This window comes from Rhipicephalus sanguineus, chromosome 10, assembly GCF_013339695.2.
Source record: "Rhipicephalus sanguineus isolate Rsan-2018 chromosome 10, BIME_Rsan_1.4, whole genome shotgun sequence".
Taxonomy (NCBI): Eukaryota; Metazoa; Arthropoda; class Arachnida; order Ixodida; family Ixodidae; genus Rhipicephalus; species Rhipicephalus sanguineus.
The window spans coordinates 48,567,397-48,711,550 of record NC_051185.1 but is presented as its reverse complement, the minus strand read 5'-3'; the positions used below and the strand labels follow the sequence as shown (position 1 = coordinate 48,711,550).

General features: G+C 45.9%; 4 protein-coding genes across 4 annotated transcripts in view; 1 reads left to right on the top strand and 3 right to left on the bottom strand.

Moving 5' to 3' along the window:
• The window catches only part of LOC125760240 (lysosomal alpha-mannosidase-like), a 13,743-nt gene extending 6,844 nt beyond the window's left edge, over nucleotides 1-6,899 (bottom strand). Inside the window, exons 1-5 of the mRNA XM_049420066.1 lie at nucleotides 6,840-6,899; nucleotides 5,859-5,990; nucleotides 4,181-4,315; nucleotides 3,345-3,536; nucleotides 1,478-1,690 (exon numbers count right to left, since the gene is read on the bottom strand). Of these exons, the coding sequence (XP_049276023.1) occupies nucleotides 1,478-1,690; nucleotides 3,345-3,536; nucleotides 4,181-4,315; nucleotides 5,859-5,990; nucleotides 6,840-6,899 (732 nt within the window). The remainder of the gene's footprint in view (nucleotides 1-1,477; nucleotides 1,691-3,344; nucleotides 3,537-4,180; nucleotides 4,316-5,858; nucleotides 5,991-6,839) is intronic.
• Nucleotides 6,900-22,590: 15,691 nt separating this feature from the next.
• Nucleotides 22,591-30,714, bottom strand: LOC119406375 (lysosomal alpha-mannosidase-like). Its single transcript, XM_037673116.1, has 5 exons — nucleotides 30,661-30,714; nucleotides 29,293-29,395; nucleotides 25,395-25,544; nucleotides 23,902-24,098; nucleotides 22,591-22,818 (listed from the first exon to the last, which is right to left on the bottom strand). Exons 1-5 carry the CDS (start codon nucleotides 30,712-30,714, stop codon nucleotides 22,591-22,593), a joined length of 732 nt encoding a protein of 243 aa, XP_037529044.1.
• A 2,348-nt stretch (nucleotides 30,715-33,062) lies between these two features.
• Nucleotides 33,063-84,303, bottom strand: LOC119406374 (lysosomal alpha-mannosidase-like). Its single transcript, XM_037673115.2, has 16 exons — nucleotides 84,162-84,303; nucleotides 81,325-81,521; nucleotides 78,095-78,226; nucleotides 75,226-75,270; nucleotides 72,412-72,504; nucleotides 64,712-64,843; nucleotides 61,457-61,582; nucleotides 57,903-58,100; nucleotides 55,519-55,731; nucleotides 53,852-53,970; nucleotides 50,221-50,340; nucleotides 44,894-44,966; nucleotides 39,333-39,419; nucleotides 37,146-37,364; nucleotides 34,373-34,504; nucleotides 33,063-33,309 (listed from the first exon to the last, which is right to left on the bottom strand). Exons 1-16 carry the CDS (start codon nucleotides 84,301-84,303, stop codon nucleotides 33,067-33,069), a joined length of 2,271 nt encoding a protein of 756 aa, XP_037529043.2. The 3' UTR covers nucleotides 33,063-33,066.
• Nucleotides 84,304-107,518: 23,215 nt separating this feature from the next.
• On the top strand, nucleotides 107,519-113,297 carry LOC119371831 (uncharacterized). Its single transcript, XM_037642286.2, has 2 exons — nucleotides 107,519-107,775; nucleotides 113,056-113,297. The coding sequence occupies exons 1-2, from the start codon at nucleotides 107,525-107,527 to the stop codon at nucleotides 113,270-113,272; spliced, it is 468 nt and encodes a 155-aa protein (XP_037498214.1). The 5' UTR covers nucleotides 107,519-107,524; the 3' UTR covers nucleotides 113,273-113,297.
• Nucleotides 113,298-144,154: the final 30,857 nt, after the last annotated feature.

Sequence of the window (144,154 nt, the reverse complement as noted above, 5' to 3'; positions counted from 1 at the left end):
TCTAGGGCTCTAGGAAAATGAATAAGTATCAGAATGGTGTAAGAGAACGCTACGTAAACAGAGCTCTATTGGTTTTTATTGCGATAGCAATTATATGGACAGTCTCGGCTGAATTTTGCCGTCGCCGTCGCCGCCGTCATGCACCGTATATGTATAAGTATGTATATATATATATATATATATATATATATATATATATATATATATATATATATAAAAGCCCCAAAGAAAAATAATTCAGAAAAATGCTTCCAAGCGCGGAATCGAACCACGGACCTCTTGCTCCGCAGCGAGTGGCGCTATCCACTACGCCACGAAACGCAGATCCTCCACGTAGCTAACGGCGAGCGTTATATACACACCCTTTAAAGGCTGGACGGACTCAGAGACGGCAGGCGATAATAAGCGTTTCTTCATTACCAGCGAGATGGCGCTAGGAGCCCGACGGGCGCATTTAAAAGTCGTCGGCGAGCTCGCTCGCTTCTTATATTTGCGCATGGGAGAACCTTGCCCTTCCGCTGTCTGCTCGCACGGTTTTCTCGTGGTGAGGGTAAGAGGAACGTTTCAAGCTTTCACCGTGATGTCCGCGCTCATGTTACGGCGCGTACGAATGTCACTCGAGCTCAAGGACGCCGCTAAACGAACAAACAGAAGATGAGCGCGAACTATCAAGTGTCACAGCTCGACACTTGAAGCACGCTAGTTTCCTTCGCTGCTTCGGCCGCCTTTGCAACAGGAGCGCTGTTCAAACTGAGAATATCCATTGACGAGCCTCACTTAGTATAGCATTAATTTCTTGCTATCGCATTCATTGCTTCGCCCTTGCGGCGAAACTGTGACTTTTTTATATAGGTTCGCTCAAGAGAAAAGTATATCACAGCTGTATCTTACCGTGCTTACCTATATACGGGGTAGAAACATGGAGGCTTGTGAGAAGTGTTCAACTTAAATTGAGGACGACGCAACGAGCGATGGAAGGGAAAAGATAAGTGATAGAGATTAGAAGAGAGCGGAGTGGATGAAGGAACAAATGAGCTGCATAAGAATGGAAGCTTGAGCGAGTTGGTATGCGTTCATCTTTGTGGAACAGCGCTCACGAGACGACGACGAAGTCCTGTCCTGTGCCTTCTTTCTTCGTCGTCGTCTTGTGAGCGCTGTTCCACAAAGATGAACAAATGAGCGTTAAGGACATCTTAGTCAAAATGAACAAGAAATAAGCATGGGTAAGGCATGTATCGAGGAGGCAGGATAACCGCCATTCACTAAGAGCAGCAGACTGCGTTCCAAGAGGAGGCAAGCGCGTGAGAGGGAGGCAGAAAGTTACGGGGGCAGATGAGATTATGAAGTCTATGACTATAACGTGGTCGCTGGAAGGACGATACAGGGCTACTTGAAGGAGCATGGGAAAGCCCTTTGCCCTGCAGTGGGCATTGTCAGGCTGCTGCTGATGATTACGATGAAGAACAGGCAAACTCACCTTGACCACACGGTGGGTGACGTGGTCTCCCATCTCCCGCGCTTCACTGTAGGCGCTGAAGACGTAGTGGCCAGGAGGGCGCGCCTCGTCGGGACTGGCACCGCCGAACGCGTACGCTCCGAAGGACTGGCGGAGCTTGACTGACGTGTTGGGCTTCCGCAGCACGACTGCTGACACCAGCCCCGTGCCGGGCTCCATTTCGACGCGGTACCTCTGCAACAAGGAGAGGTCGAGTGATTGAAATTGAAGTTGACTTCTATTCCAGTGTGCATTATTGCACATGCGGCGGGGCAAAAGGCAGTACCATCCGAAATATCACACGCGATGAATAGGTGGTCAACCTGCAAGGTCCAGACGACTTGCCGTTTTTCCTGACCAGATTCTTCTGCTACGTGCTTTCCATTGCGATAGCAATTATATGGACAGCACTCTAGAAGGGCTTTCGCCGTCGGCGGCGCCGTCATGTTCCGTATAAAGTCTAAATCAATCACATCTCCACGCGCATCGTGTGTTCTACCCGCGGGTAAAAGCACACGAGCGGAAGCGATGAACGCGGCTGAAGCAGAGAAGAAACGATCCCGCTCATCTCCGTCTTACGGATCGCGCATGCTATAACATCACCCCGCGTGCGAGGCCGGCCGTCGATTGCTGCTCAAGGTCTCACTCTCAATATAAGGGCGCCGTCGCGACCACTGGCGCTCGCGCTATCTCGGCAGGCATCAGGAAACGGCTCGTATAACCTTCTACGTGCTGTTCTCTCAACGCGAAGGTACTGCACAATAACCGCTTCTCTCCCTGGAGCGGCCGTATTCTTTTACACCAGCGTTTTGTAGAGGTACGCGAGGTCGGATCTAAAAGACTTAGCTGTTAGGCTTACTTCGTATAACATTACAATTTGTTGTTATTGCATTCATTGCTTCGTCCCTGCGGTGAAACTGTGATTTTTTTTTTCAAAGTTCGTCACGTGAAGTTCCAGTCTGATATATTCTCTGTGTCGATGTTGCCTTGATCAGGAACTTGGATTTCGATGAATAAAATCTCAAACCAAGTGTTTTCTTGGTATTTGTAAAAAATGGGTATGCCGGAAGTTAATTACTAAAAACTTATTAGCGAGTTCTTCTTAACTATTCATTTCAGTGACTTTAGTTGCGGCCAATTATTTCCTTCTCGACGCAGCGTTCGGGTGCGAAGACGACAGATGCCTGATTGTCATAAACTTTTTATGAAAAATATCAATTGCCTGCAGTATGTATCTGTATAGATACTCCCGTATAGATAGTTGGATCACGTAGGAGTTCCTAAACATTACTTTATTACATCACTCACGTCGGTGCTGGCCACACGAGCGGCGTTGGCTGCCATGGCCATACGAGCTGGGCGTCATGGCCATTCAAGCGGCGGTGATTAACACTCCCAGGTTTGCGTGCTCACAAATACCCGATAAGTGAACGAGGGGACGACCGCCGCTGTCGCTCATTTGCTAAGAGCATTGGGCGCGTAATCCGACGGTAGCAGTTTCGGTCCCTGCCGGCGGCAAGGTGTCTTTTCGTCCACTTTACTTTCGTCACATCTACATTACATTTACTAAAATACACTTAAAACAGTACAATTAGCGTCCCTATGCCTTCCTTGGCTTCATTACCTGGTGGTTTTCATGAAGCTTTTGTTGTACAGTTATATGTGTTAGCGCCCGCGTGTTGATGTGAACGGTGCGTAATTATGACTATTGTGGGATCACCAAGTAGTTTATCGGCAGCTCCTACTCATCGCTTGTTTTTCTATTTATAGGAATACACAGATAGAGGATGGTTGAACGTTAATTGTGGCTTTGTGCACAGAACACGAAGGAATACAACCCTCGACTTACCTCGTTCTCGATGAAGTTGTCCTGCTCGTGGATTTCGAGAAAGTTTCGAAGTTTCGTTGGCGCGACCTTAGGGCTCCTCACGTGGTATATGCTGGCTCCTAGGGGTGGTACGTTAACTTGAAACACCAGAGAAGACTTCGCCGTGCCTTTGCTTTCCGGGATTCTGTGGCGGTGTGGAGCTAACGGCACGATCTGTGACAAAATTCAGTGATTACATATAGGACCTATGAGACAAACAAACAAAACAGGACAAAGAGATAGATAGATAGATAGATAGATAGATAGATAGATAGATAGATAGATAGATAGATAGATAGATAGATAGATAGATAGATAGATAGATAGATAGATAGATAGATAGATAGATAGATAGATAGATAGATAGATAGATAGATAGATAGATAGATAGATAGATAGATAGATAGATAGATAGATAGACGAATGAAGAACGAAATGAAAGAAGAAGAGGCTTCAGTCGGGGGTGGCCCTTACACCGGCTGCTGTCATCTGAACGTGGAACTGGCCACATTTACCACTCAGTGCTACGTGTTCATACTGTTCTGTTCCAGTGATGGAAGCACATGCATACCATCCTATATGAACATGTGAAAGGTTACAATCGGAACGCTCCCGTCACCTCTTGCAAGGCGGCCTTCGCTTCAGTGACGTGACCAGCTATGACCTCTGGATACAAGATAACAGATTCCGCAAGACGCTGTTTCACTTCCTGCACAACACTGATCTTACGGCACACATCTAATACACATACACACGAAATGTATTATGTGTTGGCCAAGTCTGCATCGCAAAAAAACAAAACAAAACAACAACGTTACCTGTGATTCGATCCTGGCGCCTCCTGGCCCGCTGACGCTCAGGACGGCGGAATTGTCGGTGGATAGTGGCAGGCGTAAGTACGGCGTGACTGCAACACTGGCCGGGTTGTAGATGACCACGGCGAACTGAGGAGTCTAAGGGTAGCAGCTTTATCAGAGATCATTTTCTCGCGACAAAGCGTTTATAAATATATATGCGGTGTTTTGAAAATGTTGTTCTTTTGAGATTAGTTAATACTATGCGTAATTTTGGATCTGAAGCATACGATTTGGAACGTGTGGCATGTATGTGAAGGGCGTGGGCGTGTGCTTTCATAAAGAATGTTCAACATGCACAGCGTGAGCGTTTTTGACCAGAGCGTAAGGTACTTGTGACAGTAACGATAATATCGAAGTGCTGTATGAAAGCGGCTTTTTAACCAAGACGTACAATGGAGTTAAATCTCTGCAAACCAATGGTCTCGTCCCTTCCCAAAGCAAGCAATACCGAGCTATCGCTCGACAAAGTTGGTTTAGCCGTTTTTAATCACCGCAATTTCTGCGTTTTCACGGCTTTATTCGATAACTATAGGTGCAGCCTCAGTTATGGCTGTAATATTCTGTATGAGCAAAGCTAGCGAAATGAATTTTAAACAGCGAAGCTGTTAAAGCCTAAGACGTCCGTTAACAAAACCCGCTGCTGAGCAATTGCCATAGCAACCGTCACAGATGCGCGCCACTTGTGCTAAAGATAGCGAAGCCGCCGCCTCGCCTAGGAGCAGCCACAGCCGTTTCCCGCCGGCCGATAACTCTGTGGCAGGAAACTTGGTATGGGTCGATCCGGGTGAAAAAGAAACACAAGAAGAACTAGTTGAAGCTTTTAATGGCGACGACGATCTACCTGAGGAGGTTTCCGTGACGCGTGTGCGGAGCGACGATAAAGAGACAGGCGTAGACGATGGGGCGACGTATAGATGCCTTGAAGACGGCGTTGGTTACAGGGATTGGTAAATAAAGAATAAATCACTGGAAACTGTGTCGCTGTCATTCAAACTAAAATAATGAAAACGTTTTCGCTGCCGCGCAAAGCTAGAGCAACAGCGAAAATGGTCGATCCGAGGAACGTAAAAAAACAAAGAAATACCCAAGTTTGGGCCGAGCAAAACCTAGCAGCAGCCAAGTTTAAACCTAGCAAAACAAGACCTTTCTAGTCACCAACCTCTCTTTTAACACATTTCATAAAAAGCAAGTAAAACCTGACAGCTGCCAGCAAGGGCCTCGGATCGGCCATCGTCGCTGTTGCTTTAGCTTTGCACGGCAGTGCAAACTTCATTTTTTTGTATAAGCCCACGTTCCTACAAATAGGGGCCCAATTGCGCAAGTGATCACACAGACTGCTTGAATTGAGGCTGACCAGTAATGCACTCAAATTGTTTGTGGTTGTATTTGTGGTGCGTCATATACAATTTAACTAGAGAATCGTGAACTGTAGTAACGTGCCGCGCAGATTGCAAACGAATATAGGACGGAAAGCTAGTTTTGCAACTAGAGCAACGCGTGAACAGTTTTGTACGGACGAATAATTACGCAAGAAAGTTTTACTGCTGCACAACTGCACTGGGTTCTGATGCAAGGTTGGCTTCAACATACCGGGGGCACTTTTTACTGATTAAGATCTGGGAAATGCCGCACCGCTTACCTTATTGTCAGCAGTGGTGGTATCACAGTCGGTCTGGTTCAGAAGGTGGCAGTATGTCAACTGCTTGGCTACTTCGTGGGTCCTTAGTATACCCGGATCCAGCAGGGACACCAGGGTGGTGCTTACCAATCGCTATTCAGAATGCAGGTGTAAAAATTTGAACCTTCAGTCGGGAATGATTTTGAACAAATTCTGTCGCTCGCTACAAAATTTGCTATAAAATTTGTGCATCTCCGAGAATTCCCGCTAGTGTTGGAGTTCGTGGAGATGCATTGTAGGGACGCGCTAACGGCGGAAGACTCTGCGACGCATAAATAAACTGAGACTAAACATGTGCTGAAGGTATGGAGAATGTTATAGGGGCCCCGACCATGAAAATTCGAGTGCTCACTGGAAATTCCAGCGAAAAATAAAATAAATTTTACAGGAAGCTTATTGTTATGTACAGTATGCGCGTGCATGCCGAAAAAAAGACTGCGACATAAAGAAGTTTATGTTTTAGTCAACATATGTGCGATGCTAGAGGTGCTAATTAAATAGGATTGGTTAACGAATCGTCCACCTGTATAGAAATTATAATTAGTGTACATAGACGTACCAGACATCTATGAAACAGTCGCATTAACGTATGCAAGTATCAATAAACTAAATATTCGGCCAGTGTAATTTAACATAAAGGCTTACCCGGAAGTCACATCCATGTGACTTCTAGATAATACTTGAATGACTCTACAAGCCTCATGGATGAGACTTATCGATTCATGCAGTTCTAGATCTACATCGGTGTAAATCATTTCGTTTTGTTTATGTATGAAAAATATGGGAAGGTAAGCTGCACTAGAGCAGGCTATCTCATCATCATGACATTGTCACTATCCAGTGGTTCGCATACATTTTGAAACACAAAACAACCGCGTAGACAAATGCGACGCTAACAAACTCCACGCAGCTGTCACAGATTATGCAATCAAATTGTTTTACCTCACACGACTGGATGCCTTCAGACAGCATACTGACGTAGTCTCTTGCCACATCATCCATAGAAGTTCCCCTGTAGAATCGAAGCAACGCAGAAAGAAAATGTGGGCGGCACCGGCACAACAGTGTTGGCGCCGAGATCACGGTGCTCAAATGAACGACCAATCCCAGCCAAGTACTCACGTGATCGCGTCGTGATGCAGCAGTGTGGAGACGGCCTCGCCTGCAAAGACAGCGAAATAGGGATCTATGTGGTTTCTGCGGCTTGTTTTTTGTTCTATTGCGATAGCAATTATATGGACATTCTCGACGTTTTTTTTTGCCGTTGGCGTCACCGTGCCATTCTGTATATGTGTTGGATTAGGTAGGCAAGACAGTGGGGCTCAATCAGAATCACTCAAGAAATATAATTCGCGCTTAAGGCTCATTCAGACTCAGACTCACCACAAATCTCTTCAACTTACTCACTCGGACTCAAAATCACCAAAATTTTCCTCAACCGGACTCGCTCGGACTCAGACTCGCGGCTCGATCTGAGTCTGAGTTAGTCTGAGTGAGTCGACTCATGAATCCGTTAGCGCATAATTGGCTTTTTCGACCACTGTGTCAATGTTCTTTAACACCAATATATAGCATAATCGGTGCTCTATTTGGCGCCTTTTGATTTCGTACCTTCAAATATGAGTTATCAGTGGTTGCAATCAATTAAGAACATTTTTGGTAAACGATATGACTCACATGATATATCTTTATAAAGAACTACCAATGAAAGAGTGTGCGGGGGATGTCACGGCACCTCTCCTTCCCCTCCGTAACTCACGCCTCTGACCAGTACATATTGAGCTTGCGTAAGAACGCTAGTGCGTTGATGTATGTATGAGTTGGCATGAGTATAAACGTGAACCGACATAGGGCTGATAGTACAGATGAACTTGAGTGGGTAGAACCGTAGGTCGGCAAAAAGAATGTGGACCTCATTCAGACTCACCCAAGAAATATATTTTGCACTATATGGACTCACTCCGACTCAGACTCACCAAAAGTTTCCTCAACTGGACTGAACCGGACTCAGACGCACTAAACTTTTTGTCAACCGGACAACTCACTTGGACTCAACCTCACTAAAACATTACTCACCCGGACTCACTCAGACTCATGCTCACGGCTCGATCGGAGTCTGGTGAGTCTGAGTGAGTCGACTCATGAGTGAGTGTGCCGACCTATGTGCAGTATGTGACCACAATTCACTTGTGAATTTAGAAAAAATATACCGGCCAATGTTACCAAAGTTAGTGGTTTACCATATTTATTAATAGTATTACCAAACTTAAAGCGCATCGCTTCACGCAAATCGCTATCGCTTCACAGCGTTGCCGGAGGACGCCTTCGTACACCTTCAGATGCTTTACAGATTGAAAAATACTGCTTTTAAAATAACCACACGCTTTCGGGATCAACCGCTGCAGCTAGAAACACTACGAAGGTGAGCGTTCTTTTGCGCCGTAAAAGAACGGAGTCAAGAAAAATCGATTGTCAGTCCCTTTAACGGCAGAATGACAACTATGTTTTTTACTAGGCTTAGTTCTGTCGTATCGAGCTGTCTTTCGTCAGTGGCCCCCATTACGACGGTTTTACTGATATTTGCGCAAATGTGCAATTTATGATATCATTGAACATCATTAAAAGAATAACTGTCCGTGTTCTTGCGAAATGTGTCCTTCACGGGGTCAGGATCATAGAGACGCGTTACTGCTGATCAGGGTTGGTTCATGAATGGCCACGTACGCTGGCAACCACAGCGAAATGCAAGGTGTTATGAATGTTAAGCTTACCCAGATGTCTGACTTGTGCCGTCGTGTCACCGCTTCCGAGGACGGACAGTTGCTTGCTGGCCTATTCACCACAAGAGAACAATATTTGTAGCAACGATAACGGTGATGAGCACACTCTATTTCGCTCACCAATAAAGAAATTAGCTGCAAGATTGGCGAGATAAATTTATTTTCATTCTCAAGAAAGGATACAGTTCGAGGAACGTAACGCTATAGTAAAGCAGGGCGAACTCCTTTTTTTCACTAGCAATACCCACAGTTGAAACAACAAAAACATTGCAAAGGGAGAAATTGTCAAGCACGCACATAAAAAAAAAAGAACTGAAGTGACGCCATTTATCTAAAGACCTTATCTGCATACATTGATAGTGTATAGGAGGTACAGAAACAAAGCTGTAAAGAGGCGATGCGATTGTTCCTCTTTCAAGTATAATAGAAAAATAAAAATTTCAGACGCGCTTGTTGCGCGTCTGTTTTCAATTTCCTCGTGTATTGTCATTCGCCTGACGCTATACAGCCACCGACAGCCATCAATCACTAACACTAGCTGAAATTTATCAATAGTTGGCACCGCAATTATGAATAATCATTTATACAGCCCTATCAGACGTACGGCAGTGCTAATTTCTACCGGTAGTAAACGAGAAAATGCTGTAGTGGAGTTTTGTTCGTAATAATCACTGTATATCCACTCGCACATATTAGGTGGAAGAGGCCGGGGACCGTATTCTGAGACGGTCACTTGCTGCGACAGTATCGCTTTGCGTGATGTAGAACATCGCCTTTCCGATACCTAAAGCGAATGTTTGCCAGCATTTCTTCAGCCACCTAATCCGCGCTCAATGAAGGCGATATTCTGGCGATATCTCAATAGGTGTTGTCGTATGTTGGGCGTGGTGGCGTGCTGACTTCGAAAATATATTTGGCGCCACCGAACAAAAGTACAAGGGATGCGGTGATTAGGGTTGTCGTTGGGTGGACTTGAAAAGGAGCCAGAACTCAAGCCAAAAGTAGCCTAAGTAGGCATGTAAGTTAATATTATTATCGCCATATTTGTAGACAAATAGAACAGAAGTGATAATATTACTTGAAAGAAAGTGAACTTGGGCATGCTGGTATTTCATATTACTAGCACCTATAGCGCACACAAACGACAAGACACAGAAGTACGACACCTGTAGCGCTGTGTCCACGTCGTACCTGTGTATATTGTCCCTTGTGTGTGCTATATGTGATAAGATATTATGAGTAGAGTTCTTAATATTGATCAATAAATGACACCATTTTGATTTAAGCAGGACCATAGAAATAAGAACAAAAATTTTCCCCTATGTCTTCAACCCACAGGTAAGTTGCAAATAAATGAACAAATTACACATTGAAAGGGTTTGCAGCGCAAGCACGGTAGTGCTGAAGGAAAGCCGTTCTTCTTCAATGAACATATTATAATAAATCCATTGCGCGCGCAGATAACTTATGTAGAAAAGATATTGCCAGATACAAAGTACTATTAGAACATTACGGCTTGCAAGTCAGTAGGAACATTAAACGTTGAAACAGCTTTTGCTTGAAGCTGCAGATCGAATTGGATTAGTGGAATTCACTTATCCAAATCGAGCTTCAGATGGTGAGAAGATGAACACGCCACCTTCGTTTTGCTGAGGGTCTCTGTTATTGATAAGTTTACACGAGTACACGCGCTGTGCATCAGAATTACTTGTAGAAAATTGCGCGTATTATCACCATACAGGGTGTTTTAGTTAAAAATCACCAAGTATTAAAAATGTTAAACAAAGGTGCTACGCGTTTCAAATTAGCGCAGTATTGTTCTGAGCCATATAAAGCACGTCAGAATATTTTTCCAATCCGGGGAAGGGGGGGGGGGGGACCGTAGGAGAGGAGAAACATCTGGCGTCTTTCGTTAAGCAGCTGGCGTCTTTTCGTTTTGCTTTAGAAACATCTGGTGTCTTTTCGTTTTGCGTTTAGAAACCATCTGGCGTCTTTCGTTGGTTTATTTCATTACTCAACGACGTTTTGAACAAAATTTTTATTGTTTAATCACGCACAGGAGAAATCTCACCAGGCACTACCTTGGAGGTAAACAATGGCTGCTAATGGGAATGAGAGACAGAAGAAGTCGGATTTTAGCTAACACTTACACTTCTACTAACGTTTCCTACTGGAACATGCCAATGGCTGCTAATGGGTAACGAGAGACAGAAGAATTCGGCTTTTAGTTAACGCGCACGCTGCGAATTTTTTATTGTCCAACAACGCACAGGAGAAGTCTCCCACCGGCACCACCTTGGAGGTCCAGATCTGGTGCTAGCGTTAAGACTGGTTACGCACTACGACGGGGACGAACGGGTGCCGCTTTAAGGAGCTTCGCCCCTAAAATATTGGCCGCGTATCTGCGTGCTTCGCTGCAAATGTCGCCGAAAGACGATAGTCTTGTGCCGGCCGTACTAAATCAGTCCTCCTCGTCTATGTTAAACCGCCGCATCTGGCTCATAGCGTCTCATTTTCAGCGGAGCCTAAGAAATATTAGGGCCTTTAGAATTACTTATCTATGCATTTTCTAGTAAAGGAACACACCACCTAATACTCATGTATTGATGTTGTGCCTCAGATATGCGTAATATTAGCTTTTTCATCGACAGTGATCACAAGTATAAACGGCCTACCAGTTCAAGATGGCTGGGCGTTCAGAAAGTGGTTAAACTTTGGCCGGCTGTCTGAATCGGGTGACAGAGGGACAAACGGAAAGACAGGCAGACAGACAGGCCAAAATTTCTGCGTTTAAGTTCCCCAGGTAAGACTATCGTCTTTAAAATGCCTACGTTGCATCAAATGCTACCTACAGTCTCATGTGGCATTTGCTCGTGGCTGGCGCTTTTTTGTTGGAGAATTTTGTTGTTGTTGTTGAAACGGTATGCTCATTTTGTCGCTTAACGTCCATCGCAGTCACCGATAACCTGTTCCATCGATCTGCGTGCGCAAAGCAGCCTTTGATAATTCGTTTAACTTACATTTGAGGGCACTAAAAGCGCCGCGCATTTGGCGGCAGTCACGTGGCATTTTTTTTCATTCGCGCGCTTTAAAGAAAGGCCGGGAAAAAATTAAGCAGGGGAGTTATCTTAACATAGATTGAAAAATTCGATGTTCCTGAACAAGCACTACAGCCTTTGTGTTGAAAACTTTTCTCTAGAGTTACTATTTTAAAGGTTAATTAAGCAATCTTTGTTAATTGCAGAGCTTTGCCTATTGCAAAAAATATTCTGACGTGCTCTATATGGGTCAGAACAATACTGCGCTAATTGGAGACGCGTAGCGCCTATGCTAATTTTTTTATTAGTTGGTGCTTTTTAGCTGAAACACCTTGTAGGTGGCGGGCGGCATGAGCAGCGTGCTGGCTACGCGTTGGCCTACATGCACGCATCTTCGCCACTCCGTATTTGCAGGCGCGCCAAGCCTTGCGTAAGGGCGCCTCGATGCGCACCAGCCTGCTGGTGGGTCGAGGACGAGCGCGCGCACCGGCTGAAACGCTAGAAAAGCTTAGAAGCAGTGTATTTTGTCTGCGAATAATGAGAAAAATGGCTACTCATTTAGCCAAATCAGAGGTTTAAAAGTAGCCAGAAAGAACCCATTGTGTCCACAGGAAACTTTCGTCGCCAAACGGGGTCCAAAAGTAGCCAATTTGGCGCAAATTGACCACCAACGGCAACCCTGGAGGTGATAACGCAATACACGACCTATGGGTGATCGTCTCAAAATACGACCTATACATTACGGACTTGCTACATATTTAATTAGTGCAGAAATCACCACGGGGCCAGCAAAAAAAAAAAAAAAAGAAACAGACATGAACCACCGTTGTTTCTTTGGCTTGTCTGACGACCTTTTTTTACGCTACCTAATACGTCTCCAGTTAGCTATTTGTATCAACTAACTATTACGACGATGCGCTGATAGGTATTTGTGTATTTATTTACGTTCTTCGCCACATTATAGCTCTGCTCTTAGTCAGCGCTACGTGTGGTTGTTCGTGTCACTTTTCTGTCCTTTTTCGTGGTATCTCCCTACAAGACAACTTGACTCGAAGGTCGTCCTTCATTCGAACGCGTTATGCAAAGCGCTGAGGAGTTTGCAATTACAGCGTGTCATGGAATTGAAAATGACGCCCTGCATCTTAAAAAGTGCTGCTTATTATCGCTGATACGCATTGTCGAATTCACCGTCATCGACTTTCTCGTTTCAAGTTGACTGGTGTGCATTCAGAAACGCATTGCCAGTAACAAAGTTTTTTTCGGTTATTCGCCGTACGCGCCAGAGTGGCACCAGGATCTTCGAGTCTATGTTTCGTTATTCGCGCGATGTAGTCAGTAACGATATGTAAAATCGATATAGCGATATTCGCTATAACAGACCCGCTTACCTGTAGGAAGCCGTTGGCGTATCGCACCAACACCTTCTGACTGGGTCTCGTGGTGTAGAAGCCTGTCCATGTGCGACCCGGTCGGTCCGTGTAAGGTAGGAGGTCCTCCGAGAAGTGAGGCCAAGTCCTGGACTTGGCGCGAAGTGCCTTTGCAAGGAGACGCAACACGTAGAAAAAAAAAAGAACGTTGTCTTTATGTTCAGCAGGTTGGGGAAGGCAGGAAGAAAAATTTGGAAGACGCTTGAGCTTGACCTTCAAGAGCTGAACGCGATAGCGTAATCAGGCCCCGTGCTCAACAGCCTTCTCAACTGACAGCCTGGATTCGGTTCTCGGTGCATGCCTCAACTGTGCCGCAAGGAGAGGAACGTCTGTGCGCGTTACAATGGCTGTTTCAAACTATCGTAGAATGCCTACTGCAAGTATAGTTGCGCAGTGCCCACTATGCGTCCGTAAGGCAACATGCGAAACTGCGCAACTGCTCATTTTATTGATGTTTTTGCTAATGATGGTCATTAAGTAAGTCTGAGCGCTTTGTAATGGGTAGGCCTTTGAAATATCCACTCGTTCCGCAATCCACATCTTTTTACGCCAGGCGTGATTCTACGCTTCCGCCACACAATATTACATGCGTTAAGGTGACTCGTCCCACCACATGGCATTCATACACTATTTGTTTCCGAAGCAGTTTCAGGCAATGGCGTGACTCCGTGGTGGGACACGTGCTTGCCACGCAGAAGGCCTGAGCTCGATTGCTACTTGAACCTCAGATTTTTTTTAAATTTTATTTTATTGACATATTTCTCGATTTTCGGTCCCGGTTAAAGCTGATTTTGTCGCTCGCAACCGACCACGGCGACTGCGATGCGGACGTCGACTCCGGAATTTCTGCGAAACGAGCTGTTTAACGCTATCGCGTTAAAAAGCGGTAACTGCGACTTGAGAAACATCCTGCGACCCGGATGGAGGCAACAAAGACTGGTTTACGTTTAAACGAAAGACGGGGAATTTTTTTCCGAGGAGCTCGTTTCTTTCTCAGACACAACAAAATGAATCCAACAGGCAATTTGGTCAAACAAAGAGAGCATCGGGCCCATTGAGGTGTTTTATTATGAGGAAAAAGAAATAAACATCCTGCGCTAAATGGTGCTCCACTACTGTGGAACCTGAGGAAGTGCGTATCGTGGGAACCCAGCGATTCCCGTTCGTAGAGTTCGAACTGGTCCGTTTAAAAAACGCCGATGGCGTCCGTGTTGGAGGCAAGCATCCCCTGCACGAGTAGAATCTTGTTAGGCAGATTCACAAACTCTGTGTGCGACATGCGCGCTCCTTTTTCTGCACTTTATCGACTTCTTGCTTGTAACGGCAGTTGAGCTACGCGTGGTCTGCAGCGAGTTCCGTCAGGTTGCTTCCCCCTCCAGATGTAGCGACGATGACGCCGGAGGGAGGAGCGATCGCGCGCTTGGCGAGGAGGTGGCGCCCTCTCTTGCGCAGCGCGGGTGTCATCCACACGTTTCTGAAGCGTTTTTAACAATTTTAAGCTGTTTATTGCAATTACTTTTTCGTTATTTCTGTTATATTATTTTTATATGACCTTGTTCGTTTTTTTAAACCCGATTTTGAGCATTTCTAGTCCTGTTTTAGTCCCTTATTTAGCACTTGATTGTGATCGTGATCACGGCACATGAGATCTACGGACGACAAGTAGGGCCTCTGAAGTGCTATACGCGCTTAAGGAAAAGATTGGAGCCCTACCCTTACAGGAAAAGGATAACAAGTGAAGCTTGGCCTGTTCGTGCCGGGCCTACTACTTTCCTTTTATTGCATAGCGCAATGCTCTGTCCTAAGATTATCCCCCCCCCCCCCCACTGCCGAGATTGGCAGCTTCACCCACGTGCTTAGCAGCGCAACAGCTTATTCGTTCATATCCAGGCAGCAATGAAATTGACACCGTGAAATGACCTGTAATTTCGTTAAAAGATCAAATTGCCATATCAGAAACGGCTGATCGCCGGTAAGCCCGCGGTCGAGAGAACATTAATTATTGAAACGCGGAGCATGCAAATGCGGATATGACCGGTACACCTTCGAGGGCCGCATTTCTTCGCGCCCACGGGCACCGGGTTTTTTAACTTGTTTTGCGTACGACACCGGGATCTGTGAGTTATAAAAGCGTCGCTTAATACCAGTTGCACTATTTTCTGCCGACCACAAGGAAGAACACATCAGCACCACAAGGGGGGGGGGGGAGAGTACAGGAATAACAGTATAAGAGAGGGAAAAGTTACAGGATGTTCAGCCAACGTGTTGAATAGGCGTCCGCACATTGGTTAAAAAACCACCATGGGATGTATACCCAGTTGTGCGCGTGTGTAGACCTTTGCACAACGGAAGGCCATGGAGGAGAGTCAATGAAAGTTTCAATGGTTTTAAAGGAGCAACGGTCAGACCTCAATGTAGCAGGCAGGTGTCGAGTGGACCACGTTAACGGGCGGTTGGCTGCCCATCAACAGCGAGATCCGGTTCGCATCGCCTATGAAGGCGTCCTGCTTGTGGAAGCGGCAGTCGCCGCGTGCGAAGGCCAGGTCCCCTCCGGACATCATGGCCACCGTGTCATTGCTGTAGGTATTCGCCTGCGCGTGCAAGCATGTCGAAACACGATTGACGGCGAAAAAGTTACAGTAAGCGACACCCCCCCCCTAACTTATTGAGAAGGACCACCTTGTCGCGCGCGGACTCACCATTTGCGGCTGAAAACACCCATCTCACGATTCCTGGCGGGGGAGGGGGTGTAGCTGATGTAACTAAAGATGATAAGGGTACGCTGCTCAGCTTTCACGACATATTAACACAGTACAAAACACAAAGCGAAATACACCCGCAACCCCACAATAAGCTACGCAGATCACAAGAAGTAGGTTGGAGGCGCCTACACAACAGAACCTTTCAAAACCCAGTGCACCTCAACCGCATCTACATCAGGCGATTCCGCGAATCTGGCTGTAGCCTATGTAAACATGAATACGCAGCATAGAATACATATTATGTAAATGCCCATACACTACAATTGGGGATGTTATTTGTAATAATTGGGATATAAATGTGAAGAAAGTAAAGTGGACGAAAAGATAACTTGCTGCCGGCAGGGACCGAACCTGAGACCTTCGATTAACGCGTCCCATGCTCTAAAACTGAGCTACGGCGTTGGTCATCCCCCCGTTCACTTTATAGGTTATATGTGTGCATTTAAACCTAGGAGTGTTACTCAGCGCCGATCGCAGCCATGGCAGCGAGTGTGGAACACTCTTTTAGATGCGAAGCATTTCTTGCTCGGGGGTATGTCCCACGGCGTTGGCCTGGTATTCCGCACTCACACTACGCATGCGCAACTCTCCTCCTTCCCTCTCTCCAACAGCTGCGCGTTAGTCTCTCCACTTCTCTACCAGCACCTGCTTACGCTTTTCCTGCGTTCTCGCTTCTGCTCTCGCGGCGCATGCGCTACTCTCCTCCTTTTGTCTCCTCTCCTTCAAGTGGTAGAGCGCTGCGCACGTTCAGTCCAGCACTTGCTTCGGTTGACTCCTCTGAAATGTGGGCTCGACATGCCGAAATTCTCTCCTGCGCAGCGCCGCGATAAGCGCCCGCGCATGCGCGTCCCCTCCCCCTCTCTCTCCTTTCCTACGCTGCACCCCTCTCGCGCGCCTCTCGACCGCGTTCCCCGCTCGCCCTGCGAGAAGTAACGGCCAGGCTAGAGGGAAGACGGATTAAAGTTTCTCCAGTCCAGGGCAGTCCGAACAAGACGACGCAGCAATGTGCAAGCTGTGCTGCTGCAATAGAGAGGCTTAGAACTGCGGACCCAAAACACTGGGTTCCCAAGTTTCGTTGGGTAGGCTGCGCTTAAGTTCGGAGGAGCAGTAGCGTTTTAGCGATAAGACAAACGCAAGCGGCCTTGGGTCAAACGTGCAGCACGCCACACTCTGGGAAATGAAAGATATGCAAGGAGCGGGCCAATCTGCGCCGGGGCGTGTGCTGCGTCTGTGTCGCCTCGCTGCCTACGCAAGACGCCTTGGGAACCTACGCTACCTGTCGAATTTTTGGGTTGGGTCAACTCGAACACAAGAATCCAAGTGTGGCTTGGGTTCGCCGCATGCGCACTGGTAGCTCGCAAATTTCTTGGGTCCACAGGTCTAAGACTCTGTTAGAGACTTTTAGTGCCGGTGCCTCAAACGGGCTTGCGTATGTAAGCCCTGCATTTATTCGTATTCTCCGTAGGTGCCACTGGGAGTACAAAGGAACGGAAGAGCTTGCGCAAGCAAGCGGCTTGGGGTCCCCGACACAAATTCTCTGATTATCGATAACGCTATCGATAGTAAGTACTATCGATAGTATAAAATTAACAGCGCGAACTCACTGCAGCATAAACTTAGTTCCCCGCGCGCGTAGTACACAGTGGAGCCGGAGGAGCAGGCTGAAGGGCAAGAAAGTTGACATGCTTGTGTTCTTCACCAGAGTGCTTCGCTGACATCTGATCATAAAGTCAAACTGTTCAGCTGTAGCGGAAAGGAAACCGTTACATGTGGTGGAACTGCGCGGCCTCCATATTGCATTTTATGACTCCAAAAAAAATATCAAAAACTCAGTTTGTTATTCGTAAGGTGTAACTGAATCTTTTTGAATGTGAATTTATTAATGGACATATTCCGCCATTTTCACTGCGGATATAATTTTTTTCTCTCGCCGAAAATTGCTCATAAATTAAGCGAAGCTGATAGTAGGCTATCGCAAATATTTTGGCAATATGACCAGCCAGCAACGTCAGCATTATTCGCACCCCTATGGATAGTTTGTCACGTGGCTGTGAGGGTGAAGAATGCTGCAGAAAGACTGGGAAATACGAAGCTCTATTTGGGCGAACTTGTGTCCAGAAAATCAAAACTCAACATACAAGCGATACACGCTGCACACTGATGGCGGCGAGAGCAGTCGCCGGCCGTCGAATAATTTGGTGATCGGTGGAACGCTTCGTCTTTTATGCATCAGTGATCTAACCTTCCAGCGTTAACGCTGGTGCTCGCGTAAGCTCTCGAATAAACGTGACTGTTCGCGTCCAGCGCGTAATCTTAGCAAAATGATCTCAAACAATCGCGAAGCTTCTCAAACATTGCGGCGCGGTCTGCGTCAAACGCTGCTAACCGTCTTTGTTGGTGAAACCCGAATACATCCAAACAAAGAATAAACAAGCGTGCCAGTAATATTGCTAGCAATATTACTGATGGTACTACCGACTGGACTATCCATAGTTTGTCGATAGTAGTAGTATTGATAGTTTGTTTACACTATCGATAGTTTCAAAAAACTATCGATACTATCGATAGTCAATTTACCGATAGTTCTGCATCACTAGACGGAGGGCAAGGGTGGGTAGCACAAGTGTTGTCGATCAAGTCGCAATGGCTCGAGTGCACGTGAATTACTTGCGATGTGCGCGCCTACCTGGTGCTTCGCGTAATTGATGAGGAGGGTCGCCATTGAATTGGGCCGGACCCCGAAGATATCCTGCAGCGGGAGAAAGAGAGAATATTGAAGGAAATGCATATTCCTGAATGTACATCCAGAGTAAAAAATTTTAGGAATGCTTGTCGGTGTTCCTTTTTTTTCTGGGGACAGGCGGGGATTAGGAACTGGGAATAGGTTGCAACAGAAATATTGAACAACGTCGAGAGGTGGGTCAGTTGGCACGTGACTGAAGACAAAGACCACCAAACAAAACAAGGCACATAGTAAAAGAAGGCGACAAGACATAGCTAAGTTTGCCTCTGCCCATCATTTTCTGAATTTATTGTTTTCGTTGTTGGTTTTCGTCTTAAATCAGATATATTGAGCACTCGTAGTCATTCGCTGCATAGCTTGAACGCGAACAGCTTGCAGCAAACCGTCAAGGGTACTTCAAAAAAAAAAAAAGAAACTAACAGGGTTCCTTGTTCATTCCCCTAAGGCAACTCGAAAGCGAAAACCAACCTCTCCTTCTTTTTCTTCTCAGTCAATGCATTGATCCTCCCTCGTCCACCTCCAAAAGCTTTCTGCGCCTAACATGGTTTTGCACTGCCTCCCTTTGACCAAGCGACCATGTCATGTGCTGGCGTCATGACGACGTCACAAATTTTATCGACATATGACGACATTATGTTATGATAATTCTTTGCATTACTCGTGTTGATGCCGATGCCGTCGACGCTCAATTTTCGCGTTTGATGAGGCATGTAAGGCTTTCGCCTTAAAGTCGCCTTCATGTGTAGCAGCGCGCTCAGTTTAGAACTGTATCGAACAACAGTTAGCGATAGATCCCGAATTGCTCCTTAATGCAAAATATTTTCTTCGAGAAGCAATCACCAGCGGTTATATAATAATAGCTATGTTCCATGTGGCTTAATTAAATAGATAAGCACTCTCTTACGCGGTTTTGTTACACTGTAATCCGTAAATTTTGTTTCTAGAGACGCTCTTTGCCGGGTCTACATTGCAGGTCTTGTATAGGTTTGTAAACCTGAGAAGATCAGCGCCCTTGTTGCCACTCTTAAAACGTTTGTCGTTTTGGGATGGGACGGCTCACTGCTCGCGAACAGTCGTCAACCATTTTTCCAAACGCAAGAGAAACCCAAATGGCTCATCATGATCGGGGCAGCTGCACAGAGCTCTCGCACAGTAGAGCGCACCGCACTCTCATCCGTGCACCATTTCTTCCAAACACAAGTGTCGGTAAACTTGATGGTGGTCGTCGTCAAGGGTAGCATTCTGCTCTTTCACACAAGAGTACGCAGTACTCTGAACCGCTTACCTTGTCATCTGAACACAACGTACCAGAAGGGAACAGCTTACGGCTGTCCCATACTAGGGTACATTATTCTCCACATCAGGGGTTTGCATTTGTTAGGCCATTATCAGATGCATAGAGGGGGCATGCTTACTTCTGAATCGTCGCAGTATTCGGGATCGAAGGAGATTTGGTTCGGGTTCACGTACGTGTTCTCCGGCACCCACGTGAAGATGTGGCCGCCGTCTCCACCTGCACACCAGATTTGATTGATTTACTGATTGACGCATTCGCCATTACTTACGCAACGTTTTGCATACCCTGACTCTACACACGTCACTACAGGTTAATATGGGCCTGATGATATATCTCTTTGTTCACAGCCACACTTTCCCACATTCTCTGGAACCGAAAGGAAGTCCCTCCCCCATCTAATCTCCTGGTCACTCGCTCACATGTGGCGTGGGAAAAAGTAGTCTTCTAACAACTCGGGAGTCTAGCTTCGGGCCACAAACAGAACAGGGGAGGTGACTGACAGGCATGGTCTGGAAGACTATCTCCCCTAATAGATGTCTCCATAGGGTCAATAAACGTTTCTTCTTTCTCTCGCTCAGTTCGAATTGTCTAAGGAACAATATACAAAATCAAACTTATACGGTCACAAACTCTATCGAACCACGGGCGCGGCCCATGTCATAGCTTCTGTTTCAGTTAAGGCCCTGATATACTCCAACGTAAACCGCGCGCGTGTGCATGAGCGGCACTGCAAGGTCACGTCCGCAAAACACCGCCGTCTAGAATCCAGCGGCTCCCAATAACCGACGTCACCCGGCTCCGATTAGTTCCGTCGGCACTTCGCGCGGGCCAGGCCGCACTTCCCTGCAAAAGAACCTGTCTCACGTGTTCCAGATAAGTGGCGCGGCACGCTCTCCGCATTACTACGCATGCGTTTTTCCCGCTGCGGTCGCCTCGCAGCGTTGGAATCTGACTGTAGTGGAGTCCGAGTTGCGCACGGTGCGGCATCGCCGGCTTGACGTGACGAAATGCAACCGCCGCACGCGCGCACGTCGAGAACGTGGGAGCATAACCCAGCCTTTAGGCTTGGTAGAAAAGCCACGGTTGACGCGCAACAATGACTTTTGCAGCTATAAATGTGGTTGTTTGTTTCTTGGTTGACATTCTTACGTTTAGGGCAGTCTGCATTTCTTTGCCTTACAACACAAGCGTTGAATGTAGACCTCCGATCAGAGAATACGTAGTCGGAAGCTGAAAGCTGTGCACGATGCTTAGAGAGTTATAACTTACCATATTACGATCCGCGATGCGCTTCTTCGGTACGTTACTGCCATGCGACGTCTGCGCGTGCGCAGTGCATCGTTTAGCATAATCTAGTGTACTCGTCATTTTAAACATCACGACTCTGCGATTTCCTGTCGCCGCTTGATCGACATACGAAATGGGCGCGTCCCAAGATTTTTCGACCAGTTTGACTAATCAGGAAGAGCTAGGGACGAGAATAATTATACGGCGAATTTCAATGAAAATAAGGAACGTTGGGGCCACATAGAACAATTGATCTCCAAACGCGTGCATTTGATGCCCTAAGTGAATTCTCAGAGGAGCCAGACTTTGTGGGTAATTATTAGTACGGTTGGGATTGCATTATACGGAGTGTTGCAATATCTGGTAGCGTAGTACATACTGTGTCACAAAGTATTCGCGTTCAAGTGCGCTACAAGTGACTACTGTGTAGACATAGAAAATAAGCTATCTTGAACTTTGTGTGAACTATGTGCGCACGTTTCAGCCACTTTTGATTGATATCGTTTATTTGCGTGTTTTGTTTGAACCGGTAAATATTTGGTTCGCGCTGTCTATCCTGTTTGTTCGTCTGGCTGTTTATTTGAAACCGGCCTGTCTTTGCTATGCGCTGTTGTTCTGAAAGAGAAGTAGCGGGTATCGCAGTTGATGTCAACCTCTCCTACAGTCTAAAACAAAAGATACCTCTGACTCTTTTTTGTCAGACCTGACTTCCCAAGTATATGACTATCTCTTAGGAGACACGTGAACTCTCTTTGGAGAGCATTATACACTCATCGCAGAGTCCTGCAACCTGCAAGAGAGTTTGGGCCTTTCAAGTCGACTTGTCAAGGATCGCCGTCTATCCCGTACGCACCCGAACAAAGACCTTCCAGAAATCGAAAGACTGGAACGGCCTACCCGCCCACATGATCATGTCGACTAATTTTGCTCAATTTAAAACTGCCGTAAAGAGACATTTATCATCATTTTAAGTGTGAACTGCAGCTGTTTTTCTTTTCTTTCTTTTAACCCACCCCTCATGTATACGGGTCATATTAGAGAGGGTAATGTACGTGGCAGGTCAGGCCTCACCGAAAAGAGTAACTCGTGCATTTTGTTTTCGTAGAGTGTACACAAATATTTAAAATGATAAAATAGTGAATAGTGTTACGTCACACCGTCCCAAGATCTTCCTGGAAAATTCACAGCTGTCGGATGGGTGGGGTTTGACTGGTTTATGTAGAGATAGGTTAGGTATCACTAAGCTAAGCTAAGCTTGGCAACGCTGGGTTGTGTCAGGCTGGGCCGGGCTGGGCTTGGTTGTGTTTGGTTACATTCCGTTATGTTATGTTAGGTTCGGTTAAGTTAGATAAAGCTGTGTTAGGTTGAAATGGGCGGAGCTGGGCTTGGCTTGTCTGGGTTGCGTTGGATTGCGTTGCGTAGAAGACTGAGAGGCGGATGCGTCGTGTATATGTTCTTGTGCGAGCTTATAGACTTTCCTTGTCGCGGGGGATCAGCCTGCCAGACGAACTCCAGGGAGCGAGAGAGAGTCCAGTTCTCCTTGAGTTCAAGCGATATCCGGCCGATCATGAGGCTGCCGAAACCCATCTGTAACGACATGCACGACGAAAGCACGTCATTTCGCGAATCGCTGTCGTAGTCCATCGCAACACTTTTCATGACGTTCATTTTTATTCAGTACAAATATATTTTATGCTTATAAAGCATCTTAGCTAGAGTCCTTGACTAAAGTTCGTTAGGAACAGCCTGACGATGCCTGACGATATTAAGCGCCGTAATGCGGTGGAAGGCAGGCTGCGACAAGTGCACTTTGAAGGGAAATAGCAGCAAAAGTGCTTTTTTAGAAGGCAGAAAATGTCAAGTCAGTGTTACTGATCAACAATATCAGTGCTGCGAAAACTACGCACATGCCATATTGTTCTACAATCCCGAAGTTACAAAGATTAAGTAATCATTCACACCTGCGACTACCCGTGACAATTTGCGACTGGAGACCAAAACCGGATTCGAGGCGACCGATGTTGACACCTGTGTGCGACTTATAGGCGTCGCCGCACCCAATTCACTTCTGCTCGCTTATCGCTCGCATTGTCATTTCCCCCTAAAATAAGCTGACGTCTTGTCCCTGCGCACTTGATTGGTTTAGAGGCTTGGGACGGCTGTCGCGGTAATGAAAAATTGAGCAGGCGGGCGTATTCGCTTTGCGACCAAAGCGGCCATTTGCGACCGGTCGCTTTGTGACTAACTTGGTCGCGCGACCAGTGTTAGTCGCAGATGTGAACAAGTCTTTAGGGAGGCTCGGCTTTGCATTTTTTAAATAAATAAACAAGCAAATGTATGCACAGACGGGTTCACTGTTAAAGGGAACACTTGCGTTTCGGGTATGTCCGGATTTCGCTCTCCTACAAAAGCATAATGGCTTAGATTTGCATAACACTACTGATGGTTGACAGTTCAGAACCCTTATGATAGACTAGTAACATGCAAGAACAACCTTTCCGCATCAACTAGCCCTTAAGGGACCAACAAAACGAAAGTTGCTCATTCGAGTGTTACCTTTAACAGTGGACCGTACTCTACATTGGTAGGAACACCTCAGCCATGTAATCACTCTTATCGTCCCGCTACACCCTATCATACGCAGTTGCGGATAGCGCACACTGCACTCACCCTGGCGAAGAGGGAGGCCTGCGAGACTGAGTGTCCGAACGGGTCAGCCTGCCAGGCGACGCTGGGCACACCGCACTGCGGTCCGAAGGTGTCATTCAGGAATCGCAGGCCCAGCGTCATCTGGTCTATGATGGCCGTGTAATGGGTGACCGCCTCGTCGTTCTGCACCCAGCCGCCACCCACGAACTGGAGCTGGCCTGGTAAGTGGTAAGCATGTATTTATTTAGTTTGTATTATGCATTATGTACGTATTATGTATTAAGTGTTCAAATTTATCACGCATCTATGTACGTATTATGTATGACGTGTTCAAATTTCTGTGGAATGTACAGCATTCCTTTCTGGTGTTTGATACGTTTTTTATTTTTGTTTTTGTGCGGATTGATATTGTTTTAGAGCCCCCCTTACACAATGCCTAACAGGCCTGTAAGGAATTTCAAATAAATAAATAAATAAATAAATAAATAAATAAATAAATAAATAAATAAATAAATAAATAAATAAATAATAGGAACGAAAAAAATTGATGAGAGCAAGTTGCAGTGATAAGATTCATAAGAAATTTACGCTGCTGTTAGGAGGTTTGAAGTGAATAGACAAAAATCCAGCTAAGAGATAGAGATAAAATCTAGTCAGAGTAAACAGGAGCATTGCGTTAAACTGAATGCTTACCATACTTGTCATTCCACTTTTTGGATTGGTTATTTCGTGGTGTTGACGTTGCAGATGCCCACTTACGTGTGTTTTCAGCTTACATCAATTGTTGTTTACTATCGTGTGTTTATACTAAGTACATGTTACTATTGGTCTGCCTTTATTTTTTGTATTCTTGCATTTTGCTTACCTATTCCGTAACGGTTTTTTTTTGCGTTTTGAATAATGCTTTAATGGGGAATTTGCGCTTAGTTTAAATGTCTTTAATATCAAGAGGTCCCCAGAACAGTATTATAGCAATGAGAGCTTCGAATAAAACACACATCCCTAATCATGTGCCCAGGTGCACAAGAAGTCAATAAACCTTGAACTTAAATACGTACGTATAGAATGGAATGGCGGAGAGGAAAGCACTAAAAGGAAGCGGAATTTAAAAAAAAAACAGAGACAGCTTTGCACTAGCGGTGCCAAGCCTGAAGGATCAGCGGAGCTGGTCGGCCTTCTTTTTTTATCTTTCTTCCTGGCTTTCTTTCTCTCTCTCTCTCCTATTTTGTCTCTGTTTTTTTTTTGTATTTTCTTTATTTCTATCTATGTCTTTTTCTTTCTCCTCCTTTTCATCTTTCTTTTCTTCCTTTCTTTCTATCTCTCTCTTTTTCTCACTTCTTTTTTCTTTCCATCTCTTAAATACAAGTACCGTAAAAGAACCCACAGACAAAGAAGAAAGAACAAGGCCACCACGGGTGCTAATTTAGTAGATCCATATATACGTCGTATAGAATGAAATATGCGGTGAAAAGAACAGAGTTTTTCTGAAGTAAGATTTGGAGACAGTGACTTACCTGAGTTGACCATGTGTCGCACCATTTGCTTGACTTCGTCCGACTGCTCATTCCACCAGCGGGAGAAGTAAGCGCTCTCCGCTGCCACGAAGCGCCGCTGGACGTTCTGCGCCAGTCCTCTGATCGTGGAATTGTAGATGCTCCTCACCACTGCGACACAGGCCCAGTCACTCGAGGATGTTGCGGAAATGCCTCTGCTTTTGATGTAATTGAGATGAGAGCTGCTGGGATATGTTGTACGTTATATATCATACTGCGCATTGTCTACCGTACTTTTCGAAACGAGCAAGGGAACGAATACACGCAGATTCCGGAAGGGACAAGACGGCCATCTAAGGTACGGAATCAAAAAGGTGAAGGACTGTATTAAAGGTGTATGAAGTTGCACTCAACGTGAAAGCGGTTGCAAGAAGTGCGGAGCACTGTTTCGCCTGCCCTTTGGCGACGTTGGCTTCACGGGCGAGAGCGCGCTGGCGTTCCAAACATGCAGCCGGCCCGGCGTCCATGACGGGAAAGGAAGCGTTCATTTGTGATGCAGTGGCGCCCTCTCCCCTCCTCCACATCCTCACTTCTCTTTCGCACCACTATACTATACTATACTATACTATACTATACTATACTATACTATACTATACTATACTATACTATACTATACTATACTATACTATACTATACTATATTATACTATACTATACTATACTATACTATACTATACTATACTATACTATGCACGTTTATCCTATGATTTACCCACCCATCCTCCTATCTCTCCTCCTCATACTCACAGTTTTTTTCCTCCCCCTCACTTCATTTTCTCACTTCCTTGTTATACTGTACTATGCATGGCTATGCTATAGACTATTTTACGTAGGACATGTAAGCGCCGCGACCTTGGGCTGTTAAACGAACGTTTCCTATTCTTGTATTTCGCCACTTCGTCACTGCGTCAGTCGCGGAGGGAAAAAAAGGACAAGATTAAGAAGATGCCAGATCACGAAGATGGACAGCTTGTTTCTGAAAGTGTTGAATGATGCAGCACAGGGCTTGCCAATCATCATCACCAACGAGAGAGAGAGAGAGAGAAGAAATATAGGAAAGGTAGGTGGTAATGATGTGCAGAACATTAATCACCAACGAATTATCTGCGCATCATTACCACCCAAGGAATATCAATGCCCTCAAGTAAAGTAAGGGTCGAAGTGAAACGTGAACCACACCATACGGACACCACCAGGGGAAGCAATACTGAGAAGAAATGCTTCGCGCTGCTATTTTTTATTCATTGAGAGGAAACAGATTCCTAGATATAAATATGCAGTTCTTTTAACTAATGGAGATCTCCGTGCATCGCAAGTCGATGGTAGGCACATGGCGCTGATTTCATCTGCGTCACTAAGTTACCAGAGCTTGACGACAAAATAAACCATGACGCATGTCTTTACTGAATTTGCACTTCGAGACGAAGACTACCGATTTCAAGACAACGAGGACTAGCACGACAGGATTCAATTGAGCATTTGAGCTGCTTAAGCCAACCACGAAGTGGTTATTTCAACTCTATTCAAACAGGTAACGAACTGTAGTGATTTGTTTCTGTGACGTAACGTCCCCGGCGATACTATAAAGTGTTGCAAAATACTGAAATAATGCAAGATAAATAAGTTGCCTGACCCTTTTCGTAGTTGCGTGCAATACAGATCTAGCAAGAGATATCCATCAGATGAAATGGTCCTGCTTACTTTTTAAACTGAGAATCCATGTCTGCAGCACTATAAAAAAAACATGGTTGATCCCTCCGTCACAGGAACCGGTATAACACGAATGTAAAGCGTGTACTTACAGAAGTTGCTGAATATTTACTGTACATTGATATTAGACCTTGCACAGTGTCTATGGGTGTTTGGCGGCTATAGCACCGTCTAACGTGGGTGCACTCACGTTGACGCTTGGCGGTACATTTTCATCCCGACGACTAACGTCCATGATCAATGATTAAACAAACCGTTGTGGTAGCTGTAGTAGTTTACGGTGAGAACGTAATCAGAGAAAGCGGTGTGACTGCCAGAAGAGCGTCGCTGATTGCACGCAGAACTTGGACTAAGGTGACCATTCCACGGCATGTTAAAGCGTTATTCAAAACCACGGCCGGACTAGAGGGAAACGCAACGCGCGTTGTGTCTCCCCTGTCACCCGGCCGCGATTTTTTGGGGCCGAGCGTAAGCGGACAGCCACACGAGGCAGGCGCGCATCGCAGAGCTAAATTTGGTATGGATGGATGCTATCAGCGAGGCCTAGAGCACTGCACGGGCCCGGGCCGACCCAAAAGCCCGGGCCCGGCCCGGCCCGCGGGCCGGGCCATCCGAAGCGTTTTCCGGCGGGCCCAGGCCGTACTCGGGCCCGCTCATTAAAAGGCCAAAGTCGGGCCTTCGAGCACACGCGAACGTTATACATTGCATGGTCTAAGGCATTTTGTGGCAAGCTGAAGTGACACGTGCAAAGAGCTGGCTCTTAGTAAAGCTTAGCAAAGAAAATAGAAAAACAGTTGAAGTTCTATTTTTCTAATAGAAAAACAGTTGAAGTTCTTTTTCTAATTCTAATCATATGTGTCAATCCTTCTGGTCGAATTGCTGATGTTAAGGCATGTGGAAGCTTTAAATCACCTTCAAAGCGTTATATTAATTTTTGCTTGGGCAGTGAGGGAATCAAAGGGACCTACCTCCAGCAGAAACCTGGAGACTTACAAAGAGGGTTAAACTTAAATTGAGGACGACGCAGCGAGCGATGGAAAGGAAAATGATAGGTGTAACCTTAAGAGGCAGGAAGAGAGCAGAGTGGGTCAGGGACAAACGGGGGTTAAGGATATCATAGTTGAAATCAAGAAGAAGAACTGGATATGGGCCGGGCACGTAGCACGTCGGCAGGATAACCGGTGGTTATTAAGGGTAACTGACTGGATTGCAAGAGATGGCAAACGCGTGAGGGGGAGACAGAAAATTAGGTGGGTGGATCAGATTAAGAAGTTTGTAGGTATAACGTGGCAGCAGAAAGCACAGGACCGGGTTGGTTTGCGGAACATGGGAGAGGCCTTTGCCCTGCAGTGCGCGTAGACAGGCTGATGATGATGATGACAATGATGATGAACTTATCCCTTTAACAAAGTCCAAGGCATCATTAATAACCATCATCAAATAATATCCTCTAGCGGGCCCGGTCATGAACACGCGCGCCCTGGGTAGGTTTAGTAATGAACGCCCGGGCCCGGGCCCGGGCCTGGAACCACGGGCCCGGCCGGGCTCGGTCTGGGTTCGGTCATGTACGCCCGGGCCCGGGCCGGGCCCGGGCTGGGCTCGGGCTTCATGAAGCAGGCCCGGGCCGGGCCCGGGCCGAGAAATCAGGCCCGTGCAGTGCTCTAGCGAGGCCAACGCTTGCGCTGAGGTGGCGACCTCGCGGTGTGTTAAGACGTTGACAAAATTGCACTTATCCTATTGGGAACGCGCCGAATGGGACGGGCGCGTAGGAACGACGCGTTGCAGATTCTAATCACGGAGGCCACGATCATGATGCATTACTTCACTATACCGATCCCAGAGGGTGACACCACACCGTCGACCAAGAGAATTGTGAGAGGAAAGTGTGAGATATAAAAGGCGCGTTTGTAACGCATCCCGCGTGTCTGACCGTGGCACAGTGGATAGCGTGCCCGGCATCTGTTGTCGCTGACCAAGTGGTCGTGGGTTCGTCCTCTGTTGATGCAACTTTCTTCTTCAAGTTTTTCTTTGCTATCTCGTCGTGTGCTTTTTTTTGCGACGCCATTTCCGTGTCAGAAATACGTCACTGAAGTCCTGGTGGGTCCTGCATAAAATACTTTCGTGTTAAAAATATTTAACTGCAGGCTTACCAGTCCTGTATATTTCGTCCACCGTCTGTAACCAGCCGACATCCATATGACTGTGGCTGAGTACATGCATATTGATGTATCCCGGCTTGTCCTGAGGGCAGCCCTGTGAGAAACAAAAAAAAACTTAAGTTATAATAAAGTTATATTAATCTACGTCGTTGAACCAACGTCGATAAATTAAGAAAGGCCACTAGCGTTGTATTAGCGTAACCGTACAGGGGATGGTGAGCGATTTTTTAAGAAGTGTGATGCTTTAATTGAATTCTGAAAAACGAAGAAATTGTTAGTTCTGTATAAACAATGCACATTTTTGTGTATGTGGCATATCTTTTTTATTTAAATAATACCTACAGCGCCATTTGTGAACACTGCTGAAAAATGAAACAAAAAAGCAAAAAAAAAACAAAAAAAAAACAGAAAAACAGGCAAATGTTTATATGACGCAGGGTAGGTGCGCATACATTAATGAATTCACAATAAGTGTGCCTGTTTTTCTGCCATGACCATAAAACTACCTGGAATCAGCCCGAAGTTAGTCAAGTTCTTCCCCAGATAATCCGACAGCCCAAACTAACCTCGCAAAGCGCTGAAACTTGCTGGACTGTCAAAGCGAAGACTTGCTTGTTTGCAACCAAATACAAGTTAATATTTGGTGAAGCGAGTCAGTCGTGTTTGTCAATCTTGCGATCATCCGGCGACGGCGGACCAGAGACTGTGGCGTAGCGCTACTAAGGGGAGAGTCTACTTGCACCTCAACAGCTCCGGATTTGGTGACATGTGCAGAAACGCCACGTATGACGTCAGTGGTAAAGCGGCACGTCGCTGTGGACCCTGGCTCTGGCAGTAGTGGTGCTGGTCGAATAGTGACAAGCGCAAAGCGGCTCGGCGTAGGTTAGCGGAGTTCCAGTGACACGTGTCAACCATTGACCCTGGCAAAATAGCGGTACTTGTGCAACGTCAGGCAGGGTCTTCATACATAGGACTGCGCCGCACTAAAAAAAAAGAAAGACGAAGGACGAAAGAAGAGCACATATCATGCGCTGCACAGTCCTAAGTATGAATCCATACCAACTAGCTCAAACTTCCCTTCTAAGGTTCAAATTGTACGGCGGTGGTATGACATGCCAGACGTTTCTGTTCAGCTTGTGTGACCCCGTGCTGTTGAAATGCGAATATCCTCTCCCGCTGCTAAACGCCAGGTCAAGGGTTCGACTACTGACCGCAGGGGGTCGCATTTCAATAGAGGCGACTTGCTATAAGGGAACCTTAATGAACCCAAACATAGTACAGAGACTTTCACTATGCGTACAGCATCTCGCTTAGCCCAGCGCGCAGCCTAAGCCCAAAAGTGCTTCATGCAGTTCTTACCCTCAGTTCGCACTGGTTGGCTCCCAGGGCAGGACCTGGACCTTTCCAATACATCAGTAGCAGGACTAAAATCCACGATAGCGACAACGGCCGCCGAAGGCTCGCTGGAACCGCAGCATTCATCACTTCGTTCGGAATGAAGAAAACCGATAGGACTCGGCGGGCGCACTTCTATACGTCCATACGATACTGCGATCAGTGTTCTGTATCGCGCTGCCTGTACTCGTGATGCATTGCAGAGTCTGCACGAAAGGGGGGAAAAATAGAAGTTGGAAATAGGAGGCTTAGGAGACGGAAGGCTCCTGCTTTCGGTGACTCTTGCCTGTGTAGAAGTTCTTTTATCTTCGTGACTTGGCATCACAGGGCTTAAGGGACGCAGATTTAGAGAAAAAGCAAGAGAGATGTTACTGAATTGAAAATTTGGCCTTCCGGTGATGCATTACAAGCAGTACATGCAGCGCAGAAGAAGTCAAAAGTAGATGGTACAGGGTGTACCAACTCACAAAATTCATTTTGAAGCTCACAATTGTTTTTTGTAAAATGCATACTGGACTAACTGTGCATGCTGGGCTACAAAGCAACTTAGGCAACTTTGGAGATCATTTCCTACCATTACCATACTAATGGTCACGTAAATCAGCTTTGTCTTCCACGTATTCCACTGTAAGCTGAAGTACAAACCCTTTAGCAGACAGTGAACTCGGCGCTTTGGTAACACACCTGTTTACCAATGAGTATAATACGCAATGAAGGCAATAAGCGTATACGCTTATTGCCTTCATTGCGTATTATACTCAGTGGTTTTCGCTCCTCGTAATTACATACGTGGACAATTTATTTTCGGGGTGTTCCTCGCCATTGCACGTCGTTTCAGCGCTGTGATACGAATGAGAGGCCAACTTAGTCAAAAGCATGGTCCACTGTCTTGGTTGTTTTGCTACATGGATGAGTTCGGCGAAAGAATTCAAAAGAACAGGTTTTGTTGCAGAACTCGCTCAACGCGCGTTATTATACATATCTTTGCACGTCAGTTAGCCTCTGTTGTGGCTCCATGGTTACGGTATTCGGCTGCTTCGATCCCGACCGCGGCGGTCGCCTTTCGATCTAAGCGAAATTCTAGAGGTAACGTTGCACTTAGGTTAAGGTGCACAACAAAGAACCCCAGATTGTCGAAATATGCGAAGCCCACCACCACGGCGTGCCTCATAATCATATCGTGGTTTTGGCACGTAAAACATCAGATAATATAATTATGTTCACTTTGCTTCTGCTTGCACTAACTGTTTTTTATGGGTATTTCTTCCCTTGTCTGAAGATGTAGATGGCGATGCTTAAATCCAGTCGGTGACCGTTGAAGAGTACGCCTGCCTGAACGCCTTCAATCCGTATTGTGTAACAGGATACGATGAGTATTGCTGACGAAGTTAAACTGTAGTATTTATTCATACACTGTCAGCGTTGGTCAGCACTCTAATGTTGGCCAGTGTTTGTTAAGTGATGTTCAGTGCTGGCTGTTGTTGGCTAAACTTGTCTAAATGGCGGTTAGCGTTGGCTTAGTGAGAGGTCTCAAACACGCGGTCCGCGGACTTCTCGCAAGAGACCCAAGCCCGCACATGACTGCCTTCGTCCCATGTATTTTTAATTTTCTTAATAAGTGTGTTCATGAGCTACACAGACGTGGCTCGTCTCAAGCATTGAGCCCACTCGCACCTATGCGGTCACCATGTGCTAAAACATAACAGTGGAACAAAAACTATATTTCAGAATCGGCGTCCAGGTCTCAGTCCTTCTGAAAATTAGTATCGACATGTTTCTAGAAACCTGACTTTATTTGACTTCAGATGTAACCCATATATGAGATATCGGAAATGCTTCTTTTTTAAATGGCAACGTTAGCAGACAGCTTCAACAGTAACCGCTTTTGGGCACCTTGGAGACAAGTGGACTGTAAATGGTCGCTCACGTATACATTTACCAGTCAATGAACGTTCATATGTGGGCGTCGCTTCTTATTTTTCTTTCCGCGCTAGTCATTCGCCATATGTATGCATGTTGCCATTGAGGTGTGCCCATGGCGAGCGCCTGTGCATTTCCACGTTTTTTGTGTCTCCTATAATCTATAAATAAAAGGATTGATTTAAGTCGAAGCTCTTGTTTATAACGCTGTCTCTCATAACTCAGGCAACGTTCTTTAGCGCGAAAAATACGATACAAGCAAGTAGAGAGGACGAGGCCTCGGTAAGCCTCTTGTCTTCTTCCTTCTGTCGTGTTTCTATAATAAATACGCTCCAAATAGACCGTTATTTCATTGTACTGATAAGTTAGGTGCTGCTATCAAACGTGACCATCACGTTATCTCTATGTAAGACAGAAAGTGACGCCCGTAATTTTCATTTCTGAAGTCTTTTATTCGGGTACTAGCAGGGCCAGGAAAGAAGCAATTTCTCGCGGGGAGAGCTTCACGACGGTGTCGCCTGTCTGCGTCGAAATGTGTGTCTGAGGCGTTGAGATTTTGAGGTCTGGAACACGTCCGTGAGCGTAATGCGCGCCTGGCGTGGGCCATTGGTGACAGGTGGGGCCTGGCAGATACTGGTTGGCGCCAAGGGTGACGGCCTTGACATCTTCCAGTCGGTAGCCTGCGAGCAAACGCTGTAGCCCAAGGGGACGTTAGCGAAAGTATGTATGTATGTATGTATGTGTGTGTGTGTGTGTGTGTGTATGTATGTATGTATGTATGTATGTATGTATGTATGTATGTATGTATGTATGTATGTATGTATGTATGTATGTATGTATGTATGTATGTATGTATGTATGTATGTATGTATGTATCTATCTATCTATCTATCTATCTATCTATCTATCTATCTATCTATCTATCTATCTATCTATCTATCTATCTATCTATCTATCTATCTATCTATCTATCTATCTATCTATCTATCTATCTATCTATCATGGCTGCCTGACGCACGCGTTCGGCAGCCAGTCAGTCATAACATTCAGTAGGTCAGCACTACAATGTGGTGCGCAAGCGGGTGTGTCATGTGGTATTTTTTTCGTAGTTCACTAACATTTGCAGAAAGTGGAAACGCACGAATACTTAATAGATCAAAAGTTGGAAACTGTCCGATCAGATGTTTTGCCAACCGATCTCCAACTTTCTGAGTAAATATTCTTGCCCTGCTTCGTTGTTTTAGGCGTTATCTGATTATTCTTCCTTCATGAAGTAATTTATCAGAACAGAAAAATAGTGTCACTTACTTTATGTAATAGTGAGCAACATGCATTCGGTCGCGTCGTCATGAATTGCATCGGCATATTTTTAAACTCTGGCTAAAGTTAGCTGGGGCACTTCATATCCGTGGTGCTATTTTTTATATTCGTTTTCACATACACCGACAGTTCTAATAAGCTGCGCTGTGACTTCAATTCCAGTGTTGCAGGTAAAACACATTCTAACTGCGCATGTGCTATGGCAGACCATATCTAAGTTATGTAATCGTATCCTTTGTTCTTTTTTTTCATTGCTTAGGCACCACGACTACTTTTGGATCGTTGGGGTAGGCTGAACTTCGTGGGGCTTTTCTCTCGGTATGTATCATGAAGAACAATTTAGTCCATATGCCTGGTGAACGGAAGTCCATATATCGGAAATAATTCTTAACTACCGATTACAAGCGAGCAAAAGGCGTTGTTGAAGTGTACGCACTGTAATGTTGACCTCTACAGTGTTCTCGGTCACCGCCAGATGCTCGAGGCGAAGCAACACTTGGAGCCCTCCTAGCCTCTCCAGGGTCAGCACGTGTACAGTGCTGGGGAGTGGTGTCCGGAGTGCGGAAAACTGGAACCAAACACAAAGTACCTAACTGCATTTATCCTCTTGATTCGCATTGACGATACAGCGTATATTTCCACGAGAATGAACCGTTATGCAAACTCATTTGCGCGCTGCACCTCTATTTACGGGTTTCTCTCTCCAAGTTCATTTTGACGCCTAGGTTATGAACTATGCTTACGGCGAATCTATCCTTGGCTCTACATGCGTTGATAATAATGTTGGATCACAATTTTTCTTTTTTTATTGCGCAATTATATGAACACTCTCGGCTGATTTTGCCGTCGCCGTCATGCCCCGGATAAGTATATGTATGTATGTAAAAATAGAACTTAACAAAGAAAAAATAAGTTAGAGGAAAACATTTTCGAAGTGCGCCACCGGGATTCGAACCCGCGACCCCTCGCTCCTCAGCGCAGCTTTAAACTACTCGGTCACGCGCCACCTGTTGTGTAGAATAATAACGGTGAGCTATTTATATGCACCATTTAACGCTGGCGGTATGCAGATCTCGGAGGTGCTTCCGAGTGTGCAGCATCACCCACGAGATTGCCCGCAAGCTGCGTTTGAAAGCAATGCTATGTTTTGCTTCTGTTTGAAAACTGACCTTGAGACGCGCACTAAAAAGAGGCCGATTTCTGTACCCACATGCGATGTGGAACGCCGGGTAAACAATGCGTCGAACGCCCCCCGCGCGGCAGGAGACGCGCAGGAGCGACTCCACGCGCCGCAGTTTTTAATAAAACAAATATATCTAGGAGCGTTGGGTTGTAGCGCGGCGCTCAAACAGGAATAAGTAACTGGGACAGTTGTTAGTTCGCGCTTGCCCTGTGTATACCTGTGCGTCCTTTTCGAGCGTCCTTTGTTGTGTTTGAGCAGCGCAGCGTGCAAGTGTCGAGCTGTTACCGTTGTTAGTTCGTGGTCATCTTTTGTGTGTTCTTTTCGTAAGTCGTTTGCGGTTGATGGGCGTGCTGCAAGTATCGAGCTGCTTGGTGTTCTTCTTGTGACTTTGTAATTTGTTGCTATCGCTTCATTGCTCGGCTTTGCGGAGAAACTGTGACTTTTATGCTTGTAGCGTTTGTAGTTTAATACTGAAAAGAATAGAGACCCACGCCCCCAAGGGTGAGCAGCAGTTTAGAAAAGGTTGAAGCCTGGCAGGGCGGTTCGCTTGAGGTAGACCTTTAGCCGTCGTCTATAGTAGGTGGAACCGAATGGAATCGTGAGGCTGTCCCCAGTTCTCACAAATCAATCAATGAATCAGCTATAGATAATTAGCTATACAGCTATTTTTCCGCTGCCCCGCCCCGTTGGTTTAGTGGTTATGGTGCTCGACTGCTGACCCGAAGGTCACGGGATCGAATCCCGGCCCTGTCGGCTGCATTTTCGATGGAGTCGATAATGTTTGAGGCCCGTGTACTTAGATTTAGGTGCACGTTAAAGATTCCCAGGTGGTCGAAATTTCCGGAGCCCTCCATTACGGCGTCTCTTATAATCATATCCTGGTTTTGGGACGGTAAACCCCAGATATTATTTTTCGCTATACAGAAACCGTAACATTAAAGCCTGAAAAAGCGCGTGCGCTCCCAAATGTTTTGTCCCCTCGTGTGGTGATGAGAGGATTTGCGCCATTACGTAGATTGGTATGAGTTGAAGGGGGTTACGTCCTTCGAAAACTCGGTCCCAAGGCACGAGCTAAAGATTAACTATATTCGCTGCGCAGTATTTGTATAATAGCCTGCCTAATAAATTACCCTTTAATTAAGCCCATTTACCCTTCCCTTCACCCCAATCGCAAGAAAGTCATCGGGTTATCATTTAGATACAGAATTCCCTTTTTTTTCATTTTTCACAATCTGCAGCGCAAGCACGTAAATGCTAAAAGAAATGTAGCACAGTGAAGAAAGAAAGCAAAGATGGACGCACGCAGCGCTTGTATGTGCTCATATTTGCCTTCTTTCCATCACTGCGCTACCTTTTTAAAGAGCTTGTTTCGCGGAAATTGCGGTGTCAATGTCGGTGTTGGGTTCGGCGGCGGCGTCTCTGGTTGTGAGCGAAAAATCAGCGTCGCCCGTGAGCGAAAACTCGAGGTAGATGCAAATGAAGAAACAAAAAATATTTGATTAGCCTGGAACCAAGAATTCGAAACTGCGACCCCTCACTCCGTGGCGCGGTGCGTTTAGCCGCTCGGACAACACGCATACATCTCTAGCCTACTAACGGTGAGCTATTTACATACACCGTCTAACACTAGTGATACGCACATCTCGGAGGTTTCTCAGCGTCTTCACTATCACCCGCGAGATGGCACAAATAGCCCACGGCCGCGCTTTTAAACGGCATCGCCCCACCGTGCGGCCATGTTTTGTCGCGCCGCGTGCATAGATATTGGGCCCGGAGGGTGTTCCCACTTCGGCTTTCTATGCGGCACGGTTTAGGTGTCCACCGAAAAGCGAAGGAAAGATACCAACAAGGAAGGCGATACGAACACGGTCCGAAAACGCTATCGCGTTCTGCTTTTGAAAGCAGAGCTCAAGCGTCTTCCAAGTTCTCTTTCAGCGCTTACGTGCTTGCGCTGCAGATTCTGTAAAATATACGTAAACGAACTCGTTCATACCGCAGTTCTACAGCATTCTTTCTCTACACCTACCGTTTCCTTCTTTGGGACCCACTCGCCAGGAGATACCAGGATGACGGGCCTGTACACGAGTTGCAGCGCCTGCAGCCGCATCAAGTCTCGACCTTCGGACGGCGTGCCGAGGAACAGCCTGTGCGTTCCTCTGGCCACCACGCCCTCGCCATCGACGCCGTCTTCTTCAATGGTCTCTGGCAGTCCCAAATAATCGTTCGTGGAGTGGCGCCTATGTAACTGTGATGGAATTCGCGTTACACAAGGACGGACTTGCTGTTCGGCAAATCAATCAATCAATCAATCAATCAATCAATCAATCAATCAATCAATCAATCAATCAATCAATCAATCAATCAATCAATCAATCAATCAATCAATCTGTAAGATCGGCGCGCTTTTTAACTGCGGAACAGTTTAACGGACCACCCAGTCGTCTTGTCTCGCGTTGGTGTGAAGCAGGTTTGATACGCATAAACCGGGCAGGCTGCACATTTGGAACGCCAGCGCGTGTTTGCCCGTTAAAGTCGGCGTCGCGGAAGGGCGAATTCGTCTGTCCGAACCAGCGAAACGCCAGCGCTGGGAGTTAAACACATATGTACGGATGAGAGCAGCGGAAGCGAGTCTCAAGCGCCGGGAGTAGTACGCACCACGCTCGGAGCAGCAAGCAGTCCAAAAAGAGTATGAAGGAGACCATAAAGCAGAAAATAGATAATCTCAAACTAAATCAGATAATCACAAGAAAAGAACAGAAAACGACATAAAATACCACATAGGCCTGCGAAAAGAACAGAAAGGAGAGCAAAAGCAAATAAATACATGAAAAGAACGCAAGAGAACGGAAAAGAACAGATAAACAAAATGTAAACACAAGGGAAACAAACACTGGCGAACCAATGCTCCGCAGTTCGCACAGCTTTCGCTAGGGGTGGAACTGGGTTTGTTTTGGTTTGCCCCGCTGAGTTTACATTGAGCGAACTTTGGGGGCTACGTTTGTTTCGTTCTACATGGAAGGAGCGTCGCTCGCGCGTCTATCCAGGATTCTGACCACAGCGTGAACTTGACACTATTCGGAGTGAGAGCGGAGCCATGGCCGGGCTAGACTCGCTGTAACGAGTGTGTGCGTGACCACGCGTGGCTAGAAATTATTTATCTATTTCAGCGAAGTCGTCTCGGAGTGCCGGTTTCTTCAAGCAGAACTTTTTGTTGGGCTAAGTGGTGTTTGTTAACGGAAGGAATAAGGCGCCAACGAGACACTTCTTGGGTCACTTCTTGTGTTTCTCCCGTTGGCCCTTTATTCCTTCCGCTGCCTATTTCCTCCTTGCATTTTTAAAGCGAAGCTCTATTACTAGGATCCCGTATTTCACAGAGTCCGCATGGAAAAGCTCCTAGTGCCCTCTAGGGAGCATTTGACGAACTAATATGCATAGAAGCATATTGAGGGAGTGGGGTGGGGATAAACTTTACCGAAACTAAATGGGAATGGCAGTGAGAAAGCCAGGCTAGATCTGTGTGGGGAGGGGGGCTAGATTGGGTCTCACGGGACCGCAACTGTAGCAGAGAAGTCGGCCAGTCTGTCCTCTATACGCAGTTTTATGCTCCTTAATGACATTGCCCAAGCATTTGAAACAATGTGGACCCTCTGGTGCCCGCTATGGATTTGAGAGAAAAACTAATCCCTTAGAGTAGAATAAATTATGCTACTGGGGCGCGGCTTTGATGCCGGACCCCCAAGCTCCGGTGGCCAATGGTGTGTTAACCACTGGCGGAGGCTAAGGCATTTATTCTTGTTGGACATTTTATCAGCCCCACCATAATTACTATCTTAACCACTTGGCTTACACATCCACGCTTGCGAAATGTGAATATATGTGAACAGAGTGAATGCCTCGTATTTTCCGCCACCATTGTTAGAACTCACGAGGAGCAACAAGCCTACGAGGAAACATGAAGGGAACAGAAACGGGAATGTCAACGGCGCCAACGGCTGCCTTGCCCCCCCTCCCCTAAAAAAAAACAAATAATAAAGGTACACATTGCTTTATGTGTGACTCTGATCGTTAAGACGGCGAAGGCACTCTAAATTAGGTAATGATTACAGTGACGGTATTGGAAAGCGTCGCGCTGATGCGCGAGACCTGCATAGAGGATTTTTTTGTATTGATTATTATTGTTTCTGGAGGAGGGGTGTGGCTTTCTGATTGTTACCATGAGTTCGAGGTGGCCGTTGCGCATGCTGGTTCCCCCCTGGCTCCTGTCCGGCAGGATCATCATCTGCAGGTTCTTCGCTCGGTCCTAAGGATAACAGGCCCCGAACACATGAAAGAAGGTAACCAACAAGAACGACTGAACGGCTAGAACAGACCATCACGTCGCGCGGTCAGCTTTCAGAAGCTAACCGTTTGTAATGCCGTGTGTTCGCGTTTTCGCAGAAAGCAAATAATGAGGCTGCACATGGGTTCTTAGGCGGATTAGTTGGTTCATGAACATTGTGGTAGAACAGCGCAGGAAACGGCACGACGAGCACACCGGCAACAGTGCTATCAACTCAGTTGTAGTCGGCGCTGTGTCCTCGGTGTTCTTGGTCCCGTTTTTTGAGCTGTTCTGCCACAAAATACGGCTGTATTGTCTGGCTGTACCTAAACGTGGCTTTTCTTTGTACCTCCGGCGTCAGACAGCCGTGCACGTGCTTCACTAGTAGTTCTTTTGTTTATATGTGCTTCTAGGTCGTGCCAACCACCAAGGTAACCTTTATCCATTCCTTACGCGATAATGTAACTAGAATAGGGTATTCACTGCTTTGCGCACGCAGTTACGCGGGTTGTCGCCAATGCAAATACGTCATACACTAACTACTCTTAGGGCTGGCGCTGCTGCCAATAGCGTGCGTATTCAAGCCGCCCGCAAAGCGCCTTTTCGTGTTACCTGGTGAAGATCCGACGCAGTTCAGTTCCGGGTGAGTGTTCAGAAAAAATGGAGAACGATACAGAGTTCTGTGTATACTCGCGGACAACTTTTCTTGGCAATGAAGCGAAAGCTGCAGAGCCACATCGCACGTATCCTGCCGCTAAAGAATGTAGTCCCACAATTGCGTCGGTATTTTCCGCGTGATATATAAAAAAAATACCCCTTCATTTTTTTACATGTAGCTCTTTGAGACTGAACGCAGCGCACACAAGTGAGATATTTCCAGTTATTTTACTTAATACGTTGTCACTTGGCGTTCTTGCAAGCGAGAGGAATTCGCGCGTTTTACCCGTGCTTGGGACGCTAAGCGGCGTCTGCGTCCAAATGCAACGCTGAGAGCACGCAGCCATCACTTTCCACAGCGGTACACAAGACGCGCGCGACACCGGACTTTCGCGCAGGAGTACACGTGCAGAAGCGCCGCCCCGTAGCTTTCCCTTATTAGACACTTTTAGTTGGGCGTACGCAGAAGTTGCGTACGCTGCGCACAATACGTTGCGTACGCTGCAAGCGAAGCGTGCTACAACAGTTTTAGTTTAACGTACCCTGATGCGTTTCACTCATATAGATTAGTCGTACGCGAGATGTGAGTGTTTTCGCATGCTTATCAGCGCCACCGACGTCAGAAGAATGCTAGGTCCCAGGAGTAACGTGGCCTCTGTGATCTGCACGCAGGACCTCCCGATGGCCTGGGTAATGGCCACTGGCATACATGTGAGGCGGCGGCGTTCGCTGTGTGCATTTTTGGCGTCGTCCCTGGCTGCATTGGTTGCGCGCGTTGACCTTTGCCGTAAACGTTGAACATTACTATGTGCACACAGCTTTGAAGCTGGGTACACTATGGAAGAATGGCGTTTGATGGACTACGGCCGCACTGGATCGAACACAGCGTTCTATCTAGCGCGGCTGTGTATGAGGCTTAGCGTATACCTTACAGCAACTGGTCGTATTGCAGGCATTCTTGACTTTCCGATCTACTAGCAGTACTTTCAAGGAATCAAAGCTCGCACAACGCTCAATGTGCGTTATGTTGCGGCATGAATAAAAGTAAGAGCCAAGCTCACGTTCTTTTTTTTTTTACGGCGTCATTCGCCTAGATGCCTGATAGAAATAGATAGCGCGTTCGCGCACACAACCTGTCGAAGACGGTTGCTTGAGGATTTCTGGGAGACGCCAGGCTATGTCTTCCCACTGGTCAGGACGCCGGAACGTGCCGCTTGATTGTACCTTGTCTGGCATGGAAACATGGCCTTTCAATGTGGAGTACACACGACTTGCATCGGGTTCACTATTGCTGTCTGCGTCGAACGCCACTGCAGCCGCCATGGGCTCTCGTTTCTGGTTTGTTCGAGATCTCGCGAGAACGCAACGTAGTAAGCGTTGCGTTACGTACGCAGCGTCTTGCTACGGGCGTACGCGCGCATCCCTGGAATAGATACGTTACGTACTGCGCATGCGCACTTCTCTCCCGTGGCCGTGCTGCGTACGTAGGCTCGTTACGTACGCCCAACTAAAAGTGTCTATTGCAAAGAAAAGCCCGCGAGTATAGTACTTTGCGTGTTCAGAACAAATTAGTAACGATTTAACGTGATGGAACGGCAGTAAGCTGCTGCGGTACAATACCCTAAAAGGCGTGTTGAAAGTGACAAACCCAACAGCCCCCCCCCCCCCCCCCCCCCCCCCCCCGAAGGCTTCAGTAGTTTATTCCAAACCTCTCTATTGACTACGGGCTTCTAAACCATAGCAAGAGTAATCAATAGATGTTGGCACAACATCTGACGCTGGGCTCTGCGGACTCAGCCTTACCGCCACTCGATGCCGGTAGGTTTTAAACAATATGTTTGCCTGTGCACTGTGAACCTGCTCCGCGCACATATTCTTCTTATATGTTTCTCCACCCATGATCGTTTAACGCGACGTCGGCATTTATCATCAATCTTCGAATGTGCGAGTGCAGCGGCCTCGCGTCGCTTGCATGCTCGCCTTTTCTGAACAGCGTGTGCGTTCTTAGCACAGTTCTGTCACGGCATGCAGCAGTGACAGCACAAATTTTTGCTTGTGACTTTTATGCTTTATTTACACTTTTCTGTCTGATGATCTCAAAATTCAATCGTAAATGCCCCAACGTATCGTGTAGTTAATGCTAGCGTCATTGATTAAGACAAGTCTCGATGTGCTTCAAGGTTCCTCAAAAGCCCACCTAATATCATAGAAAACTAGCACCACGTGCGCCCAAGTGTTGGTGATGATGAGAGCGCGCCTTTTGAATCGGGGCTCCGCGTGGGTTTGCAATGTAATCATGGGTGTGCAGCAGTGTCCGTTAGGGTGTAACGCAGCAGGCACGTTGTATTGGCCAAGTTTCTGCGATACACCCGCCTACAAGGCACCTATTATACTCCAAGTTTGCCTCCTCAGAATAAAAAAGTACGGACTCGGTTTAAGAAGTGTAGCCAACGTGAAAAATAAGCAGTACGCCGGCTAAGAACAGCGAACGAGTTATTCAACGTCAGTTATCCTCTTAAACTTCCATCCGCACTGCTCGTAATTCTGTTCGTGGCTGCCTATCCTTGCGTTCCACCGGGCTCGTCTTCGTTCACCACCCAAACCAGAGCCGCTCGATAAGATTTTTAATGCCTAAGCTGTTCAGCAAATCGCTCCTTGTCCGGCGATCCAAAAAACTATCATCATCATAAAGGAGTACGCGCCACAGAAATGGGATAAATCTCACTATTTACTTCTGGTCTAAAAAGTGAAGTCAACAACTGTCGTCATAAACGGCTATTTGCTACAGAAATTGGGTAAATCCTACTACTCACCACTGGTCCAATAAAAATGAAGAAGGCAACAGTTATACCAACAACAAATGGCTGCGCGAAGTGACAGCGGCGAGACGATGGCCCCGAGTACGTACAACGAGAGAATGCTAGGCAACGGGAAAGGCAAAGGCGGCTGCGAGAAGACCCCGAAGCGATTGAAGGCCTACGCCAACGACGACGCGCCCGTAGATCTATGAGGTGCGAACGCTTGGCTTCCGCGCAAGTTTCTGTCTCTGGAGTTTGGACATCCGTGTCGTGTCTTTGACAAAGTGTTTTAACTGGAACCTCTCTGCGCTGAGTATGAACGTGGAAACAATCTAGCTTCAGCTAGCTAAAGCCTAGGAAGCCCTAGAAGCAATCAGAAAAAAACCTGCATCACCTAGCTAAGGCCTAGAAACAACCTGAAGCAACCAGATTTGTCTTCAGAATCGTCCAGTTTCGCAGTTTCAAGCCTTGCGCGGCTTAGTGGAAGCTTCGACATGTCTTTTTTTTTTATCGAGTGGCCGTGCCGAACAAAACACATAGAAACAAGCACACGCTGTCAACGCTCCCCGCATCTCGTCTCCAGCCAGACGTCCGGGTTGCGGCGCCTCGCCCATGTCACCATCAACCTCCGAAGAGCCGTACAGTTTGTGGATGAACGGCCGCGTGCCTCTCCAGTCTGGCCTTGGTGAGGCAAACGCTCAATGCGTCGCGGAGATGCGTGGACAGGATACGTAAATTGCATGTGCAGTCCCACCTGGAAGCTTTTATCGACGGCTTTATGAGCAGTTCGCGACAACAATATTCCTTGTTGCTATACTTGAAACACCACCGGCGCAAGCAGCTCACAACATTTTCACGACATGTTGGCATATAAAACAGTTGAGAATCGTTGCTCCTAATTAATACACGATGACGAGTGCACGACAAATCATTCGAAACGGCGTGGCAAAGACGCAGGATTGGAGATGAACAAACCCGGACAATCGAAGTGAATCCGTTGCCAGGCGTCACCGCCAATCGGCACCACGATGACAACACCGAGGTCCTGGACGCAATCATTACTAGAGCATAGTCACTCAGCGCTTGGGGGCCCGCTGAACGCGTCACACTACTGTCGATGTCGCAGGGAGCTGAACGCCCCGTTGAGCTTTCGTACCCTGTTTGCGCTTGGAATAACGTAACTTCCACGTAATGGGCACCATTCATACTCCTTCAAGAAAAAAAACTTTTGCGTACCAAGCTATCAAGTGAACGTGACATCTCGAACGTGAAATTTTATGTCACTGTTTCTCTAACACTTTATGGATACGACTTCGGCTAAGGCCGGCTTTTTCTGGCTTTAATTTTATCGCGATCCGCTACTCCGAGTCATTAGGACGGAAGCCTTAAATCCTCATCAAACGCAAAATTTAGGCGTCGTCTTCGGCGGCGTCAGCAGGAGTGCTGAAAAAAATCATCATATTCACCACGAGGCAAAATTTGTGATGTCATGACCTCATCATGACGTCACATAACTATCATCCGGTTACACCGCCGATAAGTCAGAGGTAGCCGATCCCTTAGGCAATGCAAAATTCGTGCAAAATCACATGAGGTGCGGAAAGCTTGCAATGCCTCCGATCCTGGAGGCAATGCAAAACCACATAAGGCGCAGAAAGGTTTCGGGGAGGGGAACAAAACAATTGACTTAGAAGCAAAAGAAGAAGATGGTTTTTGCCTTCGAGACTTCCTAGAAAATACATATGGTACCGTGTGATGACGTCACAAATTTTCCCTTCATTCATTTTTCGACGTGCGAATGACAGCGCGCAGATGGAAAGTGTACGCGCACTGGCGTATTGCTCGTAGAGCTTGAAACACAAAATACCATGAGCATTTTGTTTGACAGCTTGCAAGCATATGGCAAGCGATCAGCATCTAACCTTACTTGTGACGATTTTAAATCGGTGCGTCCTTCGAGGATAAGCTTGAATCGCGAGCATTGTCGACAGTGCGACTTACCTCAATGTATATCCAAGAGACGACTGGGTGATAGTTGCCCGGGATAGGCAAATTGCCGTCTTGAAATATCAATCTGAAAACAAGAAGGCAGTGCATATTGATTTTGCCTTGCATAAACCGGCGCTTGCAACTGAAAACGAAATACAACTGTGTCGCCACAGCCGTTAAAATACTGTGACATTGAAGGGAAAAACATGGATTTATTCTGACTTCATCTTTGTAACTTCAAACGTTGTTCTTGATTTGCGCAATTCAGGTTTTATAAGACTACAGTGACGGAAATTATGAAGCATTCATTTTCTTTGAAACGCAGACGGTGTAATAAAGTACTGCGCATATGCTTATTCATTCAGATTTGTTGACTCTCTGAAACAACATATATTTTTTTTTAATTATCATCAATTTGTAAAGCCACGAAGCGCGCCTTCGTAGTCACAAGAACTAAGTTAAAGAAAATTTACCTACCAGACATCGCTGCCGTTTCAACCGAACTAACATGCCTAAGCAGATACGTTGTCTATTACGGTCATTGTAACGTATGCGTTGTGCGGGCCTTCCGTTGAAAGGTTCACTTGGGTATACAGCCGCATCCATGTCTGTGTAGACGGGCACGAGCAGCCAGCTTTGGTCTGCGGGGCGCCACCTGGCGGCAGTTGCGGGCTTTCACTTGGTATGCCAAGGGTAGAGTGTACTAGAACAGGGGAGTGCTCGGAACGGCCGCAGCACCAATGTACAGAAAGTGAAGCCCAAACAGGGTCAATCCACCTGCAGCGCTGCGATCGGTAGTCTGCAATGCGTCGTCGTTTAAGAGTTGCGGGCGGCTCCGGCAAAGTGGTGCAGGGGTAGAATGCCCGCTTCCCACTCAAAATGCCCGGGTTCGAATGACAGCTGTAGGTAGTGGGTTTTTATTCTTAGTGTCCCCTTTTATAGCTGTGTTGTTTTTTACTTTCTTTCTTAAAACTAGCTTCTGTTGCTACGTATTGATACAAAAAGTAACGTAAAATGTGAAATCTTGTTTTGACTCTCGTCTTCGCGAAAATCTCGGAGGCCATACTTTACGTTTTTGTTCAATCACGGGCGGTGGCGCTGCAAATAACTGCGCTCGCTCTCAAATTTCTTCTATTTTACTTCACATTTTGCGTTACTTTTTGAACCAACACGCATCAACTTAAGCTAGTTTTAAGAAACAAAGGAAAACCAATACAGCTACAAAAGGTGACACTAAGAATAAAAACCCACCATCTGCAGCTGCGATTCGAACCCGGGCCTTTTGAGCGGGAAGCGGGCATTCTACCCCTGCACCATTTTGGTGGAGCCGCGCCCATCTCTTAAACGATGACACATTGCAGACTACCGATCGCAGCGCTGCAAGCGGATTGACCCTGTTTGGGCTTCACTTTTCGAAGCTCGTTCCGGGCACTTCCCTGTTCTAGTACACTCTACCAAGGGGCATGTGCGGCCTAATTATACCCATGCAGATCTGCGCTCATTTCTTTGAGCCAGAAATTACGTCGGTAAGCGCCTTTGATTTGCCTGCTGTGCGCATTGCTCGAGGTTATCACTTTTCATGTCACCGCGTATCTCGCAACAGCCACAAAGCGCACATCGTTTGTTCCGAAAGAGTTGCGCGCGTGTCATCAGCCCAAACCCGTCACTCTTTGGCATCGAGATGCCGCAAGCGTCCTGAGGCCGAGTTTAAGTTCGGTTAAACAAGGGCACTATTCGACGTTGCCATTAGTGCTTAACAGGTCTGCATGTCTATCAGGCCACGCATGATCCTAAGGAAAATACGTCAGACTCCGCAAGCACCGCAAGGTGTCGCCCCCGAGAGAAAGGCTGGCTGTTCGCGCGTTCTACACTGACGTGGAAGGGGCTGTACTTGCCTATTTCTTAAATTTTATTTCTAAAAAAGAATGAAGTCATCAAGAAAGGCTCATGCTATGACGATAGCAGTATGCTGCTAAGTATACAGGATAAGGTATACTCTGTGCTCGTTAAACTTAGAAAAGCGACAGACATTGACAACCGTGCCCAACACACGGACATGGCTCAAATTGCGTTAAATGCGTATGTATTACACTTCGTGAAAGCTTGGCAGGTTGGTGTCGCCCTGACAGCGCCTTACGTGCCCTTCTTCTTATCGTCCTCATCTCGGCAGTTGCGCTGTGGTTCACCATGTACTTAATATTGGTGAGCGTTAAAGAACCCTAGGTGGTCTTAGGTAATCCCTAGTCCCTCGCTATAGCATGCTTCATTATCATGTCGTGGTTTTGGCACGTAAAACGCGAGCGATTATTAAGGGTACAGGCAACTTTGGCATTGACGTGACCATTAGTTCGGTCCCTTAGTAAAATCTTCAACGTCATTGACTCAACGTCACTAAAAGAAAACTTTGACGTTCACAAAATTGCGTTCACTTGCAACTAACAACTGGCACAACCATTGTCACATGAACTCAACGTCATCGTGCGCTGGACATTGGAGCAATCCTGGCACTCCTGCCAGCGATCGTACCGCAGTCGCACAGCCTCCGTGATCCCCGCGCTCACCTAGGAGCGTATCGAACCATGGAGGCCGTAAAAGCCGTACCAACGTTCATAGAAACTGAGTCGCATATTGTGTTCCGTGCTCAACACCAGGAGTGCTGCTCTGATTTACGGAAAAAAAAATAAGACCGCTACCGCCTATGCCGCCTCATCAATTTTTGTTAGCCAATATTTCACTAAGCGTGAATATGAAATAAAAAGAAAAAAAAATGCCTGTATAACTTCTCGAATATTCCGGTATACTTACCGATGATCGCTTGCTGAATCGAGCCGAGTTTATAGTCAAGCCAGCTTTAACTCTGTTCTTACCAAGGTTCTTACTGTCTGCGACTTCACGCCCATTTTTTGTTCTCGCCGTCGCTTGCGACATAAGTGCGGCAAGGGCCGTTCCCTCATGCTTCCGGTGCATTGTGAAGACGCGCGCAAAACAAAAAATGGATGCGCTGCAGATTAGACGGAATACCTGGACTATCCCGAGGTAAGATAAGACTTTCACCGTTCTAAGGCTGAGTGTCTCCTTGTGCAAGGTGCTGTTTACTGTTTATTGCACTTCAGTAGCAACGCCCGCGCTGCATGCAGACTAATGTGTACAAAGTAATTTGCGCAATCTAATAAGTAGGAGCGCGGTCATTTACTGACAAGAATCTTAGCTGCTTTCACAGCGTAAAAAAGTGAAAGTCTCGCTAAGACAATGCTTGCAAAGCATGATCGCAAGCGATCGCACACGAACGCAGCCGTTTTTATCAAAAAGAACGGTACAGAATAAAGAACTGTTGTCCTAAATGACACGCGCAGACGTTTGCCGAACTCAGAAAAGTGATTAATTCGCGGCTGCTGAAGTATGCTGATAACAATTTCTGCACTTGCTACTTGTCATTACTCATATACGAGACAATAGGAGATTTTCCTAATTCAGTCTGGCCACACTGATTTTTTTGCCGTCCGCCATTAGTAGGGCGTCATTTCAGGCAGTTGCATGGGCAGTGTCGGAGAGCCCACACTACAGCGTCTCCCTTACTGTTTTGGTGGTGATGTCGTGGTCCCAAAGTCTCGCAGTTATTCCGGAGACTCTTACGGAAGAAAAAGTGGAAGCCTACAGCGCCTCAAAAAGGTTAGCGAAGCACAACGATGAACGAAGTCACAAGTTTGCTGTGGGAAGCTACGTCCAAACCGCCTCGATCGAAACGTCTTCGTACACAGGGCTATCCCGAAAGCACTCAACGGAAAACTTTCGGCTCACGCGCTTCTCCAGCTGGCTACGCTCTTGTGCTGCAATGTCGAGCGCTCGCTCTGCTTTGTACAACGAACTTTTAGTGAGCTCCACTTCTTCGGCTTTTTTCTTTACTCCCGACTCTAATGCACGGACACGCGCCGTCATTACGTCGAGTTGTTCGGTGAGGTCGGAAATCTTTAGCAAGCACGCACAACCACACACCACGCCATCGATGCTGCTCGTTACCGATGTAGGAGAGCAGATGTCTACGTCGCTCACATCCGCGGTAGTCGATCGCCCGCCTTCGGAAGGCGCTGTAGCGCTGACGAGGTTAAGTGGTTCTCGATTTCTTGGCTTTTTTCTTGGTGAAGGCCTCGGAGCACTAAACGCGAAGATGCTGGGCACGGCATCTTGCTTCAAGAAACGACGGTTTCCAGCGACGTTTGGCAAGTAGTTTGCTTCAGTAAAATGCCTTGAACAAACTTTTGTGAACTTCGTCACGGTGAAGAAAGGGCCTTCGTCACGCTTAATAGCTATAATCCACCTTTTCCTCCAGTCCGTATCCTTCGGAAAAGAAAAAAAACGAGACCTGCAAGAAAAGGTAGGCATCAGCCGCGCACCGATTGTAAACAAAGCCGCGGGCAAGCGCGCTTCTGCTTACCTTCGACCCATCCTCGTCTCGAAATCCTCTTTGCGTGCATTGCGGTACACAGCAATGGGCTGGCATGCGCTGATCCTGTTCTATCGGAAACGGCAACTATTTGCGCAAACAGGATCGCACGCGAGCGTTCAATCTGAAGCGCGCGCACGTGTACTCTGACGGCGCGCGACCTACTAATGGCGGCTGAGAAATGCTTCTCGTTGCTGCCGACAGGTGGCGCTGAATTAGGAAAATCTCCTATTGTGTAGTTTCTGCAGTGCAATATGTTCTGCAAATGATACATCAAACGCAAAGCACTTTTTTGTGTTTTTGTTATATTTGGTGCCTTAAAAGTAAGTGTATAAGCTAACACAGACCTCATATGCGCGCACAGCCACTCATTGTCTTTGTAACTTCACTGCGCACTTCAGCGAATGACTAAACGCACAACCTGTGCAACCACTCTGGCGTTTGCAGGCGACTTTGGGAGAATTGCGCATTTTTGAAAGAGTTAATGGTGGGTGTGCAGCTAGATGATCATTGCCCAAGGTGACGGTAGACGCCGTAACTGAGAGTCACATGCGTGCTGAGCAAATATGTGCACAGAACAGGAAGTCTAATTTTTGAGGCATTCAGTATCCATCTGCAAAGCGATAAATGTGTGAACATCTTTAACGTAACAAACGGTATCGCTATCAAGCCATCTGTGATGCGCATATGCAATCGCACATGATGTGGCTTTATTTTCCGGGTTTATCATGTTTTTATTTAAATTGAACGTTGCTGATATATGTCTTCTTAACTTTTATTCTCGAGTTGAAAGTTGGCCTTTGCCCCTGCAAGCTGTGTCGTATTTCTAGCGCTACCAAACGTATATCTTAACCGAAACTAACTAGCGCACATTTTTACCACTACTACAAGTACTCACTTCCTGTGAATGTTCTTCCAACCGTTACTGTCCGTGTAGAAGCCGTCGCTCTCCAGGTTGCTCTCGAACTTGCTGATGACGTCACATCCCGAGAGGTTACCACCTCCCATGTCCTGCATTCTGACAAGCAAAAGTGTAATTGTACACTCCATGCAGCAGGAATGTGGTCAGGGCTGGTAGAACCATCCAGCAGACCAGCAGACCGAAATCGTAAGCAATCGTTTTCTAGAAAAAATTTCACGCGATACCCTCCCTCTGATGTCGGCCTCTACTTGGAGTCCGGGAGTGGTAGGGCGTATGCGCAGCGCGACGCTACGCGAAGAGCGTAGACATAAGAAATGAAGCTGTTGGTCATACAAGAAATAAGAGGAGGAGGAGGAGAAGAAAAACGGAAAGACAGGGAGGTTAGCCAGTTCTCAGACCGGTTGGCTACCCTGTGCTGGGGAAAGGGGAAGGGGGAGTGAAAGATGATAGAAAAGGGATGTTACAAAAAGAAAAAAAAAACAAGAAATAGGGTTTCCTACATTATTTACTAGAGGGAACTATGGCGCTGCGGTTGTTCAGCCACCATGGAAACAATGGGTAATACGTACATGAATTGGCGTATGCTTCATGCTTATGGCTTGCAGCGCACTTGTGACTTTGTTTATTGTAGTGTTTTGTCTGTTATTTCGGATAAAAGAATGGCTCGTTGCGGACCTCCTGAGCTGATTGGAAATGGTCAGCCTAAAAAGGGTCAACAGGGCTTGTTGCTGAGCTAGTTGGTTCATAACTTGAGGTAAAACTGTAATGACGCAAAGAAGACGGGGACGAAGCGAAGACACGAACAGACAGTCACGGGCGCCAACTTCCAACTGTTTATTATCAGAAACGGCGCCGATTTATATACGCTGCCGAACAAGGTAATCCCATAACAGAAATTGAGACATCGCAGAACTAACAATTCATCATGTGCCATAAATACAGAGACAAGGCATGCGCCGGAACTGCACTAACGCGATCGAACTATGTAAACATGCCAGCACCTGTGAACACGTGCCAACCCTAGTGAGAGGTAAAAAGAATATCGCACATTCTAAACTCACATGTCTAAATGCTATCTTTCAAAAAGATAGCTTCTTTCTCGCTTAGATCGAGAGATGGGGCACTAACGCACTGGCTACCTGCCTTCTTTATTAGAAACGCTTCAATTGTCTCCCTTTCAGTGCGGCTGTTTGCTCTCCTAAGAAACGTGGTCTGGCTGAAGTGTGGCGCACAACCACAGCGCTTGCAGTGGTCTGCCAAGTGCCCGCCCATGTTGCTGCTAACCGCCAAGCGGTGCTCCCTTGCACGATCGTTGAAACACCGGCCTGTTTGGCCGATGTACACCCTACCGCAGCTTAGGGGGATATTATATACCACATTGCTGACACACTCGGTGTATCGCGTGGCGTGCTTCTTGGAGCAAGCAGCTGGCTGCTTATCCGCCATCAAAGGGCAAATCCTGGCCAGTTTGCATGGAGCGGAAAATACAATGCGCACACTATATCTGGCTGCGATCTTCTTTATATTGTGCGAGAGCCGGTGAACGTAAGGAATTACGTGCGTACTCATTTTTTCTTTTGGCTCCTGCACTTTTCTTCCACGTTTCAACTTTTGCAAGAGGCTTTCGCACACACCCGTGATAACGGAGGGAGGAAATCGAGCGTCTTTCAGCCTGTTAATCTGATTACTAAATCCCGTAACAAGACGGTGCTCACATGACTTCATCAAAGCTGAATTGAGGCATGTGATAGCTATGCCTCTCTTGATTAGCTTAGAATGTGCGCTGTCATACGGCAAAAGGCTCTTCTTAGTCCTAGGGTTATACATCCAGCACAGGTGGTCCTTCGTGAAACTAAGTTTAACATCCAGAAATTGAATGGAATTGTCTTGAGGCAATTCCGAAGTGAATTCTAGTCCGCCAGATTCCTTTAAAAAGATGTTAGTGTTTTTAAGTTTACCCGACACTAGCCTTGACGTAGCTGTTGCTGAATTAACTGTTGCTGAATTAAACAGCCGCACTGAAAGGGAGACAATTGAAGCGTTTCTAATAAAGAAGGCAGGTAGCCAGTGCGTTAGTGCCCCATCTCTCGATCTAAGCGAGAAAGAAGCTATCTTTTTGAAAGATAGCATTTAGACATGTGAGTTTAGAATGTGCGATATTCTTTTTACCTCTCACTAGGGTTGGCACGTGTTCACAGGTGCTGGCATGTTTTCATAGTTCGATCGCGTTAGTGCAGTTCCGGCGCATGCCTTGTCTCTGTATTTATGGCACATGATGAATTGTTAGTTCTGCGATGTCTCAATTTCTGTTATGGGATTACCTTGTTCGGCAGCGTATATAAATCGGCGCCGTTTCTGATAATAAACAGTTGGAAGTTGGCGCCCGTGACTGTCTGTTCGTGTCTTCGCTTCGTCCCCGTCTTCTTTGCGTCATTACAGTTTTACCTCAAACTAAAAAGGGTTCAAGGTCGTGAAGTGGGACCGCTAAACTTTTTGCTAAACTTCGCCTTGCGAAGTTCAGCTAAGCGGCTGCAGGCCACACGGAGCCACACGGAGCCGAAAGAACGAAGCTTAGGCGAATCCATGAGCGGCACATCATTCCCATGATGCCTGAAGCGTCATGTGTTGCACCTTACATAGACACTAGCGCAAGATTTAGCCCTAGTGCACATAACGATAATCCATGGTACGAGACATATATGAGTGCCGTGGTGGCCAATTATCGGATCATCGGGGTACTCTAACCGTCAGCCCAGGTGTCAGAGGCTCAATTGCTGGATAGGGTACTACGGTTGTATGTGTCCTTTGTGGCCATGCGCATGTACAACGCATGCGTGACGTCCCATTTGCGTAATCGCGGTTATACCCCTTTGCTTTTCACAACTGTGGAGAAAGTACGATAAAGCATCGCCCCTAGATGTCGCCAGCATGCTGAATCGGAGTGTAAGCTATTGAGCGAACGAACAGCAGTAGCCGCAGCGCTGTTACAAAAACGTGGAAGGGTTAGAAAAGAAGGCTTCACGTTAACATGGCGGACTGATAGAGGCAATTCAATATTTGTTAGACACAGCACGATTTTAATGAACGTCGGGTATTGTCTTTTGTTGTTTTTTTTCCTAAAAAATATTTGCTAAATATTTGCGACGATTAAGAAATATATTGGGAGCGGAGGGGGGTGTAATCAACAATCCGATTTCGCTATGTGTGGCAAAACTAAATAAAACGTCGAAATAATTAATAAGTCATCGAAATTAATCATGTGTATTAATAATGGGAATTGGTAATTTATATATCTATCTAGTGTAACATTCAATTTGAAGATTTATTGTGGTCTGTTAGAGCTTAGAATGACTCGTGCGGAATAAGCCATCAAGGTTGCTTGGAGCCCAGTGTGAAAAGAGCGCCAAATATATAATTGGGAATGTGAATGGGCATTCGTGTGTACATTTCGTATTATTTTATGGTTATTGACCACTTACTTCCCAATGCAAAATATTATGTAAGAGAAGAAAAGTAGCCGGAGCCACACCTAGGCACCAACCTCTTCTTAAACACATTTCATAAAAAAATATTTCTTTCGGAAGTTGATGCACTTGCTCCGTCTTACAGCTGCGTCAGGGGTCCAACAGTCCAGGTGAACTCGATGAAGGGGCTGTCTCTATGCAGGGTTATCACTTGTGAGACGTAATTGGTGAATGTCTGGTGAATTTCTTGCACCAGGGGTCCCTTGACAAAAACGAAAAAAAAAAATTAGATGTCTCAAGAGAAAATCTCACGTAAAATGTTTCACTTCGCACGAGCCTATGTCGTATTAGATGTGAAGCATCTTACAGCAGAGTTCAATCCGGTGGTGGTGGTGGTGTGCGGCGTGACCACCCTTACTGCGCATGCGCAAGCCCTCACCAAAAACGTCCTCTCCCCTCCCCCTCTCCCATTCGCCCTCTCCACTTCCCCTCCCTTTTCCCTTTCTCCTCTCCACTTCCCCTCTCTCCCCTCCCCCTTCTCCACTCCCCCTCTGAAACGCGGGCTCTACACGCCGAAACGCTGCTTCGCATCGCCTCATGGTCCCCTTTAGCGGGAGATGGTGTGATTTTTTTTCTGCTACGTTTCTCTAATTATACGCCACCGGCTACCTGTTCTGTTATGTTAGACATGCCGTCAAACCCGCATATATAGAAGCCACATATAACGAATTGTTGTGTTGTGTAAAGTCCCTTGAATATATTTTGTATATCAAAAATATTTTGTATATCGAATTACTTATATATATATATATATATATAGAACTTTGATGTGATCCTGATACATAGATCTAGATACATGATCTAAATAGTAGATGCTCGATGTATCTGGGTTCGAGTGTTTTTAGTTATAGATCGAGAGCATAAGGTAGACAGCGTGCCTTATCTACTTCATTTTCTATCTTAATTTTTCTATGTTATCAAGCAACCCATGAATAATTATGCGATGGTGCTAAACTAAGCACGTGATCTAGAACGACAACGTCGACGATGACCACAACGTAGAGTCCCACATGAGACGCAGCTTGAAAAAACAAACAAACAAAGAAAATACGTTCACATGCTAAGATATGATTAACGAAAAGCTTACAATACTTTCCGTATGATTTTTTTATCAAAACGAAAGTACTGGAACAGGACATAAGTAATGACTGGAGATAACAAAAGAATTCGATGTTTAGTACTGAGTACTGTAGTATAACAAGTGCTGACAAAAAGCTCATTTTGACTACTTGGTTGGCGTTTCCTTTCTTTCCAATAACTCTTTCATATCTAGACAGTGGATGGATGGATGAATACTATGAGCGCCCCCTTTGTAACAGCGTGAGGGCCGGTGAGCCACCAAGCTCAATTTATAATTCGGCTCTGGTTGGCCAGACCTATTTGAATCAAATATATTTTCGAAAGACTAACAATAGCTTGTTATAGCTTCACTTTCTGCACTCCAGTGTAATTATATTACGCACCTTCGTTTTCGTTCTGCTTCCCTACTTTTCAGCCACCGATTCGCTGTAATGGACACCTTCACATCTTCCTTGCTGTCCCCAAAATCAAACAACTCAGGTATGTTGATGCCCAAGCGAGCGCCCAGGGTGGATATTTCACATTCCAATCAAACATGTTGCTCAGTTTTCCTGACGTTTCCACAGCACATAAGCGTGTCTTCTTCTTTTGCTACACTTCACTTCTAGCTGCGATATTAAAAATATTAGCAAGAATAATCAATAATAACGATCACCAGCTGGCGACTTACGTTGACAAAGCTAACATTAGGAGGAGTTCTGATCTCGTGAGCGTCGCTGTACCCGGTGAACACGTAATGGCCAGGGCGCTGCTGGTACGGAAGAGCTCGTTCCTCGATGAGGTAGGCGGCGAGCGCCTGCCGAAGTTGCACCGCCAAGCCTTTTCCTTTCAATATGACGGCGGAAATGAGGCCCGTCCTGGGATCCAACTCGACGCGGTAGCGCTGTACGAGTCGACGTGAGTGAGTAAGAAGGGAGACCACAATAACTGTTGAGATTTTACGTCCCAAAACCACGATATGATTATGAGGTACGCAGTAGTGGAGGGCTTCAGAAATTTCGACCACCCAGGGTTCTTTAACGTGCACTTAAATCTAAGTACACAGGCCTGCATCATTACGCCTATATGGGAATGAGGGCGCCGCGGCCGGGATTCGATCCCGCTACCTTCGGGTGTGCAGTCGAGGACCATATGAACTAGAGCACCGTGGCGGGTCAAAAGGCTGACCACAATCAGCGCGCACTTTACTAAGAGAGACAGAAGGAACCCGATGCACAGCGCCTGCGCCTCATGTTCCTTTTGCCTGTCTTTGTAAAGTGTACGCAGTATTTACATTTTTATGAAGCACCAACTATCTCGAGATGCGTCATTCAAGAGGAGGGTGAATTGACCCAGTTGGTATTGGTTCACGTCAAAACTTGAGGCCAAAAATGAGTCAAAACACGAAGGTGAGAGAACATAACGGGACCGCTTGCTATCCATTAACTTATTTCTGTGTTGCGTCTGAATACTGTTAAGCCACCGTGGTGTTGCAGTGGTTACGGTGCTCGGCAGCCGCTCCGAAAGACGCGAGTGCGATGCCGGCGATGGCGGTTGCATTTAGATGGAGACGGTATGCCGGAAGCACGTGATATGCTTATTAGAATCCAGGGCGAAGTGACTGGACTTCAATTCAGGAGTTTGCAAGGATAAACCCCAATGTACTTAAGGACGTATCTATTAATGCAAAAGGGACGCTGTAACCTCCTCCTGGTCACTGTAGCATCAGTTATTGTGGTTATACTTTGTAGGGACAGCTAACCGCTCTAGCATATTAGAGTGCATATACACTCCGAATCATTCACATATTGTTCTAAACATATAAATGAAGCGGCTTCGAAATCTATTCCAAAGTCGAGTCATATTCTCCCCAAACGTCTGACGCAATGGTGAAATAAATGTTGGCACTGGTTAAAGAAAGTTCAAATTAAAATGTGGCGTTACCAGTGCGCGATAGTGCACGATATCAGTGCACGAAAAGAACCCCAGGCGGTGGAGATTATCCACAGCCTTACACCACGGTGTGTCTATTAGCATGGGCCGCTTTGGGATTTTGCGACATTATACTCCACAAGCTAACCAATCTTAATATTGCAGTGTAGTTATGTTCACACGGTTGCAAGGCAGGCGCAGATTCTGTCACTGACAAGTGTGATTCCATCTGTACATCTTACGCTTTGCTGTTTTTGTTGAGGCCCGCCGTAGTACCTTAGCAGTTAAGGCATCGCCGTGCTTAGCTTGAGGAAACAGGCATGATTCTCGGTCTTGTCAGCCGCATTTCGATGAGGTCGAAACGCACGAACACCTGTTTACTTGCATTTAGGTGCACGCTAGAGAACCCCAAGTGGTCTAAATTAATACGGAGCGCACCACGACGGCATACATCGTTTCCATATCGTAGTTTTGGCACTGGGAACCCCTTTCTAATGTAGCTGCGCTGAGCGAAGGGCGCGAAAACCTAACGTACTGGCTTAAATCGCGGGAAGGGGGGGGGGGTAGGTCCTGACCCCCTTTATGTTCAAGCTGGGAAGAACACCCATTGCAAAAGTCCCCCCTTGTGATTTATCTTTCAAACATCATGTCTGCATTGCTTTACAGTTAATGGATAGCGCATTCAAATTTTTAAACACCCGTTTATCTCGTAGCAAGAGCCTGTTTTCAATATACCTAATCTGTGTGAGGCTGTCGAAGGCGCAACTGCCGTTCGACCGCTTCCGAGAAGTTTCAATGTAAGAAGCAGTTACGCGAGCTGGAAACCAATGCTCGTTTTTAAATTTTTATTTCCGGGTGTGATTTTGATTGTTGTATAAATAAAAATAAAAGCTATATTTATGAAAAGAAAATGGAAGCCGTGGCAATATTTGTGTCCCTTCTTGCGATTTTTCTGGAGTTACGCCACTGGACTACCATCAAAAAGAACAGGGCTAGTAGTGGGCAAGTTGTCGTCAGTCTTTCGTGCCCTTCGCTCAGCGCAACTACACTAGAATGTCGTATCAACTAGCCAAAATTGAAGCTTTGCTGAATTTGAAACCCAATAAAATATTTTTTGTTGGACAGTGTGCGGGCATAGTGTACCTCGTTTTCAATGAAGCTGCTTCGGAAGTCGGGCAGGACGAAGTACGGCTCCGGAGTCGGCGCCTGGTCCGGCGTATCGTAGTTCACGTTGTAGAGGGTCGCGCCCAGGGGTTCAATATTGGCCCGGAACACCAGCGACGTCCTGGCGTGGCTCAGGCTCTCCGGGATGCCGTGACCGTGTGAGGCCAGAGGCAAAACCTGCGAGTGCACTCGGTGCTGCTCGTCTCTTCCATATAATTTCATTTCTTTTTATTATACCCCTCGGGGCCAGAGGCATTACAGAGGGGGAATGGTAAAAGCACACACAAGAAAGAGAAAAAAGGAACAAAAGGAGTTAAGTACAATAGAAACATTCAGAACGTTAGAAAGAGGCTGAGTGTACAATATTAGTTGTTGCATTATGGAATTGTTCATAATCTTGAATGTTCGCAACGTCCACGCGAAGGCCATTCCAGAAGCGTGAGGTTCGTGGTAAAAATGACTGATATAAGTGCAGTATCAACGGAACAATATTGGCACAAGTGACAGGTTGCCGGAGCGGCAAGATTGCGACACGCGGCGCTGCGATTTTCTCGAGTGCGTCGATATCGAGACTGCCAAGCACACTACATTTGCCAAAGCCGGGGTGGCCGGCGTAAAGCACTCGAACAAGCAGCTTTTTCTGGGCAACTGCAATAAAGATACGGTTGCTCGCAACTTCAGCGAAAAAAGAAAAAAAAAGGATATTGCGCGCATAGCCACATCTGGCGGTAAGCAATGGACAAGCGTTTCTTTCAGATATGGGCTTTCGTATGGGCTGCTTTCCGACGGTCCGCCGGCCACCCCTGCTTTCGAAAGTGGAATGTGCTTGGCAATCCCGCTATCAGCGTGCTCTTGAATAACAACGGCGTGCTCTTGTCGCAGTTTTGCGGCTCCGGCCACCGTTCACTTGTGCTAATCTTTTTAGGGGCGAAGCTCCTTAAGGCGGCACCCGTTTGTCCCTCGTAGTCGTCGTCATCGTAGTAGTCCGTAACAAGTCTTACGCTTTGACCTCCAAGGTGGTGCCGGTGGGAGATTTCTCCTGTGCGTTGTTGAACAATAAAAAATTCGCAGCGTGCGCGTTAACTAAAAGCCGAATTCTTCTGTCTCTCATTCCCCATTAGCAGCCATTGGCATGTTCCAGTAGGAAACGTTAGTAGAAGTAGAAGTGTAAGTGTTAGCTAAAAGCCGACTTCTTCTGTCTCTCATTCCCATTAGCAGCCATTGTTTACCTCCAAGGTAGTGCCTGGTGAGATTTCTCCTGTGCGTGATTAAACAATAAAAATTTTGTTCAAAACGCCGTTGATTGATGAAATAAACCAACGAAAGACGCCAGATGTTTTCTAAAAGCAGAACGAAAGAACGCCAGATGTTTTTCTTAAAGTGTAGTAGTAGTAGTTGTATGTAGCCACCTCGCCCGATCGTCAACGGGCGAGGTGGACCGGCAACGGCGCGAGGACCCTGCCGTACGAGAGTTAAATCACACTAAAAGACATACTTTGCGGGCGATACACTCTAGTGAGCTTTCAACTTTTCGTCTTAATGTACATGATAAAGAAATTATTTCTACGAAAAACGCAAGGCACACCTTGAGCAATATATTTGGTTTTGGGACGCTAAATGGAACCATGAGGCGATGCGAAGCCGGAGCACTTGCACGATCGCGTTCCGTTGGCTTTCGTTGGGCATGCTACCGACCTCGCGTCGTGGAACGCGCGTCCTGTCTTCCCTCTAGCCTTGCCTTTAATTCGCACAGGGCGAGCGGGGAATGCGGTCGCTCTTGGCGCTCTTTCGCTCGGGAGCGGACTTCTTCCTTGCATTTCACCGATCACAAGTGATAACGAAGGGACCACGTAAACCAACAGTACAATAAAAGTTTGATGTTTAATATATGCACGATGTTTCACACTCTTTAATTATGTACTGGGCGCATTTCACGGAAGAGTTTCACGGTTTACAGATGATTCCCTCCGTAGCTTCGCCCCACTCATCATCATTCACCCCGTGGATATGCTGTGATTTTTTTTTTCTTCGAGACTGTATATTGTATTACGTGAAGTGGATCTAACTTTATGCCGATGGTCAGTGCGATGGGATGCATCCAACTGTTGAGGGATGAGGCGATCGCGTTGTGCGGGAACATGGTTCATTTCGTGGAACAAGGACACGACGCTTTGACAAAGGCAATGAAAATGATGGGACGAATGACAGTGGCAATGACAGTGATGGAACGGAAAGTGCTGATTTCGCGGCAGTTATAGCTGTGCGGCTGTACAGTTAGTCTCTTCCGTCTCTTTAGGACGTGTACAAGCTAAACGCGCGGATGTGCATAGCGCAAGTGTTTTGATATTGCTCAGTTTACATACACGATCACTTGCCAATAAAAGAAAAAAAATATGGAGGCGAAACCTAAATTTCGACTTACGTATCTGGCACTTTCACGTCGGCTTTCCCGTTCTCTGGTGTATTCCTTGGGTTAACCTATAGTTTCGTCGCACTGCCGTAGCGGATCTCGGAAGCCACGTAGAAATAAGTGCGTAGCTGAGATCTGCTGCACAGCTGCCGCAACGATCGCAGCTGCTCGCAAGAAACCCGTCTGGTCTTTCCGTGAACACATTCAATTATTTTAATTACTTATCCTGACAGTTAATTCTCTTAAATTAAGTAAACATAAATTCTGATATCACAAGCATCCAATATAACTCTTAAATTGAAGCAGAGCCATCGATATTGTACCAGCTGTATTTTTGAAAACACGTTTTCTAAATATTCGGGAAACCAGAAATGCTTGACCGGGAGTGCTTGGTAGAGGAACGAGAGTATCAATCGTTGCTAGTGCCACTAATAATAAGTACATGTACTGAATACGCTACAAGTTTATGTTTTTACAGTTTGTACGCCGTCCACATGCATAGTTTCCATCGGCTAATTTGCCCTAATTTATACTTGCCCTGTTGCAGGTATTTCTGCAGGCTTTAAAAGGTACAACATGAGGCACATTTGCAATGTCTGACTGCACATTGGCGGTTCTAAGACATCGTCTGTAGGAGAATTTTACTGAAATATTTCTTTTTTCAAATGGCTTCATTATGAAAAAAAATATAAGAGTGTACTGAGCTATTGCAATGCCTCCAAGAAGTGAGCATAATTGCCAAATCCAGCTCGCCGGGGGAGCCAGGAAGTTGGATAGGTAGATGAGATTAAGAAGTTTGCGTGCATAACGCGGCCGCAGCAGGTACATGATATTATTTACAGAACGTTGGGAGAGGCTTTAGCCCTGTTGTTGGCGTAGTCAGACTTATGCTGATTGCGATGTTGAACCGGTGATGGCAACATTAACAATATGGTTCTTAGCGAATAATTTCTCTAAAGTGAATGATGTAGTGTTTCACGTTGCTTTCCACTTTAAGATCGGTTGAATTATTTGCATGAGGACGCATAGAAACATTATTTTTTTTCAAACGCGCATCTGGTTGACCTTCCTGCGTTTTCATTCTCTTGCTCCTCCATCTCTTCCTCCAAATGTGTGGGCATACCTGATTCTGGAGCCTCGCACCATCCGGCCCAATGACGGAGATGCCGGACCGGTCACTGGACCCCAGTGGCAACCTCACGTACGGCGACACTCGAACGCTGGCAGGGTTGTATACGATCACGGAGAACTGCGGCAGGAATATACAACCGCCGTTGGGGAATCCCGCTCTTGACACGCTAACGAAGCCTATTTGATAACATGGAAGCGCAGATGTATTCCTTAAGTATTTTTAAATGCCGACCATTTCTTAGTCGCACCTGCAGCGTTGGCGCGCCGTCCACACCCCCACTGCGCATGCTCGGCTCGTCTCCTTCCGGCAGCAAGCCTCTCCACTCCCTCCCTCCGTCCCTCCCTCCTCTCCCTCGAACGCGGGCGGTGTGTATATAAGCGGCGGAGCGCGCGTTCGGAATTTAGTCAAGGGCGTCGTTACTTGGCTTTCGCTTGACGTGACGCTTTGCTTGACTCGAGTAGATGCGATGGAAGCAACAGTACCTTCAATCAGCATCCCACCACTCGTTGAAGGCAACGTTACCCCACCCTCACTATCGTCGGCGTCAACAACAGCAAGCAACGCAGAAGACAAGGCTGCGAAGAGATGAGCATACGACGCTGAACGCAAGCGTTTGAAGCGAGCTGCGGACCCAGAACCTCGCGCAGGCTGGAGCCGTTTCAGTCGTACTTGGTGTGCGCATCGTGTAACAATTAAGCATTCCCAAACTATACCCAATTACCCAACATTCACGCGATACCCCCACCACTCTGCGACGCATTTACTCGAGTTCTCCCCGTGGGAAGATGCGGGCGATTTTTTCATTTGATTTTGCATATGATAAATGGCACTTGCCCAATTTACTTGACCCGCACGCAATCCCCCAGTTTTCTTTCCTGAGCGATTATGTTTTAGGGGCGAAGCTCCTTTGGGTGTGGGTCTGTCCCTCCTCTGCAGTATGTAGTAGTAGTAGGTAGCCACCTCTAGTTCTTGGAGTGTTCACTAGATGGCGCTGTCGTAGCCACCTCTTGTTCTCAGAAAGATCCCTAGATGGCGCGGAGGCGCTCGCTGCGTTGCAGTTGCGTGCTCTAGTCCTCCCCCCCCCACCTCTCTGTCGCCTCGCGAGGCCGACGCAGGTAGCGTCTGCTAGCGAGTTTCTTGATTGAAAAAACCGACTGCTCGCGCTGCACAACCGTTCACTGACCACCCCGTATATATAGGCACTGGATTTTGACCTCCAAGGTAGCGCCTCTGTGATATTCCTCCTGTGTGTGATTAAACAATAAAAATTCACAGCGTACATACAAAATTAAAGTGAGCTGCAAGTCGCTATGACTCTCATGGACCCTTTAGTACAAACGCACCCGATCTCACGTCGTTGATGATGTACTGGGCAGAATTCACGGAAGATTCAAATATGGCGCGTGTCATTGCTGGAAGGCAATCATTCGATTTAGTGCGGCGACGTACGCTAGGGGGACCGTTGTAATCAAGGGACCACGTAAACCAACAGTACAATAAAAGTTTGATATTTAATATATACACGGTGTTTCTCACGTGTTTACTTGATCATATACTGGGCGAATTACTTGCAGTATTCACGGTTTACCGATGATTCCTTACGGAGCTTCACCCCACTCATCATCATTCACCCCGTAGGTATGCTGTGGATTTTTTAACGAACCCTGCAACACTTTTCTGCATGGCCAGAAAACGCTGCCGATCGGTTGTCGAGGCTCCTGAGAACACGCGAGCCAAACATTATAGCGAAGCACGCGGTCTGGAATTAGAAATATTTCTACAATTCAACCAACAATCGCTCCCTCTTCTATCCATAAATGATGCCGTATACTCAAATAACCACACCGTAAACCCAAATTCGCGGCTATTGGCTGATTTGAGCATCGTGGGCTGCATAGTTACTGCGCCCGCCACGGGAAGTCGCCACGTGGCCACGTGCGCACTCGCGATTTCACTGAAGGTTAGCCGCGCTTTCAAGGGAAAAAAAAAGAAAAGGTGCCCAAGGTCATGACGAGCGCGCGACGTAACTTATCTTCCCCGCGCCATCCCTCACTGCTTAGCTTCCAGCGCGTTCGTGAGGACGAGAGAAGAGAGAAAGCATTTACTGCGTGCAGCAAACCTGTGTAACTACGCTCGATCGTACTTGACGGATTCTGAAAATTTTAGAGGCGGTCGATTCGTGAAGAAATAAGCTCCTTGAATGAAGTGACTCGATGGTTACTTGGAAAAGTGTTGCAGGGCTCCTTTACGCGAAGCTTTTGTAACTCAGAATTCAGTGGCGGTGTCAAACGCGAAGACGGGCTGGCGAGCGTACAGAAATGCGGCCCTCGAAGGTGCGCTGGTAACATGCGTATTTGTATGCGTCGTTTTCCAATAACTGATGCTGTCTTGTTCGTGGGCTTGTCGGCGATCAGCCGTTTCTGATACGGCAAGCTGATCATTTGCCGAGGTGACTAGTCATTTCACGCTGCCACATTATACTGCTGCCTGAAAAGGCACGCATCACCGTCATTGTTGCCTGTAGCAAGTGAAGTGTTGCACTGCTAAGCGCATGGATGAAGGTCCAGTTTATCCCGACATGGAGGACTGAAACAGTTAGGAGGGAGAATTGCGCAATCCGCTTAAAAGAAAGAAAGAAAAAGAGAGAACAAAAGAGAGAGAGAGAAATAGAGAACCAGAGAAAGAAAGAAAAAATTTAAGAAAGAAAGAAAGAAATTAAGAAAGCAAGCAAGCAAGAAAGAAAGAAAGAAAGAAAGAAAGAAGGAAGGAAGGAAGGAAGGAAGGAAGGAAGGAAGGAAGGAAGGAAGGAAGGAAGGAAGGAAGGAAGGAAGGAAGGAAGGAAGGAAGGAAGGAAGGAAGGAAGGAAGGAAGGAAGGAAAGAAAGTCAGGTAGACACACGCCAAGTTCGCATCCCCCATTTTCCCGATAGGGCAAGGATCCTGAATTTTTTTTCCTGCTATTGCTGGTGAACACGCCCTTTGAATATATATATAACAGGTCGGCTACTACTAAATGTGTCCCATTCGCGACTCTGTGCGGCCGCTTGCTTTGAGACTTCAGTGCGCTGAAGACATTCACGACTACCTTGGTCGCGTGACTTCATAGAGTCAGTAGTGTGAATGAGCTCTAAGAGCAAGACATCACATAAGCTTTCAGAACAGTTGCAGTCTAAGAATGCTACCTAAATGTGACGCGCGCGTCGTTTCAGAGTTGACTTTCCCGCAAACTGCATTTAGCAAAGCGTACCTCTCTCTGAGTTTCAGTGTAGCTGCACTCGCTCTGGTTGAGTAGGTGGCAGAAATGTAGCTGTCGCGCGCTGTCTTCCGCATCAGACGCAGCCAAGTTCAGTAGCGACGCCACGCTAGCGCTGATCACCTCCTGCACGAAAAACATGTCATTGAGAGAAAAGAAAGTATAGGAGAAGGTATGGATGTTGAACAACAACAAGGGCAACAACAAAGCAGCAGCAGCAACAACGATGACTTATGAAGTACGACTTATGAATCAATATATAGCATGAAAAGCGAACGACTGGCTTGCCTCGCATCGCTCCATGCCGTGGTGCATCCTGGTAACGTAGTCAGAGGCCGCCAAATCGGAAGACGTTCCCCTACGAGGTAAAATACAGCGGCCATTTTGCGATACATTCATTAGCAATGCTTAACTTCACACCGTCATCTCCTTAATACCACTTGCTTTTAGTTGAGTTGATGCAGCTTTACGATCAACAGTACACTTTGCGCCGAAAGCTCGAACAAACAACACATGCACAGCACTAGTTCTTGCATTCAAGTGCTAAATTATTGAATGTAGTATATATGTAAACACCCTTCAACACGCATGCTCAACGTGCATGTACTCTCAGCTTACTAAAGAATGTTGACAAGCACTTTCCACGTAACTTATTTCCTAGTTATACAACCTTAGTTACATATATGTCAAATATGATTACGTTTTCAAACAACTGAGGGTAAGAGCCTCTTCAGTGTGTATGTTCTTGCGTGGTTGTGGTATTGGCGCTAAGTCTACTATTGATACTAAGCTCACCTGTTTGGCTTCCCTTAAGTCAGTTCAACCTTCCCTTTCCCTCTTGATGTCACCCTTCTGACATACAGCAGGTGACTTCCGGGTCATGCTTAACTACCGCTGTGAGACTACCGGCTCGCCACTTGTGTTCCACATTCTCATTGCCAGTCTTAATCAATTTAGCTTTGAAATTGCCACTTGAGGTCTTCATTTCCGCTTCCCACTTCCTTGCATAAGTTCACATTCGGTTTCAATTTCTGTTCTTGGTCACCTCTAGTTGAACGCATAGGGCTAGAAGTAACTCCCTTACGGCTTGTACTTGAGCTATCTTTAGAGCGAAAGCTTTACTAGGCCATGTATCCCATGGTCATCCATCGCGTCACAATGACCTTGAGCCGCCAGAGCGCGAGCCGCCGCATCGCAAGTGTAGCAGGCGTGATGTCAGGTCACGTGATCAGCTGCGCAGAGACGTCGAAGCTCAGCCGCGGTGGTACCAAGTCATCAGGGGAAGGTTTAATGAAAGACTTTGCATATTCTTTGCAAAACCAAGCCAAACATACCTTTTGATCGCGATGATAAGGTTCACAAGAATCGAATGTCTGATCTTGGCTTCCGAATATATTCTTCGAACTGATGCAAGAAAATTATGCTTAACTCATCCTTAACTAGCCTGGCCAGCACATGATTATCTTAGTCCAAAATTTCATAACTATCTTCATGACCTACAGAGACGTGACTGGCCTCGAGCATTTTATTTTGTGAAGCACCCTACGCTGTCATCATGTGTTAAAACATAACTGTGGAACAAAAACCCGATATTTAAGAATCTGCGTCCGGATGTTAGTCGTTTTCGAGATCAATATCGTTATGTTTATCGAATCCTGACGTCAGATACCCTTCAGAAATGACCCATATATGAAATATGGGAAAGACTGTCTTTTAAATGGCAATGGCAGCGTTAGCTGAGACCCCCTGGGGCAGACTGTCAATGTCGAGATCTGCTGAGTTGCTCAGCTGGCGGAGTGTGCGCAATCCGACGAATCCGTAGTTCACGCACTTTCATTGCTATGACAACCGTGGGGAAGCCAACAATTGCGAGTTCATTCATCACTCACGTGACTCCGTCGTGATGCTGGACCGTGGCAACGGCTTCGCCTGCACACACACATGGTAAACGCATTGACGAGTTTATAGTGTTAATATCTGGGGGTTTACTTCCCAAAACCACGAAATGATTGAGCGACGCCGTAGTGGAGGGGTCCGGAAATTTCGACCATTTGGTGTACTTTAACGTGCACTGACATCGCACAGTACACGGGCCACTAGCATTTCGCCTACATCGAAATGCGACCGCCGCGGCTGGGATCGAACCCGCGACGATAACCATTGCTCCACCACGGTGGTTGACGAGTTTATAATGTTTGTTGTCACAGAAAGAAAAAAAAATGCACGCACCATGTGCTTTGAGTCCTGTTCAACCGCAGCACTGGTGAGGTAAAGCTAGAAGGTATTGTATAACGATTGTAATCAAGAAAAAGTAGAAAAATAACATAAAATAAAGAACCAAATAAGCGGGCTCTATTTTTTTGCCGTGATATTAGCACAGGCAACGGACTAAATACTCAATGATTGCTACTCGTGAGACAGTTAGTAATGTGGCTAAATAATTAAGAACTACCGCTACTGCTATGGCGGGAGTAACATTAGTGAAGGCAATGCTATGCTGTTCTTCCAAATAACAGATTTATTGTTTATACCGTTTCATTTCAAATATACGATAATGTGGCATGACGTCGGTCCAACAGTTGTTTGCTGTGCGTTAGAAATAGCTAAATATTGTCGCAACGTGGAAAGAGCAGAACAGAGGACCACGGTGCGACAAGAAAAAACAAGGTCTGTATTGACAGACCAAAGAGCAGACGCTTCAACGTAGTCTTCCAGGGAGAAAAAACGGCGGTTGCTGCTCGTGCTCCTCACTTCGTTGTCCTCTGTGCCCTGCCAGCTTTTAGCCGTGACAATATCCACTACCAGATAAACTTTATTTCAAATTTCTGATTAAGCAAATTTCTGATTAAGCAGATTTCGCGCGACATACGGTCACTTTTTTGGTTTTCAGTTTTGCGCCGCAACCATAGCGCTTGTACGAAACTAGGACGGCTAAGACTCCAGTGCATCTTATCGTTTTTAGGATGCTGCAGCTAAACGAACGTTCTAGAAATAATCTTCAGCCCCGAGCCCCCCAAAAGAACGTTGTTTATGTTCGAAAATGTTATACTGAACCCGAGCTGGCGCCATCATAAACATCACCGCTAGGTATTGCTCTAAATTCAGAGTGGCGTCGCCACCAGCTTTGTACCTTCGTTTTTCTAGGCTTACCAAGCCTACTTTCACTATCAAGGAGGATCTTTTTTAGCATTACGGCAGGTTGTTTGCAAATGCAGCTGAAATAATTTGTTTAGCTGGTGCCCCTTTAATAAGACGTCTGTTTGTTTAAACACGAACAAAACGGTCGAGATCCTGACATTAGGATAAGGAGAGGGGTTGCTTGAGCACGCTTGACTTCGTAGCCTTCAAATAGCAGCCTGAAAATATTAAACTCTTTTACTTGCTGACCCGAAGGTCGCCGGATCGAATCCCGGCCGCGGCGGCAGCATTTCGATGGCGGCAAAATGCTAGAGGCCCGTCTGCTTAATTTAGGCGCACGTTAAGGAAGCCAAGATGGTCAAAATTTTCCGAGCACTCCTCTATGGCGTTTCTCATAATCATAGGTCGGTAAACTAATTGATGAGTCGACGCACTCACACTCACTCAGACTCACCCAGACTCCGATAGAGCCGCGAGTCTGAGCCTGAGAGAGTCCGTGTGGGTAATATTTTGGTGAGAAAATCCGAGTGAGTGCGGTTAAGAAATTTTTTTTTAATTTTAGTGAGTCCGGTTGAGTGAGCCCGAGTGAGTCCTGTTAGTGAGTCTGAGTGAGTCCGGTTGAGGAAAATTTTGGTGAGTCTGATTCCGAGTCAGCCCCAAGCGCAAAATATATTTCTTGAGTGAGTCTGTCAGCTCCACATTTTTGCCGTCCTATGGTCCTACCTACTCAATTTCAGCATGGATATCAACCTTATGTCGGCTCACGTTTATACTCACGTCTGCTCACACATACTTCAGTGCCCTAGCGCTCATACACCAACTCAATATTTATTGGTCAGAAGCTTGAGTTACGGAGTTGGGGGGGGGGGGTCTCTGACTTTCCCCCCACCCGCACACTCTTTGACGTGAAGTTCCTGATAAAAATATCTCGTTTGAGTTGTGTCTTTCACCGAAAATGTTCTTACTGGATTGCAATCACTCATAACTCGTATATGAAAATACGAGATCAAAAGGCGCCATGTACCGATTATCTGAGATATTGGTGTAAAAGAGCATTCACGCTAGGGTCGAAAAAGCAAATTATACGTTAACAGACTCATGAGTCGACTCACTCAGACTCCGATCAAGCCGTCAGTCTGAGTCTGAGTCAATCAGGCTGAGCAATATTTTGTTGAGTTTGAGTCCGAGTTATTCCGATTGAGGAAATTGTTGGTGAGTCGGAGTCCGAGTGAGCCCTAAGAACCATATATATTTCTTGAGTGAGTCTGAGTGAGCTGCACATTTTTTTTGCCGACCTCTACTCATAATCATGTCGTGGTTTTGGGACGTTGAACCCCAACAGTTACTATATTAAAACTATTACTTTTCATTCATTTTTTGAAGAAATGCTATCCTCATAAGGCCTGATATGCTGGCTATATAGTTAATGCAGAAATGAATATTTACGTCACGTTCTGTTTAGCTGTCACTGCACGCAACAGGCTTGATGTTGCCTATAAAACAGGCGCGAGCGCGATGTAGGGCATATAAATTTTGTCTGTAATCGAGTGAACTATATATGGTGAGGAAATAGAAAGCATCTTCTTACCCAACTTTCTTGCTTTATCGAAGGCATCCTGGCGACCAAAGAGAGACAGTTGCTTGCACGCCTGTTGAATACATTTACATATTATCAAGAATAGCAAGTACAGACATTGCGTCGCTTTGAATAATAATCGACGTAAACGCATTCGCAATGTGCCGCGAAGTGTGAAGAAATGTGATTATTTACCAGAGCTGTGAAATTTTACATTTTATTTTTCGATTTCTTACTGTTCAGGAATATCCTCTTACGGTGAAATGCTCTCGCTTACATCGCGTTTAAGCCACATTAAAACAGTTTGATTTAACAGGTGGTTTTAGGTTTAAGCGCGTATAGGCAATTCTTGATAACTAAAATGCCGCGAAACTAATGGCGATTAACTGTAACTGCGGCAACCACATTAATACTACGTTCAAGAAAAGCATACGCCATTCAAGAAAAGTAACGTCATTGAGAAGTAAGAAAAAAAAGTCATATTGTTCAACTGGTTACATAGTTTTCACTGAAACGCACATTTGCGACATTTACTAACCATGTAGCTTTGTAATTGGTACATTTCTCTGCGCATATCCTGCCCAATTTAATAGTTAGCTTGTAGCAACATGCTCGAACTCTTGTTCGTTTGAAAAATATGTATTTACAGTGATGTGCTTATGTTGTCCTGGGCGCGTTCAACCGTTATGTTGTCATTTATAAACTTGAAGCGTGCAGTGCATAGTTTGGTGTGTCCTGCACTTACATCAAGTTGTAAAGTTTTAAATTTTTCTTTACTTTATAGTTTAATAATGTGGCCACGCAAAAATCCATAACCATAATTTTCTTATGTTTCGGGCATAACACGAGCACAAGCGCTACGTATGTGATTTTTATCGCAGAAACAGCTTTCCGCGACGACTTTCGCAGACCATTCTTTTACAGAAATACGTTATCGTCTGACCAAAATAATACGATGACGTGGATTTCATGATGTAGCTGATAGCAGGAGAGCAAGCGTATATAGGCACGGTGTGTACACATGTCGGTATTCCTAGGTATTCCCACTACTGAGGCGCCCCTTAGTGACAGGAAACGAATGCTACTTTGTCTGTTCCTATAGTAGCCAGTGACCACAGCTTGAACGGTAATCTTATCTGGTTATTAATTTCTAGAGTCACATTTGTAGAAAAATATCTATCACACTGATAAAACATTTATCCTTGCCTTGATGCATGCCTTGTTAAAACTCTATTGCTTTTAAAGACGATAGTCTTTCTTGGAACTTAAATGCAGAAGTTTTGGTCTGTCTGTCTGTCTGTCTGTCTGTCTGTCTGTCTGTCTGTCTGTCTGTCTTTCTGTTTGTCTGTCTGTCACGCGATTCAGCGACCTGGCCAAAGTTGAAGCACTTGCTTACCGCCCACCCATCTTGAAGTGGTACGGCCGTTCATACTTGTGAACGTTGTCGATCAAAAAGTAAATATTACGCATACCTGAGGCGCAAAATCGCAAGGTAAGTATTAGGTGGCATGTTCCTTTAATAGAAAATACACAGATACGTAATTCTAAAGACCTTAGTTTCTTAAGCCGCGCTGAAAATGCCGTGCGCGCCGACGAACGCCCTCTACCACGGAGGAAGGAAACCCTCTGCACAAGCTCACGTTTCCCGACGTATTGCCAGATGGCGTCCATATCTCATGCAGCGCCTCCTCTATCGTCTTTATACGGCATTTGCAGCGGAGCACGCAGATACGCGGCCAATTTTTTGTCTGCGTGCGTTAACTTCAAGCGTTTCCTACACTGAAATATTGTTCCAATTTGAAGATCCTAATGTTGCGCAAGAAACGCCGTCAGCTTACTTGAAGGAACCCGTTTGCGTATCTTATCATCATCTTAAGGTTTGGCCGAGTGCTGTAAAATCCCGTCCACGTGCGTCCCGGTACATCCGAGTACGGCAGCAAATCGTCTGCGAAACGAGGCCACGTCCTCGAGGTCTCGTGTAGTGCCTGAATTGGAAAGAGCAAAACAAAAACCCTCATACATATTTGTACCGTTAGTAGGTTTGCGTGTGCGGATGACAGCATAATATGGTAGGCGGGGTTCAATTACAACTGTACCTGTCGAACTAGACAAATTTCCCGGTACTTGCCAAGCGTGGCCACATTGGCCTTCACGTGACCGCCTTACCATAGGTGGAAACCAGTTGGCAGTCCGTGTTGGGGCACGTCTCTTTAGTGGTTAAGCTACAATGGCATGAACACTGCGACCATACGTGGTCGCATTCGGCCATCATTGGAGCCGTTTCACATGCATGCCCCCTCAGGAGGCTGTTAAGGCGCTGAATAAAGTTATAAAAACAATGCCTGCATTTAAAATGAATCATAGTCATAGACACACAGAGCGCCAGACACACACTCGAGCTTCGTGTGTCTGTGTGTTTCTAACTGCGTGTGTTGTTGGGCGAACGGCAACAGTACGTGGTACGCCCGGACCAATTGTTACTGTACCTGTTGAACAAGATAAATTTCCCGATACTTGCAAAGCGTGGCCGCGTTGTTCTTAGCGTTGCCGTCTTACGATCGGTGACAACCAGTTGACAGTCTGTATTGCTGCATGCTTGGCTACAATGGCACAGAAGATGCGACCATACATGGTCGCATTTGCCCATCACTGCTACCGGTTCAGATTCATACCCTATCTCGAGGCTGTAAAGCAGCTGAATGAAGTGATACAAACAAAGCGTACATTACGTACGCGTTGTTTTTATAACAATGCGTGCGAACTGCGTACAGTATACCCCTGGTGGCAGGCGTACCACTCTGCATTCGAAGTTTCGTTCTCGATCAAGAAACACACACAGTGTATCGGACTCTCCCTCGTTTAGCGATGTACTGGCAACTGAACTCCTCTCACTTACATGCACATAGCACGCCGGCGTCGAATAAACCACGTTGACACGTGGGAGTTGTCTCTCAGCAATCGGGGTCGCCTCTTCCATTACCTCCTCTTGCCTGTTGAATCGCTTGTGGGCCTCCATGAAGCACATGTCGCATCCGGACATCACCGCCACGGTGTCGTTGGTGTAGACTTTTGCCTAAGTCGACGCGTCGCACAGAGATGCGTTACACAATCGGTGACAATGCGCAGTCAATACAGTACGTTGCACAAGTAACGTCGCGGAATGAAAGCGTAAACTCCTGCGAAGATGATGAGAGGGATAAAAAAAAAGCAAAACGTCACACTGTCCCTTATGCATTCACCTAAGACGACTCGAAGGCCAAAGCCATCTTTTTCCTCTTCGCACTTGATTGTATCGACTCTCTCCGAAAGCCTTCTGCACCAAACGTGGTATTTCAGTGCCTCCGGGATCGGCGCACTTTAGACCGAGCGACGATGCCATGTGATGACTTCATGTTAGGACGTAATGATGACGCCACCAAAATGGACTATGTGCGACGTCATGATGACGTCATATATTGATGTTCTCACATGATTATAATTTTTTTATCACGTTGTTTTGACACCGACGGTCCGTTTTCGCGTTTGGTGAAATACCTGAGGCTCTCGCAATAATATCTGCTATGTCAACGGGACACGAGTCTGGTTGGTTTTAAGAAGGAAGTGGCCGGCGTCGTTCTTATTTTCAGAAGTCACGTGTTGAAATGATGATGTCATACAATGACGTCACGTGTGACATCACGTTATGACTTCATGTGAAGGCGTCTTCAGATGACACCCCTAAAGACAGTGCGAAATCGAACGAAGTGCTGAAAGGCTTTTTCTTTTTCTATGAGGGGCAAGGTACACTGCAATCGACCGAAATCGTAAAAGTAATTTAATGAGTGTCTCTCCTGTGGTTTCCCTAGGTTTAGCTACGGGGACTGTGGATATTTAAAACACTGAGATAATGGGGCAATGAGATGAAAATAAATAAATAAATAAATGAATAAATAAATAAAATATGGGCAGCACTGTGACTCTTTACTCGTACGGTGCACGCCGAAACTACATTCACTCATTGACGTTAGAGCTTTTCGTGCATTTCACTATTGTACAGCTAGCTACGTGAAATATTGCTGTCTTTGCTTCTATAGGTGTACCACGTGTGGCTTTGGTTACATTCTACTCTTCTGGGTTGATTACGTCGTTGCGTTATCTTCAGTAGTGCATCATATGCAGCGTATACTGTACGGCTTTTTTGCACTCGCTGTTGAAGGCCCCGGGCAATATTAGGTTTTGAAACACTCTCATACAGATATAAAAAAATGCCAGGCTTGCGCGGAACGCGCAGCACAGTCACTGCGAAAGCTGGAAGAGCGGCATTTCTAGAGCCCGGAATATACTCTCTTGTGGCTACTAATAGAAGTACACTAGCAGCGTACCCCCTACGCCACAAATCATAGTTTTTGACAAGTTGGGAAGCACCCGCCACAACATTATTCGTCATTCTGCGGAGAAGCGAGGTACCATCTGTAGGGCATTATGTGCACTCAGTTGATGCGACGGTTGATGACGAAGAATTATGGCTGAACCCTTTGTAATGAGTTGGAAGCTTTAAACGACCCACTAGTTACGTAATTCATGTTTTGTGACGCCCGGCCGCTATTTAACTCTCCCACCCCGCTTTATAACATACGTTAACGTGAGAAACAGAAAGAGGGAATTAACTTTATTGAGACCCCGAGGAAATGCATCATGGGAGCCTTATGGGCTCCCTTGGCAACCAATACAAGTGCACTTGCGAGGAATCCACTACGCTTTAAATCATCATAAGTTTGGTGAAGTAGGGAAGCAGCCACTATGGAATTTTTCGTCATTCTACGGAGAACCTTGGTACCCGCTAAACACATGTAAGGCATTATGGGCACTTTGTTGTTGCTGTGGCTGATGACGATGAATAATTATGGCAGAGCCCTATGTAATGGGTTCGAAGCATTCAACAACCCACTCGTCGCGCAATTCGCATTGTGTGACGTCTGGTTGTTATCTTACTCTTCTACCACACTGCATTACATATGTTAATGTGGTTCGTTCCCGACATGAAGCCTGTATAGGGTCTTTTTTCAAAGCAGTTTCAAGCACCGGTGTGTCGCGATAAGAGCATAATTAACATATTAGCTCTTTGCATTGAATTGCGTTCAAGGGCCATGTGTATGTTGAATAAATACCATGAAAGAAAGGAAAGAAACACCGGTATGGCTCTGAAGTAGAATGCTGGGCTACCACGTAATGGCCCTGGTTCGAACCTCGTTCCATCCCGGATATTTTTTCTTATTTACATTTTTTTTTATTTCGCGCGATAGTGGTTACGGACACCGGCTGCGGCGGCGGCGGACAATTACGGCGCCAAAAACGGCCCTTGTTGTGATCTCATAACACCTTTCGCTGTAAAAATCCTTAAACTCGGGGGGTCACTCGAGCCATCGTTTTGACAAGCGGCCTTGTCTTTTACGATGCTGCAAGTGTCTTGAAGAAGACAAAACCACGACTTAAAACGATGGCACGAGCTACACTCCCCTTGTTCAAGGGTTTTTCATCTGTTCGAGCCTTCGTCTGTTCTTGGACCACTGCCTCGTTTTTATCTCACACAGTTAATGTAACAGGTAGTGTAGTGTGCAATAAATGCAATGTACTTTCCTCTGTAACAATTAAGGAGGAAAATTTGTATTCCTGAATTCTTATAGTGCGCATTCTTGATAAATATATTTGTCACATTGCGATGGCATTTGAATGGCCAACTTCGTTCTTTATTAACTACTAAACTCCCACTGAGACCATAACAAAGCTTTCCTGCGGGATAGTAAGCGGCACCCACCTGCGATTTCGCGTAATCCACGAGAGTGTTTGGGCTCAGTTTCACCTGTGTGACCCAAAGAAAGAGGAATGATAAGAATTACGTGACTTCTTTCAGTTCTGATATAGAGACCGCAATGTTGAAGCACAGCAAGGGGGAAAAGTGAATAAACTAAGGGAACCTGCTTGGCAACAAATACAGGTAGAATTAAGTGACGTTGACTGCTACATCTGCTTTAGTTTTACACACGAGTGGCACTTACGAGCTTTAATAGTTGTCACAATGGCTTCTCTAACTGCACGCCGCCTCGTGAGTCAATCCGTAGCTTGTCGTCTTTTAGCGACAGCTGACCTATCTCACAAGTAGTGTACATATATACTAGGTTACCATCTAAGGAAACCTGTGAACTCCGCCCGCAGAATCGCTGCGCGCCTTCCCTTCACCTGTGAAATACAATCATGCTAGCTGGTCTCCGTTCGAACCGTAAGTACTTGTTGTCGGCTAATTGTAAGCACTACGCATATTAAGAGCTAAAGCTTCGTCATTGCTACCTAAAACATTATGGTTGGCTGAGCAGTGACTTCAGAATCCCCGACGAAATTTACCAGGACGTTGAAGTTTCGACCTAAAACATGCGAAACAAACGTGCGTTTGTATGGTAAGACCATTAACTGAAAAGCTCGAGAAGCACTCGACATTACGAAAATCATTAAGCGCTATTTGATGGAGCATATATACAATTTCTCTGTGAGAGGGACAGCGATTGCTATAGGCGGAGCTGGCAAGTTTTAATAGGTTGTAGCCGACTACAGTACTTTGAATCTTCCCCTTCCTTTTTATATTTTTTAACACGAAAGTGTTTTATGCCGGGGTCCACCAAGAATTCAGTCACGTATTTTCGTCACGGAAATGACGTCGAAAAATTGCGCGCGATCAGATGGCAAAGAAAAACTTCGAAGAAAAAAAACGTTCCAGCAACGGGAGTCGAGCCCGTGACCTCTCGGTCTCCAACACCTGATGCCGGGCACGCTATCCACTGCGCCATGGTTACAAACTCTGGAGGCTTTACCAACGGGCGCTTTTTTTCTGAACGCAGCGACACGCAAAAAAGAAGAAGGAACAGCAGATCTTACATCATCACTTGTGCAGCCTCTTGGCGGCCAGTCGAAGCACAAGCGCTGGGGTGTCTCGTAACTGCGCTCGGGTACCCAGGTTAGGATGTGGCCACCATTGCCTCCTGCGGCAGAGAGCGCGCCACCGTTATAAAGGCGAAAGCCTTAGATACCTCATAAAACACGAAAATTGACCGCCGGCGTCAGCACGAGTGATGCAAAAAATCACCCGGCGATGACGTCACAGAGCGCCGAAATTTGTGACATCACTATGACATCACATGTTGACGTCAACGCATGACATCGTTGCTTGGTCGGACGTACGCCGATCATGGAGGCAGTGCAAAGCGAGGGGTGTTGTAGTAAGCTTGGCATACCTGCGATCCCGGAGGCAACGCGAATCCAAGCTAGGTGCACAGAAATTTCAGAGGAGGCGGGGGAGTATCAATCTTTCGACTGAGAAAAAAAAAGATGATGACTTTTGCCATCGAGTCGTCTCAGCCGAATGTATAAGGGACCCTGTGAGCTTTTTATAGGCATGAGCACCATATGTCTTTATATTCCAAGCACTTCCAATAGAGCAATTAATTGCGGTTTGCCGAATATTCACAGAAAAGTCTTTTGAAAAATTCAACTGGTACGAAATGCATGGTTCCGGCTCTAGTTAAGAGTTATAGTGGAGACATGTGATATTGGAGAATAAGATTACTTTAAGATGAGGACCAAGTAACTGTCAGAATAATTAATAAATATTCAATAAATGTGTTCATTGAAATAGCAGACGTTTTTTTTTCCTGGCGAGCATGCTGGGATCGCTGCTGCTCTTGGCGAAGCGGATCTCAATCAAGTGGTTCTTTCTACATGGCCTCTGAGATCTGCTTCGGCAACGCGATGGCACACGAAGTTAACCAAGGGACACGAACGCCGACGTGTGAACCCCACTGCCAGACAACTGAGTTTAAGGATAAAGATCGCCTTCGATTTTTTATTGAAATACAAACGCTGGGTTTTGTGTTATAGTTTAGTATTTCGATGGAGGCGAAATTGTAGAGGCCCGTGATATTAGATTTAGGTGCACATTAAAGAACCGCAGGTAGTCGAAATCAATTTTAAGTCCCCCACTGCGGCTTCCCTCATAATCATGTCGTGGTTTTGGCGCGTAAAACCCCAGGGGTAATAAGAATTATGTCTTGGTGAGCGTGTTGGAAGTCAGCGTCTTTCTAAGTCGCCTCTCTTCGTTTTTTTTTTCCGCGCTTTAAATAAGGCGAAAGCCTTAAATGTCTGTGTTTAACGACAGTGTGAGGTCCAAAAAATATACAAGTACGTGAGAGCGCGAGCTCCTCATCTACTTTGTTCACTTCGTATTTGCGCCGTTCTCATGAGCCGTTGGGCAGTCGGGCCGCGAAGAAGGGCGAGAGGCTGGATCCAAACCGGTCTTGCGGCGATGGCCCTGTCAAGCATGTGCCCTGTAGACGGTGGTGCAGACGGGGGGAGAGGGAGGGTCTGTTTCGTCCCCATCATTTCAGTTACGTACTTAACTATATGAGACGTACGAGTCGCGTTCGATTCCAGTCGGCGGGGCCGGGCCCGATTCGGCTGCTTCTTCTCGCTAAGCTGTGGGTTCTTGCGATCCTGTCGCATTTCGATAACCCCATTTCACGGTGCCTATACGTCGCCGCGTGGTCTCAGAGCTTCATTCCACATCGCTATTAGCCACAGTATAGGCTTTCCTATTCACAGTCTTAAACATCTCCGTAGTTCACGCTTATAAAGACTACTGTAGAGCAAAGAAGACACTTTCCCTGTTGAGAGCTGTCGGTTTCCCAGACGAACTCCATGGTGCGCGCCTTCTGCCACTTTGCTTTCGTCTCCCACGATACGCGGCCGATCATGGCGCTGCTGAAGCCCATCTGAAACAAGGAGAATGTGGAGTCCGTGTGGAGAGCGAGATCTTTCAGTAAGCATCAGTGAATGTCTTAAATAGATAAGGCCTATCCAGCGCAGCCTCGAGATTCCGCAGGTACTAATATGTAGAGCGGAGGCTAGGACGCTATCTCACTATCGCGAGAAAAAAACAAGCGAATACCGGTGCCTAGAGCGATGAAAATGAAATTGTAGATCCAACGATCAGAGGACGTAACCTAGCGATGTGAATCTAGGGGAAAGACGGTGAGCTCGTCGCATCAAGAGATATCCTGTTCTTTTACGCGCGAGAGCCTATTTAAAGGGCCTCTGCAACACTTTTTCAGCATGGTCAGAAAGCGAAGGCGAACAGTAGTCGAGGCTCCTGAGAACACGCGAGCCAAATATTATAGCGCCACACGCGGCCTGCAATTTACAATCAACTCTCAAAGTCAGCTAGAAATCTCTCACTCTTCTCTATACAAATGATGCTATAAAACCTAATTACGGCGCCATATACCCAAAATCGCGGCCATTGGCTGATTTGAGCATCGTGAACTGCATATTTTCCGAGGCCACCGCAGGAGGCCGGCACGTGCCCGCGCGCGGGCCCGTGATCACATTGCAAGTGAACCACGCGTTCGAAGAAAAAAAGTACTGAAGGTCATGGAGCGCGCGTGACGTCACTCCCTTCCCTCGTGCCATCCCTCCCTGCTTAGCTCGCAGCGCGCTCGTCGGGACGAGAGAAGAGAGATAGCAATTACTGCGTGCGACAACTCTCTGTAACTCCGTTCGTATTTTACGGATTCTAAATATTTTTGCGGCAGTCGATTCGTGAGGCAATGAGCTATTTTAATAAAGCCATTAGTTGATTGCTCGAAAGAAATTTGCAGGGCCCCTTTAAGGGGTCACTAAGAAGAAAAACAATTGTTATCGTATTAGTAAATTAGTCTCCTAAATATAAGAACCACAGCTTTTTTTATTCAATGTGTTTAACTTGGCTCTTAGACATGACTCTGCCTTCTATTCTTCTAGTATATAATAGTATTTATCCTGATGTTGTCAATATTCCCAAAACAGTACCAAATTGACACATGAATGGACATTCACAAACCTAATCCCAGTACTAGAGTACAACTGGCCATGCAAAATCAATGTTCACGCGTCATAAATGTTCATACAGGTAGAACATGCGCGCTTTACAAAAAAGTTCAGCCAGGCGATCGCACAATAGCCGCTGCGCACCTGCTTGCACTTTAGACACAACTGTCATGATCTCAGAAACAAACGCTGGTAGGTACCAAAACACGAGACAGAAACCAAAACAAGCTCAACATGTACCACGAGTATCTGCTAATAATTAACAACGCGAATATAGATTTTTATCGAATTTAGTAGCCTTGTTATATTTCTTATTCGTTTAAAAACTGTACTAATGCGCGCGCAGCGATATTTTGAAAAGCTTCCGGTGGCCAAGGGCCCGAGATTTTGCAGAAGGAAGACGGTTGGTAAGCGAGAAAACGCGCCAAAGGAAATTGAAGTAGCGACGCCACCTTGAAGTTTTCGCACCAACTAGCCGTGACGTCATGAGTATTTGATCAACACTACTACGGCCTACGCATTATTAATCGGTAAAAACGGATTACATTTCTCTGATGGGGCCAGAGACTTAACGTGGAAATTTGGGGAAATTTGCCTTAGCAAATGAGACCAAGATACGAAAAAAACTCCTAAAGAAATATTTGAGGTGTAGTACACAAACTTTAGAACAGTAGCACTAATCTAAGAAGCAAGGGACAATTTCACACGCACACAGTATTGTGAGTGTCTTTGTTCGTCGTTGTCCTTAAATTTACGCTACTGTTCTAAATAACGGAAAAAATAATAACTTGAAATCCATGACAACGCTGACATTCATGAACAAAAATTTTGGCGTGAAATTCAAAAACGAATTCATAATTACAGACGATAAGCGCACGCACACGGACGCAAGAGAGAAGTCAGGACAACATAAACGACGACTAACAACTGAAAAGGCACACAGTCGCGGAAAAGAAAGTGGGCACAAATACTTATCTAGAAATCCCACACGCGTGGATGAACACGTGAGAGATAACTGTCCAGACATCCGTGTGTGCACGCTTACTATTTCTCATTATAAATCCCTACCTATTGTACTCCATTTCATACATGAAGTACAGTGCTGTGGAAGCGATGCAAGAAGTTCGATCCACAAGATCTGTATGTCCTCGCGTATCGCGCCTGGATTTCTTCGTTGTAAACGTGGTCACTGCGATTGGTTCCGGCTGCGTGCTGCTGGAACGAATAGCGGAGGCCACGATACGAAAAGAGAGGCGTAAAGCGATCCGGAATAACAAATGGACAACCGTAGAAATAACAGGATTTGTTTATTCCTAAGGCCCAAAGCATGTTCGTTTATTGCTGTACGGGAAAATATCACATTACCGATAGCAAACTCATTGAACTATTGTTTTCATGCTAAGGTATCTACTGCAAGAACTCTCGCTAGCTTCCATAGCGTTGTTCCTGATGTATGAATAGAGTATAGCTCAGTTTTCTGTGATTTTAAGAGTGAAGCTTTGACCTTCACTTTCTTGAACTTCAGCTTTGACCTTCATCACTGAACGTATGGCAGTGAAATTAAAGGGGTACTGGCACCGATTTTCGAAGGTGAGTGTACTCTCCCTTGGAAATCTCCTGCATACAAACACGGTTCAAAACATTCAAAATGGCCGCTCTTGTGTCACCAACACAAACGGCGAGGCGGAGCGGCCGTGGAAACGTCGTGATATCTTGCGCAAGGACGTGAAGCGACGCTCATACCGCGTTGTGAAGTCAGGGTACAGTAGGAACCGAAACTAGTTTTTAAAAACATAGTGTAATTAATTATTCAGGGTTTATTCATGTTTAGCATTACATTTTCTAGACTCTATGGGCTACGACCTTTCAATTGACGCAAAAAAGAAAGACAATTGGCAAATTTCGTGTCAATATTTCTTTAACGACAATATAGTTTTCTCAAGATAGCTTATCAGTCTGAAATGATTTGTTGTTTCGCTGTATTGTTCCCGTTCAAGCATTATACCCTGGCGAATAGTGCGGCCTGCGCGATGCTGTGTCCGAACGGGTCGGCCTGCCAGGCTACGCTGGGCACTCCGCAGTCGGGACCGAAGGTGTCGTTCAGGAAGCGCAGGCCCAGCGTCATCTGGTCGATGATGGCCGTGTAATGGGTGACCGCCTCGTCGTTCTGCACCCAGCCGCCACCCACGAACTGAAACCGTCCTGCGCGATAGAACAGTCGTAAGCATCAGATACAGTGTGTGCTTGTGTGTTAATGTGTGTCTTTGAACCAAAGGTAGAGATTAAGATCAAGGGGCCCGTTTTATCGTAGAGACAGACATGTGATGCCACGGAAAGTATATGAGGAGTTATTTGTAGATTCAACTGAGTAAAATAAAGTGATTTGAAAGTGGTGAAAGTATTATCTTGGGCTTTAACTGACTTAACGTCGCAAGAGGGAGTAAGACAGCGGTGCTTCGACTTTCCTCCTGACCCTCTTTCGCTCTCACCTTCAACATCATTTCTGTTTCCCTCACCATCGACACGCCTGCTATACTGGGATTCATCCTCGCACTTTATTTAGCTTTCAACATTGCTTCTCCTCCTCTCTTCTCTCCTCACCCTCACCCTCACCTTCACTTCCCTTTCCCTTACTTTCTCATGCCTGCTATACTAGGCTTCACCCTCGCTCTTACTTAGCTTGTGCTTTGCTTTCCCTCTCGCCACACTTTGCACTCTCTCAGCTGAGCTTGGCTCTTGCGTGACGCTCCGTGCGGATTTACCTCTGCTATGAAGAGTTCACTGTTGAAAAAGTCGCAGTTTCGCCGCAAGGACGAAACAACGAATGCGACAGCAAGAAATTGGAATGTTAAAAGTCGGTATAGGCGCGCAGATACAGACACAAGAGATCAGAACAACACAAACTCGGTGTTTCTGTCGTTCTTATCTCCGCATGTGTACGTGTCTCCAGGTCTACCTTCTTTTGTGATGAACACGTACCAACCAGCACAACTTTCTCTCGTTCTAAGCAAAATGAAATGTTATACGAAGTAAGGCTAGTAGCTCCTTCCTTTACTAAACGCGGCCTCTGCAGCGAGTGAACTGACCTTCGTGCTGTTTATGGCTTCAGCGCACACTTCGCAATGAGAGCAGAACACGTACGAAGATATGAGTCGTCTGCTGATCCCCTCTAAGGATAGACGACCGCGCACGATCATGCCCGGTAGAAGAAACTACGCCAATGTCAAAGCTTATCTTAAGCGTCACTGTTGTTTTGGTGTTAGCAGTGCCATCTGCTCCTTATTTGTATAGGTTTCCGCGCATGTATGCGCAGTGGCCTTTGTTTTCGTCGTAAACTTACAGTTGTGTAGCGCCCGTCCTGTCTACGTGTCGCTTCATTGTGTGAGTGTCGCTTCAATCAATCAATCAATCAATCAATCAATCAATCAATCAATCAATCAATCAATCAATCAATCAATCAATCAATCAATCAATCAATCAATCAATCAATCAATCAATTTTTATTCTTACACAATAAACTATACAAGATAAGTATATGAAGAAGGTGGTGCCGTAGTGTGAACTGAATTTGGACCTTCCGTGCATATTATAAACATAAATGTTTCATTCACCACAACAGTAGCGAAATTAGTACGATTAGTATTACTAATTAGTAGTGCTAAATGCGTAAAATTAGTACACAAAGTTTGCCAGCACTAGCTTTTGCCGAGAGCCTCCGATCAAACGTGGGGCAGTCAGACGTTCCTCCCAACTATAGTGGCAACTCGTTGCGGGTAAACCAAAACTACGTCGGCCCACAATTTTCACCATTCACACACCAAGCCGGCGTCACGGACGAAGCTTGGGAGGAGGCGAATCAACTATTTTCTCGAATATACAATGTCCTCGCGGGGTACCATCTCGTGTTTTAGTACATCAATCAATTTTTAAGTTCTGCTTCGAGTTGGAACTTTGCAACAGGTTAATGTTCAATGCGACCATGGGTATGACACCGCACACACGATGATGATGTGCTGATTCCTGTCTTGCACTACGCTGGAGTTATTGGGGAACCTGTGCGGATGCGATAATGCACAGCGGCTTCGGTTCTTTTAAGATCACTGATCGGACAGGGTTGTTGCAGCGCAGACCACACTGATAGAAAGTGGCCTATGGTTACGTGTTTTATTAGGACTGCGAATTCGGCTAGTCGGATGTGGTTCATGTTAACAATAACAAGAAAGGCTAAACGCAGGTGCGCAAGAAACACAGGGACGATGTTCGCGTCGGGTGTTTCTTCGTTTTAAAACGAAAGCTTGAGATGCCTCATTAAACGCGAAAACTGACTGTCGGCGGTGTCGGTGTCCCGCGTCGGCGGCGTCAACAAGAGCGATGAAAAAAATCAACACGTGGTTACGTCACCATATGACGTCATCATGACGTCACAGATCGCCAAGTTTTGTGAAGACGTCATGAGGTAATATGATCACGCCATCACATGACATCGCCGATTGGTAAAAGTTGAGCCGATCACGGAGGCAGTGCAAACCCGGCGAGGTGCAGAAAGCTTCCAATGCCTCCAATCCTGGAGGCACTGCAAAATCAGGTTAGGCGGCAGAAAGCTTTGGGAGGGAGGAGGGGGAGGATCAATACAACGACAAAGAATAAAAATGAGATGGCTTTAGCTTTCGAGTCATCTTAGGCGAGTGCATAAAGGACCCTGTAAATTTTTCCATCCCTGTGTTTGCGTTGCGTTACGCTCTTTATTATGACATGTTGCAGGCGTTAAGGTCAACAGAGCTATATAAGCGGCTGTATCATAAATGAAGCGCGAAAGAAAAAGGGTCTAGTTAAACAACGTACCTGACGCCACCATCTCTTGAACCTTGGTCTGGACCTCGATTGACTGTTGGTTCCACCAGCGCGAGAAGAATACGTTCTCAGCCGACACGTAGCGCCTGCTGGGCTTGGCCCACAGAGCACGAGTCGCTGACGTGTAGATCATTTGCACTGAGATGCCAGCAGGGTGTTTTGCAAAGATGGTGAGAGAGAGAGGGAGAACAACTTCATTTAATCACGAATGTGTGCCCGCCATCCAATGGGCTGTCACAATTTCCGATAGACGTCGCGGCAGCTGACTTTCAGGGAGCCTGTGCAGCGTGTGTATTGCGTTGGAAGCGGGTTATCTACGCCCCAGGAAACTATTTCGAAGAATTTATATGCAGTTAAAACTCGATCTAACAAAACCTGATTTCACTTAGTTCCCGATCTAACGCAGAAATTTCAATTTCCCCGCAAATACCCATAAGTTTAAGTATAGTCATCAACCCGAGTTAACGAACAAGTTTGGCAACGAAACCCGAATTAAGAAAGTTCTCCCTAAAATAATTGAGTAAAAAGCTGTGATTTAGCTCTATATTTGATCGAGATGGGTGTTTTTCTTCCAGTGTGCACTCTAGCGCTATCCTAATACACATCTAGGAGGCTTAGTTACGGTCCTAGCTCTGGTCTGGCGAGGCTGCCCGCCGCCCTCATGCACTCGACAGTCGGTAGCGCTCTTACGCATACCGGATGGCGCTAGATGCGGTGATGGTTACTTTGGCTATTCTATGGTTTATGTGACCAATAGCACTAACCAACTCGTCGAATCTTTCTCGCTCGGCCTGGTCGCACAATCAATGCATTCGTTCTCCACGTCGTCGCATAACGGTAGCCTGTCATAGCTTCACGTGGTCATCTGCCTGGCTTGCATCTCCCGGACATGGCCCCCTTATGTCTGGGCCACCTTCGGGGACTTTTCAGACGGACGTGCGTGGATCGCCATCAAAAACACTGTCGTGGCGGCTTCTGGGTTTCGCTACGTTATAATTTTAGATTTCAAAGGATACAAAAATCTCTCCCAATTTTACTAAATTCCCGATTTAACGATATAATGCGAGCGTGGTCATCACTTCGTCGAATCGAGTTTCAACTGTTGCATGTACATATCGGATCTATAACTTTTTTTCTTTTTTTTTCTTACCAGGCCCAGTCTCATCACTTTACGCACCAACCCTGTACAGTATACTTCTGGTGAAACGTCTGGCGGAAGGGCAGAAAAATTAGCTGGTAAGTTGATCGAAATTACTTAGTCTTGCACTAAAATGTGAACCACTACAAGATTATTTTAAGTAAACTTGATTACTTGGTCTATACCACAGCTCATCCTTGCATACAAGTGTGCGGGACGTATCCCTAACCTATATATTTGCTTCTGCATTGGTAAGCGGGCACACTTCGCGAGCCAGTTTATTCCAGCAATCAGAAGTGTAGCGCGTAATAAAAAATGCATGCCCAGGATGTACAGGCTGTTTCATACTTAGGGGAAAATTCGGAACACGTTACAATGCGCTACGAGTTTCCCCCTAAGTGTGAAACTGCCAGTACATTCGACTATATCTTTGTTGGATCGAGAAGCTATGCAAATTCTATTTGGTGCGACAGCAATGGCCGTGCATGGGCGGAGCTTCGACTTTTTCTTAACTATGAAACCGTTTGTTAATGCGAGGAAATTGTTTAACTATCTTATCGTCCGTCGTTCTACTAGCAAATGCAGTTGGCCTAAAAAAAGAAGCACTTGAGATCAAGGGGCTGAATTCATACTGCTCGGCCTTCTTTCGTATGTAGTCTTAAAATAAAAGCCGAGCGCAAAAAACGAAAGGACAAGAGAGTCAAAAAGACGGAACGGGCGCTCACTACCAAGTGATCGGAAAAAAATTGAGGGAAAATATTCAGTCACAAAATCCCAAGTGAGCCTGAGCACACATCAAAAACTAATCCTTCCAAAGATCTGCTACATATTGCGGCAGAGCAACTGATATTCACTCTCCCGCAAACACACTGACGTCTGGCTGATGCAATATGCGCCCTTCATTTTCATGTGAGACGCCTCCAAAAGCTCGCGCTGCGCCCCAGCACCATCAGCCCAGAAAACAATCCAGAATTTTTCCAGAATTGTTTCATAATCGATCATTTGGTAGTGAGCGACCGTCTCGTTTTGTCTATCTTGTCCTGCTTTTTTTTGCGCGCTCGGCTTTTAGTTTAAGGCTATGTACCATATCGCCCAGCACAGCATTCTATTTCGTAAGCAGTATTTGCCATTGGCGGGTCGCCTTCTATAGCGATATCAGCGTCGTCCGGATTGGCTGATAGTTTGTGCAAACAATAATTATAGCGGAATAGATTTTCAGACGAAAGCCTGAGATGTGATCGGCCCGCCGGTCATGGAGGCAGTGAGTGACTGTTTTGCGTTCGAACGCTCGTAAAGTCGTGCATGGTCTATTTATGTTCTTTAATACAGTTAGCTGGGAATAAATTGTAAGAATTGCTGCCACGCACGAGGTGAACACTGATACTCACCCTTAGAGTACATAGTATCTAACGACCAATACCACCCGGCGTCATTGTGGCTGTGGCTCAGTATGTGGACGTTGATGTAGCCTGGCTTGTGCTTCGGGCACCCCTACACACAGAAATATAAGTAGACGTTTGTTTGAAAAGTACAAGCGCGTGCGAGCGCACACACACACACACACACACACACACACACACACACACACACACACACACACACACACACACACACACACACGCGCGCGCGCGCGCGCACACACACACACACACACACACACACACACACACACACACACTACGCAGTGTGTCCTCTTTAGTCAGTCCTCATCCTTCGCGTTTCACATGGTTTCAAGAATGTAAAGAGGTTACGTTGCTAAGCTCGAGGACGTGGGTGCGATCACCGGTCCCGACGGGCACCGATGGTGGCGAAATGCAAGAGAACCCGTCTACTTGGATTTTGTTGCAAGTTAAAATGTACCTGGTGCCCAAAATCATTCCAGGGTGCCCCAGTATACGACGTGCCTTATGGTCATATCGTGCTTTGGCATCTGAAACCCCAGAAGTTAATTATTTTTCACAAAGTTATTGACTGTTCAGGGGAGCTTTTGCGCGAAGGGCATAAACGCATTTTGCTTTCTCACAATTAGAGCACAGTCGCATCGGTTTGCGGCAGGCCGCTTGTGAGTGGCATTTAGGACCCCTTTAGACACGCGTGTGAAGTGAACAGGTACCACCGCTTGCACCTAGGGCTCCATAATATGGCACGCGCGCATTTGAGTGTGGAATTTAACAGTCGACCGAACTCTGGATACTCATAGCGAAACCTAATGACCAATCTCTAATAGTGACTATAACTGTTGAGGTTTTACGTTCCAAAACCACGATATGAGGGGCGGCGTAGTGGAGGGTTCCGGAAATTTTGACCACGTGGTGTTCGCTAGCGTACAGCTAAATCTATGTACGCGGGCCTGAAGCCTTTAACCTCCATCGGAACGCCGCCACGGCCGGGATTCGATCCCGCGATCTTCGGGTCAGCGGTCGCGCACCGTAACCACAAGACCACAGTAGCAGGTGACAACTAACTTCTCTAACAGCGCTTACGAAAGAAAAACAGCCTTTTAATTTTTGCATCTACCCAAGTAAACGCTCTGGTACTGCAGATTGGGCAAGTTGGTGCATTATGACATCGTACTGGTATAGTGCAGCTCAGTTTGAGCATAAAGAAAACAGGCTACAGCGAAGAAGGAAACACAGGCAACAGACTGTAGCCTCATTTCTTCATGCTCAAACTGAGCTGCGCTATACCAGTACGAGACGCTTTAGTGTTTACACAAAAAGGTTATTTGCACGTGACGTCGTGCTTGCACATGACGTCGTGGAAGCGTAACATAGCTCCAACATGGCTGCTTACATGACGTCAAGGCAGTTTAATCACGCAGCGCTTAACCTGCTTCAGTGTGATGACGACGTCATGGGAACGTTATTGGGCACCTGCGCATGAATAATGAGAAAACCAGCATACGATGTACTGGCAACACTAACGTGACATCACAAAGTTCGCGTCCCACCTTGTTGGTGCACCAACGTGGCTGTTTCAGTGACTGTAGGGCAAGACATCTGCATGTGCCTCTGCATGTGCATTCATTCTCTAAAAGAGCCAAGTCCACTTTAAGTGAAACTATGAGAAACGCAGTTTCTGCTACTGACAAAATGGTGAGGCCTGCTCCAACAATTTTTTGTCAGTGTCCTCATGTCGCCAAAATACCACAAATCTATATTGCAGCTAAAATATTTATACACCCCTACCATCGGTATTCAGGAGTAAAATTTGGATTTGGCTGTTATAAATTGAAACATTCCATTTGGACTTGAATTAGCTTGGAAAAGAAGCCTAAATCGTAACGAATGAACGATATAGCAATGTATTGCGATAAAATCGACACCATCCTTGTGTTTCCGTCGGTGCCGTCCTTCGCTGCATGGGTGTAATAGCGATGACTAGATTTGAAGAGTGATCGGTCCTTCCTGGCGAAAAGCGCACCATTCTGGACTCTCGGCATCGTTTTCTTGTTCTTGGCATCTATTGGAGGTCTTCAAAAGTGCTTCAGCTCTTCTTCTTTTTCTTAGCTCGTTTTATATCGCGCCGTTTCCGATCACTTCTACTTCTTCAAGGAATAGATCGGTGCCCATTCTCTTCATTTCAACTGTCTTCTATTTCAAGTATACCGTCTTGGAGCAAAATAAGGACATGATACTGTAGCGCCAAACTTCAAAAGAAACACTCAGAGTCCGAAAGGAGTAGAAAACTCGGTCTCTTGCTCTTTATATTCGAGCTTTGCCCTACAACATCATGTCCTTCAGTAAGTGCCAACTAGCCCCAGAAAAGTTATTGCGGAACGAAAACACGATAGCAAAGGAATTAGGACGCAAATGAAACGGATTGGATATGCCATTTTGGTTGTTTAAACTAGCGCTGCGTCAACGACTGTTGACGCAGCACTGGTTTAATGGATCTGGCTAAGTTTGGCTCAAACAGGTGCAGAATTTGGCCCATTTTTCATTCGACACTGTTTTTTCGAGTTCACGTTACAATAAGGAATTGACCTATTTTGAATACAATTCTTTAAAAAGGAACACATACTAAGGCGCTCTACGCTCGCGTGAAAATTAGCGCAGTTTCGGTTTCTGGATGTGGCTGTTTTAGAAAAAAAAAGCAACGAAAATAAAACACCACATATCTTACTCTTTTCGGGGAGTCCTGAATTTCCACGTATTACTAACGAAGAAAGATAGTTAAGGTGTCTCTTTTTAAGAGACACGTTGACTTTTTTTTGGGTCGCACGACTCCCCGTCGAGAGTATAGTCAGCTTTTAAGAGAGTTCACGTGTATCTTTAGAGAGAGTCATGTAAGCGGCAAGTGGGGCTCACAAAAGAGAGTAACATATGCTCTCTTCTTTTTTTTTTTTCGGTAAGTATACGCAGTCATGCTCTCACCTTGAGCTCGCATCGGTTGGCCGCGAGGACGGTTTCGAAGAGAAGGAAAGTAAGAAACGGCGCCAATAAGACCAATGATAACCTAAGCGCACGCATCGTCGCGGAGCGACAACAGTGAATCCCTTGCGTTGCGACGCGATCTTCTCGCACGTGCTCGGAAAGCCGTGCGTACTTCGTGCGTCCTGTAGGTAGTTACTTGATAGGCGTGGGCCGCAATAGGAGGTGAACATGAGACGGCGTGAAAGGTACTCGCTTTCCACCTGGCGCACGCGGTTACAGCGGCGTCTGTTTCACGCGACTACGTTGCCACTGGGGAAGCGCTGTTGGCACGGCCACTCTGACACGTACAAAGCCGTCGAACAGAATCCCGGAGATACAACTTCTTTTGAGGTGTTGCTGCGAAACAACTAAAATGCGCATATAGCGTATGTCGTGTATAGCGCGCAAACGTTACAGCAGCGTGAAGCAGGTGCACAGCGCTACACACGTAATATTACATAGTTAAAAGAGAAGACAATCAAGAGTATCCAACATTTATTCGATACAATTCAGTTCCAATATTAAGCGCGGAAATACGGAAGTATTCATAGAAACTGCAAAGTTGTTTTGAAATAATTAAACTTCTGGCTATCATCACTATCATCGTGTATAATGTACAGAATATTTAATGCTAACTTCAACTTATTATCACTGTCCCTTCGTCAGTCACCTCGAGTTTACGAGTGTTATTCATGCCATTGACATTTATTACCCAGAATAAATACTAATTGCGGTCGCCAAGCTTTGCAATTCAGAAATTCAGTTTGGAATAGCCTTACAACTAATCTAGCGATAGCCCCTTATATATCATCCCTTTTTGTTGGCACAACTAAAGAATTCACTGTGTCAATTTATGCATTCCATTTGAACTTGTAGTCAATATTTATACATCTGTTCACCGATTCCCAGCATATATACATATGTAACGCATAATGAGCTCATTTTTTGCATTGTTTCGCCAAATTATTGCATCCTCTATGTTTACATTGTAAGATAGTGACCATTTGACATCATACCATATGACGTGTTTATATTTTACTTGTGAATTTACTAATAATTCTCAAATATCCTCTTTCCACGTTGTTGCCGTTTAATGCTTTTGATGTGCTAATGTCGTTAGGGACCGTTTAACCATTTTATTGTGTCCCTAAAAGTGTAAAATGCAATGCATATCGCAAAAGACCAACAAACTTCAAACTTCAATTAGCCTTTCCCCACTGCAGTAGGAAGGGCTCTTCCAATAATCTCCAACCCAACGGGTCCTGCGCGAGCTGATTCCATATTATGTCTTAAAATTTCCTAATTTGCTTGGGTCCACCTAAGCCAATGCCGTCCTCGGCCGTTCTTCTTCTCTGGGTGTCCACTGCGAAGCTCTAACTGACCATTTGCTATCTCTCTCATTACGTGACCTGCCCAGGTCCATTTTTTATCAGCATAATATATGCTAAGTAGAACACCGCTGATAGGTCTTTCTTGGAACCGTAAAAAAGGAAAGTAAGAGCTGAAATACGCGAGAAATGAGAAAGTAGAGTAATGGCGAGAAGCACACAATTTTACTTCAAACCTTCCGCTTGAAGAAATGGTGCAGCATCGCCTGGCGCATTTTGTCACGGGCACGACCACACCACCAACACGTCAGCCCACAAGAGAGACAGAGACAATGAATACGCGAAGACCACAAAACATTCCTTGCAATAACTAAAGCTATGAGTCCACCCAGGCACCCAGTCCACTCAAACAGGATGACTGCGGGCAACAAAAGCTAATTTTAAAGTCCGTATTTTCTGTTGAAAGCATCAAAACGAACCAATTTTAGCACCGAACGAAACACGTCGTAGACGCCATGTTTAGATGAAAAGTACATATCTCGGAAGTCGTGTTTAGGGTAGCGGCATAGGCGTGCGCGAGGTTCCCCTTCAGGGGGGAGGGGGCGAAGGTTTATCGCAGCCCCCCCCCCTATTTAGTCAAAGTATGGTGTTGACCTTGCACCGCCCCCCTCTTAGGGTGACTAGGAGTGGCGGACGCCCTCCCCCCCCTCCCCCCCACCCTTGCCCACGCCTAGGGGTAGCGGGATTAAAAATGCGTCATAAATGTCGCCCTCACCGCTTCCGGAGGCCAGTTTGATTGTCAAACCACGAAGCGGAGCAAGCCAAGCCACGTGAAAAGTAAACATGGCCGCCTGGGCTGTCTTTGAGGGCCAGTTTGCAACGTGCAATGCCGGAATGGTCCCACAGTTGGGACGTAACAACGCGGTTTCCAATGCATTGGATCCTATGGGAACGACGTAACAGCCAGGAAAACGCAGCATCGGAGAACGTAACAGCGGGGTTCTAGTGTACGATATCGGCTACCCCAGTTTGTTTTCTGATGCACTCTGCTTTCTTCCTCTCTTTGCGTTACGCCAATCATTTTCCGTTCTATCGCACTCTGGATGGTCCTTTGTTTCTTCTCGAGTTTCATCCCAGATTTCTGCTCCATATGTTATACCTGCCGAAATACAATGACGGTACACTTTCCGCTTTAGTGACAGTGGTAAGTTGTCGGTTATGAGCTGAGAATCTTTGCCGTATGGGCACCATGTCGTTCTTATTCTTCGGCGGGGATCTTTGAGATGAATAGGCTCCGCTGTTAATATTTCGTCCAGATAGACGTAATTTTGTATTGATTTAAGGCAGGGGCATAGCCAGAAATTTATTTCGGTGGGGGTACCTCCTTGATCTGAAATGGGGGTCGGGCAAAGAGATGTGATCGAGTGTCATTTTGTGCTCTCTATGTCATGGCAAGAAAATTCGGGGAGGGGGGGGGGTGACACGGGCCCGGTGTGCCCCCTCCCCTCTGGCTACGCCATTGATTTAAGGGTCCTGTTGTGTATCACGAGCTCTCGCTCTGTAGCCGGGCCGCCTGGCGATATCTTTCTCTTCTGCATATTCATATTTAACCCTACGCTTTCTCAATTTCATTTTTCAATATTTTTTGCGTATATTCTATGTTTGTTACAGTTTCACAGTCTGTGTGTCCTATTTCAATCACAAGAGTTTGTTTTCCCAACTTTGCCTAAGAAAATATTTCTGTCGACGCCGTCTCAAATACTGTTTTTGCAACCGCTGCTTGCCTATTTCTGTGGAAATCAAAGGGATAGTTAAAAATTATGTTTGCCCAGTTCATTCAGTTGGTTACGGCACAAGTTGATGCTTCTTTCGAGGCGAGTTCGTCGACAAGGACGAATTGTTACAAGCGTTCGGAACGCACGTGTCACCTCTCCATTGCCGGATATGCACAGAAGTGTCCACACGTTCGCGCTCTGCGAATTGGCACACTGAACCAACAAATGCTGCCTAAGTGTATGCTCATTTCCACAAATATGGACCGTTGCACGCACCATTCATTTATATAACCAATAACTTTCTTTAAACGTACGGCTATTCACCTGCATTTGAAATCATGTTCGAAGGTCTCTGGATATTATTTTATTGGCTGATATTAAACTTGTAGGTCGTGAGAAGAAAACGCTCAGTTTTCTCTGCTAAACGCTAACGATTTATCGTGCCCCTACAAAGGTGGCCCCTGCAGCCGCCATTTTTTGGGTGGCATGGTATTGCGACTGAATCGACTGAAAAGTTAATAGTTTTATATGCTATGTGATCTGAGTACTTGTGACGTAGTTTATAAGTGGGAGGCAGTTTGAGTAATTTACTGATTTGCATGTAGACTTTGCAAAGCTGTTTTCAAAATCATAAAGGTGTTCTAATGTTGCAAAAATTGCGTGGTTGGCTCTGTGTTCACACAAAGCTCGGCTATTGTCGATGTCGTTTCTTATTGCAAAGCGAAAAGAATATTTTCCTGTGTTTTAGGATACAATGAAGCCACAAGATGAGCTCTGAGCTGCTCATGAGCAACAACTTACGACGTCTGTCATCTTTAAGCATTCAACTTTGATATAACCCGATGCAAAACCTAATGAAATTTCGCTATATTTGAAAGGTTCGTTTTGAGACGCCGATATATAAACATAGGGGGCGTGGCTTTTAACAAGAAAGGAATTGTAGGCGCTTCTCCTATCCCCTAGAGATTAAAAAATTACACCATTTCCCGCTAAAGGGGACCATGAGGCGATGCGAAGCCGGAGCACTTGCACGATCGCGTTCCGTAGGCGTTCGTTGGGCATGGTACCGACCTCGCGTCGTGGAACGCGAAGAGGGACGCTACGGGCGTCTTGTCTTCCCTCTAGCCTGGACGTTAATTCTCACAGGGCGAGCGGGGAACGCGGTCGACAGACGTGCGAGAGAGGGCAGCGTAGGAGAGGAGAGAGAGGGGGGAGGGGACGCGCATGCGCTGGTGCTCATCGCGGCGTTGCGCAGAAGAGAATTTCGGCATGTCTAGCCCGCGTTTCAGATGAAGAGTGGAGAGGGGAAGGGGAGAGGGAAAGAGAACAGGAGGAATGGTGAGGGGGAGTGGAGAGGAGGTGTGTGGAGAGGGTATGCGCATGCGCAGTAAGGGTGGTCCCTCATGAAAATGGTGATGTCCTGGAAGTGTACTGTATGGTTCCCCGAGGCAACATGAGGACACAACCTGTATGTCTCCCAGATGTCGCGATTTGGCCACTTACTTTCTGTGTCCCCCAAGTGTCCGTCCTGTATGTGTCCCATTTGTGACCGTCCTGTATGTATCCGATATGTAACCGTCCTTTATGTCTCCCAGATGTCGCGATTTGGCCGCTGACTTTCTGTCTCCTCAATGTGTCCATCCTGTATGTGTCCTATAAGTAGCCACCCTTGACGCAGACTAGAAATGAGGCCATTTCATAGCCTGTATGATGCAGCATATTACGGCTGCTATAACTGGATGTACATGCATACAAAACTCTGCAATATTACTAATTTATTGTCATTTACACTGTACAGTTTAGAGCACTTCATAGACAATATTCAAACTGGCAATGTACATATGTCGGCGGTTGAAGAAAAATAAGATTAACAGATCAGCCTTAACCCCATAATGCCTGAACACATCATTAACATTTTAAAGGGCCCCTCACCAGGCCACGTAGCAAATTTTAGTTAGAAGCTGGAAGTTGTTGTGTGCCGAATGAAGAGCAGCATGCCACAAGAACTTTTCAAATCGCTCCATTAGGAGCTGAGAAAAACAATAATTTGTAGCGGCGCGAAACCATGATGCGAGGAGGCGAGTTTCAAACCCTTGCCACTCGCCCCGTGTAGCCTTAGCAAGCCAAATCCCTTCCTTGCCCTCTTCACTTGACACATACGCATGAACACGTCATGCGCATGCATGGTCACGTGCGCATGACGTGCCCGAGACAGCCCTAGCACGCGAGCGGCGTTGCACGGCCGCTACCTTTTTTTTATGCAGCGGCCGTGGGCGTTTTGTCGGCGTTCTCTGTGGTGTACTGCCTATTTCTGCTGGACGGGCATGAAAGTTGAGACATTTGTACGGGCACGAGAGTGGCGGTATCATGAGCCAGTGCCGCATTAACGTTTACTTGGACGCGGTAGAATAAATGAGCATAATGAGTGCTCGAACGCGCCGGAACATTACTTTCGTTTCCAGGGCTGGCGTCTGCTCGATGGGCTAACCGCGGGGACACGAACGCATAGGAAATGGAGACACATTAGCCCCGCATCTCGCTGCAATTCTCGAAAAAAAATGAAAAAGACGCACACATTCCCTTTGTGTGTCTCATTATTTCTCTCAAGTTTTATTATCTATCCAAGCAATAAATTACAAAAACTACACATGTCGTGTCAAATAATTGTCGCAGTGTCACGTGCTACTGTTGGCGACGTCAGAGCACAGTCGTCTACGTAGAGGAGCGACGTCACAGCACTACCATCTACGTAGGGCCATTTTCTCATGTACGTCATCCCCTCATTCTCTAAAGCGCGCACCCGCGAGAGGAAGGGCAGCAGCGTTCACCTTGAAATTTGACCCATTTCCGCGGCACGTAGCGTTGCAAATTTTGGCAGACGTGATCGTGAACACCCAGTGTATGCATTGCGCTCGTTAACTCAAAATTGTCAAACCTGGTGAGGGGCCTTTTAAAAGTTTTAACTTGTTCTGCATCTTTTTTTGGTAATGAAGAGTACATTCATTTCTGGAAAAAGCAAAAACAAATGTTTTAAGAAACTCATCATGACAGCAATTTATGACCAAGAGGCACTTTCCAAGGCATTATAAACACTATGGGCTACTTAGATAAGCTTTGCACACCTATGTGTATCAGAGTGACTTGTTGGGCATCATGGGTTAATTACAAATGTATGCAACCTTCTAGAGTGGAAGAAGTGGAACAATCATAACTTCACAACAAACTCAGAATAAATACACAAATAAAAAATACTGCAATAAATGAGGAATGTGACAAACGACAGTGCACTACCCAGAGCTGCTCACAATAAATGCATGCTAAAATAATTAAATACTGCAATAAATTAGGAATGTGGCAAACACAACATCAGTGCACTACCAAAGATGCGTGGTTGGCACCAAAATGCCATACTTAGCATGCTTAATTTTAAGCAGGAAACTATAGCCCACACAAAAGTAGTACACTGTAAGTCACCCTTGACTGCTGAACCGAAGGTCACGCGATCAAATCCCGGCCGTGGTGGCCACATTTTCGATCGAGGAAGAAATGCTTGAGGCTCATCTACTTAGATTTAGGTGCACCTTATAGAACCCAGGTGGTGAAAGCCCTCCACTACGACGTCCCTCATAATCATATTGTGGTTAAATCCAAACACTTATTATTATTATACTTCACACAACTAAAGCAAGCAGATAAAACTGTGTAGTTTAAAAAATGTCGCCACCATTCATCTCCCAATGCCGAGACTTACATTTCAATAGTTCAGAATGCCTTCTGTAAGTTATCATTAACAAAGTTAAATATGATTAGGCATCACAGCAGGACATCACATGATTGCACTTAGGAAATGAATTTCTGGAAGACAATGAAATATGTATGAATTAGAAAAGCATATTACAACAAAATGTACGGTGAATATTAAAGTGAAAATAAAATAGTGAATTGATGCACTACTGCCTTATCACAAAATTGAAAGTTCAATTTTAAAAATGATAACTGCACATAAGATATGAATTAAAACATGACGCACGAGTCGAGAGAGCCGCTCACTCAATAGACTTTGAAAAGACAAAATACAAAGCTAAGGAAGCAGCACTGACACATTCAGGATTGTGCTTTATGGTTGCATTAAAATTCAGCCCTGGGAAAAACATGAAAACCAACTTTGCAGGTAAGTTAAGTGTCCATGAGGACACAAAGTAAGACATTACTGCTGTCAGCCGCCCAATTAACTAAGATTAAATAATTAAATTTTTAGTGACTACAGCAAGCGGGCATCTTTGTATTGAAAAGTTGGAGGCAGTCGTGTTTCTACACAGTTCCACTTGGAAGAGTTCTAGCTTGTCTGTGCTGCGAGATATCCCGCTGCAAAGATTAATTGTGGTTTGCATGATGCAAGGCAGTGAGAATCAGCAAAATATTACTCCCTGGTGTGACGAGCAGTCACTGCTTCCTATCACCAGCCGGCAGGAAAAGGGTAACCGTTATGTTTGCCTATGCCTTCGACCTGCTGTAACATTAAACATGGCTTGTGCTTTGTGCCATGGCTTGTGCTTTGTGCCAGTGCTCAAGGTCCTGCATGTGTAATGATGCAAGCCGGAATTAAACTTTGCAGCAGGATATCTGAGCCCAGACATGCTAGAAGAATTCTTCCAAGAGGAATCGTGTAGAAATGCAGCTGGCTCAAACTTCTTAATACATACATGCCCGCTTGCTGCAGTCACTAAAAAGTTCATTCTTAAATCTTAGTTAACTGCGCGGCTGACAGCGATAATTATTGTCCCACTTTGTGTCCCCCTGGATAATAACTTATCTGCAAAGGTGGTTTTGACGTGCCTTACAGTGCAGACTTTTTTATAAAAAAAACAAAAAGCTTAATTTTGAACACCCTCTACATGTGAGCTACTTGAACACAGCCAACAGGTGGCTGAAGTGCCCACTCCGTTGTTCTCAGTGCAGTTCCCCTTGCACAGGAAACAAGCCATGCGCAGCTGCTGTACATCAGCAACGAACTTGTCCATGAGCCAGCATTGATGACAGGCTTGCCCGGATTTCTTTCACACTCGCTTTGTACAAGGAGCACGTATAGGCTGAAATGGAAACAACAAAATAACAATTTAGTGACACATGTGTCTGTTAGCAAAGCTGAATTCCTCATACGTTCTTTTTTAACTTATCTGGAACAATGTGTTTTAGATAAGTTTAAAACAAGCAGGACGTACACAAACTAGAGAAGTTACAGGAAAAACTTGTTTGATGCATTCTTGGTGAACACAGTCACAACCTTATGAGAGAATGTGGAATTTCCACATCGCAGATGCGTAAAAAATATGCTTGAATATTGTTCCTGCATAATGCAGGGTGCGCTAGGGTGTACTTTCTCTACAGTACATTCGTACCCTGAAGCCTAAAATAAAGACAGAAGGAGTAGCCACGAAATGTTTCACAAGAGCTTAACGTACGTCCCATCATGCTAGAATTGTGTTCTTAGTTCTGTGTGGGTATAGATGCAGTGCACGGCCACCATATTCAGTGGCACCAGACTCCACTCAGTGAGAAATACATAAAGGGAGGGAATGCTGCTAAATAAATGCAATAAAAAGCGTGTTGTGGATGAACGTTTATGCTCTTGATGTCGAGGATCTAACCTTACCATTTTAGCTCGCTCCGTACTAACGCAAAGCTAAAGCTCTTAGGAAAAGATGCCCCCTGTTTGTTGTATGTGTCAACCACGTGTAATTGAAAGTTCTGTGCGCGAGTAATGTCATTGGCTGCTATCGGTAAATTCTGTTCTTGCAGCTAGCCAAACCTGTGTGTGAGTATACACTCACACAGGCACATTTGTATTCCTGTAGCTATATTATGATACTTATACGACGTGCTCCTTAAAGGGAATGCAATGCAATATGCACCATATGAATAGTTTATTTATTGCACAAAAGCACAATAGCACTGCACATACATGACAGTATGCACATTCATCATGTATGCATTGCAGGTAACATGTAAAATTAAATTATGTCTGCTTGCAAACACAACTAACGTAGCTTTCTTCAGACTGCTCACATTGGGATTATTATATAATGTCAGAAATTGGTTTCACTCTACTATTGTGTGCTGCTAAATTGCGGTCATTAATTTCAATGATTCTGGTTGGCTAAAGAAACAATACTCCTCACTAATGCATCACAGGCTGTCTAATGGCCATGTGGAGATAAAGGTGGAAATCTAAGACTTACAAGGCACCAATCTTGAACCACATGCCATCCCAATAAAGCATGCAGGCTTCTGCAACAATCTCTGGCAACCAGAATCCTGGAAGCTATTGACCACAATTTAGCAAATACACAACAAACATTCGATGAAACTTCTTTCTGAAGTTGTATAATTGTTTCAATGCCAACAGCGTGAAAAAACAGTCTAGATTTGTTGTGTTCTCAGATACAATACATTGTCTAATTTTACATTTGAACAGCAACGCATGCATGACTTATGCATGCATACCGTGAAATATGTATAAGATTATTGCGAGTTATGAGAAATAAATAACATATTCATATGTTGCACATACCACGGATCATTTAACATCTGTAGCGCATGCCTAGAGAATTTACTTTATCCGATAGGCCGTTAAGCTCTTCATCTATCAGAAAATGTCACTGGAGGTGGTGGTACAAGCTGTTTATAATGTTCGTACCCGAACAAGTAAGTGTTTAGCGAAGTTTTAACGCCAAGGTGGGGCGAGGCGCATACAATTTTTTGATAACCAGAACAAAATAACAAAAGCCAAACACGACAGAAACAAGCAGAACAAAAAAGTTGTGCTCGAACGCGTGAACTGATCCTCGAATTAGCGCTTGCACTGTTTAGGTGCGACAATTCTGCCCCAAATAGACATGAAGGATTCCCTGGAGTATAGTTCAAGTTTAACGTACGGCTTAACAGGCACGGGTGCCGGCCGCATCAGGCAACCTATGTTGCGGGTGAAAACATCGGCCGAATTTGACGAAACGGGCTGTATGAACACCTAAGCGTAAGTTCAAGCTTCGCGAGCCGTACCTAAGGCGAAGCAACATGCTATTTCAAGATCACGCACACGCATCAACCCGAGTATCACGGCAGTTTATATACGTGCCAGCGCTGATGCATACACATGCACACGTTTGACCACCCGCAAGGATGAAAACACATCTATCTGATAGTAGTCAAAACATTGCTATTATAACGATCCTGTAGCTATTGAAAAGAGTACGCGCAGCATATTGTAGCGTAGTGTTCTGGTCGCTACTTGGTCGCCGCCGGAGAGATGACACGTACAAACAGCATATCCATATACTTTCTCCTAAACTGATTTATTTGGCTTAAGTTTCCTAATTAGAGGTTGCACACACTTGCACGCTACATAACTCTTGACAACTAACTCTGAGTAGCGCTCGCTGCAACCTGCTCTCGTGGCCTCTCCGGTGCGACTCCCTCTCGGCCCCTCTGGAAGCGTCCCGAGGCCACCGCGGAGACCAAACAAAAAAGGGCCACTCAGAAGTCTCCGTTGACGACACCCAATCGGGTGTCACGAATTCAAACAGGTACACCCAATCGCTGGCGGTCTCCACCGAGTTTGAACTCGATGACCACCGTCATCCTAAAGAATAAGGATCTAAACTAAAGTAAAAACACACAGAAAACTACCGCGACATCCGTTAGGCTTCCACCGTACAACTCACCCCGCATACCTTCCGGCGCCGCGGATGCAAAGCCGTCTGCGGTCTCCTAAATGGGGACCGGACCCTCGTAGGAAGGAAGATAATGCGCTCGTACAACAAAGCCGGTGAACCACTCAAGGACACCACCGCAACCCCGGCTCTTGGGCTGACCCGCGACATTGGAACAAGCCAAAAGTTGAAAGAAAATAGCTACATCAAGGTTTACGCGACAATATGGAACTGCCGTGAAAGTGTTCAGTGCGCTAAAAAAGTGAACATGAATTACCCAAGCATACGCGCCTTAGGCACGATCGACGCTTACAGCTAACAAACGCCGTCTTCGCCCACCTATTAAGCCGAAATAGTAGTTTACCGCCAGCGGGGCCACCCTCCAACACCACTGCCGACAGAGAAGGGCACAGCCACAACTCCGTTCAAATCCCCCGCCGTATCACAGCCACGCATGCGCACTCTCCTTTACGCCTCAAACAAAAGAAAAAGCTCGCCCGCGCTTAAAATCACACAAACTTGCCTTGATCCTGGTGAAATGATAGACACAAACAGGCTCGCTACGTTAATAAAAGCTCATTTATCGTCCACTGGTTAAGAAAAACTTAGTTAACGGCGTTATTATCGCGCTATCGGTGTTAACCAAGCGCTGACAGCAGCAACGTGGTATACATACCTGGTGAGTGCTCCACGATATGAAGCAGCCGGTCTTCGCTTGAGTATAGCGCATCCTCGTAATAAGCAGCACCGGCAGAACACACATGACGAGCACAAGGCGCAAGCACACTTCAAACAAAAGAAAAATTCACTCAAACTCGGCCTTTCGCGACGCGGCGAGGCGACGAGAAACGCAAAACAAGAAAAAGTGGTATCACGTGGTATCAGCCCCGCAGACGTAAGCCGCATTTGCGCATCGCGCTTTCTAACTAAAAACCGAAATTTACGCTTGAAAATGTTTTTAAAAAAATTATGTAAATATAATATTCATAAATAGTTGAGGCGTACAATGTCTTGACCTCGGAAAAAAATTAAGTCGAAACCCAAGCGCGCGAAATTTGAAAAAAATTTGAACACATGAACAACGATGCTATTAATCGCCACAAAACGTTCGTGTGTCGTCAATTAATGTTATACAATTAGTGCAGATGTCTACACGCGAGATTTTCATGCAATGATTGATTGCCCTTATGTTAAACTAAAAAAGTATCAAATACAACTTTTATCCAGTGCGACGACAAAATGACTAAATAAATAATTATATATATATATATATATATATATATATATATATATATATATATATATATATATATATATATATATATATATATATATATATATATATATATATATATATAATCAGGTCCATAGCCAGGGGGGTGGCGCCCGAGGGGCCCAGCCACCCCCGAAATTGTGGTGAAGTAGGTGTTTTTCTGAAAACGGCAAGGTTTTCATCAGGTGCCCCCCCCCCTCCCGCAAAAAAATTCCTGGCTACGGGCCTTATATATATATATATATATATATATATATATATATATATATATATATAGATATGTGCGTGTGTGTGTCTGTGTGTGTGTTTTCCATAGCCAAGAATTTTTTCGTGGGGGGCCTAGGCCCTTCCCCCCTGAAATTTTGATGGAGTGGGTGTTTCTATATATATACCCCCGAAATCATAAAAACCATCAAAATTTCGGGGGGGGGGCAGCCCCGCCCCGATATATATATCTATATATATATACTTGTGTGTGTGTGTTATATAATGCAAAAATTTTGGGGGTGGGCTTCAGCACCCCCAAACCCCCCTCTGGCTACGGCACTGACAAAAGATGTTTTGTACTACCACATGTTACCCACTCATGAACTCGGGTGCTCCTGCAGGTAACATATAGTTCGCTGCCAGGTAACATCCTGCCGTAAACATAAAGGACACATCCTACAGGATACAAGAAGGAATCCTTCGACAGGACGAGGAAGGGTTTCGTAAACATAAAGTAGCGTCCTGCAGGTCACAAAAAGGAAGAGGAACCATAAAGGTCATGTAGGGCGTCAATGGGAAACAGAAAGGACATTGCCCGGACATCATCATTTTCATACGGGGGTCACGCCGCACACCACCACCACCACGGGATTGCACTCCGCCATGAGATACTTCGCATCTAAAAGACAGCTTTCGTCATGGTAAGCCCAAGGAGGTTAAAAAAGAATTTTTAAACCTCCTTGGGTAAGCCCATATAATGAATGAGCTATCAGGGATTATTGTGAAATACTGGTTTTGCGCTTAGCGCGGATGACATGCAACACAGTATCTATTTTTCTTGCTCCGGTGGTCCTACCCTGGGGTAAAAGAAAGTAGATAAATGGCCATACTTATGGAAAGAAATACTCCGTGATGGTGGATTGTATGCCTCGTTACATGCGTGTGTCGTAGCTACGCTTCTGCGCAATCCGCGAGAGAACTTGTACAACGGTGGTGGCTAAGTGTGAAAGCAAAGACAAGTAGGCGCCTGCACAACTGTTTTGCAGTTGAACGGTTAAAACCATACCCACGTAATGCAGATTACCCCTTGGCCGTAGCAGTGCCCAGTGGTAGTGCCACGCCCACTGGACAAAAAAAAAAGAAAGAAAGAAAGGAAAAAAAAAGGTGCGGCTTGTTGCGTGCCCGGAAAACATCGGAAGCTGCCTAGTTGAACTTATTGCCGCCGTGGCGCCACAAGGCGGTACCAAGGTGGTTTAAAGAACGCGCGGTTATCTTTGCGTAGCGAGTCTTCTCGTGGAACCTTGAATTCTTGGCAAATGTTATTTGGGATCCAGTCACCAGCACCCCTCTGGATGCACTATTTTCTTCGGAGACAACGATATCTTATTTTTTCATAAGGACTTTTAATGTCATTCAATCTCACACGGAAATTCGTGGTTCCCGATGTTCACATCCTTTATTGTCGTTCATAGACACCACGAAACGCAGCGGCACTTAGGCGTGCCCATATAAGGCAGGGTACAACTTCTCGCTCGCGCACGCGACAACTCAGTTTTTTTTTCTCTCGTTTTTGTTCTAAATACGCGTGACTGTACGCCTACTAGCGCCAACGCGGATGGAACCGCCAACACAACGTTCACACTTGTTCCCGTGTGTTTCAGCGCGATGCAACAGGCCGCACTTATTTGTTATTGAGCGGCCGTAGTAGTCAGTGAACTAGAAGGAAACTGCAGTAGTACTACAGTGGACTCTGTAGTAATAGATTACTCTACATCATCCCCATTTCTTTCTAAAGAGATGTGCATTTATTTGTTCACTACTTTTATTAGAGACACGAGCACCGAGTGACACTTTCGTCTCTCTTTCATGCACTTCCGGTGGAGCACTTACTTCCGGTTTTCCGAATATTCAGTAAAAGTCTCGTAACAAAATAAAACTTGTACGAAATCGATCGTTCAGGTTCAAGTTAAGAGTTAGTATAGCGGATAGTTATGGTATCGGAGCGTAGAGGATTTACTTAAGATAAGGTCAAATAATTGTCAGGATAAATATGAAAAATAATTAGTATAGTTCATTGAAGCACCAGACAGTCTTCTTGTGAACAGCTCGGATCGTTGCGGCACCTGGCGGAAGAGATCTCAACCACGCGCTCCTTTCTACGTAGCCTCCGAGTCCCGCTTCGGTGGTTTGACGGAGCTCCACGGAAGGAATATACCAGAGCACACGAACACCGACTTGCGAGGGCAACTAACATACACCAAAGTCACGGATTAGGCTCGCCTCCAATTTCAAATGAGTGAAGCATTTTAGGGGCGAAGCTCCTTATAGCGGCACCCGTTCGTCCCTCGTAGCGTAGTATGTAACCAGTCTTACGCTTTGACCTGCAAGGTGGCGCCGGTGGGAGATTTTTCCTGTGCGTTGTTGAACAATAAAAAAATCGCAGCGTTAGCTAAAAGCCGACTTCTTCTGTCTCTCATTCCCATTAGCAGCCATTCTTTACCACCAAGGTAGTGCCTGGTGAGATTTCTCCTGTGCGTGATTAAACAATAAAAATTTTGTTCAAAACGCCGTTGATTGATGAAATAAACCAACAAAAGACGCCAGATGTTTTGTAAAAGCAAAACGAAAGAACGCCAGATGTTTCTAAAGCAAAACGAAAAGACGCCAGCTGCTTAACGAAAGACGCCAGATGTTTTCTAAGCAATGGTTTTCTAAACAATGAAAATTCACAGCGTACATGTAAAATTAAAGTGCGCTGCAAGTCGTCATAACTCATCGAACCTTTAGTATAAACGCGCCCGATCTCACGTCGGTGATGATGTACTGGGCAGAATTCACGGAAGATTCACGGATTACCGATGAACCTCCGCAGCTTCGCCCACTCATCATCATTCACTCCGTGGATATGCTGTGATTTTTTTTTATGCCGACTCAGTGAGAAAGCTGTCCGTACGTCTGTCACGCGAGAGGATCGCCGCTATAAAGAAATAAATAAAAGACACCGACACCGAATTTCCTGCGACGCGAGCTCTTTAAGGCTATCGCGTTAAAAGAAAACTTCGAGGAGGCTTGAACTTCACTTTCAAGAGTAAAACGCAATAGCGTTGTCGGTCCGTGTACGTATCGCCTTCACACTACCTCGCCTGGCTTCGCTTTTCGGTGGAAACCTAAACCGTGCCGCAAGCATTGCCAAAGTGCGAACGCCCTCCGGCTACAATACCCATGCATGCCGGGCGCCGAAACACGGCCCAATGGCGGGGAAAAGGGGGGGGGGGGGGAGGGCGTTTAAAAGCGCGCCCCGTGGGCCCTTTGCGCCATCTCGCGGGTGATAATCAAGCCGCTGAAGAACCTCCGAGATGTGCGTACCACTAACGCTAAGTGTTGTATATAAAGAGTTCGCTGTTAGTGCGATGGATCATGTATGCGTGGTGGCCGAGCGGCTAAACGCATCGTGCCACGGAGCGACGAGTTGCAGGTTCGAATCCGCGGTACCACTGGAACCGAAGATTTTTTTTATTTGCATCTAGCTAAAATTTTCTCTCACGAACAACGCTCATTTTTCGATCACAACCAAAGACGCCGCCACCGACACCGGGATTTATGCAAAACGAGCTCTTTAATGCTGCCGCGTTAAAACAAACAATATTCCTACTTATCGGCTCCTACACACTACAAGAGATAGGCCACTAATATTTTTGCTTCTAAACGCTGCCTCTTCAGCAATCCTTACTTTTTATTTAAGCAGGTTTGGCCAGGTGTCATACCCTTCGTGCCCTAGCTGTAACGAACCCGAAAACATCGATCATTTTCTCCTAAGCTATCGCCGTTTCAAAAATCAATGGAAGAAATACTTCGACATTTTATTCAAAAGATGTATAATTCCGCTAAGTACTCTAATTATTCTTTACTTTGGAGCTGCTTCAGTGGAATACAGTGACAGGAACGTCTGCGGGGACCTCTGCGAATTGCTGGGTGACACAAGGTACTTAGCTGGTAATTCATTGATCAGCATTAATTCTTCAGGTCTTTAGAAAATCAAATGTTATAATAATGCATTAGGAATTACTTTTTATTCATAAAAATTCTTCATTCGTTTATTCACTTATTTGTTTTATCCGTTTTACTAAAATTACGATATCCTATTTCCGAAAAAACGGAAGTGACTTTTGCTTTTCCTTGTCTTTTTTTAAAAATCTTTTCATTTATATTAACCGCTGGATTCTTGGACAATCTCCCATAGTGAGTAGGAGCCATGACATCCAATTTTCGATCATAATCCGTGTTATGTGGCTTAATACTTCCGCGTTCACATATAACCTTGTGAAATATTACCGCATTTCGTCGAACACTTGATTTATAATTGAATATTGTTATAAATACGCGAGTAGGCTGAGAGTCGGGCAACACTGGCAAACTCGCGAGCCGTGACGTAATAAGCCGCTTGCTGTGCGAGCGTCTGCATTCTGGCGAATGGCTTTGATCCATGGTCAGCTGCGCGTGCAATTGATAAATTTCACCTTTCGTCAGCTTGGCATTGAAACTGAACAGTGTGCATTGTCTGAAACTTCGGTAGAAGACGACGGCTCCGCTCTATGCAGCACATGACGTCACACACGCCATGGTGAAATGGCGGTCGCTGACCGTGGGCGGGGTTTATAGCTGGCTAATTGTATGGCTTATTTTGCACTGAAATATTCCTTTAGAGTCCATTTTTCATACATGTAAGGACATAATAGACCGTCTGCTTATATTTTAGGGGCGAAGCTCCTTATAGCGGCACCCGTTCGTCCCTCGTAGCGTAGTATGTAACCAGTCTTACGCTTTGACCTGCAAGGTGGTGCCGGTGGGAGATTTTTCCTGTGCGTTGTTGAACAATAAAAAAATCGCAGCGTTAGCTAAAAGCCGACTTCTTCTGTCTCTCATTCCCATTAGCAGCCATTCTTTACCACCAAGGTAGTGCCTGGTGAGATTTCTCCTGTGCGTGATTAAACAATAAAAATTTTGTTCAAAACGCCGTTGATTGATGAAATAAACCAACAAAAGACGCCAGATGTTTTGTAAAAGCAAAAGGAAAGAACGCCAGATGTTTCTAAAGCAAAACGAAAAGACGCCAGCTGCTTAACGAAAGACGCCAGATGTTTTCTAAGCAATGGGTTTCTAAACAATGAAAATTCACAGCGTACATGTAAAATTAAAGTGCGCTGCAAGTCGTCATAACTCATCGAACCTTTAGTATAAACGCGCCCGATCTCACGTCGGTGATGATGTACTGGGCAGTATTCACGGAAGATTCACGGTTTACCGATGAACCTCCGCACCTTCGCCCACTCATCATCATTCACTCCGTGTATATGCTGTGATTATTTTTTTTCTCTGAAAACCGCAGATGGTCGGGTGACCGTGTCGTGGACCCTTTAGTGGAAAAATCAAGACAGCAAAGTATTCTCCCTGTAGTGGGCATGCGCCATGTTTTGGCGAGCCTTGCTAGACTGAGAAGGAGCAGTCCACAATGGCCACCTCGCTGGGCTGGACGCTGTTGCTGGCCGTTTCGGCCGCCTGCGTTTCGTGCAGCTGCGGGGTCGACATTCCGTGGCGCTGGCAGGGCAGCTCGGCTGGCCGCCGGGCACCGCGCGAGCAGAACCGCTGCCTGTCCGATGCTAACGCCCTCGAGATCGGTGACCGCTCTACCTGCCCGTTCGACGTCATCGTCAACGTGGACCCGAAGCGCATACCCGCCGAGATACCCATGGCGAGCTGCCGGTGAGTGGCTCGTCGAGATTCCTTGTGATTCGAGGCTTTCCACTAATCACGAGTATCGTGCAAACTTGCCCTTATACGGTGTTAAGTGTTGACCTACATCAGATACAATGTTTTCCTTGACGATTATGAGGAAAAAAGGAAACTTCCAGCAATCACACGAGAAAAGAGGCAAGACTCCTATAGCGCCGACAAGCAATTAACGAAAGAAGAGGAATTTTTTTTGAGGGGCTCGTTTCTTTGTTTGACGCAATCAAATAGATCCAATAGACAATAATTCCAGGGAAAGCATAGGGGACAATAATTGATGTAATGATAGCCTAAATTGAAGTGGATGGAAGTACCAGATTTTGTGTCCGGCTCTCGAGATGACTCCAAGTCCAAGAATGGTGACCACAAGCGGGCCCAAGCAAAGCAACAACAGCACAAGGGCAAGAAGGCGCAGAACAAGAAAGCTAAGAACAAGGTGAGCTGGGCAGCAAAGGCAAAATCCTCCCTACACTCACATCAAACACCACAACTCACGCGCTTAGAACGCGAATTAGAGATAATGCGGGTAAGGATAGGCGACCTAGAACGCGAAAATAGGCAACTAAAAAAGCAACAAACGCAGCGACCGCAACAAGACTCTAAACCAGCCCAGAGTGGCCAGAAATCGCAGACGCAACCGAATTCAGGAGGCGACTCATTAATTACCTTGTCGATGCTGAAAGAAACATTGAAGGAAGTTATACCGACAGTTATAGAGCAAGTCATGATAAAGGTAGATAGAAAGCTAGAGATTCTGGACAAGAAAATCCAGGCACAACACATTGAATTCACGAAAGCCTTGCGAAAGCACGCCACAGGCGCCAACATCAGAGAAAAAGCAGAGAAAGTTTACAACAGGCCCGGTTTGTCGGCCATGAACCAGGAGACGCATAATGGCTAAATATCAAACGCAGCAATCAGAAGAGTGCGAAATATGGCAGTGGAACTGCCGTGGTTTCCGGCGTAAAAGAGGGCAACTGTTGCAGCTGGTGGTGTCGCAACAAAGGCCACCAGCTGTCATAGCAGTCCAGGAAGCCGGAACACATCCAAAATTACGGGGCTACGAGACTTATAGTACCGGGGACGCAGAATGGAAAGTTGCAACATTAGTCGATAACGCAATTACAGCAATACGCCATAAGCCCATAGAAGGGACGGATATCCCGCATCTCATAACAGAAATTGCCTACAAAGGGAGCCATGGCAAGAGCGCCTTCGTACTTAATATCTATAGTCCCCCGAGACAAAAGAGAGCAACGTTCGACAAGCTCTTTCAAGAGACAGCAAAACTGGCGAAAGGGAATCCACTAATCATAGTTGGGGACTTTAATGCCAGGCATGCAAGCTGGGGATATAAGATCCAAGACACCAAAGGCCAGAATATCGCAAGACAAATAGAGGCACTGGGAATGACACTGTTAACGGACCCTGCAATCCCAACGCGAACAGGGAACACCATATCCATGGACACAAGTCCGGACTTGACCATAGTACAAAACTGCCACAGCGTGGACTGGTGCAACACCATTGAAAACCTGGGCAGTGATCATTACATACTAAGCACCACAATCCGCACGGGCCGAATCCGCAAACACATCGGCACAGCTAAAATAACAGACTGGCATGCATATAGAAAATCACTAAAAGGGCACATGACTGCCATAGACGACTTGGACGAGTGGTGCAAAGTAATCCGAAATGAAAAGCAAATGCACACCAAAACTGTCGCTAGAACAGACGACACCCCTGAAGTAGACGCTCACCTCCTCCACCTGTGGGAAGCAAGAAGGAACCTCACTAAAAGATGGAAAAGGCAAAAACGAAATAAGAAACTCAAAGCGAAAATTAAAGAAATAACGCAGCAAGCCGAAGAGTATGCTAATCAACTCGCGACAGCCAACTGGGAACAATTCTGCGATTCACTAAATGGAACCCTAGGAACAGCGAAGACATGGAATATCCTCAGAGCCATGATTGACCCACTGAAAACTAAACGCGAAGGACAAAAATCTTTAGAAAGATTATTGCACACATATCCAGGCACACGAGACGACCTCCTTCGAGACATCTATACCAAGTGTTTCGGAGCCCAAGCCATCACAGCCCCTTACCAGGCTAAATACACTGGGCTCCCAAACTCAGAACTGGATGCGCCTTTCACGCATGCCGAGGTAAGAGCGGCAATCGTCAGCATGAAACGCAACACAGCGCCTGGGGCGGATCAAATCACCAATGCTATGATTCGCAACATGAATGATGAAGCCATCACAGCGCTTCTAAACTTCATTAACAAACACTGGGTAAATGGAACAATACCTCAGCAATGGAAGCATGCTGTGATAATCATGATACCAAAACCAGGAAAGAAATTGGCAATAGAAAACCTCAGGCCGATCTCTCTTACATCGTGCTTAGGCAAGGTGTTTGAGAGATTAATAAATACCAGACTTCAACGGCATCTTGAACAAAACAACTTGTTGCCAAACACCATGTTTGGTTTCCGCCCAAACCTCTCGACACAGGACATCCTTCTACTTTTAAAGGAGGAAGTACTAACAAATGTTCCAACAGCAGGAGAAAACATTGTCATGGCCATCGACATAAAAGGCGCATTTGACAACGTAAGCCATAAGGCCATACTAGATGGGCTAGCAGAAACGAACTGCGGTCAAAGGACGTACCAATACGTCCAAAACTTCCTTACTAAAAGAACCGCTGTCATCAAAGTAGGAGAAGACGAATCTAAAGTCTTCCACCCACCGAGCAAAGGCACACCTCAAGGCGCTGTGATCTCGCCTACGCTTTTCAATATAGCTATGATTGGCCTAGCCAGAAAACTCGAAGATATTCCAGACATCCGACACTCCTTCTATGCGGATGACATCACTATATGGACAACCAAGGGTAGCCTGGCAGAAAAAGAAGAACGGCTCCAATTTGCAGCTAAAACAATCGAAGAGTACACTAGAGAAAGGGGACTTCAGTGCTCAGCAGACAAATCGGAACTCATTCGATTCTCCAAAAGTAAAAAACAAAGGACAGACCCGAGCCTTCGCCTTGAGGTCAAGTTAGAAGGCAATATTATTCCAGAGAAAACGACCGTTCGAATCCTAGGGATGTGGCTACAGTCCAATCAGCGATGTCTCCACACACTGAACATGATTAAACGAACAGCTCAACAAATTGTTCGTATGATAGTCCGAATAACGAACAATCGTGCTGGACTGAAAGAGCAAGACGCGCTTCGTTTGGTAAAGAGCTTAGTCATCAGCAGACTAACGTACTCGCTACCCTACCACAACATGAACAAAGAGGAGAAAGAAAAAGCCGACAAAATAATAAGGATGGCGTATAAAGCGGCTCTGCGACTACCACAAAGCACTTCAACTGCGAAGCTGTTAGCGCTTGGACTCCACAATACCTTTGATGAGTTGGCTGAAGCGCAAGTGACCACACAGATTAACCGCCTGCTACAGACGCCAACCGGCAGAGAACTTCTTCAGAGGATCGGTCTCGGTGGACAAGTACAGGCACATGGAAGAGCTAAGGAATTGTCGTGCTTAGTCAGAGCCTGGTACAAGATATGTCCCCTACCGAAGAACATGGATCCAATTCTACATGCTGGAAGGCGTAAAGCAAGAGCAGCTTACATAGATAAAAAGACAAAATATTTGAATACGGCAAGATTTACAGACGCAGCACCATATCAGACTAATGCAAAAAATATGGTGGCTGTGGTCACAGACCGAAAAGGAAACATTACAAGTTGTGCCTCCATAGCCCAAGCCTCCATTACAGAAGCGGAGGAGATAGCGCTAGCACTGGCAATCAAGGAGGGCAGGGAGCGAAAAGCCCCACTGACAATAATCACGGATTCGAAGGCTGCATGTAGGAACTACGAAAGGGGTAGAATATGTACGAAGGCCTTCCAAATTCTAACCAAAGCTCCTAGAGATTTTCCAATTGAATACACCCAAACGATTATCTGGGCGCCAGGGCATGCGGGCGTCACCGGGAACCAGTTTGCGGATGAGGCGGCTCGAGGCTTCACAAATCACCGAGCTTCCTTGCACACTGCAATAGAGGACCCAACGCCCCTAGACCCTAATTTTGCTACAATTCTTCAGTATTACAGGGAGAATAGAAAACTCTATCCAGCACCGCATAAGAACCTCACAGCAATGGAATCTGCGGCGTTACGCAGACTCCAGACAAACACATATACGAACTTACACAGGCTACATGTATTCTACCCCACAGCATACAGAGATATATGTCCGTGGTGCGGGGCCCCACCAACTCTGTTTCACATTACATGGGAGTGTACACTTCACAACGAAGAACACCACAACATGAATAACACAGAGGAAAAATGGGAGGCACTGCTGTCCAGCTCGGCCTTTGATGATCAGCTTTGTCTGATCCAACGGGCAGAGAAGATGGCAAGGGCCAGCGGAGCCCTGGAATAGGGGCCCGACCATTTGCTTTGCTCCGCGTTATACGCAAATAAAGTTTCTCTCTCTCTCTCTCTCTCTCGAATTACGCGTCCGATGCTGACCTAATTGCTTTTTGCTTCGAATTTTCATATTCCCAGAAACGTAAAAAAAAGAAAAAGTCACAAAGTATCTCATTCATTTCCCTTAAACGACTGGAAGGCGAAAGCCACCTTATTTTTCTTAGTCAAATGTATTATTACCGCCAGAAAACTTTCCGCACCCGACGTGGTTTTGCACTGCTTCAGTGAGCGGAGGAATTGGAAGCTTTCTGCACTTCACATGGTTCTGCAGTGCCTCTGTGATCGGTTCACCTCTGGCAGAGCGAAACCATTTAGAACGCCTTTAAGAATGTTCCGCGTGTATGGCAGTACGTTCAGACGAGAATAGTGCTTGCCTGAGCTAGTTGGTTGCACATTGTGAGGAGGGCTTCCAAGCGCGCTGACATTCACATAGGAATAATGACACACCGCTTACTAGTACCTAGTTTCCACTCACATGCTAGTCCAGCGATGTGTCGTCTTTTTTCCCGTGTGCTTTTCATTGCTTTTGGTTGGAAGTCCTCCTCACGACGTTCATACGATTCGTGCGTTTTCAACACCGTTGAGGGTTTCCTGCAAGTCAGCATCTTTAAACAACGCTGACTGTCGTCGCCATTACGCTATACGCATTGACGATGACCGTTAACAGCAGTCATCTTCTGTGATATCGTCTTTTCTTCGATCGAGCCCGAAATGATGCGAACGCGACTTGTGCGCAGGTGTCCGAAATTCCAGTGTGGCCCGAACAAGCGCTGCGTGACGCTGTCGTACGCCATCGACGTCTTGTACAACGTGAGCGGCGTGTTGAAGCTGAAGAAAATCGACACTTCGTCCGGATGCGTGTGCGCGTCGCCTCAGCTTGTGTCCGCTGATAACACTACTGTGGCGGGGAGAGCTCCGAGGGTAGACAACCCGGGCTACTACCTCATGCGGTGACTTGGCCGGCTCACAATAAATTCTCTCTTCAGCATCATTGGCTAGCAACACAGCTGTAATAGCAATAATAATTGGCGGAATTTTACGTCGCAAGCCCACGATATGAGGGACTCCGCAGTGGAAAACATAAAAATGCGCCTACATACAGGACACAAGAAAGATGTGGACGGGACCAGCTGCGCTTGTCCCTGTCCACATATTTCTTCTTGTGTCCTGTTGTAGGCGCAGTTTTATGTTTTCCATGTCTTACCAACTAGTCCCCCTCCGTACGCTTCTTGACCCCGCAGTGAACGGTTCCAAAAATGACCTTGTGGTGCTCGTTAACGTGCAGCCAAATCTAAGTACACGTGTCTGAAGCATTTCGCCTTCATCGAAATGCGGCCGCCACGGCCGGGATTCGATCCCGCGACCTTCGGGTCAGCAGTCGAGCATCATAACCGCTAGACCGCCACGGCTGATGTAACGCAAATGTGTCTAGGCATAGGCGTGCACAGGGTTCTTCATTAGGGCGGGCGAAGGTTCATCGCAGCGCCCCCCCCCCCCCCCCACCCTACTAAGTCCATGTATGGGGCAGATTTTGCGCCCCCCTCCTAGAATGTGTCTAGAACGCCTATGTGTCTAGGTATTTGTTAATGGCCTGTGACTATATATGTAAATGGAGGAATTAATTCATTATAATTATTTATTCATCAACCAAACAAGTAAACATGCAACCAATAACTACGCATTTGCCTAAGACAATTTGAAGGCGAAATTCATCCGGTGGGGTTGTTTTTTCATAATACAATCGTAGTCATTCTCGTCATAGTCATCATCATCGATGCTAGAAAGGTCATGTGGCTAGCTGAGCACTTTGGTGATGCTGTGCCTAATGATGACGATAAATTATGACAAGCTGTTTGTATAGGGTTGGCGGCTTTCAACTAACTTTGCGCCGTTGACATGGTGTGACACCTGGTGCCATGCTACGCTTTTGCCACGAAATTTTGGGTCTGTTAACGTGGCTCGTTGCCCGACATGACGGACTGTATAGGGTCTCTTTCAAATGCGGATTCAAGCTGTGGTGTGGATCTCTGATAGAATACTTGACTGTCACGCAGAATTCGTGCGTTAGAATCCAGATCGAATTCTGTTTTACAGGGGAAGGTGTTAGGAGCTCACAACAACAGCCGATTTGGTGACGCAGTTGTCCGCCGTCAACGGCGTCTGTCGCCTCTATCGCACACAATGAAAAAAAAAAAAAAAATAAGCGGAATAAACCCAGGCACTCTGTGTAGCCGCCGAGTATTCTTCCACAAAGTCACGCCGGAGCATGAAACTTCCTAGCGAAAACACCCTATACACGCGTTATGTCGGGCGAGGAACAAGTTAAGAGACGTAATACTGCGTGGCAGAAGAGTGAAAGTAACACCAGGTGTCACAGTGTGAATTGCGTAACGAGTGGATGGCTTAAAGCTCCCCGCCCACTATGAAGGGCTCAGCCATTATTCATCATCATCAGTCACAGGATAAACAAAGTGTGTGTAACGCCTTACAGACGCGTAGCGGGATCACTTGTTACTCCGCGAAATGATGAACTATGTCATGGGGGTGCTCCCCGATTTTGCAAGAGGATGATGATTTATGGTGTAGTGGGTACTTTTAAACTGCAGTTGTACTAGCAGTCCCAAGAGTTTTTCACTGAAGGCCGTAGAAAGGCCGCTTCGCTGTGACTTTTCTGCGTGTTCCGCGCAGGCCTGGCGTTCGTTTTTTATGAAGTCAGGTGATCTCTCGTAGCGCACGCCGCACTTTTCAAGGGCAGCGTCTCATGAGACCCGTGAAGGCTTTCGCCTCAATAAATCGGTCGGTTGGTCAAAAGGTCAATTGATCTCCTACTCAAAGAATAAAGAGAACATGCGAATAAAAGCTGGATGATAATTATGGTGCCAAGTCTGACGGAAGAGCGGAGCTGGGAGGCCTTGCTTGTATCTCATTATTTCCTTTCTTCCTTTCTTCTTTCTTTTGCTTTATCCTTGTTTCTTGTATCTTTTTTACATGTTTGTTTCTATTTCTTTCTTCCAATTTCTTTCTTTTTCTGCTTTTTTCTCGCTCCATCTGTTTCTCGTTATTTCTCTTTCTATTTTTGCCTTGCTCTGTTTTTTTAATCTTTTTTTCGTTTCTGTTTCTTTATAAATCTCTTTGTATTTCTCTTTCTATCCTTCTATCTATACCTTAGACAGCTTCGCTAGTAAAAGCTCGACGACGGCCTGGCGCTATGCTATAGTCAACACCATGTTTAGCAAAAAGCATCGTTTCTGAAAATTCCCGACAACACGTTAGTGGCGTCGATACCGGTGTTCATATCTACAGTTAAGCAAAAATAAGCAAAAATTCCTTGACACATCCGAAGGCTTTTCTTATTAAAACACCTTGGACACATCCACTGAATAGCTGTTCACACAGTTCGCTATCTTAAAAACAAAATTTTACCTTTTTACATTCCCAAACGACTATATGATTATGACGCAACCAATGCGGCGTAGGCTTGAGCAGCCCAAAGAACTCGCTGAACCACTGCATTTCGAATACGTTTGCAATGTAGTGAACAATACGAGATGACGAAGGAGCCAATAAAGCAAGCCACAGCGTTAGTGGTAGCCACGCGACCCAAGCTTGCACTCGCTTTCTTGGCTGCTTCCTCGTCGTCTCGTATTGATCACTGCACCAGAAACGTTCTGGATTATATTTACATTATCTTTCATACATCGATTGACCAAACCAGTCGAATGATCAGTAGAGCCCTGCAGCCACAGGCTAACGTTAGGAATAATACTTGCCAACTCTCTTTCGAACTTTGAAAACGCCGCTGATAAAAAGCTTCATTACGCTTCGTCTTAACTAAATACTTTATTTATTCCTGGGAACTCTGAATTCCAAAACAAATATGCGTTAGTTGTATGTCCTGCGTGACTCTTCAAGATATCACTCGGTTCCTACGGAGATGCCGGCTAGGAAGTTGTGCTGGTGGCGCTGTTGTCGTGCTTGTGGCTGTCGCAGAATGTTTCCCTGAAAATAAAGCAGCCCAGAATGCACAACCAAGCTGACAGCTGCAAGTTGAGTTCACAACTAGGGGTGCTCTCGCGGAGCGATGCACTATATATATGCCTTATTCTATGCTAAAGAGCAAAAGAGCAGCAAGTTGGGCTAGTTGGTTGATGTTCATTCTTCAGAGGTATACTGCGCTATAAGAAACAAGGACACAGAAAAAGGGGGGGGGGGACAACACATCCACCACTCGCGGCTGGCTGATCGCGGACAAACCGTCCGTCTGACCAATGGCCAAGTTCGAAAAGCCCGAAAAGCATTGGCATTGGAAAAGGCATCGTTCCGCGATTGCCTCCTAGGTTTGGCTCGTAATCTGAGAGCATAAATACAAAAGCGACCATCCTTTTCAGAAAATACAACACTTCAAACACGTCGGAATATTTCGTCTCAATAGACGCTTTCTTACACTCTTGTCTAGCATGCTTCATTGCCATATCCCAGAGCTGGAATGGTTTTTTTTTTTCACCACTTTATCAACTTTTAGCCGTGTTGCTCTTTTCTTGCTTTTGAATGACGTCTACAATGTCCTTGTCATCTTAGGCTGATCTAGAAGAGTTTTTTTAATGGTGTATTGCTGCTTGGGGGCCATAATACTTGTCCATTGCACTTATCCTCTCTGTTAACTGCTACAGGATTCTGTTACCTACACTAATGAACTGTTGCAATCAGTACATGCAATACAACCCTCCTTGTGAGTGCTTTGTATATTTAGTTTCTGCTTCATACAAGGCTCTAGTTCCCCCATGTGCCATTACATACTATTGTAACGATTCCGGTTCTATCAGTCTCATTCTTGCATTCACTTCTACCAACACTTTGGACATACTTCTCTTATCTCCACTGCTGACCATACTATTTCTATCCGTTTTCATAATATTAAGCATCTGCAAGACAAACGGCTTCACTGGATGAATAGATCGATGTATGTATGGATAGATGCTAGGAGCCCCCTTTGAATCGAGGTGTTCGCAAAAGCTACCAAGCCCTTGATTAGCCCTCTCTACTACCTGGAGTTTGAGCAGGTTATTTTGCATTAGGTGAAAAGCGACACCTCGAGCTGAAGTGTGTATTTCTATGTGTGAGTTTTCTGTCCTCATTCCCTCGAAACAGTGTAACGGAAGATCACAACTCACTCTAGAACTTTTTGGAATTCGCACATCCCTACACTTAATACCGTCAGTTTGTAACTCCTCAAAGTACGCTAATTTAATACAGCAACGCGAGCATACCTGCGAAAGTTTTGTTGTCCACCTTCTGTCTGTCCTTATTTGGCAGGTCACTGGCGTCCGGATCGTAAACGTAATCTCTCACTGTGGAGCATAAAAGAAACGATGAGTGCGACTCTGCCTTTACGTTGGCCCGCTACATGTGCTTCAAAAATGTCGCTAAATCGCTAATATATTCGACTTCAAAAGTAAAATGCATGCATTATGTGCTACTGTAAAAGTACGACCGGAAAAAGAGTAGTAACGGAAAGGAAATTACGGGACTGTCATGACTCACTCAACACACTTCCACCTTGACCTACATTACATGTTGAGAAAGCCTAGATATCTAAACCCTTTTTCTTTTCTGTGTGTAGTGCTCTTTCTTTATTGAGTAGTATTGATATTTATCTTCTGACTAACATTAAACAAAATGCCAATAACTGGTTGAACGATCGATCCACATTACAATACAGACCATCATTTTACAAATAATCTACTGTCGGGTTTTTAAAGGTAGAGCGTTCTTAAAGCTCGTCATGATGACGGAAAATATTAACACGAAAGGCTAGACAAAGTGAGAGGCAGCGTTAGTAAAACTGATAAATAACGTAATTACCTGCAACTAAGTCGGTATTTACATTTAGGTTAAAAGCTACGGCGAAGCCAACGTGACCTGCTTGTTATATTAATGGACAACGTCGTGGCAATATATGTTGTTAAAAATATGGAACCTTAAACTCGGCGTGTGTTTATTTTAGTTATTCATTCCATAATTAATATTATACACGAAGTTTTTTCAGCTGGGCTAATTGGCTTACGTTCATTACTGCGAATCAAGGCAGACGACGGGACTAATTAGAGCGGCAGAACAATAGAATATCTTGCATAATTAGCAATTTTTTACTGTTTACTTCAATAAACAGAAAGAGAGAAGGACTGTAGGAAAGGCAGGGAGGTTAAACATCAATAAAGAAAAGTGCAATAAAAACTTACATCTGGTTTTAATTTGTTTAAATATGGTTCTGCGCAAATGCGTGTTTATACTGACCGTTCATACCGCTTGGTCTTATAATGTATACAACCGAACGGTACGTAAAAAAAGCCATGAAACCCATCGATACAAAAAAAAATAAAGCAAACAATGCAAGAAATTGATAAATGTACTACACAAAGCGAAGAAAGCAAATATCTTTTTAGTGACTATCTAAAATGGCTCGACGGCAGCTTTTAAAAATGAAACTCCAGATTGTACCAAAGAAAAATTTACTGAAACGGGCAGTTTGTTTCCCATATTTTGAAGAGAAGTCTGGTAAGAGGAAGTTGTATGGCACAACAAACCTTGTCTAATTTTTGGTAATCAGTCACTGCATTGGAAAATCACGTGTAAAGTAGAAGAAAAACAGCACAGAAGAAAAGAAACACGCATGATTATGCCAAATTTCGGGCGGCAAGAAAGCTCAGCTCTTTCCGCGCACCATTATTGGCTGGAATAACTTGCCTTTGTAAATGTTGCGCTGTTTAACTTTTGCACTTCCATTGTTTAAAACTTTGTTGTTTAGCTTGCAGCACTCTTTTACCTTTTTTGACCCAATGTCTCACGCACCCTCTCTGGACTATGTGTCCGCTAATATTAATAATATTAATATTAACAACAACAACAACAACAACAACAACAACAACAACAATAATAATAATAATAATAATAATAATAATAATAATAATAATATCGAAAATTACCTATAGAAGTGCAAAAACGCTACCGGAAAGTAGTTAAAGTTACCGTGAAAGGGGCTTACCTAGTATGGCCATATTTAACAAGAGATCTGAAAGAAGTGAAGATGTGCAAAGCAATGATGTATGCACCTAGCTACTAACTTCTAATTACATTGCCGTCTGAGTAAACGCTCCGGTTCAAACATGCGACGGGGAGACAAAAACGTGCACGCGCAATGCAAACATCGATAAAGAGAACTGTCCTAGCATGGTCTATGTGAAAGCGAGCGTGCAGGGTGGTGTTGCTGCCAGTAGCCAGCACGCCTGATTAGCTCTGTCCAATCTCACAACAGAAATTTGGTAACACACAAGGTTCAATATCTGGCAGCTAAAGGGAGGCGTTACTAGTAATCGCTTTCGAAGCATGTCGAAAGGTGCTTGTCGCTCACTGCTCCAGAGTCATTTCGAGCCTTTCTTCAGCAACATCTTTTTGGCAGCCAAGCCCCCCCCCCCCTCCCCTGGGCAGTGACCATTCTGCCCATTTTAAATTTCGCAGGTGGGACACGCGAACCGCCACTGTGAAACACGCGGCGCTACCTCTACATAACCGGTGTGCGTGGTTCCCACAAAGCACACAGAAAGAAATAAAAACCCTTTCAGTACTTTGAAGATGTAAGCCAGAGGCTGGCGCTGCAAGTTCTGCGGCAGCAGCTTCACGTCGTCAACGCACCCATTCGCGCTTCTGTGCGCGTTGGCGCACCTTCAATTACCACTTTTCTTCCTCCGAGCAAACGACTCGCGTCCGTCTCATAGCGAGTCCAAAGCGCAACTGCTGATAACGGCGCCGGCACGATCTCTACGTCGAGAGGTAAAGGGTCACAACGTTTGGTGGGGAGTGCCGCCGCCGAGTATCGCGACACTTGTGGGGGTGTTGCAGGTGCGATAAAAATTGTTGTTTTGCGCGTATTTTGCTTATACAGACCTGATCCGCCAGAACCTAGCCATACGCAGCTTTGCTGTAAAAGAATTTCAGCCGGAAGTGCGAGTCTCCTAAAGCTAGCTGTAGCAAGCTGCACTTGTCCTCGATTTACTGATTCTATCTATCCGTTGAATCACTGATTCTACACTCTTAAACAGGTCCCGCTTGAAGTGCTAGATGTAGCCAGGAAACCGGACATTTTTCGTCTGTTTTCCTGGATATAGCCAGCATTTAACCAGGACCTGATTAAAAGTGTACGGCCGTGTCCCGATTTGTGTCGGTATTGATCGGCACCGAGCAATGTAACGCTAGGCTACAGGACATATCTGCGATCGCCGCAGGTACTGTTATTCCGGCTTAAGAGATCGAGGGCCCCACTTATAAAAACTTAGATTACGCTAGCCAGTCAAAAAATCCGTCAGAGCACTCCTGACTTACCTTCAGGATACTTGAATGTTCAGTCAGAGATCTTTAATGGCAGCCTTCAAACTCAATTAGGCTTCTCGGATGACAGTCAGAGTTCTTTAACTGCGACCTCCCAAAACAGTTGGGATTCTTGAGTGATGGTCAGGAATCTTTAATTGCGGCCTTCCAATACAATTAGGGTCCCTGTCAGTGGCCAAAGATCCTCCCCGTGCAGCCCCCCAAATGAGTTTCATCTGCGCTTTATCTCGTTACGGAGCGAGGCGAACGTGTAGTAGTTCGGTTCAACAAGGTTTGGTTGATGGATACGAACATGGGTTAGTTAAACAAGGCACTGACCTAGCTAACTAGGCGTATTCTCAGAGACAAGGAGCGCAGAGGACAATGGTGGCGCTTCTTGCCTGCGCACGCGTTTACATATAATAGTTATTAGCGAAGGCGGCCAGCCCAGTCGCAGGAGAACGCTAACACTAACGGAAAGTCTGCGGTTTAGGTCGCATAATCAGAGTATGTAGTCGTTGGCTTGCAACGTATGACCGATCTCCTTACGGTTTGTTCGGGAAGATATAATTAAACTAGACTAAGGAGCGGAGTCCGAGAGTGTTCAACAGAACCGGGGCTGTGAGTTCGAGGTTCGCTTACCCTGGCGGAACATGATTATGTAGATGAAGGCAATGAGCATAAGACCGAAACCGAACTTCAGGCTGCACGATGTGTAGTCAATGGCTAGGTACTTTTCCTGCATCGCTCTGCAAAAAAGAAAAAAAAGCAAGAAAACAAACAAATGTACACAATGTCGTATTCAAAGCTGCTTTACGTCGTATTATGCGCAGTACAGTGTACAGAAAACACAGAGCGTGGTTTTAAAAAGACTAAAAGACAACAGCAGAACTCCGTTACATATGGTTCACCAATGAAGCATACCAGCAAAGTATTGACTTTGTCATCCGATTAACTACTTACTGATATTAAGAGGAAGAAATGGACGTGGGCAGGTCACATAATACGAAGTACAAATAACCGATGGTCCGTTAGAGCGAGCTCAGTTATAAATTTTAACTCCTAAGCGCATTCGAATAATTAAAACCAAGTGCGAATTGAAGGGAATATTTTGTAATAGTGCTATAAATGAATTTGTACAAAAAAAAATTTTAACACCCACCCTAGTAGCCGTAAATGTTGACACAACGTTGCCACAACATTGAGAGAAAGTCGCTTCATTGTTGTGGCAACACTGCGTGCTACTAGGGCAGGGACGAAAAATCGTTTCTTGTACAGAAAATGTGGAGGAACTTTATGCATTGTACAGCGAAATCCTTGACAGTACGAAATCCGCAGTGATCAAGCAGAGATCTTTGTGTGTTCATGCGGAGTGGCATTGAGCGAGAAGCCGGCGTCGTGTCAAAATTCTACACACACACACACACACACACACACACACACACACACACACACACACGCGCGCGCGCGCGCGCACACACACACACACACACACACACACACACACACACACGCACGCACGCACACACACACACACACACACACACACACGCACACGCACACGCACACGCACACACACAGGCGAGCGCGCGCGCGGATTTCCGCGAAGTCATTCGCCAACATTGCTGATAACTAAACACACGTTCTGAATACGTTCTAAATTTTGGGGCTGTTCAAGTATATCGAATAGTAAAAGTGTCTTTCGATTTGAAGCGAAGACTGAACCATTCAAAGGGAATGTTCGAGGTTTGGAATATTCGAACCTGAGTGCCACAAAGCACATGTCATAACGAAAACGCCTTAATTGTTCTTCTGGAAGTGGGGCTTGATGTATGAGTCACTGTGCGATGATACATGTTGCTCGTAAACAGCAGCACGAAAAAAAAAAGGAAATTTCCTTGTTAGACACAACTAAATGAATCCAAACACTCAGAAATAAGCCAAGGAAAGCATGCGGAGGAGGATGCGAGGAATTACTGGTCAGCTGCCACCTCGTGTAGTGATCACGTGCCAGGTGATGCCATTTGGCGAAAAGAGCGCTCCACAGTCGCCACCTTCGCAACGAGTGGCGCTGGCTAACACTCCCAGGGAATACACGTACCGAAATACCCAACGAAGTGGGTTGGGAAGGGCTTTCCGTCATAGCTAGATTGTTAGCGCATGGGAAGCATAATTTGTTGGTTGTGGGTTCGGATGCCACCGACGAAAACAGTACCTGATTTTTCGTCCACTTTAATTCCTTCCAATTCAATTCATAAATATTGCACTGCAGTTAAAAACAACCAATAACCCCCCATGCTTTCGTTTACTTCAATGCCCGTTGGATTCATTTAGATTTATGTAGCAACTCAAAACCACAGAGTAACACATATAACTGATGCCCACCTTATCCATACGTTCTTCTCGTGTAGATGCACGTAGGTACCGTCCGGCATCAGAAGGACCTTGCCTTTCGGTTTTCCCTTAATTTGTTCGAGAGGAACTTCTTCGGGACCGATCGGCCTCAGGGATCGACGAGAAGACTTGCCGCTCGCGCGGCTGTCCCCCGCTAGCGATATCACCGAGGCCGATCTGGTGTCTTTCTCTGCATCGAGCTGGCCTCGTTGGTACCGCTCGCGCCCCGACCCATGCTGGCCGTCGCAGGTCTTCTTGCTGACGCCGGACTGGTCACCAGTGCGTCCAGCCGACGCGCCGCAGCGACGACTGTCGACGCTGATCTTGGATTTGGATGCCAGTGATCGGCGACCGGCACTGACCGCGCTGGCTCTCTCATCGTGGTTTGCAGGAGCTGGGGCCTGCAGCATTGGTGTGAGTTGAAGTGTATTTCAGGCAACAACAAAGTACAAATACCTAGGGGACCGGCGAAAAGGCAATACTCGCAGTGTCCCGTGTGCATGCTCCTGAGACGACTTTGAATTGAATTGAATTGAATTGAAGTTTATTGCCACATAGTTACAAAACATGTATACACAGCAAGGATGGTGGCATAAAAGCTGCATATAGGCAGCTTGACTGGTCCCACCTCCCCATACAATAACAGCAGCAACATGACAAATATTCCCACTTGTTGCAATATTAAAATAAAAATACACAAAGCAAAGTGATAAGCATCAGCAAGAAACAAACATTTTCAAGAAACACAAAAGCAAGGTTGATATTCATAATTTTAGTTGAAGCAATGCGTTTTTAGGAACATAACGTAAGTTTTCATCGCATAGTTTATATTTATTTAGAGTGGAGGGAAGACAGTAGGAAAGTGTTTGAAAACCATAGTTTGGGCGTGGTCGCGGAACTGCCCAATGTTCAGTGTGTCGGTTTAAGCGAGATGATTGGTTGGTTAACAAGTTTGCGATGTTCCTAATATGGGTAGTACCATTAGTCGTTTCACGTTTAAAAGAACACATAAGCTGATACTCATATAGATGGTCAACTGGGATAATTTTGAACTTTATAAACAGATCACGCGTATGGTCATTGTAGGGTACATCAGCAATAGCCCGTAAGGCTTGCTTCTGCAGTATGACTAGATGACCTAGTGATTGTTTTGTGCTGTTTGACCAAACGAGGTGACAATAACGCAGATGTGAAGCAAATAGTGCATTATATATCATGAGTTTCTGTTGTATTGGTAGCAGTCTCTGGCACCTGCGCAACATTAACAGCTTAGATTTTAAGTAATCGGTATGGTGGTCCCAAGTCATCAGTTCATAAAAAATAACACCCAATGTTTTAACTGACGCAGAGAGTTCTACTTTTGAGTCATTTAGCGTGAGAGTCTTCGTAATATCACAAGGCGTAGATTTCGTTCTAAAAAGCACTGCTTTTGTCTTAGAGCAATTTAGCTGTGAAGAAAGCCACCTTTCTCGTTTCATTCGATGCATTGATTCTCCCCCCCCCCCCCCCCTCCCCAGCCCCGAAAGCTTTCTGCACCTAACGTGATACTGCACTGTTTCCAGGACCGCAGGCATTGCGCGCGTTCTGCACTTCACCTGGTTTTGCCCTTCCTCTGCGATCGGCAAACCTTTGACTAAGCGATGATGTCGTGTGATGATGCCCTCATGTGAGGTCACGTTATCAGACGGAGTGATGACATCATAGTTACGTCATGACGAGATCGCACATTTTGGTGATCTGTGGCGTCATAATCACGTAATATGGTGAAGTCATCACGTGATGAGGATTTCTCGCAGCACTCGTGTTGACGCCGCCGAAGCGGGACGCCGGCGGTCGATTTCAGTATTTGATAAGGCATCGGAGCCTTTCGCCGCAGTCGAGGCAGTTCCCTTAGACTCTGAGAAAAAAATGTACAACTGGTTTGCTTGTGTTTGCTTTCGTCAAAACGAGGCTCTCGCCACTTTACAATCAAGAAACCAATGTCATGCTGAAAGCGCGCCCGCCGTTCGCGTCCGTAAAGTGCCGGGACCACCGCGCTGATAACGCAAGGAAAGCACGTGAGGTAGATGACCATTATAGTGAAATACTATCCAAATACTAGTCTTTTTTTAGAGCGCACAGTTACGGGTGCTCCGAAAACAAAGGGTACATTTGCTGCAACTTTCTTCCCCCATAGCAAGAATCACCATCTATCTTACGTGCCATCCGCCACGGTGGTCTAGTGGTTACTGTGCTCGACTATTGACCTGAAGGCCACAAGATCGAATCCCGGCCGCGGCGGCCGCATTTCATTCGAGGCAAAATGCTAGAGGCCCGTGTACTTAGATATAACTGCACGTTAAAGAAGACAAGGTAGTCTAAATTTCCTGAGCCCTCCACTACCACGTCCCTCCTTAATCATATCGAGGCTCTGGGACTTTAAACCCCACCATTTGTTGTCACATTATGTGGCTTTCTCTTTTTTTTTGCATTATTGCTCAGCGCCCGGTACTTCCTGGCCACAAACTGCGCACGCGATATTAGCGTTACATGGCATTCTTGATCGAGAGAAACAGAAAACCTCACAGGGTCCTCTATGCATTCGCCTAAGACGACTTGAAGGCGAAAGCCATCTTTTAACACTACAGTGTTTTATGACGGGGTCTACCAAGACTTCAGTAATTACGTCACGGAAATGACGTCGAAGAAATGCACATGATCAGACGGCAAATAAAAACTCAAAGAAATAAATTTCCCTTAACTGGAGTTGAACCCACGCCCTCTAGGTCCGCGACAACAGATGCCGGGCATGCTATCCACTGCACCTTTAACAATAGAGAGCTCAAATTTTGTACATGTTAAATGAAGCTGTTGCATTAGAAATGGTAATGCTGCCGTCAATAGGTGGCGTGCGTTGTTCATAACTAGTGTTGTATGCGTTACCGAAAACAAGTAACTAAATACGTTACTCGTTACGCTAAAGAAAAAGGAACGCGTTAGCGCGCTGCGTTAGCCATAAAAAAAGTTAACGTGTTACCGTTACCGAAAAAAAGTAACGGACGTGACTTCTACCGTCACCCCATAGTCATAAATCTTAATTAGTGCGTCCTAGCCCCAAGAAGCTACAATAGCAACTTTATAAAACTTATATTTTTATGTCACATTAAAGCTGTCGCCCAAACAAAAATTTTACCCGAAATACTGATTAAACGAGAACAATTTGCACAAATCTGCCGTATCTTCGCAGTACTATCGCCCAAAGTTGCCTGTACAGTTACATGTGATGGCTTCCAACTCTGTGGCACATGGGGAAGCTATTTCTCGGCATTGGTCATTAAACACAAAGTGACCGATTTCATCATCAACGCTCTCCGCAATGAAAACATCACTGAACAAACTTGCACTAATTATGACGGCGTGCTTCTACTACCAAAATAAATGCAGAAATTTTGGCAGCAATAAAGGAATGCTTAAATGGCATAATCCTAGGAAAAATTATTCGCGCGCATAAAAAAGTTTTTCTTTCAATTTGACCTGTATAATTGCCGTAAATATTGCGACAGCGTTTGTGAAAGTGTTCAAGGTCAGCCTCGCTTGCTCAGGAGTTCAGTAACCAGGAACGTAGGCGCAGTTGCAAATAGCAAGACAAAATTAATTTTGAATACGAAGTTTTTAAAGAGCGCTAGAGTATTGCAGGGACAGTTTTCTAATGCAACTACAAACCGCTGAATATAAGCAACAGCTGTGTTTCAAATATTTAATCGGACAGCCTGACGCGCTTATTAGCGAATACGTCCGCACCTACGATAAATGAGATCTCGACGGACGCTCCATATATGTGGTATTCCTGTATTCACTAAAGCGCTGGTGAACGCGCGTGACGTTTTCCTTGAGCCCGCTCATGGCGATGCCATGCGGCATCAAAGGTACCGAGACAGCCCCTCGTCTTCAGTTGCCAATTACGTTCAGAAAGCATTTCCGAAGTCATCCGCCTTTGCGCTGGAGCTCACACCGATCTTGGTGTCCACAAGCCGAGCAGGTCTCGACAGCTCCCTTTTTACGGCTACGAGGAACTTGAACTTCGATAGCAATTCAATTCAATTCAATTCTTTATTCACCATTAGTACAGAAGGAGGTCCCGGAGTTACAAAACTGTCAGGGGGACCTCCTATTAGTCATTTGTCAGTATCAATAAATTGCATGATGGCAGAAAGCAGTTAAAGAGTAAAAAAAAAAGATGCGAGATAATAATAAGCAGGGCATATAGCAAAAAAGAACAATGGAAAGAACCAACAAAAGGTAATTCTGCACAAGAAACGTAATTCGCGAGAAAATAGTACAGAACTAAATATAGACGATAAAAATTGCAATCAACGTAACTTATATAAACATAAGGTATTGTCAAAGAACACGGCGTACAGTTCATATATAAATAATAAAACATCCGGGCAACTAATTTTAGCGAAATCTTAAATTTCTAGAAACAACAAACCAAAAATTGGAGAAAAAGTTCAACACAATTTTATGATACATATTATGAATGAAACGCTTTACGCATATAGTCATAATGAATCGATAGCGAGCAATGTTGTTAGTAGGTGTGACTTCATGTGTTTTTTGAATAATATTGTTGTGCGGCATGCTTTAATATCTAGTGGCAAAATATTCCAGTATTGAATGGCAGTGAAAAGAGCTGTGAATTTTCCATAATTTGTGTTTATTCGGGGAAGTAAAATGTTGCTGTTAGATGAAAATCTAGTGTTATTACTATTAGTTAGAGCAGATGCTTGAAATGTATCGATAGCGATTTCATAGTTAAGTGTGCGATATATTAGTAAAACAAGTTTGAGCTGAACCATGTAGCGTAATGGTAGTATGCTTAATGAAGTGTAATTTAGTACCGAATGAGACATGTAGCTAGAAAAATTTATGATCCGCAAGGCCTGATTCTGTAAATGTTGTAGATGTGTTAAATGCGTGCTATATGTGTTTCCCCAGACGGAAATGCAGTATTGAAGGTGGCTATGTATAAATGCGTAATAAAGTGAAGTTCTGATATGCTGTGGGAAAAACGAGCGTGTTAAAATTAGTACTCTGATACCAAGGCGATCTTTTTCGAGATCATTTCAGCATGCAGGTTAAATTTTAGATGACGATCGAGCTTGATTCCAAGAAAGATGACTTCATTTGTAGGTGACAGAATATGATCATTAAGGATGAGTGAGGGTGCAGATGGGATGACACGTTTATTTGTATGAAAAAGCATGAATTGGGTTTTAGACGCATTGATACGAAGTTTGTTTTTATTGCACCAAGCTGATAAGTTGCTCAGGTCACAGTTGAGTCGGGTTATTATGGTACTCATGCAATCGCTAGAAGTAAATATAGTGGTATCGTCAGCATATAAAATGGATGAGGTGCTAGTTAGGCAGTTGGGAAGATCGTTAATGTATACGAGAAACAAGATGGGACCTAGAAGCGAGCCTTGTGGGACACCCATTGTGACAGGTTTAACATGTGACAATGAACCTTCGAAATTTACAATCTGCGTTCTGTTAGTTAGATAGCTACCTATGAGTGAAAGTGCTGGGCCGCGAATGCCCACAGCCTCTAGCTTATGAGATAGGATGTCATGAGAGATGGTGTCAAATGCCTTGCTAAAATCTACAAATACTGAGCCGACAATATGGCCGCTGTCAAGGGCATGCTTTATTTTGTCAGTGAATTATAAAATAGCTGTTTCAGTGGAGTAGTTTCTGCGAAACCCATGTTGTTCAGGTGATAAGAGATTAAATTTTTGGAAATAGTTTGTTAAGCGGTTAACAAGTAGTTTTTCTATGATCTTGCTAAAAAAGGGTAGAATACAGATTGGCCGATAGTTAGATACTAATTCTTTGTCACCTTTTTTGAACACGGGAGTTATTTTACCGTGTTTTAACTCGTTGGGAAAAACACCTGTTTTAAGCATGCAGTTAATTATATGTGCGAGCACTTCGACAATGTGAGGTGATATTAATTTGATTTTAGAGGGCTGTAAATCGTCAAGACCGGGTCCAGTAGTCCGTAAACTGGTTATTGCATTGGATACTTCGTTCGGTGATGTGGGATATAGGTAAAATGAATAAGGGGTCTGATTGTGTATTGACTGTGTTGATTGAGTATTGACTGTGTGACTGTGATTGAGTGTTGACTGTGAATGATCAGGTGTAGGACAGAAGAAAGCATTGAACTCATTTGCGATATCAGTGGCTTCTGTTACCACCCTTGTTCCTGTATTCAGTCTATTAGGATTACGGCTAGGTGAAGACAAATGAAGAAATGACCTGATTGTATCCCATGTTTTACGAGTGTCATTTTTGTGTTTAATTATTGCGTTCTCAAAGTAGATGCGCTTAGCTTCTTTCAAGAGTCTGCCGAGTGTATTAGAATAAGCTACGTATCGCGACTTCAACGTTTCATTGAAAGGCTGACGCTTGATCTTTTTGTGTAGGTTTTCACGTTTATTAATGCTTTGTAAGAGCGATGTTGTTATCCATGGGTTTCTTGGAGCTGAAAACCAGCGTGAGACCTGTGTTATGCTCATACACTGTAAGTACGCCGTTCTAATTTTGTTATTAAATTGCTGGAATGCTATGACTGGATCACTTGCCGAAAGAATCCATTTCCAATCTGTCTCTGCAATTTGTTTGATGAACTTGGAAGTGTTAAAGTGGGTTTTTCTTGTGTTTCTATGCGTACGGTTGTTGGTTGAGTTTAACAACGCAAACACGGGGTAGTGGTCCGTAATAGGAACAGTGATTACACCAGCGAGTTGCTCAATTTGTAAATTTGATAATATGTGGTCTATTAATGATTGAGAACCACAAGGGGGACATCTGGTGGGGACAGCTATTAGTGAATCCAGGCCATAGCCTTCATAGCATGCGGTGTAGTTAGAGCAATGTCTATCAGTAGGGTTAGTAATGTCTATGTTTATGTCACCGAGAATGATGACATTCTTGTTTTCATTAGCAATGACGTTCAAGATAGCATCCAGTTGAGAGCAAAAGAGAGTAGGACAAGATGACGGGGAGCGGTATATAGATCCAATGATTGTGTTTCTACTGTTAGCGGAAAGGAATGACGTGTCGAATTCCAAAAATACAGACTCAACATTAGAACATGAGAAATGCAGATCGTGGCGACGACGATACGACTGATTATCTTGAATCAGAATGGCTGAACCGCCATAACGAGTGTCCTTACGAACGCATGCTTCCATTGTATAACCGGGGATGCCAAATAACACAATATCAGCGTTTGACAGCCATATTTCCGAGAGGCAGATGATAGTGAAGGGGTTATTTAGATTAGAAAAGAAATCTATCATGCTATCATAGTTCTTTGACAGGCTACGTATGTTAAAATGTATCAAGGATTTGTGGGTGTGTTTGGTGTTATTAAGTGAACATTTCAGTTCTTCTGAAGTGAAATACATTGTCGTGAATGTAGATCTGATTGGATAAGAAAACGAGGAAGCTTGAACAGCTATGGAGTGATTAGCGAAAGGTCGCTAATGCAAGAAATGACGTACACGCGACTTCCCTCTGTCTTGCGGGCTTTAATGCGGCAATTATCCGTCCACAGAAACCTCCAGCTGTGTTGCTTTTTCAGCTCGAGAGCTTGCGCGAAGAGACGTTTGTTCTCTTGAGTCAAGTGGTCGTTCACAAAAACTTTTGTCTCTGCAGAGGGAGGGAAGCCGAGTGTCGTAGCGTTTAGGCGTGCTTTTCGAGCTTTGCTTATGAATTCAGCCTTCTTAGTGCGGGAACAGAAGCGTGCAATTATATTTTTGTCTTTCTTTGCTGGGACGCGGTGGACAGTGTCTAAGTCAGTTGGCGCCACAGGGCATCCAATCTTCTCTCCGATTTTTTGCAGCACAGCTACGCAGCTTTCGCCCTGTGTAGATGGCACCCCCCTGATTTCGACATTATTTATACGAGAGTACTGCTCGAGGTCAGCTATCCTTCTGGACAGCTTTTCGTTTTCCTTGACTAGAGTTTTGTTTTCCGCACTCACGGCATTGTACTTTTCCTTGGATTCCTCATACAGCTGGTTGATCATGCGTAAGCTTTCATGCATTCCTGCAATTTCTAGCCGTAAGGCTTCAACATCACGAGCAAGTTCTGCGTTACTAGGCATTGTTAGAACCGTGAAAACAACTTTGGCAGCAGCAGGTGTGACAAGCGTTGAAAACAGAGGCGGCAAAGGCCGTGATCAAGTGAAAGACTAACCTGCGAAACCAGAAAAGTATGGCTTAGCGGCGTTCCTTGATGCCACGGCTGCTGCTGCCAAATGAAGCGCAGGTAGACAGGGTCCTTTCTTTTGTAGTGCTGGTGGCGCCACGGAGTGGTGCAAGTCAGCGGCGGCGCTGTCAGATGTCACCCGGAATCCACGGTGACGTCGAAAGGCGGTGTTGGTGGGCCCGAAGTCCACGTGCCAAGAAAGCTGGATGCTTGTCACCACAGCTATGGTGGGAATCAGCGCTTTCCGATTGCGTTACTCCGATCTGCGAAACCAGAAAAGTATGGCTTAGCGGCGTTCCTTGATGCCACGGCTGCTGCTGCCAAATGAAGCGCAGGTAGATAGGGTCCTTTCTTTTGTAGTGCTGGTGGCGCCACGGAGTGGTGCAAGTCAGCGGCGGCGCTGTCAGATGTCACCCGGAATCCACGGTGACGTCGAAAGGCGGTGTTGGTGGGCCCGAAGTCCACGTGCCAAGAAAGCTGGATGCTTGTCACCACAGCTATGGTGGGAATCAGCGCTTTCCGATTGCGTTACTCCGATCTGCGAAACCAGAAAAGTATGGCTTAGCGGCGTTCCTTGATGCCACGGCTGCTGCTGCCAAAATGATGCCACGGCTGCTGCTGCCAAAGGTAGCCGAAACTATCCACTTAATAAACTTCGGCAATTTGCTCCCCATTGCAATTACGCCCGCACAATAAAGAACCCCGTGCGGGGTTGCTTTGTCAACGCGTGGCGGGCAGACAGCAGTCTGCCGCAGCGAAAAAATCACAGCATATCCACGGAGTGAATGATGATGAGTGGGCGAAGCTGCGGAGGTTCATCGGTAAACCGTGAATCTTCCGTGAATTCTGCCCAGTACATCATCACCGACGTGAGATCGGGCGCGTTTATACTAAAGGTTTGATGAGTTATGACGACTTGCAGCTCACTTAATTTTACATGTACGCTGTGAATTTTCATTGTTTAGAAAACCATTGCTTTAGAAAACATATGGCGTCTTTCGTTAAGCAGCTGGCGTCTTTTCGTTTGCTTTAGAAACATCTGGCGTCTTTCGTTGGTTTATTTCATCAATCAATGGCGTTTTGAACAAAATTTTTATTGTTTAATCACGCACAGGAGAAATCTCACCACGAACTACCTTGGAGGTAAACAATGGCTGCTAATGGGAATGAGAGACAGAAGAAGTCGGCTTTTGGCTAACACTTGCACTTCTACTTCTACTAAAGTTTCCTACGGAACATCCCAATGGCTGCTAATGGGGAATGAGAGACAGAAGAATTCGGCTTTTAGTTAACGCGCACGCTGCGAATTTTTTATTGTTCAACAACGCACAGGAAAAATCTCCCACCGGCAGCACCTTGGAGGTCAAGATCTGGTGCTAGCGTTACGACTGGTTACGCACTACTACGACTACGAGGGACGAACGGGTGCCGCCTTAAGGAGCTTCGCCCCTAAAAATTAACGTCTGGGCGAGGTCTAAGAAAGGCGCTCCTACAAGACGACTGAATTATTTGTAAGACTGCGAGGATAATTGGAATTCAAAGTAACGAGTAACGTGACACCTCACGTTACCGAGAAATGGTAACGAAAGTACGTTGCCCGTTACAGTTCCAAAATAGTAACGAGTACGTTACTAAGTTAGTGAAAAAAGTAACGCGTTACCGGTAATGCCGTTCCTTGCAACGCGTTACCGCCAGCACTCGATAACATTATGCCCCATAAAGGGTTCAAAATAGCTCTGCGACGCCCTTGCCTCTATAAAACCGCGTTCCTCGCTTACGCGTGCCCCGAGAAAAATCAAGGCCGGGCGAGAAGGGAGACACGACGCGCTTGCGTTTCCTTATAGCCGGGCCGTGATGTTCTGTTTACTCTTTAACATGCGGCGGAATGGCGACCTTAGTCGACGCTCTCCTGGCTGTCACACCGCTTTCTCTGACTACGCTGTCACCATTAACTACTACGCCTACCACAAAGGTTGATCTAATCGTTGATCATAGACATTAGTCGTTGGGATGGGGATGTGCCACCAAGCGTCAACTTGGGTGCATCCACGTTAAACGGTGCTATAGCTGCCAAACACCAATAGACGGTGTGCAAGCTCTCTTAAATCAATGTACAGTAAACATTCAACCACTTCGCTAAGGACACGTTTTACTTTCGTGTTATAATGGTTCCTATGACGGAGGGAGCAACCATATATTTTTCTTCTTAATCGATGTATTGGTCCCCCCCCCCCTTTCCGAAAGCTTTCTGCACCTAACGTGGTTTTGCACTGCCTCCAGGATCGGAGGCATTGCAAGCTTTCCGCATCTTCCACGCTTTTGCACAGTCTCCGTGATTTCTCCGTCTTTGACCGAGCAACAATGTCGTACGGTAACATCCTCATGACGTTCCCAATTCTGACGACCTGTTACATTGACGTCGTGTGACCTTTGCCATGCCGACTGCTCACACAAATTCACTTGAGTGCCACGTGACTTTTGACCGACTTCTATCGCTTACTATTTTATTTTGCATCATTCGCCTTAGCGCATTGTCTCGCGGTGCATTGTCAGGCGTCGTCAAATCTCGAAGACGCCGCTGACAGTCGATTTCCGCGTTTGATGAGGCATCTAAGGTGGCTAAGCATTCTGCCTTAAAAATTGTGAGCACACAGTTTCGACGTACCAACGATTTCTCTATAAAACCAAGAAGATGTTTGGAAAAATTTACTGTATCACAAACGGTTAACATCAATAACAATTTCAACAATTGAACATGACGTTTTCTTGCTAGATATACGTTCACGAGAAAGACTATACACTGGGGATGAACAGTTAGCATTTTACTCGATGAACGTTCACCGTAACGGAAGCCACACCTCGCGACCACAAAAACACATCAAGTAACTGGTGCTTCTGGCATGTGATTTTTTCACAGTTGATATTATTCAGACGTACACAATGCTCCACGTCAGCTTCAAATGTTATCGTAGAGATGGCTTTTATCCTGCCATCACGAGATCCTTTAACCACGGCTTCAAAAGGTTTTTTTTTTCATGCACTATTTCCTGCGCTCCGCGTTCGCTCGGTTACGGATGAGCATGACACGATACCCACGAACGTGTGCTTTAAGGGCCCCTTACCAAGTTTGACAATTTTGAGCTAACGAGCGCAATGCATACGCTGGGCGTTCACGATCACGTCTGCCAAAATTTGCAAAGCTACGCGCCGCGGAAATGGGTCAAATTTCAAGATGAACGCTGCTTGCCCTTCCTCTCGCGGGCGCGCGCTTTATAGAATGAGGGGATGAGGTACATTAGAAAATGGCCCTACGTAGATGGTAGTGCTGTGACGTCGCTCCTCTACGTAGACGACTGTGCTCTGACGTCGCCAACAGTAGCGCGTGACACTGCGATACATATTTGAAACATGTGTAGTTTGTGTAATTTGTTGCTTGAATAGATTAATAGAGCTTGAGAGAAATAATAAGACACACAAAGGGAATGTGTGCGTCTTTTTCATTCTTTTTTTCGTGAATTGCAGCGAGATGCGGGGCTAATGTGCCCCGTTTCCCATGCGTTCGTGTCCCCGCGGTTAGCGCATCGAGCAGACGCCAACCCTGGAAACGAAAGTAATGTTCTGGCACGTTCGAGCACTCATTATGCTTATTTATTCTACCGCGTCCAAGTAAACGTTAATGCGACACTGGCTCATGATACCGCCACTCTCGTGCCCGCAAAAATGTCTCAACTTTCATGCCCGTCGGGCAGAAACAGGCAGTACGCCACAGAGAACGCCGACAAAACGCCCACGGCTGCTACATAAAAAAGAATGTAGCGGCCGTGCAACGCCGCTCGCGTGCTCGGGCTGGCTCGGGCACGTCACGCGCACGTGACCATGCATGCGCATGACGTGTTCATGCGCATGTGTCAAGTGAAGAGGGCAGGGAAGGGATTTTGCTTGCTAAGCCTACACGGGGCGAGTGGCAAGGGTTTGAAACTCGCCTCCTCGCATCATGGTTTCGCGCCGCTGCAAATTATTGTTTTTCTCAGCTCGTAATGAACCGATTTGAAAAATTCTTGCAGCATACTGCTCTTCATTCGGCACACAACAACTTCCAGCGTCTAACTAAAATTTACTATGTGGCCTGGTGAGGGGACCTTTAAAGCCCGCCTCATCAGGCCCACTAGGCCACATAGCAAGTTTTAGACACTGGGTTGTTGTGGAAGACACTGGAAGACACTGGAAGATATACACTGGAATTAAGACACTAAAAGTTGTAGCGTGCGTAATATAGAGCGTTGCACCAAAGAATTTCTCAAATTGGTTCATTACGAGCTGAGACAACCAATATCTCGAAGCGGCGCGAAACCACGATGGGGCGAGGCGAGCATGCAACCCTTGCCACTCGCCCCGTGTAGCCTTCGCAAGCCAAACTCTTTTCCCTCCCCTTTCACGTATCGGAGCCGGAGAATCACATGACGCAGACGCATCAGCACTTCATGCGCACGTCATGTCACGCGCCGGGCCCGTAGCCAGGAATTGAATTCGGGGGTGGGGGCACTTGCTGAAGGCCGTCATCCCCCTCCATAAAAACTCCGGGGGCGAGGGGTTGCGCCCCCACATATATATATATATATATATATATATATATATATATATATATATATATATATATATATATATATATATATATATATATATATATATATATATATATATATATATATATATATATATATAAGTATCAGAGGTGGCACTTGAAGAAAACTTCATTTATTTCGTCGACGTAATAAATGAAGTTTTCTTGATGTGTCACCTCTCATGCTTATACGGCAACCACTCCTTTAACTATATATATATATATATATATATATATATATATATATATATATATATATATATATATATATATATATATATATATATATTCCTCCATTGCTGTATCCATAAGTATATCAAGACCTGAGGTAGCTTTCGCTTAAAGGTATAGATAATCTATCTTTCATAATAATTTTTCACAGATATCGTTAACGTCATAAGCAGTGGGTGTTCCTACAAAAACGTACATGTCTGACACGTTTGCAAACTCAGAACCGAAACTGCCCACATACGGTCTACTTCGCGTGCTAACTCATGTGAAGAAACTCTGCCCGCGTAACTGTGGCTGTGCTGCCTTAGAAAGTTGTCGCTGCGATAGTGGTATCCTAAGCCAGTGTCGCATGGACACTGCGGTAGACGCGAGAAGATAAATGAGCCTAATGAAACGCGGCGACACGGTAGAAAATTAGTTTCGTTGTCAGAGCTCGCGTCCTCACGACGCGGAAAGGCGAGAGCTGGCGAGAACACGAAGGCATGCGAAACGGAGGCACTTCTCGCATCTGGCTGCGATTCGAAGTAAAACTAGAAACAAACAAAAAAATACATGCTCACATTTTTTTGTTTCATTTTTTTTCTCATCTGTGATTCATCTATTCAGGCGACAGATTCGCAAACTACACATGTCGCCTCGAATAATTCTTGAAGTGTCACGTGCTACTGTGAGCGACGTCTGAGTCCCGATAGCTATAAGGGCCATTGCTTGTTGTACGTCATCCCCTCCATCTTGGGACGCGCGCCAGTGATATGAATGGGAAGCGACGTTCAGTTAGCAATATGACCTCCTTCCGTGGCGCGTCGCTGTGCAAATCTTGGCAGATGTGATCGCGAAGGATCAGTGTATGTATTGCGCTTGGCAGCTTGAAATAGTCAGACCTGCTGAGGGGCTGGAAGAACTAACGGCCACCGTGTATACACTCTGTAAGAACTAAGGGCCATGCTAGAGGGATGACACAACGCGCCTCGCGTTTCTCTTCACGTTTTACGACGCTTTCAAGAAGTGCATATCGAGTATCAGTGTTTATTATCTGCTTGTTGATGCCATCTTTGTGCGGGATTCACCATACGCGGTGTCCAGGTATATGTTAACTACTTCAGCTACCGGAAGGGTTAAATCATGATATGGGCGTTAGTCGTCGGGACAGAGATGTGCCACTAGGGGTGTGCGTCCACATCAAGGGGTGCTGCATCTGCCAAACAACAATAGACATTGTACAAGCTCTCATATATCAATGCACTTTAAAATATCAACTACTTCTGTGACGACCCATTTCCCTTTCGTGTTATACCGATTCCTACGACGGAGGGATCAGCCGTCTTTTTTTCTTTGTGGCCTTTATATACCTGTATATATCTATTGTGTGACGAAGAACCCCGGGGATATGGCGCGCGGGCAGCTAGCGCGAAGTAGAAAAGAAGGAGGACAGATAACAGAACAGCCGGCCCAGGAACGGGTGCTGTCTCTGTTTCTTCATTACACTATGCATACATATACGGAACATGACGGCGACGGCAAAAAACCGCCGAGAGTGTCCATATAATTAATATCGCATTAAACCTGAGGGCACACTGTCTCGTCGGACCAGAGATATTAGATATTTCAATGTGTACCATTTGCTTGTGCGTTTCGAAAAACGTCAATGTTTAAAAGTACTCTGTACCGCATAGGAGGACCCATATGAAGGGTCCCTTATTTACCGGCTGGAACAGCTAGCATTTCGGTCCATGAAAGTGCGCCGCGACGCAACCTCAATCTGGCGACCACAAAAATGCATCAAGTAAGTGGTGCGTTTTTGCATTTATTTTCTCATCAGTCGGTATTTTCCTGACACACGCAATTCCCCATATCGGCTTCAAATGTTGTCGTAGGCACGGCTTTTATTCTGCCATCACCAAATCTTTTAAGGACGGCTACAAAAAAAACTGTTCGTTTGCATTCAATATTTGCTGCGCTTCGCGTTCACTTGGATACGCATGAGCATAAGAGAACCCCACGAGCGGGCGCTTGAGAGCTCCGTTCTAAATACAGCAGTTCTAAACATGTAGCAGGAAAAAGACTAGGAGTGTGGTGGTGGTAAAAACATTTATTAGAAAAACAAGGCAGATAGGCAGGGACCGCCCCTTAAGGAGACGACGCCGACAAACAGTTGGTGGGGATCCCTAGTGCGGGACCCCATTGGCGTCTGCTAATGCCTGGGTTCGTCGGACCAAGGTCTTTGGGCCTGAAGGTCGGAACAGACAAGCAGGGTCGCCTCCTACTCCTCCCGGGTTGGGTTGGGAGATAGCGGTAGGATTGGGTTGGGAGATAGCGGTTATAGCAGGATTGGAGGGGCAGGCCCTCATCGTGTAGTGGATGTCCGAAGACTTCTCGCCACAGTGCGAGCAACTGCCGGAAAAAGGCGCGGTCGAAGTGTTCGAGTGCTGCCGAGCACAGGATAGCGTTTGTGTACAGTCGGAGTAAAAGCCACTCCTCCGCTTTACTTAAGCCGCTTAAGCCTTTACAAGGGCATGGATAAAGGCTGTGGTCGGATTCGAAATGTTGCACAATTTCGCGGAAAGAATACACAGGATTGAATTAGAGGTCATCCTGATCGCAGGAGGCGAATGGGAATGTCCGGGAAGAGAGCGCGCGGGCGGCGGCGCCGGCTGCCTCATTCCCTTCTAGTCTCATGTGAGAAGGATCCCAGACTACACGGCGGGGTGCGCGAATTTCCTGATAGCCACAACGTTTCAATAGTCAATAGGCTAGGTATGCGACACAGCCGTTTTCGATGTCCCCTCTCACTGTTAATTCGGAAAAAGCAAGGCGTCAGCATGGGAACGCACGCTACGTAGGCGCAGGCTAACAACGCGATTTCATTCAAGAACATGTATATGGGTGAGGGGGATCAACCCTCTTCCCTCTTAATATTTCCAGTTTTGCACGCGTATATATACAGGCACACATTCAAACGCACTCACGTACATACATAAAGTATGGTTGAACCCCACCACTTAAAGAAAATTCTGTATACGCTACTGCACTGAACACCTTAAAAAGTAAATTACAAACTAAACAAAATCTGCGTGCACATCACATTTTTATTTCTTTTTTTTTGCTCTTCAATCACATTTCCGTTGACGACTCTCCACGGTTTCGCGTTCGCCAACCGCTCGCGCCATGGCAGCGCGGTGGGGAATTCTCGCCGGCGTGTACCACTTCACTGCTGCTGGCAGTTGTTTAGGGGAGTTGGTCGAACCAGAGGACTAGGCTGAACCAGACAGATTTCCCAACAGTCAGTGTTGCGCGGTAACATGAATAACGGTCTCCCGGGAGCGAAACTTTAGGCTAAATAGTGTTCATATTAGTGCCAGTTTTGGAAATAGGCATTTACTGCAGGCATTTGTAAGCATTTAGGCACGAATTCCGAGAGTAGGCATTTAGAGGCACTATAAAAACGCTATAAAAGCCCTTCTCTACCTCTAATTCATTCTCATATATCAAAATGGCGCGATAGGAGCGCAAGAAACAAAATAGGCATTTGCCTAAAATCCGGTCATGACTGTAGGAACAACGCGAATGGGACGTTTCGTCTTATGTCTTATGTGTTCCTTCTTCGTCCCGTGCTTTACGTTCGCGCTTTTCCTAAAGGCTCATCTACTTCTCGTGTTCTTTGGTTCCTGTGTCACGTAAGAATTCAGAATTTTTCAATTGCTGTTCACACGCCACGCCTCTCGCTCTCCTGGTGCAGTGATCGGTAGGGTTACCAACCGTGCCGGATTTTGCGGGACTGTCCCGACTTATCATTCACCGTCCCGAATCCCGCACCGACCATATCGGGGCAGCTATATGCCCTGAATTTTTTCCGGACTCTCCAGCCAGAAATTTTTATGTGATCCAACGCAAGCCCAACAGCGCGCGTCCCACTACGGAACACAGAAGTTCGCACGAATCGCGCGCACGAAGCAATGTTGTATTGGCTAGCGGTGGCTGCGAGGGGCTTTAGCCACTTTATCTGAACTTCCGCGTGAAGTGCGAGGACTTTTACGAACGCATTCTCACCTATCGATCCCGATGGTAACAGTACGTCGGCCAACAACGGCGAATCACGAGCGCACACGTGACGTCCTTCCCAATCTCAATGAGCGGTGAGGTAGCGCCCACCCGCTGCGCGGCCACCTGCGCGCCTTAGGCCCCGGAGACAGCGCCGTTCGATTAGTCTTTCGAAGGTGTTTCATACCTAGACCACACACAGTTAGGATTGCCTAAGAGCAGCGTTAATAGGACGAGCGGCAACGGGAGCAGCAACGGCAGAATGCGTGGGAATCTCAGGAGCACTCTGCGTGGGCCGTATGCGTTTCGAGAGCGAAGAAGAACCGGCCTAGCGACAGATCTCATTTGTGTTGCGGCAGCGCTGTGGGAAGGCTACACACAGTTAGCACTTCCGAAGAGCTGCGTGAATCCAACGGTACAGCGCGTTTACTTTCTGGTAAAACTCGAATGGACAAAGACTGAGCAAGAAAACAGGACGAGCGCTTACTGACAACTGAAATGTCTATTGGGAAAAACGGCTTATACCTGATATTTCGCAGATTGTGCAGATATCGGCCGGGATCAGATCCAATGCCAGCTTCATTTGAATGGAGGGGAAATGCTAGAGGCCCGTGTACTTAGATTTAGGTGCGTTTTAAAGGACAGCAGGTGGTCGAAATTTCCGGAGCTCTCCACTACGGCGTCCCTCAATCATATCGTGGTTTTGGGACGTAAAATCCCAACGACTATTATATTCGGTTGGGCCATCTGCGAAATATACACATTTCGTCTTTCTTTCATTTCCCAATAATTAGGAGGCGATTAAGCCAACTAACCTTTCCCGCAGTCGGTCGCTTCTCCGAAGCCGTGATGACTCGGCTCACTTCGGCTACGTTCGGATCGGCGGACGCCTGCGGTTTCTTGGAACGTGCTTCGGCCTTGCTGGCAGTACTTTGCGCGGCCTGCTTGGAGGTTGATTTGCGGCTGATATTGCTGCGGTTGAGGCCTGCCGGCTGTCGTGGAGCCTGCGTAGTGCAAGCCGAGCATGGCTGGAATTCTTAAGCGCGACGCTTTTGTGGTTGCCGGGAAAATCAAGGCGTATGATTTTATTTGTCCGTAATTAATAACTTGAAATATAGATATTTTTGTGCGTGCATAACCTAGCGCTACGCATTTTACGCCGTGCATCTGTATATAACTGCATTATGAAAGAGTCGCACGGCGATTCGCTGCTGCGGCTCTTGTAAAATTGCGACGAGAAGAAGCAATGTAGTTAGGGATGAAAACAAAGTCTTGATGTTGAAGAGTGTAAATCACAAGGTACGGCTGAAAAGAAAACAGAACAGGGCTGGCTCATTGGCACTTTGTACTTGCGAGTCAGGGCCTGTCCTTTTCAACCGTGCCTTGTCATTTTCAATATTCAACATCATGAACCAACAGGAACTGGCCCAAATTTCCACTTGAACGCATCAAAACAAGATTTGATAGAAAGGAGGCTGTCATTTGATGCGTGCGTGCGCGTGTGTGTGTGTGTGTGTGCGCGCGTGCGTGTGTGTGTGTGTGCGTGCGTGCGTGTGTGTGTGTGTGTGTGTGTGTGTTAAAGAGAGCGAGAGAGAGAGACAATCTTGCACAACATGTAGAGCGCTAATGTCGCCTAAATTTTATAACCCATTTACTCTTCGCAAGAAACCCAGCTCTCTGTGATCCAGCGCCGACGACAATCAGAGCGCGTATGATGACTAAATGCAACCTTATTACACCAGTATGTGTCGCTCTAGCTTACTGCAATCTCCGAACTAACATAGACGCTAACTTTTGAGTTGGCAGCCTGTCCCGGTCCAGCCGGGCGTGGCGCTGAGTGTGAGTGTGAAGCGCCTTCAGCCACATTTACAACAGCCCTGGAAGGCAGCCGAGGCGGCGTCCGCGTCGCCATGGAACTCGCACGCGACACGCGGCTCTTCGGCACGCTGACGTTCGAAGCTTGCAGCCGAGCCGAAGACGTAGACGTTCCTCCGACGCTGGCCTTGCTATTCTTGCGGCGTTCCGCCGGCATTTCAGGCTGAAAAAGTGCACAAGGCGCTTTGAAATAAGCACGAAACAGGCACGCCAGCGTTGGGCCGATTTCGGCCTATTGTTACAGTTACCTGGCACGCATATTGGCCTCACGCTAGCATTTCTCTAAAGCACCACCGCCAGATTGCAGCGGTCCAACACCAAGAATCTAGCCTTGGTTGACAGCGGTCCACTGTTTGCGCAATCGTCGCCTTACGACTGCGTAAATACTTCTATTTTTGTAGCGTTAGCTGCACTTGCCTAGCCGGAGCCGATTTCGCGTGGATCCTCATGAGCCGTGCTGCGCATGCGCGAGGATCACTGCGAAGCCGGCATCTCACGCGCTCTCCGCCACCGCCGCGCGCGGGATGCCGCTGCTGGTGGCGGAGAGCGGGAGTAGAGGCGTCGTAGCCGGGCGGACAGACTGGCGCCGGCGCGCGCGACTCGCCGCTGCTGCTCTGCGCATTTGAGAGGGGTAACGTCGTAGCCATGGCGCGCGCTGCTATTCGCCTTCGCTGTGCAGTCGCCGTCTGACAATGCGCTGGTGCCGCTTGATAGCGCCTCTAACTGGCGTTTGCAGGTGAGTAACGCCATAGAGGAGACGCAAATGCTGCTCAACGGCGCAGAAGAGCCGAGAAGCTTATGTAATCGGATCCCGACGTAGTTGCGTGGCAATTAGCGGTTGAGCGTACGAAGAATGAAGAAGCAACCTGACGTTGAGGAAAAATAAATATGCATGTGCCACATAATACGTATACCGCGTGTGTGTCTTTGGATCAGCAGTAAGCATGACAATCAAGCTAATCTTATACAATCTGGTAAGCTCAGAATAATCAGCTGAACCTTTGCTAACGCTACGTATATCGTGGCATAGCCGAGCTAAGCCACTGCAAATTTTTTTCAAGGTGAAAGCCTTTTCTTGTTGACCGACCCCTTGAGCGAAACGCGGAGGCGAATGAAGGGGTACAATACCTCACGTGACCGACGTCACCGATGACGCCACGTGGTGGCGTCCTCACGTTATGACGTGATGACATGTGGCAAGCGACGATGCCAACCTATTTAACGTTATGGCATATGACAAGCGGCGATGAAATGTGATGACGTCCCATGGTGACGTCATCATATGTCATCGTCGCTTGTTCACAGGTGGGCCGATCTCGCAGCTCGTGCAACACCACGTGACATGCAGAAAGCTTCAGGATGGGAGGGAAGAAAAATGCCATCGACTCAGAACGACAAGCTACTTTGATGTGTGTACAACTGCGGCTCGTTAGGTCTTGCAATAAGACTGCTCCGCTGTTCAACAACCTCATGCATTACCCAGGATGCAGGAGGCTTTCGCCTTCAGGTGCTACAGAGTGTAACATGCTGCTGAACTTTATCACAAGTGTTGTCAGCTATTGGCGGCACGCAGTCCAATTTAATGGCAGGTGGGTGTCGTGTTCCTCCCGATTCAAATGGCTGCGACAGTATCAAATAATATCAAAGTCATTTTAGTGTGCATTCGTGCATGCAAATGAGACATTCAAACTCGCGGTGACCCCGGCTTCGTCTCGTTTATGGTGGTGAATCAGTCGCACTTAAAGGGACACTAAAGGCAAATATTAAGTCGACGTTGATTGTTGAAATAGCGGTCCAGAAACCTCGTAGTGCTGCTTTTGTGCCAAGGAAGTGTTTATTTTGAAATGAAATCACGTTTTTAGTGGTCCGCATCGCGTTAGCGCGCTTCAAATCTCCCGCCTGAAAATACGACTCTCATACGGCACTGCTGCCGTGCCCAACGTTGCCCGCTTTTACTGCGCGGCCGCCGACACTAGTAGCAGCCGAGCGGAAGTAGCGGGACCCACAGTAGCAACAACGGCGCTGCGGCAAAGACTTGCTCGGATGGGCACATTC

What these genes read in the sequence shown, in the direction of transcription:
- LOC119406375 (XM_037673116.1), bottom strand. Translation starts at nt 30,714, where the DNA reads ATGTATTGGAAAGGTCCAGGTCCTGCCCTGGGAGCCAACCAGTGCGAA. An exon ending in GGACGAAATATACAGGACTG is followed by an intron (nt 25,545 to 29,292) that starts GTAAGCCTGCAG and finishes CCTGTGTCGCAG; the next exon opens with TGGTGAGGAGCATCTACAAT. An exon ending in AGGCCTCCCTCTTCGCCAGG is followed by an intron (nt 22,819 to 23,901) that starts GTGAGTGCAGTG and finishes ATGTCGTTACAG; the next exon opens with ATGGGTTTCGGCAGCCTCAT.
- LOC119371831 (XM_037642286.2), top strand. Translation starts at nt 107,525, where the DNA reads ATGGCCACCTCGCTGGGCTGGACGCTGTTGCTGGCCGTTTCGGCCGCC. An exon ending in ATACCCATGGCGAGCTGCCG is followed by an intron (nt 107,776 to 113,055) that starts GTGAGTGGCTCG and finishes ACTTGTGCGCAG; the next exon opens with GTGTCCGAAATTCCAGTGTG.
- LOC119406374 (XM_037673115.2), bottom strand. Translation starts at nt 84,303, where the DNA reads ATGATCTACACGTCAGCGACTCGTGCTCTGTGGGCCAAGCCCAGCAGG. An exon ending in CTAATGTTAGCTTTGTCAAC is followed by an intron (nt 53,971 to 55,518) that starts GTAAGTCGCCAG and finishes GTTTTTGTCAAG; the next exon opens with GGACCCCTGGTGCAAGAAAT. An exon ending in CTGTAGAGGTCAACATTACA is followed by an intron (nt 33,310 to 34,372) that starts GTGCGTACACTT and finishes CTTGGGCTACAG; the next exon opens with CGTTTGCTCGCAGGCTACCG.